At 36.1% G+C, this 135,310-nt stretch overlaps 10 protein-coding genes and 2 long non-coding RNA genes across 14 annotated transcripts in view; 8 read left to right on the forward strand and 4 right to left on the reverse strand.

The window, feature by feature from the left end:
• The window catches only part of LOC142548396 (eukaryotic translation initiation factor 3 subunit E-like), a 4,198-nt gene extending 970 nt beyond the window's left edge, over positions 1 to 3,228 (forward strand). Inside the window, 9 exon segments of the mRNA XM_075656687.1 lie at positions 200 to 354; positions 766 to 978; positions 980 to 994; positions 1,082 to 1,203; positions 1,681 to 1,900; positions 2,132 to 2,176; positions 2,178 to 2,275; positions 2,694 to 2,831; positions 2,970 to 3,228. Coding sequence (XP_075512802.1) covers positions 200 to 354; positions 766 to 978; positions 980 to 994; positions 1,082 to 1,203; positions 1,681 to 1,900; positions 2,132 to 2,176; positions 2,178 to 2,275; positions 2,694 to 2,831; positions 2,970 to 3,069 — 1,106 coding nt within the window. The 3' untranslated portion in view covers positions 3,070 to 3,228.
• A 125-nt stretch (positions 3,229 to 3,353) lies between these two features.
• Positions 3,354 to 7,133, reverse strand: LOC142548397 (cytokinin dehydrogenase 1). Its single transcript, XM_075656688.1, has 5 exons — positions 6,473 to 7,133; positions 6,183 to 6,310; positions 5,840 to 6,100; positions 4,210 to 4,472; positions 3,354 to 4,131 (listed from the first exon to the last, which is right to left on the reverse strand). The coding sequence occupies exons 1-5, from the start codon at positions 7,131 to 7,133 to the stop codon at positions 3,804 to 3,806; spliced, it is 1,641 nt and encodes a 546-aa protein (XP_075512803.1). The 3' UTR covers positions 3,354 to 3,803.
• On the forward strand, positions 3,802 to 6,899 carry LOC142548398 (uncharacterized). Its single transcript, XR_012820963.1, has 5 exons — positions 3,802 to 3,917; positions 4,032 to 4,778; positions 6,162 to 6,291; positions 6,489 to 6,670; positions 6,762 to 6,899. It is a non-coding gene; the product is annotated as an uncharacterized LOC142548398 (long non-coding RNA).
• A 4,493-nt stretch (positions 7,134 to 11,626) lies between the features above and the next one.
• LOC142547949 (uncharacterized) lies at positions 11,627 to 12,624 on the forward strand. The gene is made up of 3 exons (XR_012820822.1): positions 11,627 to 11,712; positions 11,811 to 11,940; positions 12,063 to 12,624. It is a non-coding gene; the product is annotated as an uncharacterized LOC142547949 (long non-coding RNA).
• A 19,157-nt stretch (positions 12,625 to 31,781) lies between these two features.
• Positions 31,782 to 36,968, forward strand: LOC142548399 (uncharacterized). Its single transcript, XM_075656689.1, has 11 exons — positions 31,782 to 32,205; positions 32,587 to 32,674; positions 34,957 to 35,048; positions 35,135 to 35,253; positions 35,424 to 35,539; positions 35,621 to 35,748; positions 35,837 to 35,923; positions 36,131 to 36,191; positions 36,283 to 36,323; positions 36,410 to 36,530; positions 36,674 to 36,968. The coding sequence occupies exons 1-11, from the start codon at positions 31,859 to 31,861 to the stop codon at positions 36,731 to 36,733; spliced, it is 1,260 nt and encodes a 419-aa protein (XP_075512804.1). The 5' UTR covers positions 31,782 to 31,858; the 3' UTR covers positions 36,734 to 36,968.
• Positions 36,969 to 37,207: 239 nt separating this feature from the next.
• On the reverse strand, positions 37,208 to 44,648 carry LOC142548329 (uncharacterized). The gene is given in 14 exon segments (XM_075656632.1): positions 37,208 to 37,578; positions 37,580 to 37,669; positions 37,756 to 37,943; positions 38,033 to 38,091; positions 38,191 to 38,300; positions 38,414 to 38,886; positions 42,419 to 42,635; positions 42,836 to 42,946; positions 43,720 to 43,812; positions 43,939 to 43,990; positions 44,065 to 44,162; positions 44,230 to 44,294; positions 44,390 to 44,467; positions 44,538 to 44,648. Coding segments are annotated over 14 exon segments (1,788 nt in total). The 5' UTR covers positions 44,593 to 44,648; the 3' UTR covers positions 37,208 to 37,479.
• A 7,220-nt stretch (positions 44,649 to 51,868) lies between these two features.
• Positions 51,869 to 52,690, forward strand: LOC142548400 (putative calcium-binding protein CML36). Its single transcript, XM_075656690.1, has one exon. The coding sequence runs from the start codon at positions 51,925 to 51,927 to the stop codon at positions 52,540 to 52,542; it is 618 nt and encodes a 205-aa protein (XP_075512805.1). The 5' UTR covers positions 51,869 to 51,924; the 3' UTR covers positions 52,543 to 52,690.
• Positions 52,691 to 54,066: 1,376 nt separating this feature from the next.
• Positions 54,067 to 56,228, forward strand: LOC142548402 (mitochondrial fission 1 protein A-like). 2 transcript variants are annotated; one of them, XM_075656693.1, is made up of 6 exons: positions 54,067 to 54,213; positions 54,422 to 54,523; positions 55,078 to 55,216; positions 55,505 to 55,626; positions 55,804 to 55,867; positions 55,950 to 56,228. In XM_075656693.1, exons 1-6 carry the CDS (start codon positions 54,187 to 54,189, stop codon positions 56,033 to 56,035), a joined length of 540 nt encoding a protein of 179 aa, XP_075512808.1. In that variant the 5' UTR covers positions 54,067 to 54,186; the 3' UTR covers positions 56,036 to 56,228. The 2 variants fall into 2 exon arrangements, with proteins under 2 accessions (XP_075512808.1, XP_075512809.1); XM_075656694.1 differs by lacking the exons at positions 54,067 to 54,213; positions 54,422 to 54,523 and adding an exon at positions 54,781 to 54,966.
• A 293-nt stretch (positions 56,229 to 56,521) lies between these two features.
• LOC142548403 (AUGMIN subunit 1) lies at positions 56,522 to 57,897 on the reverse strand. The gene is made up of 2 exons (XM_075656695.1): positions 56,914 to 57,897; positions 56,522 to 56,830 (listed from the first exon to the last, which is right to left on the reverse strand). Exons 1-2 carry the CDS (start codon positions 57,046 to 57,048, stop codon positions 56,729 to 56,731), a joined length of 237 nt encoding a protein of 78 aa, XP_075512810.1. The 5' UTR covers positions 57,049 to 57,897; the 3' UTR covers positions 56,522 to 56,728.
• A 4,749-nt stretch (positions 57,898 to 62,646) lies between these two features.
• On the forward strand, positions 62,647 to 70,988 carry LOC142548401 (condensin-1 complex subunit CAP-D2). 2 transcript variants are annotated; one of them, XM_075656692.1, is made up of 17 exons: positions 62,647 to 62,822; positions 62,898 to 63,253; positions 63,333 to 63,493; positions 63,581 to 64,760; positions 64,919 to 65,110; positions 65,949 to 66,587; positions 66,685 to 66,861; positions 67,259 to 67,326; positions 67,424 to 67,646; positions 67,731 to 67,830; positions 67,920 to 68,035; positions 68,117 to 68,174; positions 68,669 to 68,820; positions 68,927 to 69,128; positions 69,955 to 70,110; positions 70,189 to 70,282; positions 70,750 to 70,988. In XM_075656692.1, the coding sequence occupies exons 1-17, from the start codon at positions 62,681 to 62,683 to the stop codon at positions 70,751 to 70,753; spliced, it is 4,020 nt and encodes a 1,339-aa protein (XP_075512807.1). In that variant the 5' UTR covers positions 62,647 to 62,680; the 3' UTR covers positions 70,754 to 70,988. The 2 variants fall into 2 exon arrangements, with proteins under 2 accessions (XP_075512807.1, XP_075512806.1); XM_075656691.1 differs by lacking the exon at positions 70,750 to 70,988 and having other exon boundaries at positions 70,189 to 70,723.
• Positions 70,989 to 71,785: 797 nt separating this feature from the next.
• Positions 71,786 to 79,470, forward strand: LOC142548404 (uncharacterized). The gene is made up of 16 exons (XM_075656696.1): positions 71,786 to 72,000; positions 72,418 to 72,516; positions 72,606 to 72,697; positions 73,151 to 73,251; positions 73,933 to 74,023; positions 74,575 to 74,633; positions 74,737 to 74,857; positions 75,207 to 75,275; positions 75,985 to 76,037; positions 76,120 to 76,228; positions 77,412 to 77,582; positions 77,667 to 77,825; positions 78,035 to 78,127; positions 78,225 to 78,422; positions 78,629 to 78,846; positions 78,972 to 79,470. The coding sequence occupies exons 1-16, from the start codon at positions 71,868 to 71,870 to the stop codon at positions 79,336 to 79,338; spliced, it is 2,133 nt and encodes a 710-aa protein (XP_075512811.1). The 5' UTR covers positions 71,786 to 71,867; the 3' UTR covers positions 79,339 to 79,470.
• Positions 79,471 to 99,463: 19,993 nt separating this feature from the next.
• LOC142548405 (ferredoxin-dependent glutamate synthase, chloroplastic-like) lies at positions 99,464 to 134,111 on the reverse strand. The gene is made up of 33 exons (XM_075656697.1): positions 133,661 to 134,111; positions 131,232 to 131,544; positions 130,382 to 130,824; positions 130,172 to 130,303; positions 129,777 to 129,875; positions 129,515 to 129,585; positions 128,453 to 128,549; positions 128,201 to 128,293; positions 127,960 to 128,105; positions 126,422 to 126,581; positions 125,983 to 126,093; positions 125,610 to 125,825; positions 124,758 to 124,915; positions 113,094 to 113,223; positions 112,704 to 112,762; positions 112,485 to 112,590; positions 111,765 to 111,861; positions 111,502 to 111,617; positions 111,087 to 111,284; positions 110,573 to 110,683; positions 110,219 to 110,458; positions 110,031 to 110,129; positions 109,552 to 109,647; positions 109,221 to 109,418; positions 109,048 to 109,122; positions 108,628 to 108,756; positions 108,447 to 108,545; positions 101,273 to 101,415; positions 101,102 to 101,195; positions 100,465 to 100,703; positions 100,291 to 100,369; positions 100,078 to 100,161; positions 99,464 to 99,927 (listed from the first exon to the last, which is right to left on the reverse strand). The coding sequence occupies exons 1-33, from the start codon at positions 133,946 to 133,948 to the stop codon at positions 99,766 to 99,768; spliced, it is 4,881 nt and encodes a 1,626-aa protein (XP_075512812.1). The 5' UTR covers positions 133,949 to 134,111; the 3' UTR covers positions 99,464 to 99,765.
• Positions 134,112 to 135,310: the final 1,199 nt, after the last annotated feature.

Genomic DNA, 135,310 nt, shown 5'->3' on the forward strand with positions numbered 1-135,310 from the left:
TTTTTGTTTTGTTCTTTTCGGAACTGGAACTTATTGTATATTTAATGCATATCGTTTTGTCTGGGAATCAGGTATAAATTCTTTATACTTGTGCTGTTGTGAATTGTTATTATAGGATTTACATTTTATGATAAAATGTTCTGCAGTCTGTGCTTGACTGATCTGTCATTAACTGGATTTGCGTTTTTCCATGGTTTAGAAATGGTGGGTAGAAGAGCTGAGGTGGTGGGTGGGTTGAAGTCATTGGAAGAGGCTGCAGCTCCCATAGTTACCTTTCTGCAGAATCCTAATGCTGTTCAGGAACTGAGAGCTGACAAACAGCACAATCTTCGGATGCTCAACGATCGCTATCAGGTTGATTTTTAACTTTTGCGTAATTGTGGTTATCTTGCTTCAGTGGATGTAAGCATTTAATTATCATGCTGGTTGGATGTTCACCCCAATCTTAACATCCCCGATTTATGTCATTGATGTGAGATTTAAATTCTCAAATTTAGAGATGTTTTTGTTGTGCGGTGGACGACCTCTTTACCGTACTCATAAGTGAAAACTTGCTTTCAGAGTTTGTATGGGAATTGATTTATTTTCTACTTCATAATCTGAATTACACTTATATTTCTATTTATTGGATCGGTGAATCATGAATGGTTTATGTGATATTGTTATGTTATGGAATGTATAGTGAGATTAATGGAATTTACATTGTTCGGACCTTATCATGAACCTTTAAGGTATTTGATTAACCTTGTGTTTCTTGTTTCCCAGATTGGTCCAAAGCAGATAGGAGCACTGTATAAGTATGCCAAATTTCAGTTTGAGTGTGGCAACTACTCTGGTGCTGCTGATTATTTGTATCAGTACAGGGGCTTGAGTACGGACACGGACAAGAGTACAAGTGCATTATGGGGAAAACTAGCAGCAGAGATATTGATGCAGAACTGGGATGTTGCACTGGAGGAGCTCAACCGCCTGAAGGAAAGTAATTGACTCTAAGGTTGCTATAACTGCCATCTAAACTATTAGCTTGCGTGGCTACCCTTGTTTGATACAGGATATTGAATTTGTTCTTCATGTCTTGCAGAGTTTCTGTTCTCCATTAAATCAAGTACAAAGTAGAGTGTGGCTATTGCATTGGAGTCTGTTCATCTTCTTCAATCATGACAATGGAAGAACCCTGATTATTGATTTGTTCAACCAGGACAAGTATGACTCTGGAACTTATTTGCATCCCCATCTTTTGTTTTATTTGGTCTGGTGATGTTAGAAGATGAGTATGTTACTTCTCAGAAACTATTATTTCAGTTGTCTAATTTCACCTAGAGATATCGAAGGAGGAGGTGGTATCGTTCTTGTTATTATTACTGTGGTTCATCTTGTTATTATTACTGTGTTTGAACCAGAAAAAAAATCATAATGCTAGAATTATTGGCATGTGATAACCGTTAGATATGGACTCCCTCCCCTCCTACACCAAAAAACATTACCTGCCTATATTCTAATGTTTTGGTCAAGAACTCAAATTTTACCCGACAACTTGCATATATATTACCATCCTTCCTGCCAAGCATCACGCTTTTTTGGGATGCCATATTTTATGATGGTACCTGATGTGACATTGATTTGTTCCCTCTATCTAACCCAGAATTCTTCAAGCATTTCTAAATGACAAATCTCTTTCAGGTATTTGAATGCCATTCAAACAAATGCTCCTCATCTTCTACGTTACCTGGCAACTGCTTTCATCGTCAACAAAAGGAGGCGGACTCAACTTAAAGATTTCATCAAGGTTATTCAGCAAGAGCAGTATTCTTATGAAGATCCAATCACAGAGTTTTTGGCATGTTTATATGTCAACTATGACTTTGATGGGGCTCAAAGAAAGATGAAAGAGTGTGAAGAAGTAAGCTTCTTAACTGTAAATAGTTCCACTGCCAGATGAACTGTTTTTTAGATATTTCTGATCTCTGTGTTACTATCCTGCTAAGCGCAGTAATCCAGTGCTATTGAGTCGGCAGGTCTTTACTTTTTGGTTTGAGTTGACAGATCTTTGCCTTTTATTTTAACATGATCGTGAGTTGGTTGTCATTGAGTATCCATGTTTATATGGCTAAATATTATTATCATGTTGCAGGCAATCCTAAATGATCCATTCCTTGGTAAACGCGTCGAGGAAGGAAAATTTTACAACTGTTCCATTAAGAGATGAGTTCCTTGATAATGCTCGACTTTTCATTTTTGAGACCTTCTGTTGCATTCATCAGCGCATTGACATGGGGTATGTGCCTGACATTATTTCTAGGACAGCAAAATTTATGCCACAGAAATCTTGCCTCCCCAATTCGCCACATACTCACGCATATGAAGCCCCTCTGTGTGTTTATGATGTTTTTCTATATTGTGAATATAATTGGCCACCAAATCTTAATGGTTGATAACAAATAGCTTGATTGATACCTAATTGATGCCTAAGTGCGGCTTTGGTGCTTTCTGATCTTATGATTGTCGTGTTTCAAGATGCAAACATATTTTTCTCCTGGTTATTAAGAGTCTGAGTATCTTATTTGTGTTAAAAAGTCATTCTGTTTAATATGCATCCGTGCTGAAGTGCCAGCATATTGTTATGGCATTGACTCTTTTTTCGTAGTTGAATGAATTTGGACCAGTTTAAGTTACTACTTGGTGCTGTTTGACAGTGTGCTTGCTGAGAAACTGAATTTGAACTATGAGGAGGCATATAGATGGATAGTGAATCTCATAAAGACTTCAAAATTTGTTGCCAAGATCGATTCCAAGACCGGAACATTCACAATGGAACCGAATTTTCCCAATGTGTAAGTACACTAATGCAAATCATATTGTGACAATAACTGTTTAGACTTAATTTTGGCAGTCAAGATCTTGTCAATGCTATATTTCGTGTACAAAGATAAAATAACTCAAGCGAAACTAAGGCTATTTTTGACTTTCAGGTATGAACAACTTATTGACCAAACTAAAGCACTTTCAGGGCACACTTATAAATTAGTAACCCAGCTCCTGGAACATGCTCAGGCTCAAACTGCTCGGTAGATTGTGTCCCCAGCATCGGGTGTTGATTTTGATCCGTAGTAATTTAGTTTTTATTTCTCCCAGAGTTTGATCAAGTACCCTTTTTATTGATCTCGAATTTTTATTTTATCAAGAAATTCAACAGTTTTAAATATGAATTTTTCGTATTTTCACAAGCTAGCTGATGGACCGGGATCCTGACCGCAAGAATTGTGTTTATTTTTTGGATACTGGTGCATATTTAATAAATAGTTTAATTTAATAATATAAGACCAAACAAGCAAAAGAAACATGAATAACGCTGATACTATACAAATCTATCAATCATCGAAAGAAGGTTTAAATACAAAAATTTTAGTAATCAACAAGATCGGAGAGTGTAGTGGTATAAACATATACACAAGCTACAGAAGAGTGATCTCCATTTTCACTGGTTGAGCTCCATTGTCTCTCCATATCTTCGCGGATGTTCGTTCCATTTATTTTGATTTTTGAGTTTTATTGCTCAAATTCGCCTACTTGGCTTGGTATTTCGAGTTCGCATGATTGCAAAATGATTGATAATATAATATTAAAATAGGAAATCGTAGCATTTGCTTGAATATTCTCTCAGTTTGCTTTGGAGATGTGTTAAATTATGGGTGGTTCTGAGAAACATGATGCGATGCGCAGAGTGGTAATATTGTAAAAGCACATTTTTTGAGACAGAAAGTACAAAACATTTACACTTTTATGTCTCTATATTTACCTGTGAATCATTGCCGTGTCAAGGAATCAGCTCTTGAGAAGATTTTTTGTCCAGGTGCCAGGATTGCAAAGGGATCATACGTGAATTTTCTTTTGCTGAAATCTTCCCACTGAGTTCCAAAGTGAGCTTTCCACTCTGCTTTAGTGTTATAATGGGGCAAATATTGTTTTACTCCGAGTCGCTGTTTTTCACACAACTCTAAAATTTTGTTGCTTTGAGCCAAAATATATTCCAGACTATCGTTTCCCCTAGAAGATGGCATTGCTGAAGCTAGGAAGGCAACTAGGTAGAAAATGTCCTCCTCCGGTGTAATCATGGATGTTCGTGTTTTCCATCTGTGGCAAAGAATGAGTTTATATTATATTGATTGTGGTTTGGATGGGAAGGTTACTGCGTATTCTAGAGATCAGTACCTTGATTTGTTGACGGGATAGATAAGGACAGGACCATTGCTTGTATCCTTTACGATGTTTCCGAAAACTTGTTGGGCGAACTCATGAATCCTACTCCTAGGAATAAGAAGATTTAGCCAAGGGTGTGGAACCTCCCACAGTCCTTTTTCCCGAAGTTTTATTTCCGACGTGTGCACTCTGTCCAGGAAATCTGTGTAAGGGACTTCTGACCAGAAGAGAGTGGACTTGATGTAATTCAATTTTGATAAGAGGGTATCCACGTCCTGCATAGTGAGGTCTCGGAAATCAATTAATAATCAATCAAATTAGCTAAAATATTTTATGTATTTACATAAAAGATAACGAAGACCCAAGTACATTGAAGAAATAGGAGGAGAGAATTTTATTTCTCTTTAGACTTCGTAACTTGATACATATAGATAATATAAGAGAAACAGAAATAAACCTTTCCATCTAAAGGACCACCGAACGCTACAAACAAAGAAAAGTTTGAAAAAGATTTGGGATAGACATAAAATTGCTGCTTCTGGTTAAACCTTTGTCCGGTGTCATCCCACATAGCCTATCAGGTAAGGAAAGATGATTGTTGTTAATTAGGTTTGTGTTGTTTTCTATTTTAAGTTTTGGGGATTTTGGTTGGTTGATATTTGCATTGATTATTTTGATACATACTGGAACATGGAATGAGAATTTAAGGGGAAGGGGAATTTTGAAAGCTGTAACAATTACTTCTGTTTTGTTTTCTTGAATTTATGCAACTGTAATTAGTTGAAGTGAGGAAAAGACGAACAAACTTAAGCTGAAAATTGTTGAAACTTGTAAATTTCTTGTAACAAGCAAGTAGTTGTAACATCTAAATATCTAATGAAGGATTAAGATTTGGAATTTGAAAATAAATTGTGTTCTGTCCTTTCTTTCCTTTTTATTTGAATATTTCCTTCCAGTATATATTGTCAGCTAATTGTCAGTGGATGATGTATCTGTCTGGTTTTCAGTGTTGGTTGTTGGATGATGTATCCTACCTTTGATTTGTGGATATGATCAGTAATGACAAACAGATGACTTATCTGGTCTAGATCTATTGATGTTTAGACAGTTGGTTATGACAGATTGTTTGTGATTATTGATTTAAGAAAATGTGAAATATTATAAATGGTTTTATTTCATATGTTATTTGGTTTATAATGAGTTGAGATGAGATAGTTGGAGATTTTCAATAATATTGTTTATGTTTGATTAAATTTCTAATGATGATTGATGTACTGGTCGTTTTTGGGACAGGGAAACATGAGCTTGTAATAAAAAGCAGCAGGGTAGACCTTGTTTTACTTACTGAACGTTTAATTTTAAAAAAACGTAATTTTTTAAAAACATAACGTAGCGGTGCATGTAAATTATCATAGGTCGTTTTAGTTCAAGAATTATGATTCGATTTCTAGAATTTGTTGATATTTGAAGTCGTAATTCAGTCGAGATATAGCTACTCCGTGGTTTGAATTTTTTTTTGAAAATGTGACAATAAGTTTTAAGAGTGAGATTAAATCTCCAGGCCCCAACGTGCATGCTCAAATAGAGTTGAGCACGTTAGCATCTTCTGGCCGATAAATGAATAAGGATTAAAAACTCTCACCTGATCAATGTTCTCGGACCCTTCTGGATTGAAGTATTTTGCAACTTCCAGGCAAAATAGAATCTTTCCTTCTGAAGAGAACTGGCTTGCCTGAACATGGTCTTTTGGTTTGAAAGACGATCTCCAGTAATTTAGTAAACCAGTTCTGTTAATGATAACAAACCCTTCTATATAATCAAAAGTGTTTTCTGAAGATATTAGATGCTCTTGATCTTTGGTGAATGCAGAGAAGTCTGAATAAAGTGCTCTGATCCATTTAACCTGAGAAATGACAGTTTATTAGGTCACAGACTAATGTCTTAGGTATTAACTTTGATCGTAGTAATGCTTGACGTATAATGACCTTTCTGGGGGCTACCTCCAAGGCAATTCTAGCCTGGGTGATGATCCCAAATTGTCCTAGTCCTCCGAGTACAGCATGGAAGAGCTCAGCATTCTGATCTTCTGAACAGGTTACTACTTCTCCTCTGCCTGTGCAAATATTAAAGTTAGTGTCTTTTGTTTTTTAAATTTGCAGGACATGTAACTGCCCATATTCTAATTATTTATTTGAAATGCCTTTTATCTTTCTTAAATACACATGTCAAAACTAACTTTAACCATCTTAACACTGTGCATGTACGGATGAAAAACCTGTGACCACTTTCAGTTCGTAGACATTGTTGATCTGCGGTCCATGTCGGAACGCCTGTCCACTAACTCCAGCATTTGATAGTGTACCCCCAACTGTGAGATGAAGATAATCAGTCCATGATTTTGGTGCCATCCCGTGTTTAAGACTCTCGTGCAGAATATTAATCCATAGCTCTCCAGCTGAGACATCAACATATGGTAGTTTTCCATCGTGAAAACTCATTTTCGGCACCTGAAGCGATTCCATAATAATAACAACACCTCGATATGCTTGTGCTTGGCCTTGTAGGGAGTGACCACGGCCTCTGGCAGCAACTGTTAGCTCTGAAGTCAAACTCATATGGAAAATACACTTTATCATGGAAGAAATATCAGAAACCGATTGTGGGTATAACACTGCATATGGCATGATATGGTATCTATTGCCAAAGTCCCTTGCTGCATGTTCAATACCATCAAAGCTTAGGTTCCCATCAAGTGTCATCTTTTCTAGTGATGAATGTATGACTGATGGAACTGAGTGAAGAGATGCTGTGGGGGTGACAAAAGGCTGGTTGGAGCAAAGGTGCTCTCTATTGACTGTGAAGCCAAGTACAAAAACTAAAATAAGCCTTTGGGCTATATTTTTCAGCTGAAAGAAATTTTGAGGTTGTGCAGTCATCGTCTCCTTTTAGTTCCTTGAAGATAAGAAAGAACAGAAACTGTTCTTGTATAGTCTACTCTTTCTATGTGAGCAAACCAAGTAGATAAATGATGATATGCTGAGATTGGAAGAAAATTTATAGAGCCTTGTGAAGAAATCTCGTGGATTGAGTGCATACAGTGGTCTATTGCAAGCAAAAAGTGTTCTGAGAAATTTTCTAGCAACTCTTTAAACCCGAGCGGAGATTTATACACAGCAACAAGAAGACTTACTGATACCATTACTTTATCAATTTAACTGCCACCTTTTTATTTTCTTGTCACTGTTTTGTAGATTTTATTTGTTTTTATCAAATATATTTGTGCACTTGGACCAACCTACAAACTATTCACATTTTAGGAACTTTATTACCAGATGATTCTATGTAATTATAGTTCTATGTAATTATAGTTCATGTACTGTATGTCAGGCAAGGAATCCTGGATTAGATAATTACTAATATTTGGCCTAATTATCAGAATCAATGGCAATGTGATAACTACCCAAACACTGTGTTTTTTTTATTAGAGGAGGGCAGGGGTTTTTTCGCTACCACCCAGGCTTCTCCCAGCACCACAAGTGGTGTGGCACTTGTTTGAAGTGTTGAAATCTCTCTTCAAATTCTCATAACCGCGTGATATTTTAATGTACTTTATTTGTTTTCATTTGCATGTTTGTATTTTAAAGAGAAAATCATTTAATTAAATTATTGCTGGCGAGTTGAAGCTTTGGGCGGCCCCTACCAGATTTCAGTGCAGTAAGAGGCAGAAAGTCTGTTTCCTTTTCTATCTCTGAACCTTCTTTGCCGATGTAAGTGTTGCTTACCTTTTTGCGAAAAGTAACTTAAAAGGCGGACAAAATCCTTCTGCATTGATTCAACTGAAAAATAGGCCATCATTTATTACATTCCCGTTCATGACTACGTTAATTGGATGTTTAATTTTGTCTTTGTACCTTGATCAATATATTGTAGAGTCTCTTTGATATTCGATTGAACGGCATTATTTGTTCCAAGTTGGTATAAATGTTCACCTTTGATACGATTGGATCAGTCCTGTTTGCCTCCAGGGGAATAATTCACGGTGCTTTATTTCATCTTCATGTGATTTTCATATTTGAGAACATTTTTGTACATGGACTCAGAAAAAATCTGCTGTAAATATTACCTTCATTGTGATGGATGATTGGTGCCTGACCTGAGATTATGGTGGATGAAAATAATTTCAGTCGCCCACTTCCTTTTGACCATACATGAGAAATGATCATATAGTTAAATCTTTGAAGTGCGAGGTTAATCATCATCGTTTGACCGTTTACATTATCCTACTTATTTTTTCTTGTCAAAGCACTATCCATGTATCTAGGTTTTATTTCAGCAAGAAAATGTGTTCTTTTCTTGGATAGGATTTGAAGATACGAGTGGGAAGGAGATATTGCTTAAGTACCATGTTTTTTCTTTATAATGATTTCAATACATTGATGTTGACATATGATTGTACGGCTTATTAGATAAAATTGAAGTGCTAATTATACATGCTTGTTTGTATGGCTGTAATGTTTTGTGGGGGAAAGAAGTAAAGTAAAGCCCCCTATTCTGTCATTGTGGTTAGAAGCTGCAGCTTTGAGCTTCGGTTCATGTAGGGGCTTGGGCCTATTCTGTCATTGTGGTTAGAAGCTGCAGCTTTGAGCTTCGGTTCATGTAGGGGCTTGGGGACAACTTGAATCACGTGTAAGGGTTTGAATCAAAATAGGATGGGAAAGTGATATTGGGTAGATGACAGTTTGAATGGAGGAAACACTGAATAAAGTTACCTATCAATTCATTTGGTCTTTTGAATGTTGGATCCCAGCACTTGGGCATGCCATAATCATTCCACAATATAATAGTAGTAAATTATTTTATGTTGCTTTCTTTGCTAAACAATCTACTGTTATGAAAGTTACCACTCCTGGCTTGTTTTGGTTTTCTATCACTGGCTTCTGTTGCTTCAGCAACAATTTGGACAAGTATTTATTATTTTCCCCCGTCTTACACATACAAACAGTACTTATTCTGTGTACAGTATTTTCCTCCTATCAATTTACTCTATTCAAAAAGATGAAACTTTCCCTTGTTAAACTCTTAGGTTTAATCAATCTGGCATGCTCACAGTTTTTCCATGTATCAATTTCAAAGCGTAATATATGTTCAGGATGTTCAAAGAAAATGGAATCAGCATATGTCATACTGTCTCGGTTTATGCTTTATACACCACTAGTGCAATTACACTGCATCTGCTAGCTTTTTTCACTCACGGTGAGCTAAAAACTTTAGCATGTGTTACTGATTTTGTTGCAGCTACTTTTCAGACAGAAGCTGATGTTCAAAAGATAATGCACCGAAAGATAAGTCTGTACAAAGGCAGACACCAAAAGTAACACTCAAACCCACGTATTCATTACGTGGTTTTTTTTTTTTTTAATGTTTCATGTAGGTTAGTCTGTGCTAGATATACCCTTGTAGCATAAACAATTACATTTATCAATACATAATGTGCTGAATATGGGATCCATGTGATCGGTGATTTATATGTATGTTACATGAATATGTGTCTCATATGCTTTGGCCCTGACATGTACATGCTACCTACATGGGATGGACCCACGGAACTCACAGAAACAAACCCCCATGTATGCACGTGAATAATGTGCATGCCAATCCTTTCGACATTCATCCATGATCATCCCATAGCTATAATGTTTAATTAAGGTACGTACATTGCATTCATAACCCTTTCTAATATCAAGTATGCTAATTCTTGTGTGTAACATGCTTTATGTTGTGAACCTTAAAGGACCGCTTATGCTACCTCACTTGTTGTTGATGTACTGTTATGTAAGTGGATGTCCTTATATCTTGTGGTTGAAGTGTGATGTAGCTTCTGATGGTAAGGAGATTTCTGTACTCCAAGAAGATACTATTTGCTATTTAGGGAATGTTAAAACTTGTTTGAAAAATCTGTCTTGAACCCTTAGTTGATCAAATCTAGAGTACTCAACGTATCTCCTACAAATATCAAATACAATTTACTAACTTTGTACGACTCTGGTTTCTTACAATTTCGCCAGTACTTCTGTTTTAAGTCTATTTGACTGCTTTCTGTGATCAAATAATATTCATATTCAATACTCTCTTTTACGTGATCAATTATTACCTTTTGAATCCCAGTTGTGCCATCCGTTTCACTCTGATTTTTTCCCTTTTTGTGGTCAGTATTTCTTATCCCGGTCCATAATGGCACGTACACTTCGTCAAACTAATATGAAAGTAGCGTTTGTGTCTTAACGTTTATGCCAAGAGGCAAACTATATGTGGATGTTAATATTTGTCAATATTTATTCCTTATTTAGAAACCTTTTTACCACTCCGATAAAAATTGATATCATTATGAATATCTAAAACTCTTTACTTAATGTATTTCAAGTCGGATTTTTTTTATGCTACAACCCAAGTGTTTTTTTTTTCCATTTGAATCTATGATGTGAAATTTTAGTCCCTTATTCTTCAAAATATGATTTCAACTTCCATTATAACATGGAAGACCCCCATGTGTTGGGATATGAGGAAAATTATTTCCCGTGGAGCATAGACTAACTCTTTCAAGTGGCTTAATCTTATCAAATTCATGTTAAATATAACATAATATTGAATTAAATTAGATGTACGTACAACATAAAATGTAAATATTGATATATGGAAAAAATAAATGCATGAATGAATTATGACCTTTAGTAATTGGTATTGAATTTAAAACTGGAACTGACGATATCCCATGAACATTCAAAAACATAGATCTTCTAAACATTTATGCAATTGCATACACTACAAAAAAGTAGGTGTTAGCGACGGTTTTTTACGCAAAATTTTGCGGCGGTTTTTGTTTAAAATCGTCGCCATTTAAAAATTTGCGACGATTTTATTAGCGATGGTTTTTGAGAAAATCGTCGCAAATTGTCTATAAATTTTCATTTTTCTCTACACCGCTTCACATCTGTGATATATTTTTCTATCTTAGGCGATTTTAGTTTCGATTTGGAGTAAGTATTTTAGCTTCAATTTTTGGTAAATTTCTGAGTGTTGGTTAAGATCATGAATTTTGTTAGCTTGTAGTGTAAGTCGTTTTCCAGCGGATTTTTTTGTGCGTGAAGAGTGCTCCGACGTCTTCTATGGTCAGATTGTATGTTTGTTGTAGATTTATACATAGTTTAATTTGTTTTATTGCATATTATTTAGAAAATAAATAATATATATTACATGTTTGTTGTTAAAATATTATATAATTTAAATGTTCAAGTAATTGTCAACATTAAAATTATTAAATATGCCTACTTATATATGTTGTTACTAAGGGTTGAGTATATTTATGATTGAATTGTAATTTGGATAAAATATATTTTATTTTGTGCACATAATTACTGAATCGTTTGCATACATAATTCTGTACGTATATATGGTAGAGCAGCAATATGGATCACCTCCGGATGATGGTCGTACTCCGATATGGATCGCAGATGGCATGTAAGTTATAAAATTAATTTTTGTTTCTTTAGTCTCATTTTTTGGTTAAAAAAAAATTATATAATTGTCGTCGCTAATTTTAAAAATTTCGATAACAGATTTATGCCGGATCACAATAAGGTTATTCGATTCGTTACTGCTCAGTTTTCATTACAGACATGCGACGAAGGCTATTCATGTAAGCATGTTACTGAAGACCAGCGACAGTGATATTAAGAGGAGTTCATTGTAAGTTTTGGTATATAGATTTTTATTGTAATTGCTTAACATTCTGATTTATGGTTTTAAAATTAATTTTACGTCATAGTAACAATAAATCTTACTACTATTGTCTTGCATTTTATTGACAGAAAAAATATAAATGGCCAGATCATCTCGACGATACCATCAGACAGCTATGGTACAAGAACATAGCTACACAGTATCGTCGCACTATTCATACATGGAGGGATGCTGATCGTCGTCCGCAAACAGTCAGCGACAAACGCTGGGCTTCATGGATGTTGGCATGGAGTGACGAGAGGTGACTGGCTAGGGCAGCAAAAAACAAGGATTACAGGAATAGCGATCTAGCAAGACCTGGGACTGGGACTACAAAGCACATTGCTGGCTCCAAGACTTACAACGGACATTGCCAAAAATTGGTGAACAACATGTTCAGCATGGTCGTTGGTGGACCGAAAAGGGACTAATATATGGCTGTGGTTCCATGGCCTCCACGATCTATCCGGATGAGATGGCTCGACGTCCACGTGGAGGTTCGACCAGTTCAAGCTGAGGGTCGCAGGATACAGAGAGTATGCGAGCAGAGTGGGAGGCACAAAAAAGCATTAATGAGCATCTTCATATCGACCTGCAGGCGACGCAGACCATTTTGGAGGCGACCCAGCAGGAGAATCCGTCGTTGAAGGATAGGATTAGGGATGAAAACTTTCTCCACAGGTTTGGGACCCCACAGGGAAAACCCGAAACAGAGATGAGGATCCCCGATTTTTTCGGATTTGGGTTCGGGTTCGGGACGGGTATGAGATTACTATCCCCATCTCAGAACCCGCCCCAAAAATAATATAAATAATAATATAATAATATTATTAATATGAATAATATAATAATAATATTATTATTTTTTAAAATATTAATAACAATATTATTATTATTATTGATATTAATCTTAATATTAATATTATCACTAATAATAATAATAGATAATAAAAAATTTTGGTTTGAGAAAATCTCCGAATCTGTCATCGTCTTGCCATATTAATATTTTTGAAACGGGGATGGGAGCGGGGATGGGAAGTTGATCCCCAAATTTTGGGTTTGGGGATTCCCCGAACCCGAAAAAGCGGAGATCGGGACGGGTATGGGGGTGGGGATGGAATTCGGGGACGGAGATGGGGATGGCAAACCTGCCCTCGCCCCGTCCCATTGTCATCCCAAGATAGGATCATGATTCTGGAGGACATGGTCCGTAGACTCGTTGCTGGATTACTGCAGCCACAGCCACAACAACATACATCCCGACGATTTTTGTATGGTCGAGGCTCATCTACCAGAGGACGCGATTTACCAGGGTCATCACATTTTGATGACCCATACACAGCTGGATCATCACATCATTGACGTTCGGGCAAGGTCCCGAGGTACTCGCCGGAGTACATTCCACCATCACAAGACTTTGGTCACGACGACAGTGATGGTGATAGTGACGATGCATACGACGATGATGAATCTCAGTCTCTTTAGTTTTTTTTATTTTATCTATGACTTTATTTATTGAAACTGATGAACGATTTGTTTTTTCAGTTTTATAACATTATTTGATTTTGTTGTTCGCTTATTTTATCGCAATGTTTAATCGTTTCATACATTATTTACAAATTTGAAAATCATTAATTTAGATGAGTTGAGGAGATTATTTAAAAATTTCTACAAATATTTATAAAAATAAATTTTTTTTATGAAATTATAAAACCACATTAAAAAAAAAACAGGGACGGAGTATGACAAAAGCTGTCGCTAATTAGCGACATGTTTTGACTAAATCGTCGCGAATTAACGATGGGTTTTGACATAATTAGTGACGGTTTAGTCAAAAATTATCGCTAATTAGCGACAATTTTTGTTATATTATGTCGCTAAATAGCGACGGTTTATCTACTCAAAATCGTCGCTAATTAGCGACGAGTTTTGAAAAACCGTCGTAATATGAAGGTGACGGTGACTTTTCGGACGGTTTTAAGTTCCGTCGCTAATTATAATTTTTTTTTTGTAGTGATAGATAATGTATTTATGAATAACTGCATAGATTCAGGTCTTTGTGTGTCATTATTTATATATTTCTTTTAATCATCATAAAAAAACTCGAGATTTGGCAATTTTGATGATATTCATTCCGGATATGGAAAATCTAATATCAAAATATTTATCATCTTAATATAGATAATATTCTTGATTTAATTTCTTTTAAATACAAAACATATCTCATATTATCCTAATGAAATATATTGATAATAATTACATTATTTTATGGACTTCAATAAAATTATGTAAGATTTTTCCACTTGGTCTAAATATTTCAAATAACTGAATAATCAAGAAATCAATCATCTTCCATAGTTTAGAAATATATACAAAAAATCATGGTGATCGGTCATTTTATACTTAGTATTATCTTTCATATATCACATGTATCATATTTCTTAATATAATTTACTGAATAAAATCAATGCTATAATAACTAAATTAATATTTTCTCAAGATAATTGAATATGTATATAACTGAATGTGATAAATATCATAACTAGATAAATTTCATAATCAAAACCAAATGTATGTACCAAAATACTTTAGGGACCAAGTTCATCATTAATTATAATATGATCGTTAAACATCTTAATTTGCATGTTTTTAGGTCATATGATCATTAATTCAGTGACAACGTGTTCAGTGACCTTTTTTTTTTGCTCAACACATTTTCCATTGGCTATAATACTTAATTTCAATATACTCAATCCGACTGTCGCTTTAGTCACAAAGACCACAACTGAATTATTGTGATATAATCTTATTTTCTTAGACAAAATTCACAATTTTAGGTCCAAAATTAAACTCCATAAAATACACCATACAATCGTGCTTCAAAATAAGATATGAATTTAGACTTCATAGCGGAATTAATAAATTACTTTCAATTTAGTACCATAAAGGTACCCATAAACATTTTTTAGCTTTCTAGTGGTCATTACTTAGATAACTTTGAGAATTTCCTTTCAAATTATGCTCTCACTAGCCTTTTGGTATACATAATAGGCTACAATGTTCTTAACAAAACTTAAGGAAGAGATAACATTGTGAAACCTTAAATATCACTAATGTGAAATACCACTAATGTGAGACTCGTTTCAATCTATATAGCTTTCTTAATCTTGTAACATTAAACATTCACCTATCACTAAAGAATAATCATCAAGGTTGTTTCATATAACTTTCTTACTCTACATCACTCTTGAGGAATTTTGATTTCACATCCATTTAATGCAAATCTTAATCAAATGAGCTAATAATGTCATGACCACATGAAGAGAATTTTCTTAAATACATGATAAAATATTTATATGTAGTTAATTCTCTTCACTTGAGTGAATTTCTTAGTAACTTATGTTATTCAGTGTTGTCTAACGAGACTTTATTTGTCTTGAAGACTCGTATGTAATAAATGGCAACTGAACCAACTTTTAATCTCAATCATTCTATATTAAATTCATCTCATCATCCATAGCATTATACTACAAATTAAATTTGTTATGCTCATGGCTTATGAAAAAATATTTTAGGATCATTTTCGGCTCCAAATAACTAATCAGATTCAAGATACAGAATATAATCACTTAAAAATGTTGATCTCTTGATTCCACTCGATCTTCTTAATGTTTAGATCGTTTGTTAAACTGAATGCTCAATATCTTTATGGCTACTAAGATCAACGGGATCACTATCAATAATTTGTGGAATTTATATGATTGGTTCTACAACACACACTTTAACTTGAGAGATATAATTGTGTTGATGAATGAACATGATAATGATCAATATTCTGAAGTTGACTTCTCGCACTAATGAAGTCATTCTCAAAAAATTTCGCATATCTTGATTTCACAAACTTTATGATTTCTGGTGGACAAAATTTTATATCATTCGGATCTTTTGGCATATCAAATGAAATACCCATAAGTGGTCCTTCGGTCTAACTTGATTTCTTATGTATTATCAACTCTTACCTTAGACAGTCATACTTAATCATATATATGTTCCAAACTTGGTTTTCAATAGTTCAATAATTCAAATATTGTATTTTGGACAACCTCAATTGGAATCTAATTTTAACACATACGCAGTTGTTCTAAGAGCTATTTATTACCCACTTAATGAAAGACATTCTCCGGCCGGTTCAGAACATTCAAATGGTTTTGCACCGCTACAAGGCAACCATGTTCTGAACTAGTTCCGATATTGATCTGCATTTATGTCACTATCCCAGAAAAGAAAGATTACTTATATCCTACAAAGTTCTGATGGTAAAAACGGTTGCCATAAAAGAATACTCAGCAGTAACTTTTCAAGGAACGAGATTCAAAGCTGTGGTAGCAAAGATAACATTAAATGCTTGCTGAAGAACATTTAATGTATTTACAGGTGATAGTGACATATCATTCCAAGACTACATGTTAATGTTACTCATCTCTTTTCGACCATTATGATAGCAGTTTATATAAGAAGAGCTAGAAGTATGAAAAAAAACAACAACAACGCAATATATAATAATCAGGTTTTCAACAGTGTGATTATTTTCAAGACTGCGTACTTAAAGAATTTGAGCGCAATCAAAGATCACATATCTCATCGCTCATCAAGCACACACTCAACAAAAAGTTATCTGATCATTCAAGGATCATTTTCGTGCTACTAAAACAAATTGTTTTACTTACATCAATAATATTTTGGTTATTTGATTAATAGTGGTATATGGTGAACTGAGAGTTCTTAAAATCCAAAAGTGTAAAATGATCACTAAGAGTTCCAAAACAAGCCGTGTGATAAGTCCTGATTGGAGTAGGCTGTTGCAAAGAGTTTTGTAAAGCCAAAGTCTTTTAGTGAAATTCTTCCCACAAAGGAAGAAGATGTGACATAGGAGTATTTTCTCCGAACATCCATAAAATTCATGTATCCTTACTTTTCGCAAGCTTTTACATTTCAAATCATATCTTGTTGATTAGATTGACAACCAGTTGAAACTATCATTAGAAATATTGAACTGTTTTTCGCACTTTCAATTGTTTCATATTTCTAACTGTTTGAGAAAATCTTTCAATCGCCTAAAAACAATTGAAAATAAATTTTAAAAGCAAATATTTTTTAAAAAATTTATTCTGCTCCCTCTAAATTATTTCCTCATCCCAACACATGTGATTTAAATTTTTAATTCAATTATATTTAAGCAATTTAATGATATAATTATTGAATTATACTTCATTATTAATCCATATGGATGAATTAAGAAAATAATACAATATAATATTTTAATTAATTATATTTAACACAATAAAAAATTTTGTGGGATAAATTTTATTGTTTATACTTCATTATTAATCCATACGGATAAATTAAGAAAATAATAAAATATAATATTCTAATTAATTATATTTAACATAATGAAATTTTTTGTGGGATAAATTTTATTGTTCAAATATAATTAATTACAATTTATATTATTTTATGACCAAATATGATTTGTAATAATTTATGTATAATTTTAATTTTTTTATAATCAATCACTTATCAATAGAACAAAAGTTATACTCGTTAGCCACGATGTAATTTTATCTTTTTATACTTGTGGTAGCACAGAGCGCATCTACTTAGGTGATAATGGGTCAAACTGTTAGGCTCGTGAGTCGGAAAATGTACATGTCTATTTGTTGGTGACATCTCATATCTGTTAAATATCAGTGTTACACTTTTCTCTATAGTTGGCTATGTCCCTTAGCAGAGAACATTATTCGTTAAGATCTAGCGCCACTCCTTTACGGTCCACATAGCTAACCAGATCAAACGGCGCAATATCAGCAGTTTTACGCACGATAGCTTCCTAGGAAGTCAATCATCTCAGTGCTATTTTCATTCATGTACATTTAGCCCAAAAGATTCAATCGAAAATATTTTGGTTACTCATCAGTTAATTAAAATAATATGAATCATAACTATATTGAATTCTTTATGCATAATTTTTTTATTATTTATAATTATTCATTACCAAATATTTTATCAAAATTAATCAAATACGATAAAATAATAAATAATTTTATGTAATTTATGCCTGTTAGAGCTAGTTGTGATTCATAAATAAGGTATAGTTTTAATTCAATTAAAGTGTTGTGGCTATTCTTTAATAAATTAAAATTATACGAATCACTAGGACATTAATTCATGTTGTATAAATATTTATGTTTTTAATAATTTACCATAATGAATGTCACTCAAGTGATCTTCAACCCACTAAATGTATAATTTTGCATAATTAAGGGTGATGTGGTTAAACCTTAATTATTTAAAATTATACGAGTTCGTTGTACAAATTTTAGTTTCACTTAAAAAATTTGTACAATAATTATTTTTAACACGATCATATTTTTCTAAGAATGCTCCGAAGAAAGAAAGGTAAGGCTAAAGCTTTTTAAATACCTAATTTTTATATAGAGCAACGTTCCTCGAAGAGATCAGTGGCAAGTTATGTAATTTATGTTGTTACAGATAGATGTGATTCATAAACTAATGTATAATTATAATTCAATTAAAGATGATGTGATTATTCTTTAATAAATTAAAAATATAAGAATCACTAAGGCATTAAATTTACGTTTTTAATAATTTATAATAATAAAAATCCTTCAAGTGATCATCAACCCAATGAATGCATAATTTTGTATAATTAAAAGTGTTGTGGTTAAATTTTAATTATTTAAAATTATACGGGTTTACTGGACAAATTTTAGTTTTATTTTAACATTTATATAATAATTATTCTTAACACAACCAACATTTTCTAATAATGCTATGAGGAAAGATAGGTAGAGCTAAAGATTTGTAACTATTTAACTCTTAGACAGAGCAACGTTTCTGAGGAGGTCAGTTGTAAGTTAATGTAATTTAAACCGGTGTATGAAAAACTTCCTCATATTATCTTTTCATGTATATTTCATAATTATTATTAGTTAATTATCTATATGATGGATCTTTATAAATATTTTTTTAATCTATTTGTAACATTATTATTCACATTTTAACTTAATTTATTTATATGAAATTATGTGAAATAGAATTAAAAAAATTGAATATGGACAAGATGTGAATCTCAGTATAAAATTCTTAAATTTTATTTGCATGTATGATTATGACAATAAATATAATCATAAAATTGCATAATAGCCAAACAATAGCGACCCCTCGCCGATGTGCCGGTGGCCAGAAAAATCTCGTTCTCGCAGAAACGTCGTGCAATAGCAACGACCGGATTTTGGAAAATCCGGCCAGCATACGGCGAGCTATGGTCGGTTCTTAATACCATCGTGATGGGAACATCTTGGACTACATTTCTTTTCCACCGACGCTGCTTGAATGGTCGGAAATCGTACGCTTTATAGTCGAAAATAGTGGCCAACCTCGTGCAACAGAGTCGCGAATTTCGGGCCAATTTTCCGAGATTAAATTCTGACCAGCGGTGTCAATATGGTCTCCCCGGCGTGGGCTATAGGACAGTACCCTCATTGGCCATAGATGGGTTCCGTATGTCGACTCTCTTTGTGGTGCCATGGTTAGGTTTCTTTCTAATTTTCAATTTTTCATTTGATTCAGAGCTATTTTCTCAATGGAAGAAAAAATAATGAAAGTGATAACGCTAGATTTGGAGACCATGATTCATATTTATATAGATAATGTTTATTATTATCTTCTGATATTTCTGTTTTGGCCCATCATAAAAACAAAAATTACACTTATGTCTCTACACATTAAAGGCCTACAATATATTAGATACTTTAAAGCTCAATGACCTGAAACTTTATTTGATCATTTTATTTTGGGCTTAACTTAACAGATAACTCACACATATAATTATTCACATATAAACCCATAAAAATAAAATTGATCCAAACAGCGAAGAAATTGTGTTTTTGTTGAGTATCATATTTCACAGTCATCCGCACAATAATGCAATTCGATCGTGTTTCTTTTTGAGAGATAGTCGACGTCGTATATTTATTTGTTTACCCAAAAGTGTGTGGCTTTATTATTTAATTTAAATGGTGGACGTATATATTTTTTTTTTTGTATTTGTATTTGTATAGTTAAAGAGGGTTGATATCAAGATCTGCATTATGTCAGAGCTTTTTTGAATTGTAACTCTATCTATCTAAAATTGAATGCAATGAAAGCCTGCGAGAGAGCCCCACACCTAATTAAATTAAGTTTCTTATTGTATATGAACTGATCTATCTATCTATCTATCATTGACGTGACACACTGAAGTTTCTTATTGTATAGTCCATTTATGCCCACATCACATCGATGTATCTATTTGAAAAGAATTATTATTATTATTATTACAAATTATTTTTCAAACAACTTATAGGTTATATTTCAATAGGGCATTCAGTGAAACATATTACCAACAAGTTGGCCCAATATCATTATAGATTATGTCGTGATGATAATGGAGATTTCAAAATTCGCGATCAAGACGTCATTATGAGACACAAGGTTTTATTGCTTAACGAATGAAGTTTGCGATCAAGAAATGTCATCCCACGTGGGTTTAACTTACTTTATTTTTATTTTTATTTTTTGAGAAAAAGAAAAAGAAAAGGTCAAGGAAAGTAGATACTACTTTATAGGCGGATAACCAAACTAACAATTGATTAATAAAAATATGGAGATGGAGAAAGGTATACATGGACTTAACTAAAGGAATATATAGCGGGGGAGGGGGAATCATGTTCATTTATCATTAAATTCAATAATTCTTATCACACACACAGATTTGAGTGAACCAATATAATCATTATTACTATTAAGTAGAATTGTTATATCAGACATGGATGTTGTCTGATTGAAATTAATTCCGGAACGATCATATAATATTAACAACGATTTGGTGTGACATTATACCAACACTTTAGACAGATATCATCAAATTTCCAAGAACGCTAATAACCTTGGTGGCTACTTTTGCGTGTAGGGAATGAAAAATCAAAATAGAGACATCTTCTTCTTGTTCTTTTCCTGTCAGCCATATCAGACTGATTTAACGTTTCATTGAAATTCAAAGATGACAAGTGCCTTTGTAAATTTCGTTGGGGATGCATGCATCTCTGATGTAATGTAAGTGTTTATCATGAAATTTTGTGTTAAATATGTAAAATCAGAATTTAATACCAAACTTATGTGAGCCTCAAATTGATTGTTAGTTATATCTCTCTATGAACGTCAAGAACCGAAAACTAATTTTTTTTTAAAAAAAAAAATCAAAAATAATATTTATAAACAAAAATAAAACATATTATTCTAATATAAATCGATATTTTTATAACTAAAAAATTGGAAATAAATTCTTAGGGAATATGATAAAGTTAAGAAAAACTAAAATCATATAAACTGGAAATAAATGAACTAGAATTGACAATATTTACAGAGCATTTTGCTTGATTTGTTGATTGATGAGCTGTTTTGACATCTTTTCTGATGATCATGTCCGGTTTTTTTCATTCCTCCAAGCGGTTTCACCCATCTTCCACGACTAGTGATTGTGGATCGTGTGTCAACTTCCTCGATCATGTGCAGATCAATCTCTCAAACCGCACAATTCTTCTGACTTAGTGGACTTTATCATATTAGGCCTTGACCGACGATTTCGGTTGGGAATAAATCTAGTAAGCGGATTAGGTCAAGTTATAGTAAATAGATGATGAGTCCAAGTATCGATCTCACAAAGACTGATATTTAATTACTAGAATTTTTATCACTTAACTTAAGCTAGAAAAAATAAACAAAAAGATGATATATGAATTATTAATCTACATTATTAATTAATTGCAGCTAAAACCGATGGATTCAAAGATCAAGGAGATATTCAACTTCAAATAAAGCAATAAGACATGCAACGATACCAAATTCTACTATATTGACACGTGCTAAAATTCGAATTAATTATTTAATTTTCGACAACCACGGTGGAATCTCCAATTTATCTATTAAACGATTCAGCGAGTTAATAAACCTATTTAAATCTAACAGTCTAATTATTTCTAATTGAATTTAATTAGATATAAATGGATTAAATATTAGTGGAATTTCAGTTTTCACCTAAAACCGCACATTGAAATCGAATACTATTTTTAGTCAGTTTAAACATGTGTTGATGACATTTATGTTTAGGGGTGGGAAAAAATACCGAAATACCGAAATACCGAAAAATCGTACCGAAAAAATACCGAACTTACCGAAAAAATCGGTATACCGAAAATTTCGGTACGGAATATTTTTTTTTTCGATATTTCGGTATATACCGAAATACCGAAAATAATTTTTTATTATTATTTTTTTAAAATTTAAGTTCGGTATACCGACAAAATTTTTGGTGTCGGTACGGTACCGGTATGAACTTTTTTCATACCGAAAATTCGGTATACCGAATGTGCGGTATACCGAATTTCCAGTATCAGTATGGTATTTCCGATATTTTCGGTACGGTATACTGTATCGTAGTTCGGTACGGTATACCGTACCGTACCACCCCTATCTATGTTGCTATATTTAACCAATCATCTGCTAATTCGTGATTAATCAACAAACATGTAAATAGTTGGTCAGACTATTAACGAAAAATATTAAACCAACATCAATCAATAATTAAAATTAAGAAAAATAATATATTGAAAAGAAACCAAATATCAACAAAGTATTATTTTGGTCCTATTGTGATCTTAGTCTAAAGAAATTTATTCCATAAATTCGAAACAAAAGTGAACATTCATATTTAGATTCATAGAAGGAAAAAAATAAAGAATGAATAAGAAGAATTCTCAGTTATTTGTGACGTGTGTTGAGGTATTCCTCCGTGTTCTTCGCCTTCCTCTCTGTTGTTGTCTTCCGTGTGATCCGATTTCCTTCTTCTTTTCTCTTTTTTCTTCTCCATTATGCTCTCTTCTTTCCCTTCCTTCCTTCCGTTCAATATTAACAAAATAATAAAATATAAGAATATTTTACTTTCTTTTCTTTTAGTATTTTGTTTCCTTGAATTCTTGTAAATTTATTTTATCTCTCAATTTAGGAATTTTTCCTCTTTTATTCAAATATAAAATTATTATAAAATTAATTCAGATAAGTATATAAGAAATAAAAATTCTAAATAAGCACAAATATTATAAAATTAAATCTCTAAAATATTTATAAAATTTGGTTTTATCATGTCTTAACTTTATTTGGGCTAGCAGAATTTGAGCCTAACAAATACTTCTCTGACCAATTTGACCAATGAGCCAATTTGGCTATGTATATGCTCGTTTTTAGCCCATTTTCATATTCAAAGAATGCCCAAATTTAAATTTTCGGACCTAACAAATACTTCATGAAAATGCTTTAAAGTTTATGTGTTCTTCATGCTCATGTTCTCAAGGAGTTTGAGATTTGGTGTTTACGAGGCTTGTGTGTCCAGCTTTATATTAATATCAAGATTTGGCCTGTTGAAAAATGTATTTTGCTTCGTAAACCTTTCCCTCAAGTATTAGTTCTTCATCGTCATCCTTCCGCCAAATAGTCTTAATTTTGTACCTTCCTTCCTCAATTACCTTCTTCAAAAAATTTCTCCGTTGAATTTCAGTAGGTGGAAGTGGACATTTTTAGAAGTTTACCACCCACCACTGTTGTCTTTCAATGATTTAGGAGTTGAATTTCATGCTCCTTTGATCATTTGAGTTGGAGGATTGATAACCCCTTGAGTATTGACCTTAGGATGCGTTGTTGTTCCTGACCTTTGAAGGAAATTGGTTTTTTAATTTTTGAGGCCAAGAATCCCCTACTATAACTTATAATCCCCAGCCTTCCAAGCTTTGATCCCCGGCCCTACAAACAAGCGGTGAACTTCACCTGCTTGAGAATCTTTTTATCATTGGTCGTGTGCTTCAGACCCATAAGGTTTGTTTCCATCTTTTGACGGCATCTTCCATTCCCGAAGTCTGCAATAGGAGTGACAAAGACATTGGCAAATGCATAATTCATATCTTTGAGTTCACTGCATATACCACTCTCTTTTAACATCACAATATTTACTGGAACTTCCTGACAAACAGAAAATGCAATTCCTTCTTTCATTGCATAATCCTTTTAATTTGTGTATGCGTTTCTCAACTGAATTCCTCCAGCATTGGTCTCTTCTCCCTATAAACGACGGTTCTTAATCTTACCATGTGACTGAAGAATCCTTTCATGTTTCTGTTGGGAAATTACCCCGAAGCGATGCCGACACCGATGATAATATAGTACCCAAAATACTTGCGGATTAAAATAACCAACAACAACACAAAGATTTACGTTGTTCACCCAAGATAGGCTACGTCCACGTAGCACTGCAACTTTTATAACTGGAAGAAAATATTACAACAAGTGTATACACCAATACACTCAATATTCCTCACACTCCCAAACCCGAGTATACCGAGAAAATAATTTCTCTAACTCACACAAGAGAATTCTCGCACTCAAGAAAAAAATACACTCTTTTTTTCTATGCACTCTCTTTTTATCAAAGCTGAAAATCTTTTGATTTTGGGATACAATAACTTAAGGAATTGAGCTCTATTTATAACTAAATCTCTCATTCAGTTTCCAGATTCTTTCGATGTGGGATAACAAGTTCTGAATATTTTATTTTGACGTGGGTCCCACACCTTACATAACATTTCTCCCACTTGAAAACTTGATTTCAATCATGTCTTCACACCATCATTGCATCAGCTCATATATCTCCATTTATACTTGCAGTCCGACTGAAGTTGAACACAACTTCAGTTTGTCAATGGTTACTGTCTTTGTGAGCATATCGGCTGGGTTCTTACTTACAGGAATCTTCTCCAGCATCAAGATTCCATCTTCCAACACTGATCTGATGAAATGGTACCTAACATGTATATGCTTTGTCCTAGCATGATAAACAGGATTTTTTGCTAAATGAATAGCACTCTGACTGTCACAGTGTAACGTGCTATCTTCAATCTTCTGACCCAATTCTTCCAGAAAAGATCTCAACCATATCATCTCCTTGTTAGCTTCTGTAACTGCTACATACTCAGCCTCAGTAGTCGAAAACGCAACAATCTTTTGCAACTTAGACACCCAGCTTACAACTGTACCACCTAATGTGAACACATATTCAGTCGTACTTTTCCTGCCATCCAGGTCACCACCCATATCGACATCGACAAAACCCTGTAAGCCCAATTTTGACCTACTGAAGCATAAAGAACAACTAACAATACCTTTCAAATACCTGAGAATCCACTTAACTGCTTCCCAGTGTTGCTTTCCTGGATTACTCATAAACCTGCTCACAACTCCCACTGCATGTGCTATGTCTGGTCTTGTACACACCATTGCATACATGAGGCTTCCGACAGCAGAAGCATAAGGAACCTTATTCATATAAGCCTTCTCCTGCTCCGTCGATGGTGATTGTGCTTTGGTTAGTTTGAAATGACTAGCCAAAGGAGTACTCACAGATTTAGCTTCATTCATATTAAATCTGCTAACCACCTTTTTCACGTACTCTTCTTGATATAACTTCAAGAATCCATTCACCCGGTCTCTTAAGATCCTCATTCCAAGGATTTGCTTTGCAGAACCCAAATCCTTCATGGCAAATTCCTTAGATAAATCTTTTTTCAGTTTATCAATTTCTTCCAGACAAGCTCCAGCTATCGGCATATCATCTACATATAGCAGTAGTACGATATAAGAACCGTCAAACTTTTTCACATAACAGCAGTGATCAGCTTGACACCTTAGGAAACCATTATTACTCATGAATCCGTCAAACTTCTTGTACCACTGTCTTGGAGCTTGTTTGAGACCGTACAAGCTCTTCTGAAGTTTGCACATCATTCTCTCTTTTTCCCGTACTTCAAAGCCCTGTGGCTGCTTCATATAAATTTCTTCATCTAGTTCACCGTGAAGAAACGCAGTCTTTACATCCAACTGCTCCAAATGTAAGTCTTCCTTCGCCACTAGTCCAAATACTGTCCTGATAGTGGTTAATTTAACCACCGGAGAGAAAATCTCGGTGTAATCAATTCCTTCCCGTTGTTGGAAGCCTTTTACAACAAGTCTTGCCTTGTACCGCTTGCTACCATCATGCTCTTCTTTTAACCGGTACACCCACTTGTTATGTAACGCCTTTTTGTCTTGCGGAAGTTATGTCAACTCCCACGTCTGATTGGATGACAGTGAATTCATCTCATCTTCCATGGCCAACTCCCACTTGGTTGAATCATTATTTTGCATTGCCTCTTCATAGGTCTCCGGTTCACCTTTGTCTGTCAGCAAAATATAGTGAAGTGCAGGGGAGTATCTCTCAGGTGGTCTGATGGTTCTCAAAGATCTCCTGAGTTCAATCACCGGAGTTTGTGGGTCATCATCTTGTGCAGTTTCTTCTTCATTTTCCTGGTTACTGGTTTTCGATTCATTCACAGGAATATATGTCAATGGCACTTCATCAGTCTTCTTGACTTCAGGACATTCATCTCCAGCTCCAATGTCTGATTTGTTCTTGTACAAAAGTTGCTCATTAAAGATTACATCCCTGCTCCGAATGATCTTCCGATTTTGGTCATCCCAGTAACGATAACCAAACTCATTATCTCCATAACCAATAAAGAAGCACTTCTTTGATTTTGGATCAAGTTTTGTTCTGCTTGCTGAATTAATATGAACATAGGATAGACATCCAAACACTTTCAAGAAAGAAAGGTTTACTTCTTTGCCGCTCCAAACCTCTTCGGGTATTTTGCAGTCAAGCGGTATCGAAGGTCCTCTGTTGATCAAATATGTTGCAGTGTTAACAGCATCAGCCCAGAATGATTTTGGCAATCCAGAATGCAATCTCATGCTCCTTGCTCGTTCATTCAGGGTCATGTTCATCCTTTCAGCTACACCATTCTGTTGAGGTGTACCAGGAATGTTTTTCTCCATCTTGATCCCGTTCTGTGCACAATATTTTTTAAACTCATCATCTTCATATTCTCCACCATTGTCAGACCGTAAGCACTTCACCTTCAAGTTGGTCTTATTTTCCACCATGGCTTTCCACCTTTTAAAGGTCTCGTAAACATCAGATTTATTTTTCAGAAAATAAACTCAAACGTTTCTACTCGAATCGTCAATGAATGTGACATAGTATCTCGAGCCTCCAAGGGATGTCACAGGAGATGGTCCCCATACATCAGTATGAACCAGCTCCAACTTTGCTGCTTTCGGTTCTCTATCACCTTTTAAAAAGCTCACCTTCTTCTGCTTTCCAAAGATACAACTTTCACATAGTTGGTGTTCAACAGTCTTTAATTCTGGTAGCTTTCCTTTTGACACCAACATCTTCATTCCCTTCTCACTCATATGTCCAAGTCTATAATGCCATAGACTTGAATTGGCTCCAGCATCCACAGCTGCTAATGTGTCTCTGCAACTGGAAGTCATATACAGTGTTCTAGTTTTCTTTCCTCGAGCAACAATCATGGCTCCTTTGTTCACTTTCCAGGAACCATCACCGAAGGTCACATTGTGGCCTTCATCATCGAGCTGTCCCACTGAGATCAGATTGCGTGTCAATTTTGGTACATGCCTGACTTTGTTGATTTTCCAGACAGATCCATTTGACATCTTCATCCTTACATCACCCATACCAACAATTTCCAAGGGTTTTCCATCGGCCAGGAAAACTTTTCCGTAATCGTCAGCGATGTAATTATCAAATACATCGCGATCACCGGTGGTATGAAACGAAGCTCCCGAGTCCATAACCCAAGAATCAACAGGGCTTTCCATGGATAACAGCAGAGCATCATGTACTTCCTCGGTGACAGCATTGGCATTTTTCTTTGTTGATATGCAGTTCTTTTTCAGGTGACCAGTCTCACCACAGCTCCAGCACTTCATATTCTTTTCAAGGATGTTTTTGTGTTTTCCATTTCTTGATTTGGATCTACCGCGCCATCGGTTGGAACTCCTTTCACCACTCCTGCCTCTTCCTCTGTTATCAAGATTTAGAGCAGATCTCGATGATGTTGCTTCACCCGAGTCTTTCCTGCGAACTTCTTCAGCAAGGATTTGATTTCTAACATCATTGAGTTGTAGTTTCCCTTTTCCAACAGAGTTGCTAATCGCTGCCCGCATCGGTTCCCAATTGTCTGGTAAAGACGCTAGAAGAATAAGTGCCCGAATCTCATCATCAAATTTGATGTCCACCGATGTCAGTTGAGAGACAATCGTGTTGAGTTCATTTATGTGTTTTGCCACCGAAGCACCTTCTCTCATCTTCAAGTTGAATAACTTCTTCATGAGATGTACTTTATTGTTTGCTGATGGCTTCTCGTACATGTCTGACAGAATGGTCATCATCTCCTCCGTGGTTTTGGCCTCCGCCACGTTATGCGTCACGTTCTTCGTTAGGGTCAGTCGAATCACACCTAACACATGTCGGTCAAGGAGCTCCCAATCATCATCCTCCATCTTTTCCGGTTTCTTTCCTGATAGAGGTTGATGCAGCTTCTTACTGTACAGATAATCTCTTATCTGTAACCGCCAGAACGAAAAATCTGTTCCGTTGAACTTGTTGATTCCCGGTCCCGATCCATCATCTCCGGCCATCACTTCTCTAGCCTTAGCAAAAAATCTAAAAAATCTTTTCTGATGTGGAAGATCAGACAGAGCTGCAACCACAGAGCATACTCAGAATTTTTAAGAATTTTCACAACAAGGCTCTGATACCAGTTGTTGGGAAATTACCCCGAAGCGATGCCGACACCGATGATAATATAGTACCCAAAATACTTGCGGAATAAAATAACCAACAATAACACAAAGATTTACGTTGTTCACCCAAGATAGGTTACGTCCACGGAGCACTGCAACTTTTATAACTGGAAGAAAATATTACAACAAGTGTATACACCAATACACTCAATATTCCTCACACTCCCAAACCCGAGTATACCGAGAAAATAATTTCTCTAACTCACACAAGAGAATTCCCGCACTCAAGAAAAAAATACACTATTTTTTTCTATGCACTCTCTTTTTATCAAAGCTGAAAAGCTTTTGATTTTGGGATACAATAACTGAAGGAATTGAGCTCTATTTATAACTAAATCTCTCATTCAGTTTCCAGATTCTTTCGATATGGGATAACAAGTTCTGAATATTTTATTTTGACGTGGGCCCCACACCTTACATAACATTTTCTCATTACATTTTGGAAGTATCTTGGCCCCACTGGACGTGTCAAAACTCGTTGCACAGAAAATTTATGAGTGTGCCACTGAATCATGTCAAATATGTGAGATACGGCTTCTAAACCAAACAATATAAAGCTTGAATCGGTCGTTAATTCTAACTCTTTGGTAATTAAGCGTCAAAAATCAAAAACTAATTTAGAAGAACAAAGGAAATCGAAAGGAATATCTTAAAGAACAACAAAATAAATTATGCTTTTATGAATCAACATTTTGACAACATAAATTGGAAATAAAAGTTGAAAGAATATGATAAGGTAAGGAAAACTAAAATCATAGAAATTAGAAATAAGTAAGCTTGAATGAACTAGAATTAAGAAAATTTGCAAAGTATTTTGCTTGAGTTTTTGATTGATTTGTTCTGTCTGTTTTATGTCCATTCCTCCTAGCAGTTTCATCCAACTTCCACGATTAGTGATCGTCTCAATCAACAAAAACAATCTCTCAAATCGACCAATTCTTCCGACTTAATGGACTTTAGCCTATTGGACCCTAACATTATTTGGGTTAACATAATTTGGATCTACCAGTAAGTAATATATAAGACCATGTAAATAATTTTTCAATAATTTGGTATAATTACAATAAAAATTGAGTTTTTAATTAAAATAATTTATAGAGTTAAAATAATACACAAATACTAAAGAAAAGCCTCAAATCCAAACCCTAGCCCCAAAATCGAGAACTTGTCCACTTCAATTTAATTTGTTATCGTCGCTTTAGTCGCACAGTATTGATGTATTAATTAAGTATTTGTTGTAGGTTCAAGTATTGGACAAATGAAATGTATAATTCGACGAGCCTATAATTTATGTCGAATTGGTTAATGCCAATATTTTGAGATTTATCATTAATACGACGATTATTTGGATTATTATAATGAGCATAGAGTTAGAATTCATCAAATATCAAGCATGGTTTGAAATGTTGAAGAATTAATCGATAGTTGCTATTTTGGAAATTTTTGTTGGATAATCGGAATTTTTGTCCAACCTTTTGATCATTTAAAGTTTAGGACGAAGTTTCGGTGAAATAAGAAAAAGAGACGGATCTCTTATTTGAGTTATCCATGAAAACGTATTACTTTTATGCTAAGAGTATTATTTTTTATTGTAAATATCGATAGGATTGACTCGTCTCACAGATAAAGATTCGTGAGACCGTCTCACAAGAGACCTACTCGTAAAATAATTTCATGTCAGAAATTTTGGGAATTTAGTTGGATTATTTGATTTATTGTGGCTTGATTTATGGATTATTCGGCTTATTTTATCTTTTTTGGCCGATGAGATTAAATTTGATCGGTTTACGTTGTTCAAATTGGTATATGTATGTTACGGTATATGTTATTAAATGTCTCGTTGAATTATATGTTCATTTATTTGACAAATGTTACGAAATTAAGTAATATATTATGATATACATATTGAGCCCTATCGTTTTTCGTTATCTGTTACTGTGTTATTTGGCACTTGTTTTATATCTCAGGATCATGTTGTGTCTAATTTACCTATATTGATACACTTGAAACCTTAGATGCGATTGAACAACCTCATTTGTTAGTGCAACCCTCAGGGTGAGCACTAAGATTATGATATCTAGTTCTGTTTTGTTTTTTCATTCCTACTGTATTGTTTACAGCTGTATGGAGATCGAGTCGTGTGTTTGTTTCAACACAACACGACATAGCTCGCATACTTGGCATGGAATTTTAGCAGCATAATGATGTAGCTCTCATGTGTTGTTGCTCGAGCATTATTCTTGTTGTTATCGTATCGTTTATTGACTCCAGTTGTCCCGTTATTGATTTGGTCATACATTGCATATCACATTTTAACTATGTTTATGCATTATTTGTGATTGTTTTTTTTTTTTGTTTAATTGTTTATAATCCTAACATCAGTTGTTTACTGCATGTTGTTGTGTCTATTTTTTTGGGCACTATGGTAAGTCTCTCGAGTAGTTTTGCACGATCAGACGAAGGCTTGTGAGAGAGGTCGGATTGATGTGGTACTGTCAGTTTGGAGTCTCCTATTTTGAGTCTTTGTCAAATCTTATTTCCCGGAGAGATGTCCTGTGTATCTGTATGTTTATTTGGATTGTTATTTTTTGTTTGATAATTAATTGTGACTATAATAATCCCGGCTCACAGTAACAACGAATTATATATCAAATTAACAAGTAAATGAAATTTGTAAAATAAAAGTAAAGCATCCATAAATTTATTACATTTGGATCAATGGATTTCCAATACATAAAATTCCAAATGTATTTTTAGAAAAACATGACCATAAATTTCAACTTAACATTTTATTTATGTATAGTTTAATATTAATTTAAAAAAAAATCCAAATTTATCCAATAATTGAAATATAAATTTAAAATTTGATGTGATTTTTTTATTAACCGCATAACTATAATCGAAATTCATAAATTTGTTTAAAACGAAGAAACAAAATACCCTGTAGAAAGGTAGTGAGTGTATAATGTCTCAAGCCACAGCCGTAGATCCAACAGCCGGTATTTGACTATATAGAATGGCAGCTAGGAAGAGAGTTCCACCAGCCACAGATGCCGCCAAACCCGACGACGGGAGATCCAATTCCGAAACCCCACAACCAGACCCTCCACTTCGTCCTGCTAAATTGTCTACGATACTCAAATTTTTTGCAGTGTTTTCGATCCCATACTTCTGTTTGATTTTCTGTCGCTACAACATTGACTACGAACTCAAAAAATCGATTTTGATCAATGCATTCGTCAGCTTGTTAGGGTTTTTTATTACGATTTCTATGATTCCCGTGGCTTCGAAATACGTTCTGAGAAGGAATTTATTTGGGTATGATATCAACAAGAAAGGTACCCCCGAGGGATCCATCAAAGTGTAAGTTAAATTCACTTTTGATTCTTTGTTCCATTTCGGGGTATCTTAAGGGTTTTGTGTGTATACGTATTGTTTTGGGCGAATTTTGAAATGAGTTTGAATATTTTCTTTTAACTTCTTTTTCTCTTGATTTTGGTTTATATTCTAGATTGGCTGTGGCTTTTTATTGTGCTTGGTATTATGCATGTGTCGATTATTTTTCCTTTGGTGGGAAGCAGGCGAGGTGTAAAATTAAGATAGAGAATTTTGAGCAGGGGCACAAAATTCTTTTCTTTCTTTTTTTTCCTAATTAAAATATTTATGTTTAAGTCAGAATTTGGTTTATATTCTAGATACCTTGGACTGTTCTTACTTTAGTTGTTAGTATTTGATATGATGCAGACCTGAATCTTTGGGCATTGTTGTGGGGATAGTCTTTCTAGTGGTGGCGATCTTGTTTCAATATTTCAACTTCACCGCAGATTCAAATGTAAGTATAAAATCTGGTATTATATGCATTTTTGCACTCTGTGATATGCCTATGCTGGCATGGTTCGCCGGAACGGCCGTTAAACGGTCGGAACGGCCGTTGCGGAACGGGAACGGTGACCGCCGTTCCAAAGTTCCAGGGCAAAGCGGTGATTGTTTTGTAGCGTTGTTCTTCGACGTTTTAGCGGCGATTAAACGGCGATGCGGAACGGAACGGCGGAGCGGAACGGGAAATGTGGCAATAGTTGTGGTTTTTAGTATAATGTCTTGTATATTGATCCAATTATTGTGAGGCCACTTCCATTAGAAAGATAAGATATAAGGCTATAACTTTCATGTTTTGAGTTTTGTTCAAATCATTAGGGAAGACGAGCCAAAAGTGGCCCGAAGTTTATCAAAATTATTATGCAACACAAGATACTGATCATGGTTACCATCCTGGAATTGAGGAACAACGTCGTTTCTTGGAAAGTTTATCAGAATTCTCTAGTGCTAGTGATAAAGAACATTCAGCTAATTCTACTCAACCATACATGGGTGTCGAAGAACATATAAGATGTCTTGGATTGGGGGGAAATCGACAAATTCAAATGACAGATAATTATGGATCGATGAGTTACAATTGGGACTCTCAGCATGTTGGGTATGATCCGACTGCATATCAATCAGGTGGATATGGATATCAGGATAATTATAATTCTAGACACGATTCTTTTGATAGATCATTTGATTTTTCAACATCTGGTACACATGGAATTAGACATCGTGGATTTGATTATGGGTCGTCTCAATATATTGGTGATAGATACAATGAATCTTCATCATCTATATGTGGTGTTGGATGTCATGGTCCCGAGTATAGATCTTCAAGTACAGCTGATAGTTCTACTGTGTATCGTGGATTCAGATACTATAATTGTCGTGACGAAACACTATTACAAAATCAGTCATCCCATTCTAATGATCTTTCGTCATCTCAATCTAATAAATATCCCTATGGACAATCACGTCAATATCCAAATGTTCGAAATCAATTTAATCTACGAGATACTGATGAAGAATATAACAATGATTTCGCTCCTCCGTGTCACTTTTCATGATATTAGCTTTGGTATGTTATAATTTTTAGTGTGTATTTCTTATTGTGTTATTATTGTAAAATAGTTTTGTATTGATATATTAATTTGTAATAACTTCATATATTTTATTTTTTTAGTATGATGTAATTTATATTTAAAATTTTTTACCAATTTTTTGAATTTATTAATTTTTTTATACAAGCGTTCCGCAACCGTTCCGCAACATAACATTGGAACTGGAACGGTAGTTGCCGTTCCAAGCACCGCAACCGTTCCGGCGAACCATGTGCTGGAGCATGGCACTCTTTATTATTTTGATTTTAGTGTATTTGGCAACACTAGAAAGCTTCCTTACTGTTTCAATTGTTTGTTCGTAGCAGATTGTTCGTAATTGTTAGTAAAAACACATGACCTGATGAATGAGAAAGGGCGAGTATTATCGCAATTATTAGTGAGTGAATGACTACCAAAAAGTCGATTGGTTTATTATTTACCGTGCCAAGTTACAATATTGAGGGTATTTTCATTTTTCAAAATTTTCTAAATCTTTATAAGGGGCTTCTGAAGATATAAGAAAAGACGCAAGTTTGACTGGTTGAATTCTTCCATGAAAAGATTTGAAATTCATATTGGATAAAACAACAATAAAATGAGGGGACGTGGCAGCATATTGTGGATCAGTTATGAAACTTTCTGAAGATGGAACTTGAAGAAATTTGGCTAATGGCATCAGCATATTAAAGTTATGGAGTTACGTATATTAGTGTCAGTATGCTGATTCACCATGATTATAAAGTAAAAAAATATACAATTTTTTTATAATTACAAGGCGGGATTATCAATTATGCATATACATTCCTAAAAGATTTTCCTTTTCTATTTAGACATACTAATGTTCAGCAGCATAAATGGAAAATAGAGATATGATGGTCTTGGTGTTTAGGTGTCTCATAGAAACTCATCAAAGACATGAAAAGATTGTGACTTGAAGAGCTAGGGAATATCATGTACTTAAATCTGAGACATTATAAAACTAAAGTAGATCTTATGTCTGTGTCAAGGCTTATTTTCTTTAACTTACATATCCTCTGTTTCCTTTTACATTTAACAGTCAATTTTTTTATTTGTTTTTCCATTTGATTAGTTTAGTTTTAGTACGTTCATATATTCGGAGCAGTAACATGTTGCCTTCTATTATGATAAGTGGCTTGTTGAATATAATGCGGCACTTGCGTCGATTTGCTTCATGATGCTTCTTGGATTTGTTGATGACGTCCTTGATGTACCTTGGAGAGTGTGAGCGTCTCAAATCTCATCTGTATTAATTTCAAATTTACTTCTTCGGTGGATACTTATTAAGCTTTATTAAATCCTGAAGACAGGAAACTAGTTTTGCCATCTATTGCAGCTCTTCCGTTATTGATGGCGTATGCTGGACATACAACTATTGTTATACCAAAGCCTCTTGTTCCATACATCGGATTGGAGATTATAGATTTAGGTAAGATGTTTTCAACAATATTTCTTTTGATACCAATTGCTACGAATAAAAAAACGGGAGCCATTTTTTGGTGGATTTGGTTTTTTTTATGCATATAACGATATATTTGAAATTTTCCATAGTTTGTACTCGTGTAACTTCCCTTTGTTCATTTTCTTTTCTGTTGTCAGGATGGATATATAAGCTTTACATGGGGCTCTTGGCTGTATTTTGCACAAATTCAATTAACATTCATGCCGGCATTAATGGCCTTGAAGTCGGACAAACAGTTGTTATTGCTTGTGCTGTATGAAAGAAGTATTTTTTCATTATAATTATAATAATCAGTTCAAATTTTTGTACCAAATATGACATATTTTGATTTCAGATCTTGATACATAATGTCATGCAAATTGGGATGGCTACTGATCCCGAGCACAAACAAGCACATGCATTCTCTATCTATCTTGGTCAACCTTTACTTGCCACCTCTTTAGCCTTACTTTCTTACAACTGGTAATGATTCTAGCACTCTTTCTTTAGGTGCCCATTAAGATTAATATCTGTGTTGTAACTTCTGTGTATGTGCTTGCCTTTATGACAGGTATCCATCTTCAGTTTTTGTTGGTGATACCTACACGTACTTTGCTGGAATGACCATGGCGGTTATTGGCATTCTAGGCCATTTTAGGTCCGCTACTTCATTTTTGACTCCTGCATTATAAGACAAATTGATCTAGGGAGGCATGCTCGATGTTAAGATATGACGCAATCCGCTGAAAAATTATTGAATGTCAAATGATTCTAAGTTCAAACAGATGAAAGGACAGGCACTTTCTGTTTACTCAATTTACCAGTTTCGAAATTTTAATTTGTTCCCCTATTAAATTGTTTGCAGTGAAACACTTTTGATATTCTTCACTCCACAAGTTCTCAACTTCCTCCTTTCGCTCCCTCAGGTTCTCTCTCTCAAACAACACACACAAAAATTAGGCAATGGTATGACAAGAAATGCCAAACAATGTGTTAATTCCTACTTACTTTTTTCAGCTAGCTGGTATTATACCATGTCCTCGGCATCGATTACCAAGGTTGGGTGTTACTTAGTTTCCCAATTATATTAATTTTTTCTCGCCTTCACTTGTTATATTAGATAAACTTCACTTGTTATACTCAGGTTCGACCCGAAGACCGGTCTCTTAACGGGGACAACTGACGGAACTCTAGTTAACTTATTTTTGAGACTGTTCGGTCGCAAGTCAGAGAAATCTCTATGTGTTCTACTTTTGGCATTTCAGGTAATATTCTAACAAGTTTCTTGTATCAAGTCAATAAGCGCCTATTCTCTCTTATACTTTTATGAGACTGCGCCAATGACAAAATTTACTGCTAATTTTTGTTTCTTCTTCAAAATTTACTGCATGGTTTGCGTGATTTGCAGGCCATTTGTTGCGGCTTCTGTTTCTTGTTGCGGTGGTTGCTCACAGGCTGGTATAAATAAACTCAAATCAGTGTGAGAATTTTACGTCAATGCCCACTCTCTCTTGTATGTCGAACCGATCCGAACCAAATTTAAATATACAGGAAAATGAGTGCTTTCCTTGTGGTTTTTAGACCAAATACATGGAGTAGCTTTGCTGGCCATATAACTTTAGTAGCATAGATAAACTTCTGAGCTGTGTGCTCTGTTTCTTGTCATAGCATACTGTTTAAATAAAAAGGTAACATTATCCCTTGTTGCGTCAAATAAAAATTTAAAACTGTTAAAACATATATAACTAAATTCTGGTACATATAGGAGAAAGTTGTTCTCAACAAACAAGTTTTTTCAAAAAAAAACATATATTCAAAGTCTACTGGGCCATAACATATAGCTTGGAATTCATTATCATACGAAAGAACCAACAATATCCTTTCATATATGATTACTGTTAATCACTGTTTGAAAGAATCGTTGAACCGCATCATAGTGGTTACACGTCTTCATAATTTTTTTATTACCAAGACATATTATTAGATAAAAAACAAGATTATAATTAAATCATACCGGACTCCTATAAAAGTTTCCTCCCATTGTTTAAGTTCGAAATACCGTATATTCCTAAGCTATTACTTGTAATTTTAATATGGGAAATAAACCAAGCGCTAAACTTGCTTTTACACGTACGTATTTTCCACCACTAATTTCTAAACATTTTCTGGACCACAAAACCATGGGCATTTCCGCAGAGCAATCATCAATATAAGTTACAGGGATTCTGCGAACTTTGTCGCTTCAAGATCAAGTTCTTGCTTCATGATGCAATTCATAAACCAATCCATGCTAAATGTCAAGATCCCCATCTTGACTGGCTGCAAGGACTTCTTCCATGTCTTCTTCGCATGACAAAAATATTGTTTTCGATATATCCTCTACTTCATCTGATTCTCTGATCACCTAAATTTTTCCAAGAGAATGAAGCAAGTATTATAGTTGCAGTTCATGTCATTCAATGCCAAAAGAAACGGTTAGTGGTGGCTTACATTTCCTCTGGCCGACTTAACAATGGCTGAGAGGGTACTAGCTGGAGGTTGTACATGAGTTGCTGGCCATATATCAAGACCTTTAAGTAATGCTTTGGGATTCGCTTTAGCTCTAAACATTGCAAATTTTAGCTCGCATCTGTACTTAGTTACATAGTCATCATCTTTCAGAATAAATGGCATTTCATCTGCATAATCAGATGAAACCGAATTGTGTGCCAGCACTAGATAAATGGGCGTTAAAATGATTCTGGAAAAAGTTGGACTTGTAACATACCTACGAATCTACCCTTTCTGAAGCTTTCTTTCAGCCATGCAGCGGAGATAACCCAGCATCTGCATTTAGTTCAACAAGTTTGTATATCACAGACGAACACAAGATATAATTATATAACTGTAGCGCTACATTATATCTCTTTTAGAGAGAAGCCAAACCCTGAACAGAGAGCAATGCAAAAGTTAAATGTCTTTCTGGCTTCCCCTGAAACAACATGAGTGCTTTCACTTCCATTGGAGGTAACTACTCCGCCCATGTCTTCAATTATCTATATGAAACAAGACATATTGGTTCAAAATAAATATCACGCTATCTTTTTCCTGGCCAGAGACGTGAATCATTAGAATAACTATAGTAGTGTATTAGCAGATTAGGTGGTACCTTGGTAAGACTTAACCTCTTATCATCATCAGCAATGTTCATGAGCATAATTTTGATACATTTTTCCGCTTGTGGGACTAACAGGCAGCTATGATCATTGATGGACATATTTCCTGCTCTACATTCTTTGTATTTTCCGCAAGTGCTTTTACTCGCGGAATTTGCTACTGAAGAAGCTTCAGGCATAAGTTTGTGTTCGCTGAATGATTTCAGGTTTCTATCGTGGAAATTCACTATACTTGCATCACTTGTCCAAACAGGACATTGAGAAGCCACTTGACAATCATTTGAATGAGTTCCCTTAACTTTTTTAGACTTCAGCGACGAGCTGGAAGTTTCCCATATCCGTTTCTTAGCTCCTTGTACTGAACCAGAACAATTCTCCATGTCAGTTGCACCTCCAGCTTCTCTTACTCCATTGGTATTAGCCACATAACGCTTTGCAATGGGATGTGAATCAACGTTTGGACAATCTATGACAAAAATAAGGTAGATTAAGAACATAGCTGAATTTGAAAGGTAAATGGTAAAACATTGGGCCATAGAATGCAGCGCACAGCATAAACTCAGCTATCTTAGAGCACTGTTTTCGTGTAAAACATAATTGCACTTGACTAGAGATAAAAGTACAAACCTTTCAGGGTGCATTTGGATAGAGGTATTTGGGTTTGTGAGGAGACTTCAAATCATATCATTGAAATGACTAGAGGAGCCGATTTTTTGAAATTAAGCAAAAAAAATATTATGGGACCAACAAAAGGGATTTCAAGTCCTTGATCTTAATACTGAGCCAAATGGATATAATAAATTTGAGATATGAATTTAAAATCAAATACTTTCAAACCCACTTATCCAAATGTCTCCTTAAGGAACTCACATATCTTAAAAATGATGAAAGAAGTACAAATGAAATTACTACCGTAGCTCAGTACTGTGCATGAGATACCCCATTTACTAAGCCGGAATTTTTAGTTTTTTCATGAGCTACCACCTCCCGTACATGGTTATCAGCACTTCAGGCCAGTTCCATTTGCTTAGACTACTAAGCTCGTGAACTCAAGGACAAAGGACGCCCTATTTAGTATAACGTAATAATGTATATGTAATGCCCGAGGATTTTGTTATTATAATCTGCAATGATTTGTTGATAATTGATGTGATTTTAGACGGAACGGATCGGACCGAAAAAGCCGGAAAGAAGATTGGAAATATGTGCGAGGATGAGCCCTCGCGCATATGCGCGACCCAGCCGGGCGCATATGCGCGAGGTAGGCAGAGAACCTTGCGCATATGCGCGACAGGACCCGCGCATATGCGCGAGTATGGCAGAGAACCTCGCGCATATGCGTCGGGCGAGGGCGCGCATATGCGCGGGCTGCCGTGAAGATACGTGCCGAGAAATAGTGTCTCGCGCATATGCGCCGGCGGAAGTCGCGCATATGCGCGAAACGTGCAGCTTATAGATCGAGCCACCTAGCCTTTACATGCATGATATATATATCAAAAACGAATTTTGGCCTTCAGAATTCAGAAACAAGAACGAGGGCTCCAAAGAATCTTCAAGGTTTCATAGCTCAATAATTATGATTTTGTAAAATCCGTCCGTCTGAATTTCAATCCGACTTCAGTACTGTGTTCCTATCGACGAGAGCTTCAACTGAACGTAAGTTTTATTGATTTCTATTATGATTTGAAAATATGATATTGAAGGAATCAGATATGATTCATATATGGTGTTCTTGCGATATTAGACATCGTATAATCGAAACCGGATTGAAGAACAAATACCGTATGAAATTGTTATGATTTTCAGAGTTGATTTGATTGTGATTATACCGATTTGATATCAGAATTGTGTTGTTATCGATTATGAGATGTTGGGATTGATATCTGATTGATACTGTATTGCTGGGTATACTGAGATTGTGCAGTTATGCCGTTGAAAACAGAATTTGATTGAGTTCTAATTATATCCAGTATTAATTTGAGTTGTATATTGATATTATACTCCTCGATATTTTCATTGCCAGATTTAGTATTGACAGGCTTCGAATTCAAGACTTCGACAGAGCCAGAAACTGACGAAAAAAAGGTATAAATCAATGTTGATCTGGGATTGCACAACTCGAGTTTGATTTAACTTGAGTTTCCCAAAATCACATACTTAATTGTCATTGCCTCGATATGTTGCAATGTCTGATATTGATATGCTTATTCTATTGAGTTATAGTTAAGCATATGTTATGTGAAGAGTCATGGGCGGATGGATGTGCCTAGTCTTTGGGCTGATGTGCCTAGTTTTTGGGCGGACATGCCTAATCTTTGGCGGAGATGCCAAGTCTTTGGCAGAGATGCCAAGACACCGGACGTTTGGTCATATCGATATTGCTTAGGAGTTGAGTGACTTCTATCGCGGAGATTCGATATAGAGAGGACCAAAGTCCGTAAATAAGAACGTACCGCCACCCCGATCGGGAAATTAGGTGGGAATACATGTCAAAACGGGCTGACGGGGCGGGGCGGGGCGGGCCAGCCCGCCATTTTGGCGGGCCTCTAAATGGCCAACCCAGCCCAACCCACCTTGGGCCGCGGGCTAGGCGGGCCAACCCGCTTATTATTTTTTTAAAAAAATAATAATAAACAGTATTAAAATAAACATAGAAGAAAAATATATTTCAGTCAAATATTTTCATAAAAACTTAAAACATTGAAATAAGACATTGAAAGCATACAACAATCAACATAATACATAAAAAAAATAAAGTGTTTATTCTAATTCACACAAGATTTCATCGTACACATGTACTAAAAATTAACTCATGTAATATTATGTTTTCAATAATACAGATAATTACTTTATTTACTATATTATTTTGATAATTCTGGATTAGTTCGAGTTAAACATTAAAAAAAGGGAGGGGACTGAAGAGTATAACATCTTCAAAAAAAAATAGAAGCATATAGATTTTACCAGAGTGATTGAAGTTAGGCACATGAGAAAAAATAAGGAAGAAATAAGAATTTTTATATAAAACTTAAAAATATAAAATTCTACCCTAATTTGGCGGGCCAGCCCGCAACCCAAACGGGCTCAACCCATTTGGCCCGCAACCCAAACGGGCTCAACCCGTTTGGCCCACCTCCAAACGGACTGCTATTTTATCAACCCAACCCGCTCAATTTTATGGCGGGGCGGGCCGACCCGACGGGCCTGACCCAATTTGACAAGCCCAGGGAGATTGTTACGTTCTTATTCAGATCGAGATCCCTAGATTAGGAAAGAGTCGAGTCTGAGATGACGAGTCCAGAGTTTATTTACAGCTTTATATCGATTCATATCTTTCAGATTTTGATTCATGTTATTGAAATTTGTTTCATGCTTTTATACATGTTCATATGATTGCATGTATACGTTGTTTATACTGAGAATGTATTTCTCACCGGAGTTATCCGGTTGTTGTTGTGTTTGTATGTGTGCATGACAACAGGTGAGACGGGATCAGGGTCAAGAAAAAGGATGAGAGATTACAGTTAGTGTGGAGATTCGGACCCAGAAGTAGAATAGGCTTCAACACTTGACATATAGTAGTTGAACCCTAGTTTGATTTTAATGTAATTGTACAAGATTTGTACTTTTATGTTGATGTTTATATTAGACTGATTTTATTATGTTCCGCACTTGTATTTGAAAAAAAAAATTTAGACCCAGTTTATTAAATTGATCCAATTATTCCCAAGAACGATTAAGAAATGAATTAGCGTCCGGGTCCTCACATTATAACAAATTTGGTATTTGATATACTAAATATAAGCAACCTTTCCTGGGTAAATATGATTATAAACTTTAATATACATTGTGAAGATGGAGAAAAAAATCAGAGGTAGAAACATACCCTGGCATTGAAAATTGGCAAAAGACATGTACCGTAATTGGAAAAAATTTCAAGTCCCAGTTGTTCAGTTTCAGAGTATCCACTCCCAGTCCATTGAAGATGTTCTACTTGCAGGGTTCTTGGACGTGTGTCATGTTTGTTAACTCCGGATGCTTCATTTGTCGGGGTGGCAACGAGAGATCCATAGCTTTGGATGAGCTATCCATGAAAATATGAGATGCCATCAAAGTTGAACCAGTAGGAAAGCATAATGCCCGCCAAACACCAGCTTTAATAGGAAGTTTGCAAGCTCTTTCCTTTTTATTCACCTTGCCAATCACCATGAACCCCTGCATATGACTTCAATAAAAAAAGTATGCAATTGCACATACACATACTGATTTTTTAAACAGAGGCAATAAAAGAGAAGCACGATGTTGTGAAAAAGCCATCCTTCTCAGACCATGCTTTGCTTCTACTTGAGTGCAATCACCTTAGAAATTTTTTCCACAGTCATGACCCAAATTCAAACTCGATATCCAACACGAACCTGTTTGATCCAAAATCCTTCAGATTCTCTGTCTCCCCAACAGAGTAAGGTGCAAACACCTACACTCCGCAGCCTTTCTTTCAATTCCAAGAATATTAAACTGCCAATTCCCTGATGTTGTGAGGGTCTTCGAAGCCAAGGGGAGACTCGAGGGACAAAAGTATGTAAGCTGATGAAACCTTTGTACGGCCTCAAACAAGCCTCAAGACAATGGAATATTAAGTTCGCTTCAATCATGAGAGCTGCTGGCTTCCTTCAGTCGAAGCATGATCATTCCATGTTTGTTAAGAAAGAGCGACAGGCTGTTACTATCCTATTGGTGTATGTAGATGATATAGTGATCACAGGTAATCACCAAGGTTCAATTGATGCATTGAAAAAGCATTTACACAGCCATATCAGAATCAAAGATTTGGGAACTTTGAGATATTTTATTGGCATAGAGGTTGCTCGATCCAAGAATGGCATATGTTTGAATCAACGAAAGTATGCTCTAGAACTCTTCCAGATTAATAAAGAGAGCTTCAGAAAACTGGTGATGATTTTCACCACCAATTCTCGTGTTATGGATTTGATCTTCGTATTCATTTTCAACACCTGAAATTCCATCGTTTATCAGTAATTTCAATCCAAAAGCCAAAATGTGAAAAATACATAACAATGAGCATAGAAAACCTAATTCGGCAAGAGCATACAACATTTGGAAGGAAAAACAAAAGCATAGGAAGAGCTGGATCGAGAAAGTATGTGTTATACAATTCGGATGCCATGTTACTATATATATTTATTTCTACATGTCAGTTAACAACACATGTATCTCATAGACCATAGTCGAGCCCAGTTACTGCTAAAAGTTAAACAGGGGAGGAGATAACGCCTAGAACCTTGTTTTGGAAGATTGAGCTAACAGCCGCTAGAGGTATTTCAGCATATAGTGTATCAGCTGGAATTATTTGATAAGTAATCGCTGCAATGACCTGTTTAAAAATACGATTGAACTGTAAGCAGAGTGCATCCAATTTTTGCAGTAACATCTTCATAGGCAACAGAAAAAGCAAAACTGGAAAGTTTATGGATTGCAAGTTGCAACCAATGCAACGTACCTCTCCAGGCTGGTTTACATCCTTGGACTTCATTATTAAAGTACAATACTTCCTAGATAAAATAAGGCAACATTCGATAGTTAAAAGAAAAAATAAAGGAGCACAAGAATTTGCAGGTCTCCTTACCCATTTGTAACCCATCTTTGAAGAAACATGGATTCCTTTCAAGTATTAGCAGCATAATTCAATGCAGTTAACTCCTTAGTGTAAAGAGAAAATGCTTCCTGAAACATCAATTCAAATAATCATCATTGGTGTGAATCATATGCTTAGAATGCCGTACTTTTTTACCTGAACAAGGGACCTGCTATGGCTTTCAACATCGGTTGGTTTAGCTAGCACGAAATAATAGCCCCCTGGAAAGATAGAAAGGGATTTTAACACAGCATGAATATGATTACCGCAACAAAAAGATAAAACAAAACAATTAAACTAGGTCGAAATCAGTTACCAAATGTTTGAATTCCGCCAGCCTGGGGATCGGAATCAGATGTAAAATTCTTCGCTTCCATTACGACCTGACAATTTCCTGGGGGGGAAAGAAAGATTCAAAAACTGCAAAGTGGGCGTAAACAGAAAGATTGGTAGGTTATTGGTACCGATTGAGAGAGTTGAGGAACGAAGTGAAGAGCTTCTTCTTCTGCTACGCGCCATTGGAATTCATCCAGTTGTTATAAATTTTAATACTGGCGGGAAATATGATATTTTTTTCAAGACTTTTACGTGATATAATAAATAAAATGTTGTAAAGTTCCAAATTCTCTAGAAAAAATACACGTCTAATATAATAGGTTTGGGCCTTCAGCTGTCGTCCATATTATAATCACGCTACGGCCCAACTTCTCTTATATTTGGGCCTGTAAACTTCAAATGGTTTTCAATCAATTTTACAGGTTCGACGAATTTTGGATTTTCTTTGGAAAATTTATTTTTAAAATATAATAATATATGTAGCAGTCATTACTCACTATATTTTCCGACTTCAACGGCTACAAACCTTATAAAATACGACGCCATATTAGAAAAAACAGTAGCTACCATCCAATCATACATGATAACGTTTTTTTTATATTGGAATATGAAGATGTCAAGAAACCTTCACATGATATGACAATAGCAGTTACCTAGACCAGACATCGCCACATGTTGATGTTTGATTAGCATACATCTTGATGATAACCTTGAAACATCTATTATGATTAGTTAAAAACATAATTAAATCTTGTTTGTGGTGTTCTTCAAATCTTGATAACTGACATAATGTTGCAATAACAAATTGAGTTGAGGTAAATATTTGACATTCTTTTCTTAAAAATGATTTTGTCATTGTCTTTGTATTTTGATTTATGACAATTCTTCAAACAATAACTACTTCTTACAATAAAAGTACTATAAATTGAAAGAACAATAATCAAAAAATAAATTATACTATCTTTCAAAGAAGGAAGTATAGGATAAGGCACAAATGAAAGCAATGTATACAAAAAGTCTGATGATCCAAAAATAATCAATAGTTTCTAGTTGTCTTGGATCATATATTTATATATCACAATTATCAGGGACATGTTGTTTTCTCGAATAGGTGTCACTTTATCTAAAAATAAGATGAAAAGCGTCAAGAGACATCATTTAGATGCAAGATATTATTAAAACTCGTAATTTTTAGTCAATCAGCGCCCCCAAGCGCCTAGGCACTATTTTACAGGCGCCTGGGCACATCTTTCACGACATGAAAATTCCAGGGCACTGGGCGCCTCCACTGCACGACAGGAGACGCCTCTCATGTGGTCTAGACTCGGCGCCTCCCCTGGCTCCCGGTACATTCTTTTAAGTTTTTTTTTTTTTTGTTTAATTTTAATTCATTGAGTCTTAAAACATTTCAACAGTCCCCCCACATTAATAAAATTAATGCATGAATGCATATGGTGTTAAAAGGAGTGTACAAATAAAATTATTGTATTATGATATGTGGTTTCTGATATTGAACCTTCCTTAGAATAATGATATCGAATTTTATGGGCCACAATGTAAACTTGATGTCTTGAACTTCTTGGCGATTTATGTAACACCAGACAACAATATATACACAATAACGTTCTTACAATTTCCATTTGGTTCTTGATTGGTTGTGTCCGTTTTGGTCATATGACACTTCTTGGTTTCATATGTGTTTCATTGAGACGGTCAGTCCTTACACTTACATACATGGTTTCTTTTTAAGAGTATGCTATCATACTCTTCCTTTTACATGCTAAGGAATCATTAAAAGTCCAATATTTAACCTCACTATATTCGTAGACTTCAACACTCATTGTCCTATGAATGATAAAGGGAAGAACTCCTTGGTGTTAACTCAAGTTTTCATAATTTAATTATCACATTGAATCAATATATTGGGATTTCCAATCAAAAAGATTGGGTTTTCACTGTGAAAATATTATTTCATAGTTTTTAAAATTATTTCTCTAGACAAGTTGTATATCTTATCTCTATTTGATTCTTTTGTAAGCACGCCAATTTATCTTTTGATTTAAAACAATCAATAGAGATAATTATATTTGAGATCAATTGTGGCACTATGTCATGTCTTCGATGAATATGTCAAGACCTACCATTTTAGATGCTTTTTTTGCCCTTGCAATTTCCAACTGATTGTCTCAAATGTCTCATTATTGCCGACAATATTATCTTCCAACATGGAATATAATCTAGAAAGTTGTAAAGCCACTCGGTTTCTTTCACTGCTTTATCAAGTGCTATGATTTCAGATTTCATTGTCGATCTAGCGATGCAAGTTTGTTTAGATGACCTTCAAGAGACCGTGCCACCTCCGATGCTAAATACATAGCCACTAGTGGGTTTCGAATATTTGGTATGTGAAATCCAATTAGCATCACTTTGTCCTTATTCAGTGCATAATGAAAATGATCAGTGTACTTCCAATCTTTTTGGATCACTTGAACGTATTTTGACAATACCCCTCTGAACATTATTGTGCAAACATGAAATTATATTGTATCATGTTTACTGGTTGGTCACACATGGAAATGAAACTCATGAGGGTGGGGGTATTTTCTTAGCTACACATATCATGTCATTATTATTGCTCAAAGATACATCACATTGTTGTCGATTTCATTTGCAACTCTCGATGTACCAATGATTGCATATTTGATCAAGATATGTGAGTTGAAGGGATCGTACCGTATGCAAACCATAACTTACTAGTTCTTGCAAACAATATCAGTGGCACCTAGGGGATAATGGGGAAATGTTTTAGACGCTTTGACCATGATCCGATGATTGCAATCAGACTTAAGTTCCAATGTTCTTGATCAAATGGTTGATGAAAAATGTGGCTAATTAGGGTAAGCCCGAATAAAAACAAATGTTATTCTGAATCACGTGAATTTGTGAATCAACTACTATTTATATCTCTGAACCATTGAGGGTCACACAAATATCGGATTCTATGTTATCGTTGAAATAGTTTAATTCACATGGTTGAATTTGACCATTATATTTGATAAAGATCAAAAGTATTGATTATAAAGACTTTATAAGTAGATTTCATTATTGAAAGTTAGATTTACTCCTAATTAAGTAAGTAGAGTGCAACTGCCAAATTTAGTAAAGGAATTCACAAAACTTGCAACTACCAAAAATGGAACAATGAAAAATTTGACTTTCGAAATTTTCACTTATTTAAATAAACAAGATTTGTACCATCGATATATTGTTTATCGTATGATCGTCGAACGAGGATTATAATGAATTAACAATTATTTAATTAGTAAATTTAAAATTTCTTAATTAAATAATAATTGAATAGTAGTTACTACTTACTATATACGATTCTCATATAATATTTTAGAAGATGTATATATTTAATTGATTAAGTAATTAAATAATTACATCATGCATTATATCTGGTATTTCAAGAATAAAAAAAATAACATGAGATTTTTAAATAATAGAAAAATAGAATATCGATTCAATGAGAATTCTGGTTAGATGCACATGCTTACTCTGGCAAGATATTTTTTACACTATTAACTCATCATATCACATAGAATATCCATAATCATGGGTGAGCGGTGATTCTCCGACAATAATACATTGACTTCTATGTATTTCAAAATTGCACCCAATATCGTCACCCGATGATCCTCAACGGAATTAGTAAACGGATCAAAGTACGTGTTATTGCACAAATCCTCCATTTTATCCTAGGATCTAGGACTAATAGTGTACAACCATAACCACATACTATTCCACTCTATAAATGATAATCACTTGAAAAATCTAAGATAGAGTTTTCACTATCTCATCAAATGTGCACTCATCTATATGGATGGGCATCTCCATGTCCTTACTAATAGAACACGGTGTTTATATCACAGATAATAGTCTCAAGTTTGAATGATCTTTATCATTGTTTTAGGCGGCTAAATCGACTAGAAACGAATTTAAAATATACGTTATATTTCTTAATAAATTTCATGATCCACTAAACTCGTGGAACTCGTGGTACTTGGATATTCAAACTTTATTTATACAAATTGTATTAGTATACATATAAATCAAATATCATAATTAGATGAAACCATAAAATATTATTAAAATAAATATTATTTTTACATAAGAATTAATAACACTCGAGTCACAAATTGATTTACTATAGAATTATTCCAACCCACCTCGTACGAGGAAATGAAGAGATGAGTTCAGACACTTGATGGCTATATTATAAGAATCTCAAAATTGATGTTATGACAACCAAGATCTTGGACCGAGGTTTCGAGCGGGGAGAAGTGGTGACTAAGTAAATTAATGGACATGAAGACACTTGATTTAGACTAAAAGGGAGGGAACTAAGCCCAAATATGGGCCCTTTGTCTCGAGGATATAGACTTTATCAGGATAATCGGGAAAATATTGGATGGCGTTATAAGGATCAATCTAGCTCGTAATCATGAGTATGTCAGTCAGCACGCAGACATGTTATAACTAATCTGACAAAACTAGTGATATGACATATACTTTGTGCCGTATTATGAAATATAATCTAACAAATCATTTACAAGTTTGTTGTTTTAAGAGTGTGTAAGAAATACATCGAGGAACCTAATTTAAAGAGCTCAGATATTAGAACTCCATTGTTGTCACAATCTCTTGAAACTCGAGATTCCCGACATCATTCGCGAAAAAATATTAAATCGGGAATCAGCACATATCCATTTTTCCTGGACAACACCAATAATAATAATTTTATTATTTAAATAGATACTACACACGCTCATGTCACGCATACATAAACACATCAATGCCTTTAACATATGAAGGGTTGTCCACCCCCGGCCAGATTTCCAAAGTTAAATCTAGATCCACTTTCTTAATTTCCAAACAACAACAACATGCAAACACAAGTGTGATCATAACTATTAAAATTTAATTCATCCATCGATTTTGAGATTCTTATAATATAGCCATCAAGTGTCTGAACTCATCTCTTGCATTTTGCACTTTAACTTTCACTCAATAAAATATAGATTAAATTTTCGAAATAAAATATTCCAGTTAATAAGGCTAAGTAGGTCAATTTATTTGCGTCGCCCGAATGAGAAAATGCATTAAAAAGTAATTATTAATATTCTTAATTAATAATTATCATATAGATTCCACTTATTGGGCTGGTGACTTTAGAATTCCGCCATGAAACTCGGTAACATCAACCCCATAAAACTTTTCAAGCAACACAAGAAGTTACGCTCTGTCTCCAGATCCGAGACCGACCCCTCTTCTATTGGGCTGGTGACACACTAGCAGCTGTGGATGCTGGAGCCAATTCAAGTCTATGGCATTATAGACTTGGACATATGAGTGAAAAGGGAATGAAGATGTTGGTGTCAAAAGGAAAGCTACCAGGAATTAAAGACTGTTGAACACCAACTATGTGAAAGTTGTATCTTTGGAAAGTAGAAGAAGGTGAGCTTTTTAAAAGGTGGTAGAGAACCGAAAGCAGCAAAGTTGGAGCTGGTTCATACTGATGTATGGGGACCATCTCCTGTGACATCCCTTGGAGGCTCGAGATACTATGTCACATTCATTGACGATTCGAGTAGAAAAGTTTGAGTTTATTTTCTGAAAAATAAATCTGATGTTTACGAGACCTTTAAAAGGTGGAAAGCCATGGTGGAAAATGAGACTAACTTGAAGGTGAAGTGCTTACGATCTGATAATGGTGGAGAATATGAAGATGATGAGTTCAAGAAATATTGTGCACAGAACGGGATCAAGATGGAGAAAATCATTCATGGTACACCTCAACAGAATGGTGTAGCTGAAAGGATGAACAGGACCTTGAATGAACGCGCAAGGAGCATGAGATTGCATTCTGGATTGCCAAAATCATTCTGGGTTGATGCTGTTAACACTGCAGCATATCTGATCAACAGAGGACCTTCGATACCACTTGATTTAGACTAAAAGGGAGGGAACTAAGCCCAAATATGGGCCCTTTGTCTCGAGGATATAGACTTTATCAGGATAATCGGGAAAATATTGGATGACGTTATAAGGATCAATCTAGCTCGTAATCATGAGTATGTCAGTCAGCACGCAGACATGTTATAACTAATCTGACAAAACTAGTGATATGACATATACTTTGTGCCGTATTATGAAATATAATCTAACAAATCATTTACAAGTTTGTTGTTTTAAGAGTGTGTAAGAAATACATCGAGGAACCTAATTTAAAGAGTTCAGATATTAGAACTCCATTGTTGTCACAATCTCTTGAAACTCGAGATTCCCGACATCATTCGCGAAAAAATATCAAATCGGGAATCAGCACATATCCATTTTTCCTGGACATCACCAATAATAATAATTTTATTATTTAAATGGATACTACACACGCTCATGTCACGCATACATAAACACATCAATGCCTTTAACATATGAAGGGTTGTCCACCCCCGGCCAGATTTCCAAAGTTAAATCTAGCTCCACTTTCTTAATTTCCAAACAACAACAACATGCAAACACAAGTGTGATCATATCTATTAAAATTTAATTCATCCATCGATTTTGAGATTCTTATAATATAGCCATCAAGTGTCTGAACTCATCTCTTGCATTTTGCACTTTAACTTTCACTCAATAAAATATAGATTAAATTTTCAAAATAAAATATTCCAGTTAATAAGGCTAAGTAGGTCAATTTATTTGCGTCGCCCGAATGAGAAAATGCATTAAAAAGTAATTATTAATATTCTTAATTAATAATTATCATATAGATTCCACTTGATGTACGATTAAAATAATTATCGTACACAAATATTTAAGTGGTTTATCATAAGTTTTAATTAATTGGTATCTAATCCATAAATCGAATCTTTATTTAGTAAAAACTAAACGATACTTGGATGGATTCATCTTTAAACATGACTTGTAAAATTTATTGCGCACATCTTATTCGAGTACAACGTGTACACGATTTTTCCATAACTTTTAAAATATTCAAAGGAATTTTAAATCCAATTCTTCCAATTTTAGGTTACCAAATGTTTAGGACTCGACCTCCCACTCCAAGTTTTTTTTTTAAATTAAAAAAAGCCCTAAAAATGTTTGATAGATTCGGTTAACGAGCAAGTTATAAAACAAGAAAAGAAATTTTAAAAATAATCTAATTCAACTGTCCTATTTTTTAAAAAGTGATCTTCTTAAATATATTTCAAATTTATAGATTTAGATTACCCTATCTTACCCAAAAAAATTAATTTAAAACCTAAATTCAATAAATATACTCTCTCTACGAAACTTCGAGGAAGCTCACAAATGGTAGTGGCTCCTCCATTTAACCCCCCGGCTTCCTGTATCTCACCACATTCACAGTTCACCGCCCCCCCCCCCCCCCCCCCCCCCGCCCCGATTCTTCCTCTTCCTCTTCTATTGGGCTGGTGACTTTAGAATTCCGCCATGAAACTCGGTAACATCAACCCCATAAAACTTTTCAAGCAACACAAGAAGTTACGCTCTGTCTCCAGATCCGAGACCGACCCCTCATCCTTCAGCTCCCATACATCTTCGTGCTCCGACGACGGGTACAAGAAACCCAACACCCCGAAAAGCGTTCTGCCTTCATCCTCAGAGGACTGGTCAGACGAAGTTTGCTTCGAGCTTAAACAAGCTTTCGAGATGATCGACAGGGACGGGGACGGGATAATCAAGAAGGAGGAGCTCGAGGACTTGCTCAGGCGTCTTGGGGCGGAGCCTCCCATACGGGAGGAACTGAAGTTAATGTTAAGCGAGGTGGATACGGACGGGGATGGATGCATCAGTTTGGAGGAGTTCTACGCCATCGGGTCGGCATTCGCGCCGCCGTCCTGCGACCTGGAGATGAGGAGGACGTTTGATTTCTTCGACTCTGATCACGACGGGAAGATCACGGCGGAGGAGCTCTTCCAAGTGTTTAAAACCATCGGAGACGCCGGGTGCACGCTAGAGGAGTGCCGTCGGATGATAAGAAACGTGGACATGAAAGGGGACGGGTTCGTCTGCTTCGAGGACTTTCGCCGTATGATGGTCCAGCAATGATGATCCATATTTGTTCCTGCATGTTTATTCAAATGTAAAAAAAAAAAAAAAAGGAAAAAAGGGTCTGGACGGAATTTGCTTTTTTCCCCATCAATGGTTTTGGGGGATGAAAAAGTAAATTTTTTATGATCGAAAACGTTTATGCTAACTGGGTATTAATGGTTTCAATTCTAGTAATAATTTGAATGAATTGGAACAAATTGCAGCAACTCTAAGAAGAAGGAATTAGACAAAATGAAATCAATATTGCAGGATAACCAGTTTCCATACAATTCAATAAAGATTTTATGTTATATGCCACAAAACAATCCTGCTCTTCTACAAATTTGTTCCGATTCTGCCTCCAAATCGTTTTACCGTCACTTTTCAAATTAGAGTTGGGTAAATCTCCCACCACTTATCCCACGTCTTCTTCAACTCTCGTTCGGTTTTATGTAATCGACTTCTCTCGTTTGTTTTCCTTTTATTTTTTAGATTTTCAATGAATAAAATCATTTAAATTTTATATTTCTCGATTAGGGAATTTTTAGTCGCCATAGGACATTGTAAAATCATCAATTATAAATAAAAGTATTCCTATGTATTATATATATTGTTAATTATATTGGATCCAAATGTCACACACTAAAGTCATTTAAATAGTAAGCTCAAACATAAGAAATTACTACGTAAATTCTTGGAAAATCATAAAAATTAATGTTAAAATTTGAGTTGGACCAACATTATCAAATGTTTTAATTATAATAATAGTATTAGCATACCTTGGCCCATATGAGATAAATGTAAATTACCTTGTTGGAATAATCCAGATGTATAGATTCATGTCCGCCACTACGATTCCACCAGCACATTTCCATTTTATATTTTCAAATATTATTATTTATTTTTAACCTATCTATTTACATTTACACGCACAATATTTAACACCACAATCATCGTCTATTATTTTGAACACGTCTCATTTTTTTATTTTTTTTTATTTTTTGGTTTAAATTTCTTCATGGCATGGAATATCATTTCATTGCATCTTTCGATAAAGAAGGGCATTTCTAGATTTTAAAGCAAAATCTTAATGAATATACTTATCTTAAAAAAAAAATAATAATGATGCAACAAATTAAATATATGTAGTGTATTTCAATAATCATCTATACACATTGACGAGATGTTAATTAATAGTCACACCTATACTATAATATATAGATAAGACTTGTGATTCTAAAGGTTTTGAAAATCCATCTCTATACCATAGGTGGAAACGATCCATTAATGAATGTATCCGCACCAATCCAATCTCTAAGACTGTGATAAGGTGGCTTGAATTAAGAATTTCGAGGTAAAAGAAAATTCTCTCGCTTGAGAGGTAAAAAAAAAAAAAAAGAAAAAAAGAAAAAGAAAAAGAAAAGCCAGAGTCGAGAGTTGTAGTAGGTAGTGGGTGATGGAACATACAAATAATGAAAGTGAAATTTCATGGAAGTTTCAATCCTTCGACAATTATTAAAAAAACGATGGCGTGTGGATGGACAAGCTTTGGATGTGTGTATGAATTGATTATCACTCTTTTTTGAAAAGAACCGGAACGGTGCAACGTGTGTCTGATGACTTTGGTGTCGCCCATAACTACAATCCAGTGTCAATGGCATTATGTGTTCGTTGTATTGTCACTGGAAGGTTCGTTCCTTTCCAATCTATCAATAATTAATATATTTAAATTTCAATTGATTTTTCTGCTAATTAAAATATATATGAATTGTTACCAATTTATTTTAATTTGATGGAGGTCACTTATTTTATTTGATCATATAAATCTTTATTTGTGAGACGTGTTAATTGTTCAAATCCAGTTTTTTTTTAGTCTAGTTTTGTTTCGTTCTTTCAGGTAAAGTCGATGGATGCTAAAATTACTCATTTCTTCGAATCCGTCACCAATTTCTTCACCGGCGGTGACAACATCCCATGGTCCTCTCCAGACGTTATTGACGTAAACAATCTTGATGATAGTGATCGTAAAACATTTCCTTTTCTTTGCCTCCTTAATTCTCATTATACGGGCGTAGAATCATGGATTATTATTATTATTATTTTTTTTTAATTTAATGTTTTATGGGTAGAAGATATCTATTTGATTGGATAAATTTATTTGCATTTTTGTGATATTTTTGTTTGCTTTGTCTCCTTATTTCTCTTACGTGTTTCCAGTTTCACGATTGTGGTTCTTAATGACATTGATGGTAATTTTTAATATATTGTTTTTCTTGAGTAAGATCTTGGCTACATCTCTTGTGTTATTCTAGCGACAAATTTAAGGCTCGCAGCTTTTTTGGTGGATCCTATTTAAAAACTATAAAACACGAGTCTCTACCACATCGATCTTCATCTTAGTTTTGAAGAAATTAGAACATGGGTTGCGTAATCAATCATCCGGTACCTTGCTGCAATCTCTAACATCTCCTTTCTGTTCTACCAGTCTTATTCGGTGAACGTTAACACGATTACTACTTTTTCTTACTCCGTGTTCTAATTTCTTTAAAACAGGGCTGTGAGAGAGAAGTTGTAGATGCCACAAAAGAAGAGTCCGATGAACGAAAGAGTGAAAGCATCATGCGTTTATCATGGGCTCTAGTTCATGCCAGACAGCCGGAAGATGTGCAACGAGGGATAGCCATGCTTGAAGGTGATAAAAAATTTCTGATACATGTAATTGTTCTGCAACTGTTGGCATTCATGAAGCCGGTGCTTGTTGTCATATTGGAACCTTTTTCTATCAACTGGCACTAGTAAAAAAGTAGTTGCAAATTTCGACTATAGATTGTTCCTCGTAAATGTGTTTCATTGTTTGTTTGTTGCGTATAATTCAGCTGACCAGTGTTTTCCTTTAAATGGCAAAGGTAAGGCTCGATCTTTCTTTGTGCTCTGCTCTGTATTCCGTATTTACATAATCGAGTGGAACAAACTATGGCAGGATCACTTACCAACACCAATAGTCCACTTCAAAAGAGAGAGAAGCTATATCTACTAGCTGTTGGATATTACAGAAGTGGTGACTATTCAAGGAGCAGGCAGCTTCTAGATCGATGCTTGGAGGTTTGTTATCAGTTTCAATTCCATATGATACTGTAACTTATTCTTGTCGAGTCAACCTCAAAGTCTACCCTATCTCCATAGCACTACATGAACTCGACCCTCAAGTTCGAGCTTGTAAGTGCATAACAAAAAGAATAAAAATTGGATATCTCAACTTTCCGGTTTCATCATTCGCAGATCGCACCTGATTGGAGGCAAGCGCTATCTCTAAAGAAGACCGTTGAAGATCGAATTACCAAAGGTTGTGTCTCTACTCGATCTTTGGATACGTTTTCTGAATTCAGGTTAGAATATGAGCTCATTCTCTCGAACATGAGTTGCAGATGGTGTTATTGGATTAGGCATCACCGCAACTGCAGTTGGACTTTTAGCAGGAGGGTTAGCCGCTGCACTTGCTCGAAAGAACTGACCTTCTCGACTGGGGGTGCTCGTTTTTACGCTATAATCGTCGCGTACAAGGCTTCCGAGAATAAAGGTTTTTTCTTTGCAGCGTTGAAACATAGATTTTCCAGTGCCGAGAACATTTTCCGTACCCTTGCTTTGGTTTGTTGTATTATAGGGTTGTTAAAGATTCAATCAAAATAGTGACGTTTACTCGTTAATATTTCCGTATATTACTACCAAAATCATGTGCTTTCTGCAGAGTTTCCCATAAAATTCTCATCAAGTACTATCTAAATATGGATTCAAGTTTCCTCTTATTTTCTTTTTACATGCAAATGTGAAATGGTATAAACAATGAAAATGAATAGAAGAATGCAATAGCGTAATTACTTCAGAGCATACGCGCATTATACTATAGATAGTTCCAGCTTGGGTTCTTTTCAGCCACGATATTTCGTCTGAAAATTGAATGAAACCTGCACATCAATACCAAAGAATACACTACGGGACATGTTTTCCAATTCTTTTGGTTTATTGATGAAATGTTTTTCTGTTTCTCAGTCGACTAAATATGTACATATGAGAGGATGTCATCTGTAGGAATAAATCCGAAGGAGCAAAACAAACAAATCAAGAACTCGGACTTGATTGCATATAAAACAAAGAGTACAACATAAGCTAAAACTAATAGTTAGAAAATGCAAAGTGGGCATCACTACTACGAAGCAAGAGCTGAATGCAAGACATCTTCAAGATACTTCACCGCAGCAGCACACCGCCCCTTCTTGTCCTCAATAGCCAATGCCGCCAACGCCTTATCCTGCATACAATTTCGAGCCTTGATATCAGTCTTCCGAAGGAACAGCTGGAAAATGCAAATAATGAGTGAGAAGAGGTAAATACGGAAGGCAAATCTTGGTAGCTTCTCAGAGTGTCGAGCATCGGTTTTGTTTTCTTCTCTAGGTGTTTCCGGTGCTCGGCCATTTCAACCAATATTCCTAGACTTATCTCAGCGATGTAGCTCACACGATTGAGCATCGCGAATATGATTTCTTATTCTTTATGTGAAATTTAATTTATGCAAAAAAGATCAACACAGGATCCATGTTTACCAAAAATATAGATCACAAAAGTTTATACATGATGGAAGACAAAGATGAAGCATAGCTATGATTCTCAACATTATAGTTAGAATACTGTTGCAAATATTGCCTTTCTTTGGAGTCCATAACAGCCACATTTGTGTTCCACTGTTCTATCTGAGCTTCACAGGGAGCTATCTCGTCTTCCAATTGTGAAAACGTTCTGTCAAGAAATAAATCAATCAAAAGAAAAATTAGATGTTAGGCAGCTTCGTCATTGAAGTTAGTGATAACCAATTTCAAAAGAAAGTCAGCAGAATGAGAAACATCAAATACTCATGGAATCACCGTTTCAAATAAGTTAGTCTTGCTATAGCCTTTCGCACGTAGTCGAGAAGTTTTTTGGATTCCAACTGCACTTTAGCCCTCTTTTCTTCTACTGCTGTTTTTCTCAAAGACAAGTCCGCCATCGCTACAAGAAAACTGAAGACATTTTTTTCCTGCTAAGCCTGCAGAATGTACTTTTAAAATTTAGCATAAAACACGAAGAGAAAAGAACACACCTACTTAGTTCGGTGTCTCTAATATTCAACAGATTTGCCAAATTGGCAAGAACTTGAGAGGATGAGATGTGATGGCAAACTCTCTTGCACCAGCCCCACGTGCTCCAATATCTCTCTTATCCTCACAGCTGTGGTCATAGGAAATAGTGCAAGCCTCATAAAAAAATTTAACACGTATGACCATAACTACAAAACAATATATCCCAGTTCATTGAAAACCCACAGATCTCTACTCTGGAAAGTTAACACAAAGAAAATCAATCAACGAAAAATAATGCCAATGCTGTCACTGAGGAAGTACATGATGCTCTGCTATTATCCATGGAAAGCCATGTTGATTCTTGGGTTATGGACTCGGGAGCTTCGTTTCATACCACTGGTGATCGCGATGTATTTGATAATTACATCGCTGGCGATTACGGAAAAGTTTTCCTGGCTGATGGAAAACCTTTGGAAATTGTTGGTATGGGTGATGTACGAATGAAGATGTCAAATGGATCTGTCTGGAAAATCAACAAAGTCAGACATGTACCAAAATTGACACGCAATCTGATCTCGGTGGGACAGCTCGATGATGAAGGCCATAATGTGACCTTCGGTGATGGTTCCTTGAAAGTGAACAAAGGAGCCATGATCGTTGCTCGAGGAAAGAAAACTGGAACACTGTATATGACTTCCAGTTGCAGAGACACACTAGCAGCTGTGGATGCTGGAGCCAATTCAAGTCTATGGCATTATAGACTTGGACATATGAGTGAAAAGGGAATGAAGATGTTGGTGTCAAAAGGAAAGCTACCAGAATTAAAGACTGTTGAACACCAACTATGTGAAAGTTGTATCTTTGGAAAGTAGAAGAAGGTGAGCTTTTTAAAATGTGGTAGAGAACCGAAAGCAGCAAAGTTGGAGCTGGTTCATACTGATGTATGGGGACCATCTCCTGTGACATCCCTTGGAGGCTCGAGATACTATGTCACATTCATTGACGATTCGAGTAGAAAAGTTTGGGTTTATTTTCTGAAAAATAAATCTGATGTTTACGAGACCTTTAAAAGGTGGAAAGCCATGGTGGAAAATGAGACTAACTTGAAGGTGAAGTGCTTACGATCTGATAATGGTGGAGAATATGAAGATGATGAGTTCAAGAAATATTGTGCACAGAACGGGATCAAGATGGAGAAAACCATTCATGGTACACCTCAACAGAATGGTGTAGCTGAAAGGATGAACAGGACCTTGAATGAACGCGCAAGGAGCATGAGATTGCATTCTGGATTGCCAAAATCATTCTGGGCTGATGCTGTTAACACTGCAGCATATCTGATCAACAGAGGACCTTCGATACCGCTTGACTGCAGAATACCCGAAGAGGTATGGAGCGGCAAAGAAATAAACATTTCTTTCTTGAAAGTGTTTGGATGTCTATCCTATGTTCATATTGATTCAGCAAGCAGAACAAAACTTGATCCGAAATCAAAGAAGTGCTTCTTTATTGGTTATGGAGATAACGAGTTTGGTTATCGTTTCTGGGATGACCAAAATCGGAAGATCATTCGGAGCAGGGATGTAATATTTAATGAGAAACTTCTGTACAAGGACAAGTCAGACATTGTAGCCGGAGATGAATGTCCTGAAGTCAAGAAGACTGATGAAGTGCCATTGACATATATTCCTGTGAATGAATCGAAAACCAGTAACCAGGAAAATGAAGAAGAAACTGCACAAGATGATGACCCACAAACTCCGGTGATTGAACTCATGAGATCTTTGAGAACCATTAGACCACCTGAGAGGTACTCCCCTGCACTTCACTATATTTTGCTGACAGACAAAGGTGAACCGGAGACCTATGAAGAGGCAATGCAAAATGATGATTCAACCAAGTGGGAGTTGGCCATGGAGGATGAGATGGATTCACTGTCATCCAATCAGACGTGGGAGTTGACAGAACTTCCACAAGGCAAAAAGGCGTTACATAACAAGTGGGTGTACCTGTTAAAAGAAGAGCATGATGGTAGCAAGCGGTACAAGGCAAGACTTGTTGTAAAAGGCTTCCAACAACGGGAAGGAATTGATTACACCGAAATTTTCTCTCCGGTGGTTAAATTAACCACTATCAGGACAGTACTTGGACTAGTGGCGAAGGAAGACTTACATTTGGAGCAGTTGGATGTAAAGACTGCGTTTCTTCACGGTGACCTAGATGAAGAAATTTATATGAAGCAGCCACAGGGCTTTGAAGTACGGGGAAAAGAGAGAATGGTGTGCAAACTTCAGAAGAACTTGTACGGTCTCAAACAAGCTCCAAGACAGTGGTACAAGAAGTTTGATGGATTCATGAGTGAAAATGGTTTCCTAAGGTGTCAAGCTGATCACTGCTGTTATGTGAAAAGGTTTGACGGTTCTTATATCATACTACTGCTATATGTAGATGATATGCTGATAGCTGGAGCTTGTCTGGAAGAAATTGATAAACTCAAGAAAGATTTATCAAAGAAATTTGCCATGAAGGATTTGGGTGCTGCAAAGCAAATCCTTGGAATGAGGATCTTTAGAGACCGGGTGAATGGATTCTTGAAGTTATCTCAAGAAGAGTACGTGAAAAAGGTGGTTAGCAGATTTAATATGGATGAAGCTAAATCTGTGAGTACTCCTTTGGCTAGCCATTTCAAACTAACCAAAGCACAATCACCATCGACGGAGCAGGAGAAGGCTTATATGAATAAGGTTCCTTATGCTTCTGCTGTCGGAAGCCTCATGTATGCAATGGTGTGTACAAGACCAGACATAGCACATGCAGTGGGAGTTGTGAGCAGGTTTATGAGTAATCCAGGAAAGCAACACTGGGAAGCAGTTAAGTGGATTTTCAGGTATTTGAAAGGTACTGCTAGTTGTTCTTTATGCTTCGGGAGGTCAAAATTGGGCTTACAGGGTTTTGTCGATGCCGATATGGGTGGTGACCTGGATGGCAGGAAAAGTACTACTGGATATGTGTTCACATTAGGTGGTACAGTTGTAAGCTGGGTGTCTAAGCTGCAAAAGATTGTTGCGCTTTCGACTACAGAGGCTGAGTATGTTGCAGTTACAGAAGCTAGCAAGGAGATGATATGGTTGAGATCCTTTCTGGAAGAATTGGGTCAGAAGCTTGAAGATAGCACGTTACACTGTGACAGTCAGAGTGCTATTCATTTAGCAAAAAATCCTGTTTATCATGATAGGACAAAACATATACAAGTTAGGTACCATTTCATCAGATCGGTGCTGGAAGATGGAATCTTGATGCTGGAGAAGATTCCTGGAAGTAAGAATCCAGCCGATATGCTCACAAAGACAGTAACCATTGACAAACTGAAGTTGTGTTCAACTTCAGTCGGACTGCAAGTATAAATGGAGATATATAAGCTGCTACAATGATGGTGTGAAGACATGATTGAAATCAAGTCTTCAAGTGGGAGAATTGTTAGGTGAGTTTTTAATGGAGGTGGGGCCCACGCGGAATTTAAAAATGTTTTCTCACATATCCCACATCTGGAAATCCTCAAAGTTGGTTCAAGAAATTTGTTATAAATTGAGCCTTCCTTGTTTGCTTTTAGTATCCCAAAATCAAAAGCTTTTCAGCTTTGATAAAAAGAGAGTGCATAGAAAAAAAGAGTGTATTTTTTCTTGAGTGCGGGAATTCTCTTGTGTGAGTTAGAGAAATTATTTTCTCGGTATACTCGGGTTTGGGAGTGTGAGGAATATTGAGTGTATTGGTGTATACACTTGTTGTAATATTTCTTCCAGTTATAAAAGTTGCATTGCTCCGTGGATGTAGCCTATTTTGGGTGAACCACGTAAATCTTTGTGTTCTTGTTGATTATTTTATTCCGCATTTTTTTCGGCACTATATTATTATCGTGATCGGCATCACTTCGGGGTAATTTCCCAACAGTATACACTTGTAATATTTCTTCTGTTACAAAAGATCAGCCGTAGCTCCGTGGACGTAGCCTATTTTGGGTGAACCACGTAAATCTTTGTGTTCTTGTTGATTATTCCGTAATTTTCGGTACTATATTATTATCGTGAACGCCATCGCTTCGGCGTAATCACCCCGACAGGAACTTGGAAGTGATACTCAGCTTCTTTTTGCCATAAGTCATTGGCAACAATGGTAGCGGCTTGAGTTCTGAAAATCCGGCACATATTTCCCAGCTGCATCAAACTGAGAAACAAGTCATGCTTTCACTTCAGCAATTCGGCTAGCATCAAAACCAGTGCCCCTCACTCTTTCACTCATTGTTTTATTCTTTCCTTGCCCTCAATAAGGCAGAGAACCTAAACAACATAATATTCGAAATGTAAATAAATGCAGAAATCAATAAATCCAAATTCCAAACGGCACGAATCTTCAGGACTTCACTACAATTTTTGTTAACTAGTTCTCATCCTTTCTGATCATCTCTACTTTATTTCCTCTAAATGGGGAGTTTTCTAAACTAAAGCAATCGACTAGAGGCCATTATCTTCTCAATAATAATTAATTGTATGCATAAGAAATTTTGATAATTACAAAAATGGAACTTCTGCAAATGGGTTTTTCAATTAAATAAACACAACCAGATCCCACGAAAACACAACAGAATGTATGAAAATTTTGAACTTAATCTTCGTTATTTTCAACGGATCTTTTGGTTTCAGAAATAATTTGCTGCAAGTGTTTTTTTAAGTCGAATTTTAAAAAAACGCTTTTTTAAATAAAAGTTGTGATATGTTTGTGCTTAGATAAATATTTAAAAATATGTTTTTTAATTTATAAAATTTAATGAAATAATTTTTTTTTTAAATACAAGCTCTCTTTTTTAATCCAAACACACATAAAAATTATAAAAATATATTTTGTAAAAAACAATTTTTTTAGTCTAGCTTTTTAGCCGGCTATAGAAATTGGGCCCATTTAATATTTATTTCCCGCTGTCGTAATTTCAATTCAAACTCCGAAAACACACACTCTCTCTCTCTCTCTCTCTCTCTCTCTCTCTCTCTAACATGGTTCCATCTTTCGTGTTCCCCAAATCCCTCTCCTCTCTGGAAGAGGATGACGCTTCCGATTACGCCCCCCGACTCACTGTTCAAAATTCCTTTTCTGTATCTTCCCTCCGTCCCTCGGAGCTCGAAGAATTTGTAAAAGGTATCTTCTGTTACACGCGCAGATTTTTGCAATTATCCATGATTTTTGAGCGTCTTTCACACTTTTTCAATACAGGGACTTGCTTTGATTTGTCGGACAAGGACCTCTTTTGTGTGGAAGAGCAGGATATTTTCGACCGATTGTACGCTTTGGTGAAGGGATTTGCTGCCCTGAAGCCGGGTTGCAAGTTCAACTTAGTGGAGTCGTTGAGGTCTAATTTAAGTGTTTTGTTGCCAAACGTTGACTCTCTCTCTCGCTCACGCCGGTCCCTCTCACGGTATGATGGTGAGGGCGATGACTGTGCTGCTGATCAACTTGTGGTTGATAGGGTCGCATCTCATCGAAATGCGTTTAAGATTTACACATTTTTCCTTGTCCACATCCTGCTCATCGAGGAATCCGCTTCTACTTCTGTTACCAATGCTGCTAAAGTAACATGTTTTTTCCCATCACCTCTCAATATTCAATCATATTTATATGAACGAACATTGATGATCTTGGTTTCTTTAGGTGGCAGCTAGCAGTAGGAAGAGACAACCTGTGAACTCATGGAATTGGGAGATCCAAAGGGGAAGAATAATGAACTTGATTGCTAACTCACTGGATATCAACCTCTCGTTGCTCTTTGGCTCACCTGACCCAGAGGAAAATTTCTTATCCTTCATTGTGAAGTAAGTTGAGTGCGATTTCTTTTTGGTTTTCAGATTTATTAATTATTAATGCTTTGACATCTGATATGACAAAATTGTTATTCGTAGAAATTCATTCGCGATGTTTGAGAATCCTGTTCTGTTAAAAGATTCGGACACTAAAGATGCTTTATGTCGTATAATTGGAACATGTGCTACAAAATACCACTATGTAGCTCAGTCATGTGCTTCTATATTGCACCTAATTCATAAATATGATTTTTCCGTTCCGCACTTGGCTGATGCTGTTGCTTGGGCTGAAAAGAAATATGCTGATGGAAGCATGGCTACATCTCTCATAAGTGATATTGGAAAGACAAATCCGAAAGACTATGTCAAAGACACTGTTGGGGCTGAAAATATTGGGCGGTTTTTGGTAGAACTTGCTGATCGATTGCCAAAGCTGATTTCAACTAACATTGGTTTGTTGGTCCCACACTTTGGAGGAGAATCTTACAAGATAAGGAATGCTCTTGCTGGAGTGTTGGGTAAACTTGTATCTAAGGCCTTTAACGATATAGAAGGTGAGGTGAGTTCAAAATCTATACGTCTTCGAACAAAGCAGGCCATGTTAGATATCTTATTGGAACGCTGCCGTGATGTCTCTGCTTACACTAGAAGTCGGGTTCTTCAGGTGTGGTCTGAATTATGTGAGGATCATTCGATTTCAATTGGTTTGTGGAATGAGGTCTCAGCAGTTGCTGCAGGTAGGTTGGAAGATAAGAGTGCCATAGTCAGGAAGTCTGCTCTTAATTTACTTATAATGATGCTGCAGCACAACCCTTTTGGACCTCAACTTCGAATTTCTTCTTTTGAGGCAACCTTAGAACAGTATAAGAAGAAGCTAAATGAGCTAGTACCTCAATCTTCGCCCATAACATCTGATGATTTTCCTTCAGATAATGACGTTTCTTGTGGAGACAGTGGAGTTGAAGATGGAGACATTGAGGTGGATTCAAAGGAGCACTATAGCTTGACAAATAGTTCTGTACCTTGTGAAATTGATTGCACAGTTCAAACAAGTTTTGTACCAGATGTTGGGAATGTGGAGCAAACAAGGACGTTGATTGCTTCATTGGAGGCAGGCTTGAAATTTTCAATGTGTATATCTGCCACCATGCCTACCCTCATTCAGTTAATGGCTTCATCTTCATCAAGTGATGTGGAGAATACTATTCTACTGCTCATGAGATGTAGGCAATTTCAAATTGATGGTTCGGAATCCTGCCTCCGCAAAATGTTGCCTTTGGTAATGCCTCACATCATCATACTGTTATTTTAGGCAGATAGAGTTTTTCTTGCCAATTGTTATTCTTCCCCTTGAGCTCATGTTTTTACCAACTTTTGACTATTGTCAAACATTTTATTTTGATTTTCTAACCTCTTTATTATGTATGTGGCGAACAGGTATTTTCTCAAGACAAATCGATATATGAAGCCGTAGAGAATGCATTCACTACAATATATTTGAGAAAGAATCCTATGGAAACTGCAAAGAATCTTTTGAATCTTGCTATTGACTCAAATATTGGAGATCTTGCGGCTTTGGAATTCATCCTGGGAGCCCTGGTATCCAAAGGTGATATAACTGCGTGCACGGTGAGCTACTTCTGGTGAACTTAGCAATATATTTGACACGAGTTTTCTCATCATAAGACTAAATCACGTGTGTTACTTGGCGGAGAAGGATTTTGGAATACTGATTTATACCTTTTTAACATATGTACACACATGATGAGGCTTAAACCAAGAAACTAGTTCTTAGAAATCTAAGTGCTATACGACTGTTCTCATTGGTTGACCAGAATATTGATTTATACCCGATCTTATTCATTTTACAAGGGGCATCACTTTGGAAGAATGCCGATGGTCACGTGGAATTGACATTCGCAGATATTTTGTCTTTCTTCCCTTGATTAATTGCACAATGTCTGATTTACTGTCTGGGAAATATTTGGCTTTTCATTTGGTGTTAATCTTCAGTGTTAAGAAACAATATCAAATATTTTAAAGTGGAAGATTATTTGGTTTCACGCCTGGATGCTATAATCATTGTATATGCTGCTAATGGATATCATTTCACTTGATTCATTCGCAATAAAGTTTGAGGACCAAAATTTTTAGTATGTTAGGAACCTTAGTAGTAAAGCAAGTAATATTAATTGGGTGATTTTCAAGAAGTTTACATGAATTCATCCTCATACTCTCGAAACCTGAAAGCGTTCATTTTTTTTAAATGACCCTAAAACGATGGAAATTCAGCTGCTTTGTCAGAGATTTTTAAATTGTAGAACAACTGTTTTGTTAATATTCTGAGAAGATGACTTTTATCTGCTGATTCTGTAGCCTTTCACGTAAGTGATGTTCAGTCAAAATTTCCATATTTTCATGTCCTGAAGTTGAAGGATTTTTTTAATCCGATTGATTTCTATTCCAGTTATCAGCACTATGGGATTTCTTTTGTTTCAATTTCGGTGGAACAACAGCTGAGCAAAGTCGCGGTGCTTTATGTGTCCTGTGCATGGCAGCAAAATCTTCTGCTGCTGTTCTTAGCTCTCACATACAGGACATTGTTGATATCGGATTTGGTCGTTGGGCAAAGGTCGAACCCTTGCTTGCTAGGACTGCATGCCTAGCATTACAGAGGTTGTCTGACGAAGATAAGAAAAAGTTGCTGTCTGCTAATGGCAGTCGTGTATTTGGTATTTTAGAAGGTTTAATCACCGGGTTTTCACTTCCAGAAAATATATGGTATGCAGCTGCTGATAAAGCTATAGCTACTATATACACCATTCATCCAACTCCTGAAACAATGGCTGCTGATTTAGTGAAAAAATCTGTCAAGTCTGTATTTGATTTTTGTGAAGGTGAGTTGGACGATAGCAACTCCAATGTCCTTACAGCAGTTCCTGTTTCACAACTCAGTAGATCTCTATTCATTGTTAGTCATGTTGCCATGCACCAACTGGTCCGTATTGAATCTTGTGTGAGGAAGATTCAGAAAGAAAAATCCAAGAAAGAGAAGATAAATGCTGAGAATAGAGCTAATGCAAACACAACAGATGATGCTCCACAGGTGATGATGTTGCTATTAGTGTTTTCTGATTTTGGATCTGTTGTTTAGCACGTAAATCAGGCATTTATAGCTATTCGTTTGAAATTATCTCTTGCAGGACTTGGGCATCAACGCTGAGTTAGGTCTTGCAGCCTCTGACGATGCATTGCTTGATAGCCTTGCAGAAAAATCTGAAAAAGAAATAATATCCTGTGGAAGTACCAAAAAGAACTTGATTGGCCACTCTGCACCATTTGTGTCAGAATTGTGTAGAAACTTTAGTTTGATGCAAAAGGTGATTGTTATAGTATATTGGTCTTCAATGCAGCATATCAAACATTTAGGATATCTTCAAGGTTTAGAGTGTTGTGCGCTTAGTTTTATCTCGCACATCATGAAAGGCTTCTTGGAGTTTTCTTCCTCAAACTTAAGCTGATGATTGTTTGACTGTGCTGTCATTGTAGCCCATCTTGCCATGATCGATATAATCTGCATGGTTGTGTTGTTTATAGCTAAAGGTTGATAGAACATTACGCAGTACAAATTTTCTTTGTGTCTGCGAAACAAATTTGGGAAACACAATTAGCTGGGGTAGCCCCTGCTAGGATTACCTCATGATAGTTTGATTTATTACCACCTGTTTTTTCTGTCGAATTTGTTTTGGTGAACTGGCTTAATTTCTCTTGTTGTAGCATCCTGGAATGCAGACATCCGCAATGCTTGCTTTATGCCGATTAATGATAATTGATGCTGAATTCTGGTAAGGAAATATCCTCTGCATGTCCATATGTGTACAAACCATATCTGCATGTTCAAATGTCTGATTATCTTTCATCTTATTTTGTCCTGCTTCCCAGTGAGTCAAATCTCCAACTGCTTTTCACTGTTGTGGAGAATTCACCTTCAGAAACTGTACGTTCAAATTGCACCATAGCTCTTGGAGATCTGGCTGTTCGTTTTCCCAATCTGTTGGAGCCATGGACAGAAAACATGTATGCTCGTCTCAGAGATCCATCAGTATCTGTTCGAAAGCACAGTGTATTGGTGCTTTCGCACCTTATATTAAATGATATGATGAAGGTTTAAGGAGTCCTTCTGAACTCTACTTGTTATTTTTTTGTGTTCACTTGATGTTAGTATTGCGCTTGACTATCACATGTCCAGGTTAAAGGTTATATAAATGAAATGGCTGTGAGATTAGAAGATGAAGACGAAAGGATCTGTAATCTAGCCAAACTTTTCTTCAATGAACTTTCGAAGAAAGGTAAAATCACTACCCAAAATTTTAAAATTTAAAATAAGTGTCCGTAGTTTATATATCTTGTATTCTCAGTAAGTATTGTTCTGTTGTAGGAAGCAATCCTGTATATAATTTACTTCCAGATATCCTTGGAAAACTATGCTACCAGAACCTGAAAGAAAAGTCTTTCTGCAACATAATGCAGTTTTTAATTGGTTCGATCAAGAAGGTATTACACATTTTGGTTGCTCATTCGGGATAAAAAATTTCTCTGTGGTGTAAGTTTACTGAGCCAGTTGAAGTTCTCCAGGACAAACAAATGGAAGCTCTAGTTGAAAAGTTATGTAATAGGTTCGTTGGAGTGGCAGGTAAAGTCAGCAATTTTGGTATAATTTTTTCCTTTCATAAATCTAATCAATATGCCGTGACAAACAAGAAAAGCATTTTTGATTGCTCCTTGCAGTAAACTTTGAACTCAGTGGTAAACCTTTACCTGTGATCCTATATCCTTTGTTTTGACCAAAATATTCAAGACTTCTTGAATAAATTCAAATCAGTCTTGTCCACTGCAATATTGATGAGACTGCGTTTTTGAGAAATCTATAATATGATATGTCCAAGAAATGTTGATTAAAGACCTTTTTCACAAATCTGTTAGTGAGGGCCTGTGTATTGGACTCTGATTGCATATATTAGTTCTCACGTAGCTGAAAGTCCAAGATTCATTTTGTATTAAGACAGAAAATCAGTTCTGGAAGAGCTTAGTGTATTTTCAAAATATGTCAAATTAATAGTAGAATATATTGGCTTATACATTTCACTATATTACACTTAATATTGTTCTTTTAATCTTAAATTACAGATGTCAGACATTGGGAATATATTTCGTATTGCCTCTCTCAGCTTGCCTTTACAGAGAAGAGCATAAGGAAGCTGATGGAGTCATTTAAGGCCTATGAACATGCATTATCTGAGGACACCGTAATGGAAAATTTTAAGAACATAATTAGTAAGGTATTAATTGAAGATTGTTTAGTTAATGGGTTAGGTTGCTCTGTCACATCCTATTTGACATATTTAAAACGTTAACACTTTCTGCTTAATTTCCATACGCCCTCAGGGGAAGAAGTTTGCTAAGCCAGAACTAAAATCAAGCATTGAAGAATTTGAAGAAAAGATCAATAAGTTCCACACTGAAAAGAAAGAGCAAGAACTTACTGCAAAGAACGCACAAGAGCATCAGCTAAAGACAAATAGCTCAATATATTTTGATGCGATTAAGAAAGATGCAGAAGAAAGCGACAGATCTGAAATAACTGAAGGTAGGTTCCACTAATTCAATGAATTTGATTCTCTTTTTTCTTGAAGGGCTACTGGTTGGTGTCATGGCTATTCTGATTTTCATACGTGCTTATGAGTTTTTCTATCAAAATGGCTCTTACATTTCATGCTTGATGTGTTTGAAATTCCATTACACGTGTTTCAATCATTTAACAAGCAAAAAAAGGAAATTTATGAAGCTGTTAAATGTATAAGCTATCTAGGCCAAATTTGCGACATTTGGTAGGCTTTAATTTAATTATGCACGGTAAATTAGACTTCGTAATACAGGTTCAAGCCATGTCCCTAACTTATGAGTAACAAAGTGAGAAGAAATATCAGAAGAAAATGAGTTGTCCTTGAACTATTTTGATATTGGCCGATGTTGGTTGGATGTTCATGTCTGATTTACTAACCAATGCTTAAACTTGTGGTGTTGGCTCTGTTTCCCAAAATGTTTATCATTAAAATTCTCACCTCTAGCTTTCATGCTAGTTTAGCCAAGAAACTGTCAAAGCTCAACTGCTAGCAGAACAATAGCCATCAATGTAACTCTGGGTAGGTCAATTAGATTTGATTGATGACTTCATAAAATTCATACAGTTTCTGCTAAACCATGTTGGTGCATTCACTTTCTGACATGTTATGGGAATGAACATCGTCCTATTTTTTTGGCATTTTTATTTTGTTTTCCATAATGTTCGTCTGCTTTGTGATTTAACTTGTATTGAAGCTGTCTGGGTCGAGATGAACATAAAGTGTTATTGGAAGAAATTCTTGGTTGATTCAATATAATCTTTTCTTAACCATCTCTTTGAAATGACACAGACGGTGAAGCAAGTGACCGTGCTATTCGAGAGACAAGAAGTATGCTCTTAAAATCAAAAACCACCAAGCCAAGAACACATTCACATGCATGTAGTGAGGTGGCAAACTTACAAATTGATGATGATGAAGTTCAGTCGCCTCTTATTCATAGAAGAGGTAATGCATACTTCAAACTCGGAAACAATGAATGCTTCTTGGGTTCAGGTGGTGCTCATTTATTGTCGATGGTTGCAGGTGAGTCCAAATCCAGGGCGAAGAAATGCAACTCCAAGTCTCAAAATGTTGATTCTTACAGCTCAACTAGAAGAAATAAGAAGTCAACAAGGAAGTCAGTCTCTCTTTCATTCTCCCCGCCTTAGTGTTCAATTATGCCACACTGACACATTCATTTAATAGTAGTTTTGGCATCTCAGCTTCATATTAACTTAATTTTGTGTGCTCACATTTACGAGCTTCATTGTTTTTTTATTTCATGACTGCTAATTTGGCATCTCTCCACGATTCCATCTTTCTCAAATTTTGAGTCTTTTTTTGGGTAAGATATCGGAAGTTTTTGGTGTCAAAGATTGTTAATGCCAACTAACCGCGAAAATATTTTTTTTTTAAGATCTCAAAGAAATGTAACACAGCTCAATCACAATATCGAGGTCCTTAACCTTGCGCTGGAAGCAGACCTTGTTTCATATTCAATAGTTGTTTTCAGTTAGTCTTTGTTAAAAAATTTGTATTTTTTGCTATACTTAATTTCATGGCCCGTCTTAAATGTCAAAATCCCTTCTTGCAAAAAAATTGCAGGTGAGGATAGGACCAGCAAGGGATCAGATTTATATATCTATATGTATCTCGATATTTTTTGTGGTTTAGTGACATTCATCCCCAATATTTCGTTCACGAACGTGTGTATCTGTTGTTTCTAAGTTCGAACCTTCCCATTTTGTGATTTTTTTGTAAATTACTCGAAAATATGTATAAACTGATACGTACACCATCTCGATTTAGGACTAATGTTTTATAAAGCAAGATTAAGCGTCCAATGTGGTATAAAATACAACGATCTACCCCTTAGTTTGCATTAATTGTGCTTAATGATTGATAAGATGCAAGAAATTTCATTTCAACTTAATATTATAATATATTGATATTTTATTTAATAAAATAATATATTAAAACTTTCCGCTGATTTTTAAACAATTTAAAAAACTTTTCATAAGAATTTGTTTTTTGGCTTGGTTCATTTCTTTTTTCAAAATTCTCGACGAAAATGAATTTGTTTTGGATGAATTTGAAGATGACTATGATGAAAACGATTAGATTAAAACAAAGTTTTAAAAAGAGTTGAATAAGTATTTGATATAAAATAAATTATCATTATATTATTTTTTATCGAGTATTTGGTATAATCAAAATTATATTAAAAACTAAATATAAGTTTTTATGGTTAAGCTTTTAAACCTAAAAAATTGAGCATTTCCTACTTATTTTATGTAAGCTGTTTGGTATATTTTAGATGTTACTTAGTAACGACTAATAAGAGCTGCCAAATATATTATAACTATCAGAGTGTCGTTTTATATGCGTTGAAAAAGAATACCTTGTAAGGGTCAAGTCGCAATTATTACAAAGTATGCTGGGCTTTTTAGTCTTTAGACCCAATCCAAGCCCAAATAAGCCCAAGATATCAACAATGGATCTGCTTTAAACTACTGTTTCCCACCATAGCCCTACTAAAACCCCGTGGAGGCGCAAGAGCTAATGCCACCGGTCACCAACGGCGGCCGCCTTACGCCACCACATACCGCCAGATTGCAGAAAGCATTGTCCTAGAAAATATTTTCTTCCTATAAATATATATATATATATGTACATATAATTTTTTTTGTATATCTGGAGAAGACTTAACGAGCTCAAAAAACATGGCGTATCAAGGGAGTAACTTGAAATCAACCTCCATAAATGGAGTGAAAATGTACTCAGTCGCCGCCAACAACCGCTCAGTAGCCACGTGGCTTCCTCCCAAGAAGCTTAGAGCACTTCGTAAGAACCCAGGTGAAGATTTAACAATTCGAGTTTTCATTGTCGAAGCTTTATCGCTGTTATAGCGCTCGGGTATTCCTTATCTTTTTGCCAGTTTTTTAGTCTATTACTGAACAAAATCGAATCTTTCAATCGAGTTACTTAATTTTAAGAGAAATTGTTAATTGGGTGCTGTTCAGTGAGGTAAGAAATAGTTTGTTTTAATTGTTTAAATTCCCTTGGAAAAGCTTGAGGATTCGAAATTTATTTTATTCTTGAGGAAATATGAGTATCAAGCTACTTTAAACTTGTTTCTTCATTGTTCCGGGGAGTGAACTTGGTCTTCTAGAAGCGAAAATTACAGAATATTTTTAAATTGCATCATTCTTTATCATTGTATGTTTTGTATAGTGATTGTTAGCAATAACTAGTTTCTACTTGAGTCTCAAGATTATCTGCAGAGGGTAGATTTGATTCAGGACTTGAAGTTTGAAACTGCAACCTCTAGAATTAAGGTGACCCCTGATGGCGAGTATTTGATAGCCTCAGGTGAATTGTTGATTTGATTGACCCGTCATCTTGATCTTCCGATGTATTGTATGATAGAAGGATACTGACTATTTTTTAGTAATTTTCAGGCATTTACCCACCACAAGTCAAAGTATATGAGTTGAGGGAGTTGTCACTGAAGTTTGAAAGGCATTTGGTTTCCGAAATCATTGATTTTGAGGTAATACTTTTGGCAAGAGTATTTAAATGAAGATTGTTTTGCTGATATTTTTTTCAAAAGGTTATATATTATTAATCTGCGGCTGAAGTAGAGGACTAAAAGTAGGAGATAGATATGCTCGACTATATACTTTCAGCAAGATATCTGCATGCATTTGCTTGCTTAAATGAAAAATAGAAATGAGGATGCACATGGACCATGCTTTTTTTCCATGTATATACTATTGGCAGCAATTCTGTATCAGTTTGGGTGGGTTCAGGATGTGTAACTATGAATATATCTCAAACTTCTTGTTTAATTGTCAACAGCTAGCTTTCATCATCATGAACTCTACCGGTTCCCATGAAAGCATGACCAATTTGACTCCCAATCCTTTGAACTGTGCTATGTTCTAATTGTAACCCAACTGTCACGTGAAACTGATTGAATTTGTAATTTCTTGATCTCTTCCAGGTGTTGGATGATGACTATTCAAAGCTTGCATTTCTTTGCGCTGATCGTTCTGTTTGTCTCCATGCAAAATATGGAAGTCACTACAATCTGCGAATCCCAAGGTCTCTCCTTCTCACTTTGTTTTCAATTAATGCATGCTTTGTGTATGTGACCATGGGACTGAGACTATGTAGCACACATACTTCTAATTTTTTTTGAAGTGTCGCGCACGGATATGACACGAACATGACTACGGAATTCCGATACGCGTGTCAGATACGACAAAATCCGTGTCGCTGACTTTTTGTAAGTTTGACCAATCGGATACGTCTTGGACATGGCTACCCATACCCGTATCCATATCGTATTCAATATGGTACCCATACCTGTATCCATGCAACATAGGACTTAGGCCTTGTCTAAAGATGTGGGAAATATAACCTATAATTACTGTTGAATTTGAATTACTATTCTAATCATGGATTCGTGGTGGCACACTGAACATTTAATTTGTCAGAAATTTATAATATTTACAATGAGATAATTATATTAGGACATAGAGACACTTACATTATTATTCTTAAATTTGCCATCCATCTGATTTCTAGTCATATCATAGCTTTTCTTCCGATTTACATTGAACATGGTTAGACTGCACTAATTGTTAACTAGGCAGTCGGCAGTCCTTGTTTTGGATAATAAACATTTTTTAGCTAGATTCTCAGAGTTCTTTTTCTTCCTCAATTTTTTTTTTTAAAATTGTTTCTCAGTTTCACCTTGGCTTATGCATTTATTCTTAACAGGATGGGCAGAGATATGACATATGATTGCTGGTCTTGTGATCTTATCTGTGCTGCATCTTCTCCAGATCTTTACAGGATAAACTTGGAACAGGTTTGTCTTGCGGCAATTTATGTTCCCATTTTCTTGAAAATGCTGTAACATCTGTTTTCATCACCTTCTTCCCATTGTCTTTGAAAGCTAGATTGATGAATAAGGTGTATCTAATTTTTCCCTCAAGTATTATTTTTATGTGTTTCAGGGTTTAGATATTGGATTTATTTAAAATTATCGGTCTTTCCTTTTAGGTATCATTGGCTTAGTGTTAATTTGGTTTTTCCCCCATAATTTTTTTTATTTGTTACATTTTATTGTTCTTAGGAGGCATTTCTCTACCCCAGTTCTTCATTTCATATGTGGTTTCCTTCTTGTTGAATACTTGTTAATAATATTCGACTCAGAAATCAAGAAAGAAGGTATCTCTTTCCCATTAAGAAAAATTTGTTAGTTTAAAATGTTAATTTGGGGCTCTCTATTGATATCAGTAATTTGATTCCTTGTCATATTTTGTTATTCCCTTTTTTTGATTCAACAACATGAAAGTTAGCTGTTTATTTGTTCTTTGCTTCTGTTTAACTCTTCCAAGTTAGTGATTCTTTTCACAGGGGCGTTTTCTTTCCTCGCTCAACACCCAATCTCCAGCTTTGAACGTAGTTTCTCGAAGGTTTGTGAAACTTGATTTTCCTTCTAGCAGTGTAATGCACCTTTTTCAGTTGTATTGTAGCTGGATAGTCTGTATAACATAAATTGTTCAATTGTTAACTCAGCAAGGTGCATGGATTAGTTGCTGGTGGGGGTGAAGATGGAGCTGTGGAATGTTTTGATATGAGAACGAGGTCTTCAGTAGGCAGGATAGACGTTGTTGCCTCCTCTGGCGACATAGATGGGGTAACTAATTCTTTTCTTTTCATTTCAATTTAAGCCGATGCTTTCTATATATCTTTAACTTATTTAAATCTCTTTCCCCTGAAAATTATCTTGTACATGCCAATATCTTGTATTTTGGTGTGAATGTTTTCGAGTGAAATTGAAATAACCTCAATTTTTCCACTTATTAGCCAATTGTTTGGATCTATTTAATTGGTTACTCATGTCTGTTTCCTTCTAGATTGTCTCAATAATTTCAAGATAATAATACTCCGTTCCAAATGAAAAATGTTGTAAAGCTGCCTAAACTATCAGAACTACTTCTGTTCCCTTTATTAATATGATGATGTTGATTGTCTGATACATGTAGGAGGTTACTTCGATTGAATTTGACGGAGATGGAGGCCATCTCATGGCTGTAGGAAGCAGCAACGGGAAGGTTGTGAAAGTGCCTTGTTAACCTTGATTGCAATTATCTTGTGTTGGTCTCTTTCATTTTCCTTTGCTTTATGGTGTCTTCTGCATTGAGTTTGGTACATATATGTCTCCAAAAATTTGTAGTTCTGAATATAGAGTATTAATGGAAAAAGACCACAGAGATCACATAAGAACTCCAATATAATATTTCTACTTATTAACTACGTATTGATGAGTTTTGTGTGGGACATTTTACTATATTTATCATGTGACTCACTAGCTTGTTCTCAGTCAATGTTTAGCTATAAGTCAAATACCAGGCATACCTTGACTTTCAGCTTCTATTATTTATGGTCCAAATCATCTCACATGACAGCTTGAACTATACCTGCCACTGGTGGGACTTGTAGTATGTTTGAAAATTTTAGATAAAGTCTTCCCCTGTCAGCTTGAACTATACCTGCCAATGGATTTTCCATGAGTAGAATAAAAGAGCCTTTTTCCAACGAATTGATACCATTTTAGTTATTGTGATACAAAGGTAATGTGGATATGACAGCTACATATTGCAAAAAAATCTGCTGCTCAAAGCTAACATTCAGAACAAAGTAATTGTTGTTTCCTTCTTTTTGAATGTTTTGTGTGCTGAATTTCTTTCTGTTGCTTCTTTTAGTGCTAATCTCATTACCTCGAATATATAAATTACATATTAAGCCCGCTATAAATCGCAGATTCTTGTTTATGATTTGCGCTCATCTAATCCCGTTCGAATCAAGGACCATATGTGAGTTCCCGTTATTTGCTTTCAAATGAATTTAATTACTTGAATTTCTTTTTTCAATCAGTATATTCAATTTGCTTTGCAGGTACGGAAGCCCAATACTCAACATCAGATGGCACAAAACTCTAAACTCTGAGCAAGCAAAATTAATAACTACTGACAAACACATAGTCAGGATTTGGGACCCTGAGACTGTAAGACCCTCTACCACATTTTGTGATTCATAATTGACAGATGACTATATCTTGCTCTTTATATTAGGATGACTCATAGTTGTCAAGGGTGCAAGGCACACCGAGGTCTTTTTCCATCGAATCATCATAGTCCTCAGAACTTTTTGACTTGTATTTATTCTTCCCGGTTTTCATAAAATTCTTGATCAACATCAAATTCATTTTCTTCTTCTTTGTCCAATAGATGTGAAATAGATATTGTTCTTGTTGTTTTAGATGTAGATGCTTTCAACTCATTCTTCTGTTCGGCGCTCTTTTTTCCTGATTCCAACGTTGGTGCGTTGGGTTGCTAGGATTTGGGTTTGGGTTTGGGTTTGGTTTTTGTTTTAAACAAGTAATTAAAAAGAAATTCAATAAGGGAGCGCAGCTGAGTGAACTTCCAAGGCAGTCCAGAGCTCGCCTTAGCGAATCGCTACACCTAGGATGACCCAAGGCGTAGGGTCATCGCCTTAAGATGAGAGGCGCTCGCCTTTGAAAACTATGGGATGACTACATGCAAATAAGATTAACCACTAAACATTATAGAGTTAGGGGATTTAGAGTTTTGTGTTTTTAATGTATGGGAGCTTGAATTGTCATGTTACAAAACCTTATCAACTCTAGCTATTAAGAGACTTATTGTTAGATTAGACAGTAAATATATTTCCTGACACTACATTTACATCAAGAAGGATAGCAACCAATTGTAAACAGTAAAGATTTATCAGAAAATGGTCTTTCATGTCGCAGATTCTCATTAAAAACCACAAACAGTTGGATTTGTTGTTTTTACGCAACAAATATTTTCAGAAAAAGGACTGCTATAAGGATGAAAATTTGGATCTAAGAATCTCTGTTGCCCAATAAGTTACCATTGTTTTTTACCCTGCCTGTCCCAGAAAACGAATTAAGGCCTAGCCACTCTCGGAATGACAAGAAATGAACAACCATGACTTCAACAAAATGTTGAAAATGTGAAGCTCTTGGATGCAACCAAACAACTTATTTGTGCTCCTGTCTCGGGGATTTTCAAATATGCCCTTAGTCCCTCTTTTATAAATTTTATTGTTGCATTATCCCCTACTCATAATCGTATCTAAATAATTACTTAGTTCATTGTGTCAACTTGTTCGGTTTGTTAGATATTGAGTTTTGTGTTTTTCAGGGAGAAGGTATGACCAGCATTGAACCAACTGCTGGAAAAATAAATGATACTTGTGTCTTCAGCCAAAGTGGATTGATTTTGTTGGCTCTGGATAGCAGCCAAATACCATCTTACTTCATACCAGCCCTTGGACCTGCACCAAAGTGGTGTTCTTATCTAGAGAACTTAACTGTATGTTCATTAAGCTGCTTTGACGATTATCTTGTACTTATGAGAGCCCTATTTGGTGCCAATAAACCTAATCATGCCTTATAGGAAGAGCTCGAGGAGGATGGACAAACAACTATTTATGATGATTACAAATTTTTGACGAAAGAAGACCTGGCAAAGTTGAATTTGACTAATTTGATCGGAACCAATCTTCTAAGAGCCTACATGCATGGTTTCTTTATCAATTACAAGCTGTATAAAAAGGTAATATTTGCATCTTCAAATGGGCCAGTTTTTTTTCTTGAGTCTTGATTATATTCATAAAATGAACTGTGTAATTTTCATGGATTGGTGTGTTAATTATGCTGTTATATTTCTGGACAAATATTTTGTAAGGTCTTTATGATTTGAAGGATTATTATTGAAGATTCTTGTTTAGATATAATACATGGCCACAATGACTGTGAATGCAGGCAGAAAGTTTGGCAGATCCTTTTGCTTATGATACATATCTGGAGAGGAAAAAACAGGAGAAATTGGAAGCTGAACGTGCCACTCGAATCACGGTAAGCTGTTTGAGATTCAGTTTGTGATTTTTGCAGAAACCATTCTGCATTTTACATTATGTTTTAAACCTATTGTTTTGCTTATATTTTCTTGCAGATCAAGAGGAAGCTTCCGAAAGTTAATCGAACTTTGGCTTCCCGTCTACTTGAAGAAGATGAAAATCATGATGATCAGAAGGGCACTGATGGTACTGATACTCTGAATGTACCGGATAAGAAGACATCAAAGAAAAAGAAGGGTCTCACCAGGGAGGTTCTCAAAGATGAGAGATTTGCTCCAATGTTTCAAAATAAGGTAATTTAAGCGGGACACCATTAATAGGAGCTAACAATTAAGTTTTTGGTTTGCAACTAGTGTTATAATGACCCATGATGTCAAGTTTTTGTTTTATTGATATTTGTGTAAAATGTCCAAGCATCAAGAATTGCTGGAAAATATTCATCTCAAATTTTGTTTCTTCAGTGTCTGATTTCACTATTTTATTCTTAAATGTTTTGCAGGACTTTGAGGTTGATGAGGTCTCACAAGAATATTTGGCTCTCCACCCTATGGCAGCAACTACAAAGAAACCATCATTATTTGACGAGCACTTTGAAACTGTTGCAGAAGAAGATGACCAGAGTATCAGTGGTTCTGATGTGCCATCAGGTAGCGAATCAGAAGAAGATGGGAAAACAAATAACAATACCAAATCTACAAAGAAATCTCGAGTTCCAAGGTTCCCCATCCTCTTTTTTTTTTTCTCTTTTCTTGGACGGTTTTTATCATATTTTAAGAAAATTAGTAAGAATATTAATCTAGCCAGCAGATTGATCATGCCTTCTATTTTGTCTACCCTTCCAGATTTTATGAAGTGAAGGATAACCGGCACGCAGAAGCATTCAGGAATCGTGAGTCTCTCGGACAGGAGGAGTTTCTTCCCTTGGAAGAAAGGTTAGCTCTTAGGAAACAACGGGAAGATGTTTCGAAGAGTGTAAAACATGGACAAGGAGGGTCCCGGGAAATCTCTTTCAATCCCAGAAGCTCGAAAAAGTACATGGAGAGCGATGAAGATGATGAGGGGCGACCTGGAAAGAGGAGGGGTGTACAATCGCTGAAACTACCTGGTCTTGGCGGTCGTGGCGGCGGCAGAAGAGGTGGTTTTCAAGGTCGTGGTGGTGGCAGAAGAGGTGGTTTTCGAGGAAGGAACAGAGGAGGAGGTCGGAGGTAAAAGTCTACCGTTGTTTCTCAGGCGATGCAATACTTTTTGCTGGATTTGTACCGTATCAACTTTCAACAATTAGTGGCATAAATGCTACCTTGTTTTTAGTGTGATTTTAAATTTATGAGTTTCGTTTTTCAATTTTCGAAGTCTTTTCACTAGACCTTTAATGTGATTCATTTTATAATATTTTGTCATTGCATATGCGAAAATAATTCAATTGAAGTAAAATAAGTATAGGGTATTTTTCATAAAAATAGAAAAAACACTTATTTAAAAATAAAAAGAAGAAGAAACCATGTAAATTCACTTGGTGTAATTTTCATGGTTATCTATAAATAAATTGGATTAAACTAATTATTCTTCAAATTTGTGAACATTTTTTTATATAATATTTCCTTTTGTTTTGCAAGGGTGATGCTATATTACTGGACCCTGTTGGTCTTTGGTATTTGGACTTACTTTTCACAATTGCCGATTTAGATTGAATTCACGCATTTAAGTTGCAAGGAAAAAAAGTTGGTGGAGATGCCTTTTATAATTGCTAAATTGGGGGTGATAATGACTGGATTTGGGCAGAGACATATTCTATTGTTTTCTCCAACATTGAATTTTGAATCACAAAAACAAACAATGCATGATCAAAACGCAAACCAACAACCACCCCCCGGCCGCCGACAAATATAATGAACTTTTTCAGATATAATGAAAATTTTAAATTTCTCAAACCAAAGGATATATCAAATTATGTTTCATTTCTACAAGGAAAAAACATCAAAATTTGATTTTTAATGAGCGCCACAATTAATTAGTTTAAACCCTGATTCAAGTTAAATGGTAAAAGAAAACAAGTGACCGGTTCTTTCATAAACCGACATTAGACAATTTTTAATGTCGTAACAGAAGAAGAAATTAATTCTTATTATGTTTCAATTGAAAATTAATATTAGGAACACACCAAATTTATTTTCTTAATTAATATTGTGACGTGAAAACTATATTAAAGCTAATGACTTCAAAATTAGACGTTTTTTAAAATATTTTAAGGTCGGAACTTAGTAGATTGTTATTCAAATCGGAAGAATTTGAAATTCATATTGTAATAAACACAACATAAAGAAAAGGAACCATTCAATAATTTTTCTTGATAAATAAACTTATTCAATCGATAAAAATCCGCAATTTAATTGGTAAAGTATTTGTTGCCCCATAGGTAATAATAATGTAAAAAGCAATAAAACATATTTTTTTCCCAAAATTTTTTATAAAAGAGAATTTTGAAACCGCGATTTTCAAAAGTATTAAGTGTATTAGGTTCATCATATAATAAATGCATTGTTGCAGAATACATTTAATCTTCTTTATCAAAGCTGCTGTGTCAGCTGAGCTAGCCTACATAATCAATAAATTAATGTAATTATTTCACGTACAAATCAATTCTCTGACACACACACACACACATATATATATATATATGTATGTATATATATATGTCGTAGATAGATAGATGCATGAATATACATTATTTCTTAATTTCGAAATATATATATATATATATATATATATGAAAATATGTTTTCGAAGTTTGTTAATGTTAGGATAAACTCGGAATAAAATCAATCTTAATTTTCGAAATTAAGAAATAATGTATATTCATGCATCTATATATATATATTTCTAAAAACTCATGAGGTCAAAGTTTTATTTATTTATTTATTTAACTTATTAGAGAGACATGGAAGTCGCAGACGTAAATTATATATTCATCGATCCAAAAAATTCAAGATATGCTTTTGGTGTGCGATTGATTAGAGTTTTGGAAAAAAGATTGATTATAGTATAATTACGTACTATTGATGTTTAGAATTATATTGTATTTTTTGAAGATTATTTTGTTTCGTAACATGTTTTATATATAAAAGCAATGATTTAGTTTTATTTCTTTTTAATTTATATTATTTAAAGTAGGGTTTTGGAAAATACTTAATTTGCTAGGGTACGTTCCACGAATTGAAGACGAAGAGTTTGGCATGTGAGAGATCTATTATGCCCTTTTCAACATAACATTCTCTCTCGTAAAAATCCTTTTTGTCTCTTACATTGTTTGTTTATATAATAAACCTTAATACTCGTCTCGTTGTATTATATTATATGCATGTAAAATGAATAATATTGAATGCAAGCGAAAGACACAATTGCCCTCCGGGCGGGCAGGCGTAAACGTACGTACGTAGGTAGATAGATAGATGCGGTCTCCTCAGATTTCTCCCCACTTGCAAATATATGTACACAAACACTGCTTTGTATGTATATATATATATACCAGGGAAGGCTTTCCTTTGCGGTACCAAAGAATATCAGTGAAATTGATTTAGACATTCAAAGGTGGCCGCCATTGATGTGCAGGTACTTCAGCTTCAGGAGCATAGTTTTGATGGTACTTTTAACGGGGTCTCTCTAGTTCCTGCCGCTAGTCCTGCCGCCTCTTCCGCCGCCGCCCCCTCTGATTCTCCTCGTCCCCGTAGCCATCATGCTCATGCTGATTTTCTTGGCCTTCACGCCGCCGCAACAGCCCGACCTTGGTTTTAATCCTCAAGCCGTGTGACCCAATATAATTATGAAAACAAACATTTGTAAGTGTGTGTGTGTGTGTGTGTGTGTGTGTGTGTGTGTGTGTGTGTGTATAAGTTGATTTTGTTATTGAAAAACGGAACTGAGGTGATCGATTGATCATGTTTTGATGATATTTTTATTTTAAATAATAATGGTTCTTGGTGATCGATGATCAGTGACGTAGAATCTTGGCCAGATCTTCTAACGTATTTCACATGAACTTTAGTTAATTAGCAGATTGTTTTTAATAGTAAATTGCAATTCCAATTAATCCGACAAATACATAATATATTATTTCTGTAATTTGTGTGTAATCGATTTTTTTATGTTTTAATCGATTAATATTTTAAGGGTATGTCTGTTGTGAGACGGTCTCACGAATCTTTATTTGGAACCTTATCCATGGTTCATAATAAAAAGTAATACTCTTAGCATAAAAAATAATACTTTTTCGTAGATGACCTAAATAAAAGATCTGTCTCACAAAATATGACATGTGAGACTGTCTCACACGTGTTTTTACCATATTTCAAAGTGTATAGAGCTGTTGTTCCTCTTGACAAGAAAGTAAAATAAATTGATGAATTTCACTGGTAAAAAATATACTTTGTATTTTTTGTGTTTAATATCAAATTTCTTTGAGATGTTAGCTTGAAAAAAATTCCCTGTACCGCTCCTCAAAACTACTTGGATTTTATATATAATTTTTATATGGCATTTGAAATAATATATATATATATATATATATATATATATATATATATATATCAAATTTCTTTCAACATCTGTAAGACACGATAATTTTTTTTTTTTAAAAAAAACCCCTTGCCTACAAAAAAATATATGACATTATATGAAGTTTTCATTTTAAAAGTTGATTGTTTCTCATTTTTTATAGGTAAAAACTATTTTCATTCATATTTAAGGTTGATTCAGTGTCTTTTTAATTGGTCGTAAATTTGAATAATTATGGATCCAATTAATGGTCAGAGGTCCACACATTCATCTTCAATTTCGGGGAAAGAAACAAATTTTAATATTTAAAGTATTTTCTGAATTTATTTTCAAGATGATTGTTTCCTAGAAAGAAACATCTCCCGAATAAATTATAAAAACTTTATTAATTGTTTTATATAAAACAAAAAGGAGCTTAGCTTCTTGAAGGAAATCAATGATAAATATATAAAAAAATGTGATAAGAGGAATTTTGCATATTATAGGAAATTATCGGGCAAAACGCTTTATATATATTTCAAAGCATCATCCTATTGGTAATTACATTATATATCAAATGAAAAATTGAATCGAACACCAAAAATATATCAAAATCGAGAATTATTAAGTCAAGGAAAATTTTAATTAAGTATTAAATAAAGGAGGTGCCATTTAATATGATACAGATTCATCTGTATCCGTAATTCCCAGGAGTGGTCCGCCAAGCTTTTAGATTTGGCAATTTAACTTTACATTAAAAAAATATATATATATATATATTTTATTCTTTCTTTATTCAACCCTGCAAGTAATTTTTTAATTATTTCACGGAGTAAATAGCCGAAATATTAACGGAACTAAAAAGTACAGAATATTTAAGCTGGATGCAACAAAATCAGAAATCCAAAAATTGACTCGTGAAATCTTCTCACATGATTTTATATATATATATATGATAATGATATTTACGCTTTAATTTTATTTGACAAGATTATCACCATCAATTACTTTCCTTTTTTTTCTTGATCCATACATTGCATTACTTTCTTTTACGATAAAATATTGATTCACCAAAAAAATAAATGTAATATATTTATATGATAACAAAAAAAAATCCAAATTTAAAAAGTTATTTATGACTTTAAAAACTAGGAGTATAACAAAATTTGGTTGATTTTTTTTATTCACAATATTTTAATAATTTTGGGCTGTCAAAACGTTTAACTCAACAAGATGTAAAGTAAATAAAAATAAAAGTCTTCAATTATTTTATATTATTTCTACAAAATATAAAATATATCTTCTAGTGATTAAATTCATATTTTAGTGTACTACGATTATTAATCTTCATATTTCTTTTTATTGGATATTAGGATTAATTAAAATAAATTAAATTTTTTATTTTATAAAAAAACTAAGAAGATATTTGATAAATTATAAAAAAAATAATGAAACATCTTTTGATTTGAAACAAATTTAAAGTAATGCGTCTATTAAAATAAAATAATAGTAACAACCATTTAGTTTATATTAGTTTAAATTTTTATTCGTGTTTTATATTATATTTATGGATATTAAGAAATTTAATTATAATTTTTAGTAGTTTTTGACAATCTAATTTACGAATTGAGAATCGTTAACAAAATTACTTAGAAACAGCAAAAGGTTAATAATGTCGACTTATACAACAAAAAGCAAAGAAAAAAATATGTAATTTCACAGTTTATACGAAATCATTCAAAATGCTTTATTTCAAATTTAATTAATGGAAAAATAAAAGTATTACAACATCAAATTTTTCTATATAGAGTTTTGTCTTTCTAAAATAATGTTATTTATGATAAAATTTATATTAGATAGAGATATGATTTTTTTTTTTAATTTGAAAGAGTTTATTACTAAATGACACTATAGTTTCCATGTTTTGTAGCCATCTATTCAATGAATAATCTATAAGTTAAAGATGTTATATATATTGAAGAATAGAGGTTGTAGAAAGAAACTTTAGACGATGAGAGAAAGAGAGAGCAAAGAAGAACCAATAACATGTGTAGCTCGTCGCTGTTTTTGTTGTGTTGCCACGGATATTGAAGAAGCTTGACTACAACACGAATTGTTGGTTGAGATTTGAGAGTTGAACAAGATTTCATGTTCATAGTGTACACATACATAGTTGTTTGATTATTTGGGTGATAGATATTTCGGATGCATTTTGATCCCTTGCTGTGTTAAGGGAGTTAGTTTTCGTTATTCACTGGTATTGTTTTTGTGTAAGCTGAAAGCAATTTCTAGTTAATCTTTTGCTCTGAGGCACCTCACAAGTATGTTCATTTGTGTATAATTATTTATGTCTTGATTTATTTACGTAAAGTTCTGTGTTTTGAATTATTCCGTTGCATGTTGTGTTAGGTGCTCCAACACCATACACAAAACTTACTCTGAAACACACAATCCATCTATTACACAATACTTTTATGTTAAACAACCACCTTTAACGTGATATCAAAGCGGACACTTGATGTTACTATGTGATATTCTAGTTATTTTTGTTTAGCAGAAAGAAAAAGTACCATGGAAGTCCCACTTGTCAACACGGCATTCCGAGCACCAGTTCTGAATGGATCCAACAACGTCCTTTGTAAAGTCAAAATGAGGGTATACATAAATCTATTGAAGAAAATGTATGACAACGTGTTATCGATGTTTGGACTCCATCTAAGACTGTTGATGAAGATAATGACAATTTGATTAAACCAGAAAATGCATGGATGACTGATGAATTTCAAATCTTGAATTTTAATTCAAATGCACTTAATGTCCTTTTCTCTTCTTTTGACAATATGTTTAGTTTAATCACCAACTATGTCTTTGGTAAGGATGCACGAGAAATCTTTCAAAAACACTGTGAAAGTTATGAAAGCGTGCGAAGAACCAAGCTAAGGATGCCAACCACCAAGTTTGAAAATCTGAGAATGGAAGAAACCAAGACAATTACTATCTATAATCGTCGTCCTCTTGAAATTTTCACCTGAAGTTTTTAATCTTGGTCATCCGATTTCAAATGAGAGATTGGTCGGAAAAAGTTCTAAAATTACTCCCAGAACGCTTCAATATCAAGATATGCGTTATAGATGAAGCACGAGACACAAGTAAGCTTGGACAAGATGAATTGATAAGCTCCCTTCGAACCTTTGAGATGAACACCTCGCCAAACTCATTAAGCTCGATTTATCTTAATGTGATAACCTCCATGATTCAAGCAATCTGAAAACCCAAGAAGTTGATGAAGAAAATGTTATTCTCGAAGGTGTACAGAAACTGTACAAGGGAAATGATAGCAAAGCTAGTATGAGATTCAATACAATGTGTTTGAAATTGGAGATTCGTCCAACTCTAGGTCATAACTAACTGTTTTTGTGAAAGAAAGTGTTGATGCCTCTATTTCACTAAAGGCCATACCTACGGTCAAAGGCCTTCCGACATAGAGACAAGATAATGTAGAAAAGCCTAAACAAAGGAGACGTCGTTTTGTATATCACTACTGTTTTAAACCTGATCATATCAAGCCCTACTATTTCAAGCTTAGATAAGACTACATGAACTGGGAAGATAACCAAATGCACAAAGTGTCATACAACACCAACTGCAGTACCACCACCAAAAGAAATTCTGTGAAGAAGATTTGTGTACCTAAGACTGAAATTCGTTTCACTGTTATTTATACCTCGTAAAGAAATAACATTGCATGTATTTGATATTTTGATAGTGAGTGCTCACATCACATGATAGGTTTGAAGGAGCACCTTACTTATTATGGTGAACTAAAGAGTGACCGAGTGACATATGGAGGTGGTGCAAAAGGAATGATTGCTGGAAAAAGAACACTGAATGTATATGGGCTCCCTAAGTTTCACAATGTGCTTCATGTCGAGGGAATTAATTCCAACTTAATAAGCATATTCAATCATGTGATGTTGACTTACATGTTAAGTTTGATAAAATATACTTGTGAAGTTTTTGATAAAGTTAATGTGTTCATTATGACTGGAAAAAGATATGCCGACAACTGCTATCAACTAGGAGAGGAACACACTTGCAGACATACAAATGTAAATGAACTCAATTTGTGGCATGAAAAGTTGGGACATGCCAACTTCAAGGCATTGAAGAATTTGGTAAAATAATTGTCGTGCGAGCTAATCTGACCTCTAGAATATTGTATGTTTGCGGGGAATGTTAAAAATGCAAGAAAACACGAGTGCCACATCAGGTGTTGCAACACTTGGGCACAACACACTGCCTTGAACAGTTACAAATGGATCTTGTTGGTCCGATGGAAGTGGCAAACTTGAGAGGTAAAAAAAATTAATTTGTATGTGTAGATGGACATGGATAAGTTTTCTTATAAAAAAATCGGATACTTTTGATGCATTTAAGAAATTATTTTCAAGGATTACCAATATCCACAATTTGAGGGTTGAAAAAATAAGAACCGACCATGATCTGGCAGGAAAGACAATTGAGAAGGACGTAGATGAGCTACTGGAAGTATTTGTGCCACTGGTAAACACAGATGTTGTCAGACCCGAACAACACCTCTACTGAGATTAACCAAATATTAGTATGATCATCAAATTAATGAAACGCCGGATGATGATTATGGCGCGAACAATAATGGGAAGGACATTCCTAGCAAAATCCTGAAAAATCATCCATCGTCCCAAATCATAGGGATGCGCACCGAGATTTGAAAACTCGACGGAAGGAGAAATTTGACTACTGGAAGATTATTGGGCTAGTATGAATGACTTCGTATACTGTCAGGTAAGATATTAATGTTTTATTTCCAACATTAAGATGTTAATGTTTTATTTCCAACATTGATCCAAAAAATGTTAATGAAGCCTTAAAGGATGGAATTATGGGTTAATGCTATGTATGATGAACTATAACAATTTTCCCGAAATGATGTGTGTGATTTAGTCCAAAGACCCAAACATGACACTGTTATCGGAACTAAATGTATTTTATGAACAAAACTCATGAGTCAGGAAATGTTGTTAGAAATAAAGTTTGATTGATTGCTCAAGGATATACACATATTTAGGGGGTTGATTTTGATGGAATCTTTGCTCTTATAGCTCGCATTGAGTCATTTCATCTGTTGCTTGCCGTTTCATATCACCCAGGAAATAATATTTATCAAATTGACGTGAAAAGCGCATTTTTAAATTTCATTTTAAATGAGAAAACATATGTGAACCAACCAAAGGGATTTGATGATCCACATCATTTGGACCATGTTTACAAGTTAAAGAAAGCATTTTACGGACTGAAGTAGTCTTCACATGCATGATATAGTAGGCTGATTGAATATCAGCTTAACATAGGACTTCAAACGAGGTAAGGTCAATAAAACTCTTTTTATTCAAACATTGAAGGATGATATACTCATATGTCAAATTTACATGGACTATATAATCTTTGGTGCTTTTTCTCATAAACATATTGATCATTTTGTTGAATGTATGTCTTCCACATTTGGAATGAGCATGATAGGATAATTAAGCTTCTTTCTTAGACAACAAATCAAACAATTATATGATGGAATTTTTCTATGTTAAAGCAAGTATGCAAAAAATATGGTGAAAAAATAATGTAATGAACACACTAAGCGCATGAAAAATCCCATGGGGTCTAATGAAAAATTGTGTGAGGACGATGTTGCTAAAGGTGTTGACAACACTTTTTACTGCATCATCATTGGCAGTCAGTCGCCCTGACATAATATTTAGTGTATGTTTATGTGATGAGTACAAAGAAATTTCTAAAATCACTCATTTGAAAGCTGTGAAACGTATTTGAGATACATATCAGGAACTTTAGATCTAGGATTGGTGCACAAAGGAAAAAAACACCAATTTAGTTGGGTTTAGTGATGCTAATTGGGCTGAAGATATAGATTATAGAAAGAAAACCACTAAAGAATGTTTCTACCTAAGAAATAACTTGGTGTCACGGTATAGTAGAAAGAAAAATTGTGTCACTTTCAAATACTGAATCTAAATACGAGGCAGCTGGTAACTGCTGTTCACAACTCTTATGGATGAACCAAATGGTAGAGGACTGCGATTTTCATAATGAGACTCTCATTGTATACTGTGGTCATACGAGTTTAATTGAAATTTCAAAAATAATAATAATCCAGTACAACACTCTCGTACAAAACACATTGACATTATACATCACTTTATTCGAGATTTGTTTGAAAAAAGAATAATCTATATGGAATTTATTGGAATTGACGACCAATTGACAGACATTTTCACGAAACCATTAGGTTTCGAGAGATTTTTCAATCTTACGAATTCTATGAGGTTGTGTACATAATAATCACTCACCAGTGTTGTTACTTGTTATGGATATTGGAATATCTATGAAAACATGCATATGCAATTGTAGAACATTAGACATATTGCATTTAATCATTAATCTTGTGTTGTGTATTGTTTGTGTGTGATGGCCATTTTCTGATGTGCTTATAGTCTTTCTTAAAAAATTTCAATCAATGCTCTTGGGCATGATATGTACACTAACTAAATCACAAATTAGTTGAGAGATATTCGTGCATTCCATGATCATGTCCCATGTGAAAAAAGAATTGGAAAAATTAGAGTCAAATAATAATAAAAAAGGTCTAGCCAACATAAATATGAAAAAATTACCTAGAGGAGTCCAATGAAAACTATTCTTCTAATATGAGAGCTACTACTTCTGAGTCCAAATATATGAAAAAATGGAAAAAACTACTTATGGGAGTCCAACTAAGACTTTTTTTTTAGTTCGAGAGCTACCACTTTTGAATCAAAATGTAATTTAAATAGCCTAAGAGTGTGCAGGAGAAAATAACTTAAAATCATTTTCAAGATTAAGAGTGTTTCTAGGAGATGTTTTCAATACCAAGTACAAATACCTCACAATTTTATCATATAACATGCTTTATTTCTTATTTACATCATATTTTAGGAATAATTAAGATATGCATATTAATGTTTATGTGATTTTCTCTTGTTCAGTGGGCTATCATTATTCAATTTGAGACATATGGAGAAAACTATCTTCCCAATTTTGTATATTCGTGATTGTTAGAGTAGGTGCTCGTCGAGCCAAGTGTTGGCCGATGGTTCATGATGAAACTCTATGTACAAACAATCTGTATTTTAATAATATTTGAAATTATTGTTTTCGCACATTTTTATCTGTATACTCATACTAGTTGCATAGATAAAGTCTTTGAATATACAAATAGTAGAAATAATATGAGATGCTCATATGATGAGTATCATGAAACTCATATTTGGAATATTGTATATTCTAAACAGTTCCTAGTCGATTCAGCCGCTGCTAAGAAGGATAAAGGCCGCTCGAGTTTGAGACCTACTATCTGCGATGTGAGTACCATGTTTCATTGGTAGGGGACATTGTGATGTCCAAGCATGTAGATAGGTGCTCCTTGTAGAGTGCACTGAACAACCCTCTATAAAGAACTTTCCAAGTGGTTCTCACTTATCGAGTGGAAACATCCTAGTTTATGGTTGTACACCATTAGTCCTTATGACCCGGGACAACATTGTGACTCTATATACTAGAATTGCACTTTGACTTGTTTATCGACTCATATGGGGTCATCATGTGGCAAGGTTGGGTATTCTGTTGAAACGTATAGGAGTCTATGCATTGTAGTTGGGGATTCACCACTTACCTTCGGGTATGGATATCCTATGTGATCTCATGTGTATGTAGTTTGAAATCTCTTATCAGAGTGTTGGTGGTAATTAAGAAATGAGTTTCTTTGATTACATCATCAATGCAACTACGAAATGACACATAATATCAATTCTTTGACAGCTCTCAATATACCAATAGTTGTCGAATCGATCGAGATATATGAGATGAAGAGACCGTACTTGTATGCTAACTATAATAGAATGGTTCTTGCAGGCACTATCATTTGATACCTAGGGAATCATGTAAGCGATGCTGTTAGGCGTTTAACATGATTGGTTGGGTACTATCAGACTTGAGTTCTGATGTTCTTATTATCAAGGAGTTGATAAATAAGAATGAGGCAACTGGGGTATGCTCATATAAAGACATGTTTAGTCCCGAATGACATTGAGATGTGAACTCACGGCTAGTTGTATCATTGAACTATTGAGAGTCACACAAGTGCTAACCTTTTAGATCCCGTTGAGAAGTAAAAATAGTTCAATGTGTTGAACGTCTTATAAAGGAGTTTATAAGCACAAAGAAAAATAGAAGTATGACTTCTATAAGAGGATTATGGGGAATGTAACTTTTAATTTGCGGTAGTGTTCCTAAATTAAAAGTTGGCTCAAATAAATAATGTATTTGAAAATTGTGATTTCATAAACATTATTATGGACTAAATTAAATTAATTCAAATGTTGAATTAATTAAACACTAGTGGACCTAGTAGAGTTCAAATAATTAAATTAATTCAAGTGTTGAATTAATTAAATAACATTGGACCTTGTAGAGCCCAATATGAATTATTCAACTAGTGGGCTTGAGTAAATTCAAGTAAGGTTTAATTGATCTCAAATTTTTTTGAGACATCCAAATTAAAGTTCATGAGCTTTGTAATTGTTACAAGCTCAAATAATATTGCATGCTTGGGAGGTGAAGGGTTGAAGGCAACTTTTTGAGTTAATGGCATGCATGCCTTTGGGATACACTTTAACTTTTTACACAACCAATAAAAGTCATCTTTCTCTCATTCCACCTCGCCATGGCCGAAAATTTCCCCTTCATTATTCTTCATTTTTGCTTCTTCAAATGTTGAAGAAAATATACACTTCTAAAAAAAAAATGCTCTAATTATTTCTACTGCAAAATTAGAGTAGATCTATCTTGTTAGTGGTGGAACCTAATTTTGAAGGAAGGAGTCTATTTGAGCAAGGAGTGGTGTTGGAAGCTTGTAGATTGTCTACCTTTAAGAGTTAAGTTGTTTACAACTTAGTTGGAGCCAAAACATCAATCCTTGTGATTGATAGGTATATTTCTAAAACACTCTATGTATGACATTTTTGTGTTTTATGATATTTGCTATACACTAAGTGAGGGCTGCTTGGGTTTTGCTCTTGTAAATTATTTTTTAAATTTCCGTTGCGCATTTCGGGCACCCGTAACCGATCCCCTTTCAGTGATTTCTAGTGTATTAGTGGTTTTGAGCCTAAAAAGAATTTAAATATGGTTAATTTGAAATTTACTTGCATCAAGCCCCATTACTGTTGAGATGCAAGATGAGATTCTATTAAGAAATACGAATGGATTATGCGGGAATTGATTTTGTTATCGTTATTGCTATGAATGAGCTGTTATTTTTATCCCCCTTAATTTATTCCTCGTTCACATGCTCACTGCTATTATCTACTCTCAATTTTTTATCCTTATTTTGCTTTTGCTTGCCTTATTTGATCTTCACGCATCTCTTCTTCAGAAAAATGTCAAGCACCAGTCACGATCATCAAGATATTAGAAGCAAAATGGCTGGGGCATCTGGTGTTTCACATTGTGTGACAACACCGACCAACAAGAAAAATCCACTTCAATTGGTTGTGAGTGATCGTGAACCAGTACTCCTCGAGACAATTGCCCCTTGTGAATCGAGCAATGTTACTGCAGTAAACAAATTTGCCTGCCTTTGAGGTTCTGAATCATGTATTTCCAGTTTCACAACAACCATGGATGATGAATATCTCGAGTTGGTGGCTCGACCAAAGTCCGCTGCAACATATAAAAGTTCTAACTCTGATGATGAAATTGTAGTGTCTAAACGACAAAGCAATCTTACTGAGGACGAAGAATCCCTTGCTACATTCCTTCTCCGACTGAAAAATGATAAAGCCTTCAAGAAAGCATCTTCTGAGGTTGAAGAACCTGATGATGAGATGATCCAAGAATTTGATGAAAATCGCCCATAAAAGTTTGATGTCTCTGACTCAGAAAAGTATGCAACTGAAGCTGATGATCATGAAGGTGATGGTACTGATGACAGTGATGATAAGGAAAGCGATTCTGATGAGGCTTCTCACGGTGTTGAGGATGATGTTGACAACAATGTGGACAACTTCGATACTGAAGATTATGACTTGAGTGAGTCATTCTCTACAAAATTTCACTCTGAATTCGCTATGTCTCTATGGCCCATGTACATCAATCGTGGATTAATCGAACAGAAGAATGTCAATGTAGATGCATACGGGAGGCAAAATCTAACCTTGTTTCTCAAGAAACGAGGTCTTCTGTCAATGGTGACAGCAGTGGCACCTTTTTGCCACAAGCCAATTCTGGAAATCTTCATAAATCTCTCATCCTGTATGGGTGATGAGAGATCATCAAAATATGGACAAGTGTTCGTCAGTGACAGAGTGTATAAATTTAATCCAACTGTGATCAATGATTTCTACAATATTTCTGCTGAAGATGAAGAAGGATTGTCTCCGGATATCAATGACATAACTGTTGTCCTCATAGGAGGACTAACTCAGCTCTTTCCGGAACATTAAAATAGGATGTCAGCAGCAAACTTAACTTCTTTTTATTCAGTGTTGCACAAACGGTCATCCGTATTTGGACTCATTCAACAAATATAACAATGGTGACAAGTGATATCGGTGGATTTTACATGTTTTTCATGTTATGTGATGTCTCGTTACGTTGTACATATTGTTTAGATTGAATGCATTTTGTGGTATTTTGTCATATGTTATGTTTTTTAGTTGCTCATATATCTCATGCTTGAAAATGCAGGCAATTCGTGAATAAAAAGAAGAGAATTGATCAAAGTGAGAGAAATAGGTTCCTGGGCCAACACTTTCAACCACCCGAGCACCTGCAAGATATGGATTGGAGAAGAAGACCGAAAGATATCCGCCCGGGCGGAAACTTATTTGCGCCCGCGCGCATCGATGAGAAAAATAAAAGCAGATTTACGAGAAACAACCGCCCGGGCGCATTTGATTTTTGGAAAGATTATAGGGTCGATTTTTTTCCTTATTTTGGAGCCCATGACTGCTATGAAAGGTTTTTTAGGGAGGAATTTGAGGGGACCGGATTTTGCAGCCACCAAGGAGCTTTGGAGAAGAGAGGAGCTTGAAGTTGAAGATTATCGAGATTCCAAGCATCGTTCTTCGCGTTTTTCTTCAAATCTTGTATTTTTAATTTAGAATTCATCGTTTAAATATTCTTTTGCTTATTTGTACTATGAATTCTAGTAGCTAAACTTTTATATTTTTTGGGATTAAGGGGATCCTACCCCGAATATTTGGTTTAATGCATTAATATTCGACGTTTATTTTATGTTTGAGTATGTTATTATGTTCATTGCGTTATTAAAGCGTAGCTAACTTTAATAATAATCCCATATCGCGAGTGATTCGAGAGAATAACTTGTGCTAGGAACGGGTAGCATAGTTCCTGGATCTACAATTTAAATAGAAATATGAAATTGGGTACATGTTGATAGTTATAGTACTAAGGGTCGAAATCTAGGGGATTTCATAGACCGAAATGCAATTCACCTTTGATAAATAATTAAAGAGATTTAATTACTTTACTGAGTGGAATTAGTTTTGCACAGCTCGAGAAAGCGTGTTGAATTGTGTAGGAAATCCTGTCAAAAGCGTAAATAATTGTCGAGGTTAATTGATTAAATTAGGGAGGGGTAGGTGAACCAGAATTTCCAACAAATTCATTTGTCATGGAATTTTAATTAATCATTTTAATAAACCATTTAATTTTTGAATATTGTAGTTAGTTATTAGTTGCGTCATTTCAGTAGTTAACTATCAATCTAATTATCGTTGCTAGAAGTTGAATAGTTGAAAATAATAATTGTATAAAACTGTCTCTGTGAGAATGATACTCGTACTCTCGTACACTATATTATTATTTGACATCGTGCACTTACGATTATTTCGAGCTTAAATATTATAAATTTTTACTAAGGATTTTACAGTGTAAGTTTTGCTCGATCAACAAGAATAGCACCCTTGTTATGTTCTCCATATGTACTGGGAGTACCTGCTTCAAGTTTGGAAAGCCCGTGTTCAAGAGTGTGCTGATGTTTGCAGACTGAGCCATTTTCCTCGCTTATCAATGGAATTTCGGAGTCACATGGCTTTACTAGCTGTGAGGGCCCGTATTTCGTATTCAAAATTTTTGCGAAATTATTAAAAATTTTCTCTTTAAATAAATAAACTTGCAACGTATAAAAATTTTCGTAAAATAAACATAAACATAGCAGCGGAAACTAAATAATGTTTTAAACAATAACTTAAAATGAATAAAAGTTATAACAAGAGTTTGAACATAAAACTGAATACTAAACGTGGCATCGTCAGTACCTACATCAATCAAGTCTTGTGAGTCTAAAGACCCAGCATGCATATATCGTGAATAACAAATAAATACGTAATAAGATCGCATGCAACGTAAAAATATCGTAAACTGAATCATAACGTGATAACATAAACATGAGTAAATATAGATACGTGCATATCATAAAAATCGTACGTAAAAGTTTTGCTCACTACGAGCCATATCATATCATATCGTAATTTTCTGTAGAAATAATGTGTCAAAGAAAGTGGCCCATAATATAATCGCCTGATCAGACTAAATCCACAGTATACTGGGCGGTAGAGATCATCACAGCCCTTGGACTGGATGTCTGTACCCGTACATAATCCTAAACTGGTCGTAAGTCACCGGGTGGAGAGGTCCCCGGTCACGCATCCCGGCTTCCAAACCCATACTACTTGGAGAGGTCCCCGACTGTGTGCGTCGGCTTCTAAACCCATAACATAAATGGCCACAAGACAGATCGCATATCTCAAAAATAAAGCATTTTCATATTTTGCACGTAAATATACTTACAACCCTTATGCTTGGCTTAGTTGGATCGTTTCCCAGGCTTGCTGCGTAAATTATCGTGGGACTCATGGAACCCTAATTTGATCTAAAATGCACCCGAATGAAGTACAGTGACTTAGGGACTTCCGAACGACTTGATACTCGAACCATATTTGACCAACTTAATAAGTTATCGAATGTAATGCACAACAATAAAATATCATTTCCGAACCACAATCAATGAAATTGATGAGATACGGCCATGCATGCATCAAAACCGAGCCAAACTAGACCATGAACTCTAATTTCAACCATGGCTCCGAACCAACCCGAACCAACATCGAACCAACATCTAGCCATGATCAAAATATGCTTAAACTTACTGTAATTACACAAAATGTTACTGGAAATATGAATTAAGGTGCAAAGGAACCAAAATCGTGAGACGCTCTTACGAGTGTCACTTTGGCACTTCACACCGTAATTTCTCGTACGACTTCTAAACTTAACCAAATCACGAACTGATAAAAACACAACCTCCGTAACACATTTGGGCATGTCTTAGTCCAGGGCTAATGGCCATAGGCCAACCAAGAACAAGACTCAAGAGCCGAAGCTCACTGCTGCCGAGAACACACACTGGAGCAGCTTGTCACTTGCTGTCAAAATGGCTATTAAAACCTGACCATGGCTCGAACCAGTGGTCACAACACCTTCTTGACATGTTGAGGCATTGGTTAGTCCATGACTAAGGGCCCTAGGCCAACCAAGAACCAACCAACCACCTTAGAACAAAACAAGAACCACCCGAGAGCTTACTGTCATGGGACCATGACCTTCCTAGTTTGATTGCTGTCAAATAATGGATCCAATGGCTATGAGGCTAACCATGGTCCATGCTAGACATGTTAAGGTGTTGTATGAGTCATGGCTAAAGGCCCTTGACCAACCATGAGCCATACAAACCCATAGAACAACAACAAACCACCCACGCAACTGCTACTATCAAACGCGACCAACCTGAGTTGTTTCTGTCCAAACGATTTGGGACATGGCTCAAGCCACTTAGGGCCAACTTGACCACGTCCTAGTCTTGCTAGGGAAGGGTCCTAGCCATGGCTACCGGCCATAGGCCAGCCATGGCTCGAACACTATCCTACACAACCCATTGACAGCAAATGAACCCCAAATGTGACACTTGTTTCTTACCTACTGTTTTTAGCACTTAACTTACGGTTCTGGGGCTTGAACCCTTGATCAAACTTGACCATAACACACCCTAGGACATGACCATAAGCAGCCTTGGGAGCCTAGGAACCGAGCCAACATGTAAATCAACAAAACAGGCAAGGAACGTGACCTGCACATGATGGCCGAGAATGGCCTATGGTTCTCAATTTCTTGTGGTTTCTTGCTATAAAATCGAAACCATGCACATATATCATACTAAAAATATGTAATACACTTGATTGATGAGAAAAAAGGGAGAAAATACACATGCCTTAAGTTGTTTTTACAATAAACAACACGATACGTCGGACCGGGAGACACGACAACGGAAATGAAGAAACCTTGTTATTGTTGCTGTCTTGGCCGAGAATGGGAGCTGCTAAACCTCTGATATTTTCGTGCTAGGTGGAGTGGAGAAGGTGGTGAAGGCTGGTGGTTAATAAGGTGGTGCATGGGTGAGTAAATGATGTCAAGTTGGGGAGGGGGGGACATGCATGTTGAATGGGGTCATTTGTGTTGTTGGGGGAGTTAAATGGTTTGGGATTGTGTGGAGTAGAAATGGCCGAGAGTTGGCTGCCCAATTAGTGTAGGATTTTGTTTAAGTTTTGCTAAGTAGAATCTTAGTTTAGATAAGCTTGATTAAAAGGTTAATTAAGCATAATCTTGATAAATTAAGAAACCTATAATGAAATTGGTGATTAATTAATTAAAGTAGACTTAATTCCACTTGATTTCATTAAATTAAATTATTTCTTAGCTCGGAATAAATTTAGGAATATTTTTGGATCATAAAATTCATCTCCGATTTCCTATCTCCGGTCCGGTCTCGCGTATATATCTAAAAAGCTAAATTTTGAAATACGCGATTTAAAATCCTTAAAAATAACGTAAATGATTTAAATGCAATTAAATCAACAAATTCTTAAAATAATAATCATTTAAAATTAAATAATAGAAATTATGCACATATCTACGCATATTGGTTTTTCGGGTACTACACTAGCAATTTGGACGAAGAGCTCTCTAATGTTAATAATCGACTAAAGATTGCACCAGCATACTTCAAAGGGAATAGAAAGTTCGATCTTTCGTGGTTTGAAGCTAGTGTTGCCCCTGTGGTTGGCAACACGGCCTCGACATCTACTATGCACACTTCCGGATATATCATTTTGTCTCCCTCGTTTCTACACGCCCATATTGACTTTTGCCTGAAGCAAATTGCCAATGCTAAAGCACTTCTAACATACTATGAAGCTCAGATAGCTGAATATCGCTTACTTCTGAATGTGAAAGTGCATTATGAACAAAAGAGTGGAAAATAAGCTGCAGGAGTAAAAGAAGAAGGTGCAACATCAACAAAAATGAGAGAAAATGAAGATAGTGCAGAAGCAGGACGAATAAGATCAGTGATGGCAATGCAACTCCTTAGTTTATCTTGTTTATCTCTCCAGTTCCTTATTTGCTGTTGTTTATCTATCTGGTTGTTAGCTTCTATGTTAGTGTTCTGTTCGGGTGTTAGTGTTTTGATGTTATTAAATATATGAATAAGTGTTCAAGTCTAGTGTTCTCCTCTAACTTGGCTGAATTCATGAGAAGATATGTCTTTAACTCAGGAGGAGTTCTGTTGATAAACATTTTTCCATCTTTTGTCCAGAAAGGCAATAAGTGAGAGATTGAAAGGAAAAATGTCTTGGTAATTGGCATGCAATACACAATTAATTCCTTGATTATATTTTATTTTTTAATAATATTGTGCATAAAATATAGAGTAGGTTAAAGATGTTATATATATCGAAGAATAGAGGCTTCAGAAAGAGACTTTTGACGATGAGAGAAAGAGATAGCAACGAATGGAGAACCTATGTGCAGCTCGTTGTTGTTTTTGCTGTGTTGTCGTGGATGTTGAAGAAGCTTAACCACAAGACTTCGTTGAATTGTTGGTTGAGAGTTTTCGTTGAACAAGATTTTGACTTTTTAGAGTTTGCATCCGTAGTTGTTTGATTATTTTGGTGCTAGATATTTTGGATGTACTTTGATCTCTTGTTGTGTTAAGGGAGTTATTTTTTCATTATTTACTAGCATTATATTGTGTAAACTAAAAGTATTTTCTAGTAAATCTCTTGTCCTAGAACACTGCACAAATAAGTCTTGTCCTAAAACAGTGCACAAATAAGTGCACTTGTGCATAATTTTTGTATTTGATTTAATTACGTAAAGTTTTGTATGTTGACTTATTCTACTATATGTTGTGTTAAGTGTTACAACACCACATGCAACATTTACTCTGAAATACACAATCTTTCTATCGCACGGAATCTTTATGTTATACAACCAGCTTTCACATAAAAATGTTTGCAAGTGAGATTCGACCTAGAGTTTTGTTCAATTTTGACTTTAATTGTGTACATTGTATGTGTGTCTACATTAATTGATGTCGAACTGCTTAATATTTTAAAGTATCACACGATCGCATATGGAATTGTAATTCTAATGAAAAATATCACAAGATGGAGTTCGCGTGAAAGAAGTTAGCAGTAGCACAATATAAAATAGACTTCTCACGAGAGAAACAGGAATAGAAGTTTTTTCAGATGCATTCAAATATTATAACGAATATTGTAAACAAATTGCCCAACAATAAAAGCCATGGAAAAACTGAGAAATGCACCCTTTTATTATAAAACATGCTAGCCAACATACTTGTTTTTTCTGCGGCAACACTGTACAGCCGATCAAACGCGACCGAGAACTACAATTTATATGCATCCACCTCTCCAACAACCATTAAGAAACATCCCTTAACACAAATCCATCCCGACTGATGCACCATTCCAAAAAGATAGGATGAAATTTTCAAGAGAATCCAACTTTTCCACTGATGCAGGTCCGCAAGTACTAATGAATTTGAATGATTTTCAGAGTGCTTGAAACATTTTTTTCTCAAACAGATTGTAAAGTGACCTTTCCAGCAGATGTCTGCTCAAAATCAGCACAAGCTTCTGGCGTGTCTTCTTCACTAGGGGGCACCAACTGCCAAAACAGTGGCAAATATTTGTCCCACTCTTTTAGAATGTCCGCACCTTTGCTGCTACCGGTTTTTTCCTACATATGAGGGAGAACTAAATCAAAAAAATGGCAGCAACACTGATGTGGCACCACTAGGTGCGCACAATGAAACTTAATGGGTTGGCATTGTTGACATGATGCCAAGGCAAAGAACGAGCCGTGGAAAAAATGAAATTGTTTACTTACAACATGGGCTTCAACGAGGCTTTTAAGCTGCATTTGGCCAGCTGGAGCAACCACTCTTTGGATCTTGACTATTTCCATGTTCACCTGCAACCAATTTTCATGGTATCGTCAAAAGAGTAAACAACGGCTTTATGCAATTCACCCAAATTTGTATGATAAATTTTTAGGTGACATACATTACCAAGTTGAAAAAAAAAAGTAAACATCATGAACCTTGGGGATGAGGGTATCGTCCTCATCAAGGATGTAGGCCAAACCTCCAGTCATACCAGCTGCAACGTTTCTACCCACCCTGAAAAAGCAACACGGAGTATAACTCGGGATCTTGAAATGTTTCATGGACAAAATTTAAAATCATGTGAAGCTATATAGAGAGTGAACACTCACTTTCCGAGGACAACAACACAACCTCCTGTCATGTACTCACAACAGTGATCACCAGTGCCTTCCACCACAGCTTCAGCAAGTGAGTTCCTCACAGCAAAACGTTCCCCGGCTTTCCCTCGAGCAAAGATCTGACCACCTGTTGCTCCATACAAGCACGTATTTCCTATGATGGTTGCGTCCTCAGGAGTGAACCCAGTATTTTCAACTGGAGTCACAACCAATTCACCTCCGGCCATACCCTTAAAGCGTAGTGTATTTTTAGATACTAAACCAAGTATAGTATCAAGATTTCAATGCATTTCCGTTGAAGAAAAAAAAGGAAAAGTTTCAGTTTTCACATCAATGTGAACAAAAAATGTAGGAGAATGAAGAGAGTTGCCACAAAAAGGGTATCATCGAGTTCATTTCTTGAGACAACGGAGTTGAACGAGTAGAAATTCTATACTTTAAGGCAATTATTAGAAACTGATTCCTGATCAAAATAAGTTCAAATCTCAAAACTGAAAGGATTCCTAAGTTTCCAGAAATAACCATATCTTTTTACGGCAAAACGTGTAATATTCATGGTGTCATTGCTATACCAACGCCAACGTGTAACAAAGGTGCTATTAGCTATCCGGATAATGGATTAGCTTACCTTCCCTACATAGTCATTAGCTTCTCCATTTAGTCTGATATTCATTCCAGGAGTCAAAAAACAGGCAAATGATTGCCCAGCGCTTCCATTGAATCTGCAGATAAATATAAGAATTACATCATAAGTTTCAGATTGATTGAATATAAGAACTGTTCAGCGCAATTGTTTTACATAATATTTAGCTGCCCAGCAAAACCAGTGTCTCCATATCTCTTTGCAATCACACCAGCAATACGCCCACAAACTGCCCTATCCACATTGTATATTTCTACAGATTTATGCACAACCGTTTCATTGTCAATAGCCGCTGCTATCTGTGGAGAGAAATGAAAATTGCTAATGAAATATTCCATGAAGTTTGGTATATTTTCTGGATAAAGAAAGGAAATCATTCTCTCTTATTCATTGATAATAAAATACATAATACATACTAAAGTTTATATAAGCAAAAACAGAAAATCCCTACAAATCTAAAATACCCAATCTTAGTTTAAACTTTACTCAATATCTTATCCAAGAACTTCAACAATCTTCAACATTCCCCCTCAAACTTGACGTACATGTTTGTCATGCCAAGCTTGGACTTTAATTCTTTGAAGTGTGGTCGATGGAGAGCTTGTCAAGACCCAGTCAGCTGCAAGTGTGAGGGAACATAGTGTAGATCAACTATTATTTTATCAACCTTTTCACTTATAAAATGTTTGTCTATTTCCAAATGCTTGTTCGGTCGTTGTGCACAAGATTCTTAGCAATCTTTAAGGCTGCTTGGTTCTCACACATCATCTCAATTGGATGACCATCCCCCATCTTCAATTCATTGAGTAGCATTTTAAGCCACATGCCTTCATAGATTCCATTGGACAAAGCATGGAATTCAGCTTCAGTAGTGCTCCTGGCTACAACTAGTTGTTTCTTGCTCCTCCGCGTCACTTGGTTACCTCATACAAATGAACAAAACTCACTTGCTTCTCCACGTCACTTGGTTACCCCATACTTGAAATGACATCTTTTATATGGGACATTTCAGTTTCATGGTTTCCCGCTGAGAACGATGTCATCAACATTTTTTTTATAAAAAACGATATTTTATTAATAATAGTATAAGAAATAGTACATGAGTGGACCAATAGTCCACCGTCATAATGAGAAACACAATATCGATGCTATCTTAATGATACACATAATCCCAATCTCCCAATAAATCTAATACGGAGACATTCTTAAAGTCTTCATAAGTGGCGATCCACGTTGCAATCTTGATCTTAATTTTTTCCCAGCATGTATCTTTATTTTCTTCATTGTCATAAAAAATTCTTCGATTTCCTTCCAACCATACCGTCCAGCATATGCAATGTAGCACAACTTGCCAAAAAATTCTTCCCCTTGTACCAGTTAGCCGTCCTAAATCCATAGAGAATAGTTCCTTTGTTGACTTCGGCATAATCCAAATCAACCGAAGCTCTTGCAAAGCTCTAGCCCATAATGAGAGCGTGAATGGACAGTGGATGAGAATATGATCCTGAGTCTCTGTTTCATTTCTACACAGCACACACCAGTTTGGACACAAAGCAATTGCGGGCCATCTTTTTTTAATTATCTCCGAGGTCGGTAGCTTACCCTTAGTTGCTATCCAAGAAAATAGCTGAATCTTTTTCGGAATGGGAACTTTCCAAATAACTTTGAAAAGAGGAAAAACGGGAAAACGATTAAGGGGGAAAAACGACTCGAAGAAAGATCTGACTGAGAAAATTCCCGAAGAATCCCCCCTCCACTCAAGAACATCATCTACCCCTTCAACTAACCTAATCAAATCTAACACATATTGTGAACTCTAGATAATTGAAATAAAGCGGGAAAAAGGTCTTTAAAAGTAATTTTCCCCCCACCATCTATCCTCCCAAAATCTAGCCTTGTTTGCTCCTCTCAGCTTAATAGAAACTTTCTGCTTAAAAGTCGGGTATAATCGGGAAATAAACTTCCATGGGCACCTGAACGTGACGTTTCTTGCCAACCCCACATCCCACCCATTTTCTTGTAACCCATATTTGCTTACAATGATTTTCTTCCACAATGTCCCATCTTCCACAGAGAATCTCCACCATCACTTTACTAACATGGCCTTGTTTCTCAATATAATATTCCCAACACCCAATCCTCCTTTTTCCTTCGGTTTGCACACATGATCCCACGCGAGCAAGTCACTATGTACATCTCCATCCGCTCCGTCCCATAAAAAGCTTTTTGAAATCTTCTTCATCTTTTCCGCTATTCCCTTTAGGCACTCTAAACAGAGACATATAATATATCAGAATCGAATTTAAAAACGATGATATCAATGTTAATCTTCCACCTCTTGACAGGAAAACTTTCTCCCAACTTGCAAATTTTTTCGACATCTTAGCCACAACGGGATCCCAGAATGAAACTTGTAACGGATTTCCACCCAAAGGCATTCCCAAGTACTTAATAGGCCATATCTCCTTAGCACATCCCAACTGTTATGCTAATAATTCTACTTCTCCTTGTTCACGGTGGATACCCAACAAAGCACTCTTTCCCCAGTTTATTTTTAATCCAGACATATCACTAAACGATCTCACTCTTGCACCAAGAACCTGATATGATCGTCATTCCTCACAAAGAAAAGTGTGTCATCCGCAAACTGAATGTGATATTTCTCTATCTTGTCTCTACCCACCTCTATCCCTCTTATGAAATTCCCTTTCATTGGCTTTGTCAATCAATCTCCCCAGCACATCCACTACCAAATTGAACAAAAAATGAGACAATGGGGTCTCCTTGTCGAAGCCCTTTAGACGCCCTAAATTTTTTTCTCGGCCTCCCATTAATCATTACGGAAAATGAGACATTCGACACACATCCTTTGATCCAATTTCTCCATCTTCTTCCGAACTCCTTTTTCATCAATACAAAATCCAGAAAAAATCCCAATTGACATGGTCACAAGCCTTTTCGAAATCCACTTTCAAAACCCATCCTCTCTTTTTCTTTCTCCTTTCCTCTTCGATCAATTCGTTCGCTATAAGACCACAATCTAGGATTTGTCTTTTCCCTTAACAAAAACATTCTGAGATTCGGATATAGTATCTTCTATCACATTCTTAATCCTTGCTGTTAAGACTTTTGCTATTATCTTATACAAACTTGTTGTGAGGCTTATTGGTCTGAAATCCTTCATTTTGTTTGATTCACTATTTTTCGTATCAAACAAATATATGTTTCATTAGTTTTTCCATTTATGATTCCATTGTGAAAAAACTCATCAAAAACTTCATTAGATCTCGTTTGACTATATCCCAACATTCTTGCAAAAAAGCCAAAGTAAATCCATCAGCCCCCGGACTCTTACAACCGTCGCACTGAAATACTGCGTGTTTGACCTCATCTTCCGAAAATTGTTTTTCTAACTCTCGACTTAATTATCCTTCAATGGGGCACCAATCCACTCCTTCAATACCCCAACACTTTGTGTCTGGCAATCCGTACAATTCCTTAAAGAACTGAAGAATAATGGAAACAATTTCATCCTCCTCTGTCGTAATCAACCCATCATTTCTTTCCAACCTATCAATGGTAGCTTTACTCTTCCGTTGGTTTAAAAGTGAGTGGAAAAATTTTGTGTCTTGATCCCCCTCTGTGATCCATTTGACCTTGCTTTTTTGATAGTTGATTTGATTCTTTCGACAGATCAATTCTTCTAACAACAATTTCGTTCGCTTTCTTTCATTCGATACATCTTCCGATCCCCGACCCTCACTCTCTAATTCGTCCAACCTGCTGATTTTATTTGTTAACTCTGCTGATTTCATTTCCACTCTCCCATAAACCTTTTCATTCCATCTTTTAATCTCACCTTCATTGCCTTGAGTTTCATCATAAATATATATCCCTCCCAACCTTGAAACTCCTCGATGTTCCACCATGATTGTGCCAAATTTTTAAAGCTTGTATGCCTCAACCACACATTCTCGAATCTAAAAGGCGTCGGAACCCACTTACTTTTTTCCAAATCAAAGACCACTGGAAAGTGATCAGAGGTGATTCTTGGCAAGAGTGTTCGTCTATAAAATGGATAAATTTCAGCTCATCCCACCATGAACAAGAATCTGTCTAATCTGCAACATCTGGGTGAAGCTCTTAAATTTGACCACGTGAACTTTCCATTCAGTAAGTGTGGATCGCACAACTCCAATTCCTGTAACAATGTATCAAAACATGACATGCTCGAAGTCTGTGATCGACTATTAAATTTCTCTCGTAATAATCTGACCACATTAAAATCTCCCCCCAAACACCATCTATCTCCACATAAAATCCTCAACCCGGCCAATTCATCCCAAAATTATTTCTTAATCTTGGTTTGCATGGACCGTAGACCGCAGTAAATCACCAACCATTGTGAGCATCTTTTTGAATATGAATTGAAACCGAGAAATCCCCAATCAAGTTATCCTTAACTGCGATGACCCTTGGATCCCACATAATCATAATTCCCCTTGACCGACCAACTGCAGGTAAAATGAACCACTCCACAAACCTCGATTTCTATATACTTGCAATGAATTTCCTATCCACCACCTCTCTTTTAATTTCTAGCAATAACGTGTGGTCTACCTGGCATTGTAAGTATCCTTCTTTTGTCAACACACTTGTGAACCGATGAAACCAGGCCCAAGATGACTGTTTGAGACCATACAAAGCCTTTTTTAACTTGCACACTTTGTGTTTCACTGCTTCTGTCGCAAATCCTGAGAGAATATCCTTGTATACCTCATTCTCTAGTTTCCCATCGAGTAACACATTCTAGCATCAAGTTGGAATAATGGTCAGTCAAGATTGGCTACGATTGATAGGAGTACCCTGGCGGTGTTTAATCTAGCTACAAGAGCAAAGATCTCTTGATAATCAATTCCATACGACTGAGTGTACCTTTTTGCAACAAGCCGTGCTTTGTACCGTTCAATGCTTCCATCAGCCTTATATTATATTTCACTATGAAAATCCATTTGCAGTCAACAGTTCGTTTCTCGGAGGGAGTTCCGTAATTTCCCATTTTTTTCTTTTCTAGTGCTTTGATCTCATCAAAGGCAGCTTCCTTCGAAATTGCATCCTAGAGTGCATCCTCGATAGACCCTAGAACTTGTACTTGATCTAAACTGGATGCAAAAGAACGATATGCAGGTGATAACGAGTCAAATGACACAAATGTCGTGTACATGTTCTAGTTCCATTTCTTAAAGCAATGGGTCTATCATCAATGTCACAATTGTCTAGTATGGGAGAATTACTGTCAAGTTAACTATTACCTTGTTCTTTTTCATCGGGAATTGGCCAAGTAGGATAGATTTGGAGTGGTTGCTTGTTTTTGTTGTCTTCTCACTTGGGTGACATTTCTTCTTCAGTAAACTTTGAGTGCTGTATTTTGGGAAGTTGACAGGTGGTTAGGTTCTAGATTGATAAACGGATCTTATTTTGGAGATTTGTTTGTGTCATTCTCCCCCTGAATTGAGAAATTGGGATGTAAAGGTTTGTTTTCAAAGAAGGTGACATCTAGGGGGTGATAAAACCTTTTTGTGATTGGGGAGCAACATTTATAGCCCTTCTAGTTAGGGGAGTACCCTAGAAAGATGCATTTTATGGCTCACGGGTCTAGATCCCACGATCTTGAGAATGGAATGCAGAAGAAAAATCCTGATTCGAGGAGAGAATGCAATGAGAAATTCACCTTGGTGTGCTGCATTACCCATACTTAGTAGTGTCGTAGATGGGGCAGAATGAAAATCCTGATTCGAGGAGAATGCAATGAGAAATTCACCTTGGTGTGCTGCATTACCCATACTTAGTAGTGTCATAAATGGGGCAGAATGTCGAGCAGAAATCGGTCCAGACAATCGTTGACGGGCATCGAGCTGGTCATGGGTGAATGGTTGCTGCGAGATACGAGAGTTAGTATCAACAACAGCTGAATTTGCACGTTGTTCCCTGATTGGTTTCCAGTTTGCCGGTTTGCCATGGATGCGCTAGCAAGTTTCCACAGTATGGTTTGGTTTCCTGCATTTGTCACACCACACTCGCCCATTCCGCATATGCTGGTTATGTGTGGTGGCAGAATGTGGGGAAGGGCGTGTATCACCGTCGGTGGCCGAGATGAAGCAAGGGAAGAAGCGTAAGCGGTGGTGGAACGAGAGGAGCCCATCATTAACTTCCAGCAACTCGCTTCATGTCGAACTTCAGAGAAGGCTGCATGGAGTCCTGGCAGTGGTTTTGTGGCCAAGATGCGGCCACGAACTTCATCGAGAGATGGATCATGTCCGATGAGGAATTTGAATACACGTTTGGTCTCCACAAATCCCTGAAGTGTGTTTCATCTTCCAGTCATTGGACTCGAATAGACGAGCTGCTGCTAGAGTTTGGTGAGTGCATCGAAATATGTCGTGACAGTGTCCTCATTCTGGAATACATAGTGAAGCAGGCCTTCCACTCTGAATAACTCAAATGTTTTGTCACGGGCATAATACGTATCCCGGACTGCATCTCATATTTCTTCGGCAGAAGAATAGAGTAGGAAGTTCTCTCCAATATCACAGAGCATGGAATTAATAAGCCAAGACATCAGCATGTTGTTCTCGTTGTTCCAAGTCCTGAATTTTCCATTAATAGTGGCCGGTCGTTTGGAAGAGCCAGAAATAAAATTTTCTTTGCCCTTGTCGCAAATAACCATCATGATGGACTGAGACCATTGCAGATAATTCTGGCCATTAAGTTTGTGGCGGGTGATGAAGTGGAGAGAGATCAGTTGTGGTTGTAGGTGTCGGAGCTGCCGCTTGTTTATCGGAATTAGAGGATGACGCCGTATTTCCATACTTGGTCATGGCAGCAGCTACGTTTGATACCCATACCTCTGGTGGCAGCGGCGGCTAGGGTTTACACCTAACACTCTGATACCATGTAGTTCGGTATATTTTATGGATAAAGAAAATAATTCATTCTCTCTTATTCATTGATAATAAAATATATAATGCTGAAGTATATATAAGCAAAATCAGAAAATCCCTACAAATCTAAAATATGCAATCTTAATTTAAACTTCTTAAACATCTTATCTAAGATCTTCAACAATCTTCAACATTCCGGCTAATGAAATATTCGATATTCGAATTTTTTGTTCAGAATCAAATTCTTGGGGATGATCCATTAACAAAATCACAAGCCAAAGCAAGATAAAATAATTGTGTAAAAGCTTTAACAGAAAATAAACAAATAGAATACTTGATGGAGCTTTAGTTCTCTAAGATCCATTTGAAACTAATGGAGTAACAGCTACCTCTGGGTCCAAAAGCAATGTATCATCCAGAACAGGACCATTACTATGAACTTCCTGATTCCTAATCATAGTGCTGCTCCATTTTGGTAATCCGACACTCTGAAACACAGAGCTTTATTAGTATACAAAGACAGTTAACAGCCCTATGATAATGGATTGGACGTATTTATTTAATACTCACAGAAAGAAAATAACTAAGATCAAGATGTTGCGTCTTCATCAATGAAATATCACGAGGTTTAAGTAACTCCGTGTGGCCAATTATGTCATCCAGTTTCTCGTAGCCGAGTTGTGCCAGCATACCTCTTACCTGGCAAAATATTGTTCACAAAGCATCAACCAAAGCATAAAAGCAGTCAAAAAATAATCTATTCTTGATCACAGAATGATGCAAGGATGCAATTTAGCAAGCATGTGCAATAGCATCATAGCAAAATCTAGAAGTGGAAAATATTCATTCAAACAATATGCAAGGAGCCGAGCATGTAAACATTCAAAAGTAAAGGCACATCATCCAATAAACCTGGTGAAAACAAAAAATTAAGTACTTTGAACAATATTTCGATTATCATTTACTATGACGGCACAAAATGTAGAATACCTCTTCTGCAACATATAAGAAGTAGTTGACAAGGTCTCCAGGAACACCAGGAAAACGAGCTCTTAGCTCTTCTCTCTGCCATGAAAAAAAATTATTTGAAGCAATTCTCAACTGGTGACAAAAACGGGCAGGATTAATTTAAAAAAACAACATTATCTAGAAATCCTAGTCACCTGACTGGCAACACCAACAGGACAATTATTAGTGTGGCAAATACGAGCCATTATGCAGCCAGTGGCAATCATAGCTACAGAACCAAATCCATATTCATCAGCACCCATTGTTGCAGCCATAAGGACATCAAATCCGCTTTTGAAGCCACCATCAACCCTGAGTATGACCCTTTCTCTGAGCCCGTTTGCAATGAGCATCTGGAAAAGATTTATGATGACAGATGACACAACACCCATCAAAGCAAAAGGTCTACTACCAAATTAAATCCATTTATTAGGCACATAGATTGAATTAAAAAGGAGAAGCAGTGTCTCAAAGAGTTAAAAGGACCTGGTGTGATTCGGTAAGCCCAAGTTCCCAAGGACCACCAGCGTGCTTGATTGAACTTACAGGGCTGGCTCCAGTTCCACCATCATGTCCTGATATCTGAAGACAAGATCAAACATGTTTTTGAATAATCTTGATTCCATCTTATTACAAAAATCACTGAAATAAAAGTGTAAGTATTTGTATATAACAATAATTCTCATAAAAGATTGTTTACTTCACGAGAAAAAATTGATATGTTACCGGTCAACTCAAAGCAATTAACTAAGTTCACATAACAAATGAAAAAGAAGTATTAAAAGAAAATAATAGTAATACTCAACATACCTAAAATTCACTAAAATAAGTGAATAATAAAATTCAAAAAATTCAAAAAATTGTTTCCTTCCAGCCAATTACCAGATGGTGGCCGAAAAAAGGCCGACTTCCTACTTCAACTTCAGAATAGTAGAAATATTTTTCATCTAGTTTTCAATACGTACCTGTATAACATCAGCATTACCCTTTGCAACACCAGAAGCCACTGTACCAATTCCAGCTTCTCCCACGAGTTTTACAGATACTTTAGCCTTGGGGTTGACCTGTACAATTGAATACCTTTATAAACCGAACATTCCAAGATAACATTAGTCCATACAAGTAAAAACAGAGCATATTCCAAGCACATCACCTGATGAAGATCATAAATCAATTGAGCAAGATCCTCGATAGAATAAATATCATGGTGTGGAGGAGGAGATATGAGTGGAACACCAGGTTTTGAATTCCTTAATCTCGCAATATATGCACTAACTTTTTTCCCTGGAAGTTGGCCTCCTTCACCTGGTTTTGCACCTTGAGCAATTTTGATTTCTAGTTGATCAGCATTGGCCAAGAATGTTGGAGTGACACCAAAGCGACCTGAAGCTACCTGAAACCTCAAATAACAATTATTTAACTCATCACAAAAAAATGTCATTCTTTAGGCTGTATATATGTACAAATAAAAGTATGAATGCAAAGGGTGTCACAGATGCAATAAGACCTGCTTGATAGCACTTGTAGCAGTGTCACCATTTTGAAGACCTTTAAGGTGTGGCAATGTTGGTGAGTACCCATCCACAACATCGGTAAGTGGACGCCAGCGAATTGGATCCTAGACGAAGATGAAACTTTAATACGACTGGGCAACTGGACATATTTACAATTGGGGAAATAAAAAATATCAAATTTATCTGAGATTAATATTTAACTTCTATCAGATCCAAATATTTCAGAAATCAATGTTCAGTACCACGACCTGCGCTCAGCCAAATCTGATGGAATGGCCAAGATTAAGCGAAAACTATTAGAATTAAAACATGTGGTATGCTATATGCAATTAACATATAAAAAAATTTGGTCCTTATATTTTTTTCCTTGGCTCGGATAAATTGATACTTCCGAATTCCATTTGATTTATATTGCAATCAAATCAGTGTAAAGAGTCACGTTTAGCTGGATACAACCTATATGTTAAAACATCAAATACAGCCGTACATAACTATAAAGTTGATTACCTCACCCCCTTCTCCCGAGTTAGATTTTCCACCCAATCTATTCATTGCAATAGCAATTGCTTCATGAGTTTCCCTGGAAATGGCTCCAAGCGACATGCCACCGGTGCAAAATCGCTCAACAATAGACGAAGCAGGCTCAACTCTTCCAACAGGGATTGGGGAACGATCACTTCTAAATTCAAGTAGATCTCTAAGCACCTGGAATCAGTAAATAGATTTGTCATGATTGATTATTGATCGTGTGGACAAATAACAGCCCATTAGAGGGACAAAGGTGAGCAAGTCAACACTTTCCACGTCTTCCAATAAACTGAATCAAAATGAAGATCAATTCTTATGTTCCACCACTTCAAGTGGGATGCTCTTGAAATCAAGAATCTGTACGAAATACATACATTCAATAGAAGCAACTCACATTCACAGGTCGGTTAGCCAGATGTTGCTGGTAAATGGAATATGCAGTTTCATTCTTTTGTCTCACGGCTTTGTGAAGCAGCTTTGACATCTCTGGATTGTTACCATGATATTCACCTTTGATTTTGAAACAAGATAAAAATGTTTAGCACCTTTTGAGGTAAAAGATGATTTTGAACCAAGAGAACACAAATTTCTGTGTGTGTGAAAATAGAAAACATAAATGTGTTATATAAACAACTGGACTCATTTGCAAAAAAGTACCTCCAGGCCTAAATTGTATGAATCCAAAATTTTCAAGTCTTTTTGCTGTATCTTCAGAGAAAGCCTTAACCCAAAACGACAAAGTTTCCCTTGCTAACTGCAAAAGAAAAATGATTAAAAGGTCTGGTTATCATTTGCACCATTCTAGATACATAAATGAGAAAAGTTCTAGCTGTATGCATTCATGTATATGAAAGTCTGTATAGAATTGAACCCAACCTCAGTCATACGGAAAAATAATTTAAAATTTCTTCCAATCTCCACAGCATTTATAGCCTATTATCCAATTTTTAGAAACATTATGCAACATGCATTAAGCAGTTCTCAATTTTTCGCATACTTAGAACAAAAACAATATGATATCCAGATCTGAGTCAACAAATAAGTGCACTTTTGAGTCACCAGCCAAAATCTTATCATGCCCAAGTGCGCAAGTATAATGTTCAAATGTGAAAGCCGAAAGGACCTATCAGCAAGTATATAAGTAAGTGGATTTACATATTTTGTGTTCAACGGGAGAATCAAATATTCAAAAACACAGCACCATGGAACGATTTACCGAAACATGTGGCATAAAATAGTGATAAATAAAGCAAAAAATTTAGTGGTCTCCAACCTGTCCTATACATAAGAAACAAGCCAATTTAACATCATTGTTTCAACCATAAACTTAAGCAACAAAACCTCAGTCACGTGCCTCGTTCCTATCAGGTTTATTACCTCGTCCAACGTCAATCCACCAATGCTTGATGGGCTCCCACAAAAAGCAATGTTCACTATATCTTCCCCCAATCCATAGATTTCAAATATTTGAGCACCACAATAACTAAATAAAGGCACATTAATTAGAATAGGTGTTCAGAAAATAGAAATATAGGGATGCAACAACTAGGAAGGTTAGTAATTACAATGCCAAAATGCCCGAAAATGTGAGCATACCTGGAGAGCAGTGAGATTCCCATTTTCGATAGAATTTTCAAAAGGCCAGATTTCACTGCCTGAAATAAAACTTACGACAATTTCTCAATCAATAAAGTATGAAAAAAATGCAAACGAAAAATAGAACTTCAAGCACTTCAATTGAAAATGAACATTATCACGAGCCTTCAGAAAAGCTTCAAAAATACAAAAGAACATCAATTTCTAGTTTTGGACGATAGTTTAATTGCTGCCAACTCAAATTGAGAGTACATGACTTCTTCTTTTTTTAAACAGAGTACAACACTTCTGAGGAACAAGATATAAATCATCATGAATTGAAGGCAATCAAAAGCTGAGAGTGAAATTTGTCTAAAAAAGGTATAACCAAAACTGCTGTGCTGTACAAACCTTGCAAAAATTCTTTTGAGCCTGTTCAATAGTCACAGAGGGCATTTTTCCATTCCGCATCAGGTTCACCGTTTTATTGCTCAACCGCCATTGACGACATGTCTCCAATGCCACGTAGGGGCATACAGCACTGTATACACATGAATAAGGACAATAAACTGCCTGATTCATACACTGACCAGTTGAAGAACAATTAGAAAAGGCTGCAAGTATTATAATAATAGAAAGTTTTGCAATAGAAGCGGATGAGCAATCCGCAAGACCCGTTACACGGGAGATCGATAAAAAACTACCACACAGTCATCATGGTCATCAAATTTCCAATCCATAACTAAGTCTGAGGTACATAAATGGTTATACTCTGGCAACTTAGTCGTCCAATTTGCGACCTTGAATTTGATTTTCTCCCAGACTTCGTCCACAGACTACGACACATCTTCGAATATTCTATTGTTCCTTTCCAACCATATCGACCAAAATATGCAATGAGTTATCATATACCAGAAACTCGTAAATCTTCTCGCTGTGGGCAATCCTGGCTCCATAATAAATAGGTCTTGTGACTTACTCGGGAATGTCCATTGAAAACCCAACTTTTTAACACTTTTATCCAAACTACCACTGGCATTAAGAACAATGCACCAATAGATGGTCCTGATTCTCCTCTTGCTTTCGGCAGAAGCAACACCATTGCGAGCATAAGACATAGGCATGCCACCTTCTTTGCACCAAATCACATGAGGATAGTTTCCCAGAGCCACAATCCACGAGAAAACTTGAAAACATTATGCGGGACGGGTACTTTCCAGATATTATGATAATAGGAGAATAAAGGGAAGTTTGAAATCTGGAAAAAAGAGTCGTAGAAAGATCGAACAGAGAACAACCCGGAAAAATCCCCCAACGAAACTCTAAATTCCTCGTTACCCAACTCCAACTTTACTGCCTCTAAGACCCTTAAAAGATTAGTGAACTCACCTACTTCGACCTCATTAAAATATCTTCTAAACCGCACATCCTATTGGAAAATAGAATTGAACCCCGCTATCGACAACATCTACGAAGTTATAGATCGGTTTGTTGGTTAAATTGCAAATCTGAAACAAAGATGGAAATCTGTCTTTTAACGAAGACACCCCCCAAACATCTTCCCAAATACGAATGATATTACTCTCTTTGAGGACCGCCTAATCATCTGATGAAAAGCCAGGTATGAGCGAGAGATAAATTTCCAAGGCTTCTGAATATCGAGTTCCCCGCCAACCCCACGTCTCACCCATTATCTTGAAGACCATAAATACTCTTAATTATTTTTTTCCACGTCCCCCTTTCCAATGAACATCTCCACCAACATTTTCCAAGAAGTCCAACTGGCTAGTTTTTTGGACATTTTGGATACCACAGGTTACCAGAATTCCGTAGTCGTATGATTACCTCCCAAAAGCACCCTGAGATACTTAGTCGGTCACTTTTCATTTTTGCACCTAATTGTTAATGTCAGTCCATCGACTTCCTCTTCCGAAATATTCAATCCCAAAACAATTTTTTCCAGATTAATTTTCGAACTCGGTTTAATACCCAAAAATTTAAGTATTCCCACTATTGCCAACACATGTCTCTGTGAGTGTGCAAAGAACAAAGTATCATCCGCAAAATGAATATGCGAAATTTCAATTTTTTCTCTCCCTACTTCGAGTCCTCTCACTTTGTTCACTACCTTGGCCCTGTCTACCATCCGCCTCAAACCATCGACGACTAGGTTAAAAAGGAAAGGTGATAATGGATCCCCTTGTCTGAGTCCTCTCTCCCATTTAGATTTTGCCCGAGGCCTCCCGTTAATAAATATCGAGAAAGAAACATTAGAAACGCACCTCATAATCCACCTCCTCCTCCACAATCTCATTCGCAATAAGGTAACAGTCAAGAATCTGTCTTCCTTGAATAAAAGCACACTTGTTCTCCGCGATTTTATTACTCAAGACTTTCTTCAGTCTACTTGTCAAGCTCGACCTTGGCCAATATCTTATACATGCTCGTTGTCAAACTAATTGGTCTAAAGGCATTGATCTTAATCGCTTCTCGTTTCTTTGGAATGAGGCATATGTAGGTTTCGTTTGTGATGCCATTAACAATGCCACCTTCAAAATATTCAGGAAACACCTTCATTAAATCCGCTTTGACCATACCCCAATTCTTTTGAAAGAAAGCCAATGTGAAACCGTCCGGCCCTAGAGCTTTGGATCCGTCACTATCAAACACCGTTTTTAAATCTCATTTTCCGAAAATGGTGTCTCCAACTCCTCCGCTTCAAGCCTATCTAAAGGACTTCATTCCAAACCATTAAAGCCCCCTCCCTCCCCATCAAAGTTCCCCTCTACCCCGTCCGATTTCCTATACAGATTCCTATAGAAGCTAATAATTTTCTCTTCAATCTGCCTGTCCTCAGTAACCTCCAACTCCACTTTATCTATCAATGCTATGTTCCTTCTATTATTGAGTAACGAATGGAAGATTTTGAGTTCTGATCCCCTTCCTTCAGCCATCTAACTTTTGCTTTTTGACTTCCAATTTGGAATCTTCTAAACGGCACCTTTTCCAATTCGCACCTTACGTCCCTTCTTACATCGTTTAGAATTTCAGACCAAACACCACCAGCCTCTAGCTCATCCAACTGATTAATCTTACTGGTCAACTCCTTGTATCTGACGCCCACATCTCCAAATACATCTTTGTTCCATTTGGATACCTATTTTCCCTTTCAGTTTTTTCATAAACTTATATCCTTCCCACCCCTAAGTACCCCCATTGTTCCACCATGACTGAACTAAACCTTTAAACTTATGGTGTGACAACCAAGCATTCTCAAATCTAAACGGACCAGGACCCCACCTCAGCTTAGCGATAACAAACATCATAGGACAGTGGTCCGATGTAATTCTGGGTAGCACCGTTTGTCTGAATGGAAGATGTCCCTCCAACCCCCGGAAATGAGATATCTGTCTAAAGCGACAACAAATCACTTCAGCCCTAAAATTTGACGACGTGTACTTTGCATTCAATAGTGAGGGGATCATGAAGTTCCAATTCGCCTATCAAACAGTCAAAACAAGACATGCTCGTGGTATTGGATTGGTTGTTCATTTTTTCTCCCGTGTTTCTGACCACATTAAAGTCACCTCTCAGGCACACCATTTATCACCACAGATAGAATTCAATCCAGCTAATTCATCCCAAAATAACACTCTTTATCTCTGCTTAACTGGTCCGTAAATGACTGAGAACCACCATTTGATCTCTTCATTCCAACGAATTTCAATCGACATCGAAAATTCCCCAATCAAATTATTGCTGACTACCACCACTCTAGGATCCCATATGACTAGAATTCCCCTAGATCTTCCGACCGACGGTAGGCATACCCAATCAACAAATCTTGACTTCCATACACTTGCAATGAACCGTTTGTCCACCTTTTTTTTTTTTTGGTTTCCAAAAGCACTACTATATCCGAATTTTCATTACGCATGACAGTCCTAACTAACTCCCTCCTCCTTGCTGCCCCTCCTTCTCTGATATTCCAAGAGGAAATTTTCATAACAATGCATTGGAACCCTTCAAGGTCGAACCTCTCTCGTAATTGATTCCACGTTTTAATCTGTAAAGTTCTCTACTTAAGAGACCAGTCGACTTCTTAACCCCTTCGCAACATTTACAGTCTGAACACGCTCCTGCCATCTCCCGTTCAGCACGCATATTTCCCACCACCTCAGCCTCTTTAGAAATTTCTCTCACGGAACCCGACTTTTCACCTACCCTCGCTTCCCCTCCTCCTAATAGACCACTAGACAATCCCAAAACTGAAACGACACCGGTAAAATAGAATGAAGCGTAAAAAAGTGGTTTAGAATGGAAGATTGAATACCAATTAGTACTCGTCCCACGTTAGGTTTCGCATTTTCAGGTCGAAGTGGCCCGGTGATATTCAGTGACCCCTTCGGTGGTGAGAAGATTCCCCTCCATTGCTGATATGTCTTCTGCAATTGTAACATACTATTCTGATCGGAGAGATACCTGGCTATCAGACTCCGATAAATCGAAGTCCACCTCCAACAAATCATCTTGTGAATCATCAAACTCGATCTCAACTCTGTCATCCGACTCAAAAATCCCCAGCATCCTATTATTCCCCTTGTTACCTTTGCCGCTTCCAGCATTGCCCTCAACGACATCTCTCTTGAGTCTTTTGCAATAGGGTTGCCCATAAGTAGGCAGTAATTTATTATTGCTTGCAACACCCACCCTACTATCTTGCTCCTCGGCTTCTCTACTATTCATCGAATTAATTGACGAGCTTCTAAATTTTGTGACTTCTTTTGGTACAACTTTCCTCAAAATCTTGAACACCTTTTCCCCCACTGTTGGTGCCGATGTCTCACTCTTACCTTCTGATATTTTTTGTTGTTTCTTCGAGGCATAGACCCATGCGCATCTTCCGTCTTCTCCCCATTGTTACCCGATCCAAAGCCTATCTTCAATTCTTCCGTGCTTGTTGCTTGATCTGGTATGACTCCCAAATATTTCTTTCCTTTAATAGACCCGTTGTTGCATTCCTCATTTCTTAATTGTTTCCTGTGGATGTTGGTGTTGCCCTACCCCGCCAAGGTCATCTTGCCATTCACCATGACTTGAGCGTAAGTTTGCCGTTCGTACTGCTCAAAAGCTGTAGGATCGAAAGAATCTACCCGAATTCTAATCTCTCTATTTCCCCAATCTAATGGAATCTGCATCATGTTTTGAATGAACCCTCATTCGGTGCCCTTCACCTTGATCTTAGCTGCTCCAAGATCTCGGAAAAGTAATGTATCAGCTCTAATGTCCATCAAACCCCCGCAACGATCCTCGATAATTTTGAAGGTAGCCGGCAACCATAAGCTCCATGGTAAGCCACAAATCTTAATCCTGCTGTTACAACAATTTTCTACCATATCCAACGTATTATTATCTGGTATCCACCCCTCAAATTCCAAATACACACCAATGTCGAAGAATCCTCTTTTCAGATTTAAATAATATGAGAATTCAATAGCATTCGAGGGCCACCATACTGCTTTGTTAGCTTGAAACGGGAAAACTTCAAACTTCCTATTTGTCGAGTTCCCAAGAGCACCTTGAATTAGCTCCCAAGAGATGTTCACCCTACCTTTGGTAACAATGAGTGCTTCATGCCACTTCTAATCTAAACATTGCCTGCCGCTGTCTTCCATTTTTTTCAACATCCCTCGATTATGGTTCCTCTATAATTTCGTCTCATCCTGATGTACGCTGTTGGACCTCGTCTGAATTTAGCCATGATTAAGGATAGGTTGTAGGTTACTTGTCTGATTGTTCCCTGACAGCAGCTTTCCCAAGGTAATCGAAATGTTTTTCCACCCCTCTGAGTTGAATCCGCTAGGCACAATGGTGGTTAGCTTTATGCCCTGCTTACTGTATTTCAACATCTCAATGAATCTTCCACGCTTGTTAGTGTCGAAGTGTGATGTAAATTAGGGTAAAACCAATTCCCTTAATTAAGGGATTCGGTTAGTCAATATGCAGATTTTTAGGAATTAGTTAGTTAGTTTCCTTTTTTTTGTTATTCTAGAGTATTCTGTAAATCCCTATTTATGCAACCTTTTACTGACTTATTGTATGATTGAACAAGGAAGAAGTTATTCCTAAATTATTTTTTCCACAAATTGGTTTTACCCTAATTTACATCACACTTCGACACTCCCCCTCAAGCTGAGGAATAGATGTCTTCCATTCCCAGCTTGGATATGAGCCCATGAAAACTTGAATTGCTTAGTCCCTTAGTCAGAACATCAGCCAACTGGCACCCGGTTGGAACATAAGACATACACACTAGTTTTCTCTCCAATTTCTCTTTGATGAAGTGTCTGTCAATCTCAATATGCTTTGTCCTATCGTGTTGTATAGGATTATGTGCAATGTTGATTGCGGACTTGTTGTCACCGTAGAGTTTCATGGGACCTTCGACCTTGACTCGTAGATCATCCAAAATAATCTTTAGCCATAGTATTTCGCATAGTCCTTGAGCAATCGCCCTGAATTCTGCTTCGGCTGAGGACCTGGCCACTACATTCTGCTTCTTACTCCTCCATGTTACTAGGTTGCCACCTAGAAACGTACAATACCCCGAAGTAGACCTTCTATCTACTAGGGATCCTGCATAGTCAGCGTCGGTGTAGGCTTCTACTGTAAGCCTCTCGTTCCTTTTGAACATAATCCATTTCCCTGGGTTCCCTTTCAAATAATGAAGTACCCTATTTGCAGCTTGAAGATGTGACTCTCTTGGATCATGCATGAATTGGCTGATCACACTGACTGAGTAGGCTATATCTGGCCGAGTATGAGCAAGGTATATGAGTCTACCAACTAACCTCTGGTACATCCTTTTATCAACTGCTGGTTCCTCTTTATCTTCTCCCAATTTGTGATTCGGATCCATTGGAGTAGAGGCCGGTTTACACCCAGCCTTTCCTGTCTCGGTAAGTAGGTCTGTAATGTATTTTTGTTGAGAGATGAGAATCCCGTGTGTAGAATAAGCCACCTCAATACCGAGAAAGTACTTCAACCTGCCCAGTTCTTTTATCTCAAACTCCTTTCCCAATCTTCTCTTTAATTCGAGCTTTTCTTCTTCATCATTCCCGGTTACTATGATGTCATCGACATAGACTAGAAGAGCCGTTACTCCCCCTGCAGAGGAGTGTTTAATGAAGAGGGTGTGATCACCTTGGCTCTGTTTGTATCCAGATTCCTTCATAAAGTTTGCAAACTTCCCGAACCATGCCCTTGGAGATTGTTTTAACCCATAAAGGGCCTTCTTTAATTTGCACACCTTATTGCTTGATTCTCCATCAAAACCCTGTGGGATGTGCATGTAGATTTCTTCATCTAAGTCACCATGGAGGAAAGCATTCTTAACATCATACTGCAGAAGTTGCCAGCTATAGTGAGCAGCTAATGACAAAAGAATTCTCACAGTGTTCATTTTGGCAACCGGGGCAAAAGTTTCCAGATAATCAACTCCATACGTCTGAGTATACCCTTTGGCTACCAACCTTGCCTTGTATCTTTCAAGGGATCCATCAGCCTTGTATTTCAGTGAAAAAATCCATTTACAGTCAACAATGTTCTTTCCCTCTGGTTTATTCACAACCTCCCAGGTTTTATTCTTTTCCAATGCTTTCATTTCTTCTCCCATGGCAACTCTCCATTCCCTTGTTGACAATGCCTCAGAGACAGTAGTAGGGATTGCAATGGTGTTTAAACTGACAATGAATTTTTTGTGGGCTGGCGATAGGTTTTTAAGGGAAACATAGTGAGATAATGGATATAGTGGTCGTTTAGAGCATTCCCGGGTATCTTTTCTGATGGCAATAGGAAGGTCTAGGTCATTTGTTGGGCCAATGGTTGGTGTTTCACTCTGTTGAATATGAGAAGGGTGTTCGGGACTTGCCGTGGTCTCATTTCCGGAGTCTGGATTGGAAGCTTGGACTTGAGTCTGTTCCGGGGCAGTCTTCCTCCTTGAGTACACCAGAGAGAACCTAGGAAACTTGTGGGAAGATGACACATTTGTGGGGTTAGAAGGCTCGGTTGGTATAGGAGGGAGATCAAGAGTGTGGATCGGCTCAAAGGATTCCCAAGGACTATCTTCTAGTGGACTCTCCCCCTGAAGAGAGGACTTGGAGAAGAACGGTTTATTTTCACTGCAGGTAACATCGATAGAGATGTACGATTTTCTGGAAGAAGGATTATAGCACTTATACCCCTTTTTAGTGGTTGAGTAACCGAGGAACATACATTTGATGGCTCGGGGATCCAACTTATCTCTTTGGGTGTTATGGACATGAACAAAGGCAGTGCACCCAAATACCCTAGGGGTGAGTCCGTTTGAGGTTCTAAAGTGAGGATAGAAGCTGTTAAGGCACTCTACTGGACTCTTGTTGTCAAGCACCCGTGAAGGAAGTCTATTAATCATGTGTGTGGCTGTAAGGACAGCTTCCCCCCAATAGGTCTTAGGAACGTTTCCATGAAGAAGTAGGGCTCGGGTAGTGTTTAGCAAGTGTCCATTTTTCCTTTCAACCACCCCATTTTGTTGAGGTGTTTGAACACACGATGAGTCATGGATAATGCCATGTGACAGGAAATAGGGTGATAGGATTTGGTTGAAGTAATCTGTGGCATTGTCTGTCCTAAACCCTTTTATTTTTACTCCAAATTGATTTTGAATCATCGCATGGAAATTTGGTATAATAGTGCTAACTTCAGATTTATGTTTAAGGAGAAATATCCATGTGAAACGAGTACAATCATCAATCAAAGAGACAAACCAGCGGGCCCCAGAAATGTTAGGTATCCGAGAGGGACCCCATACATCACTATGAATTAAATGGAAAGGAGAAGAACTTCTTTTATTACTGATAGGAAAAGATACTCGAGTATGTTTTGCCAATTCACATGTGTCACAATGAAATTCCGAAATATCTAATCCTTGAAATAAATAAAGAAACATAACTTTTAGAGTCCTAAAGGAAGGATGACCAAGGCGCAAATGGTGTAGCCAAATGGTATCTTTATTGGATGAACTAAACAAGGACAAATTGCTCCTGGCTTGTGGTGCAGACTCAAGGTAGTAAAGGCCCCCCCTTTCCTTAGCAAGTCCAATCTTCCTCCCCGAAGCTAGGTCCTGAAAAACACCATAGGAAGGAAAAAACGTAACATGGCATTTAAGATCATGAGTGAGTTTATGGATGGAGACAAGGCTGCTGGACAGTTTTGGCACATGAAGTACATTTTTTAGGCTAAGCATAGGGGAGATATGTATGTCTCCGAAGCCTGCCACTGTAGCCACAGAGCCATTTGCCACTACAATTTTCCTGTTACTTGGGCACGGTGTATAAGAGTGAAAAATCTGAGATATGGGTGTCAAATGGTCACTAGCACCAGAGTCTATTATCCAAGAGTTGGCATTTAGGGTTCCTGGGGCATCTACAGAAAAGGAGAATGAACCATTACCTGAGAGGGCTAGAGAACATGTACCAGAAGGCTTCTCTAGGGACCCCAGCAAATTTTTTAGCTTCTCAATCTCCTCTCGGTTAAGCCCCTCTACTGCTGAGTTTTCATCCCTGGTTTGATCCTCAGCTATGTGCGCTTGAGGTCTCGGCTTCCCTACTCGGGCACCCCATTCTTTGCTTGGTGGTTTGCCATGTAGCTTCCAACAATTTTCCCTTGTGTGTCTTGGTTTCTTGCAATGAGTACACCATAGGGTGTCTTTGTTCCCCTTCCACTGATTTTCTCTACTTGGATATGGTCTTTGCATATCAGCCGCCTTATTCGTCTCTAGATCCTCTCCTTTTGTTGCAAGTGCTGATCCATCCATGTGCTGTGGCTCAAGCATGATACCCCTGCGACTTTCTTCTGAGCGAATCAGTGAGAACGTCTCTTCTAGGGACGGTGTGTCCTCTCGGCCAAGGACCTGAATTCTTACTTGATCAAATTCAGGGTTTAATCCGGCCAAAAAATCATATATTCGGTCTCTCTCAATAAAGTTCTTCAATAGTACAGCATCCTCCGGGCATTTCATCTCAAAGACTCGGTAATAATCAAGTTCCTGCCATAGGTTTTGCAGCAGAGAAGCATACTCAATGACAGATTTGGTACCTTGTTTGAGGGCCGCAGTTTTAGTCTTTATCTCATACACCTGAGCAGCATCCTTGGCCTTTGAGTAGGTGCGGCGGATATAGTCCCAAGTTTCCTTTGCTGTGGAGAAGAACATACATGTGTCACTGATCACGGGATCCATGGAGTCCCATAACCAGGACATGATCATAGAGTCCTCTTCATCCCAAGCGTCAAACTTTGGATCCTCCCTCGGTGGTCCCGTTCCAATAAGATGGCTGATTCTTCCTTTGCCTTTGAGATACGTGCGAATGAATTGGGACCACTTGAGATAATTTTTCCCGTTGAGTCGATTGGAGGCCCGAATATTCTGCAGGTCACCGGTCTTCTGGACAGCATAGGTATCATCAGGGAGAGACGAACTGCTGGAGATGGCAGTATCAGAGATTGACACTGGTGAATGATAGGGAAATAGAAAAGAAACGACAGCAATGAAGGCTTGAAGAAAACTGGACAGCAATGAAGGCTGGAATGTGCGGAATGAACCCAGACTAATGTCCTAGGGCTCTGATACCATGTGGAAAAAATAATTCAGGAATAACTTCTTCCTTGTTCAATCATACAATAAGTCAGTAAAAGGTTACATAAATAGGGATTTACAGAATACTCTAGAATAACAAAAAAAAGGAAACTAACTAACTAATTCCTAAAAATCTGCATATTGACTAACCGAATCCCTTAATTAAGGGAATTGGTTTTACCCTAATTTACATCACACTTCGACAGTTAGCAAATCTCTGTATTGTGAAGTCCATCATATAACTCGAATTCCTGGTTCTTTCGGACCACATATCAAACAACCTCCAATTCTCAATTTCAGCGTGAACACTTCGTATTCAATCTTTGTGTTCAATCTTGATCATTTCATCCTGAGCTACTGGCCTAGTTACAGGTGACAATCTCCAATTGATCATACTATTCCTAGCGTACATATATGAGGAAAATAGATTTGGTGGGCAACAATAATCCAGTACCAGTCGTGAGTAGCGAATGCCGCAAACAGAGGGAGGTTTCACCGGAAATAGACGAAAAAGAATGTAGACAATGAGCATGAAGCAAACAGCAGATGATGAAGACCCGGGCTTGAATAAGACGAAACCTCGGAGAGTGGATAGCGATTTCCGGCAACGAAGACAAAGGACGGGTTTCGCCGGAAGAAGACGAAGGCGAAGCTAGACATTGAGCAGAAATAATGCACAAGCAGAAGACCCCGACTTGAAGAAGATGAAACCTTTGAGAGTGAAAAGCGATAGCCGGCAGCCAGCTGTCGGTGCCGGGGCCAATGGAGAAGGTGCGGTCGTCGTCGTTGAAGATCCGGAGAATAGAAGTGAACAATGGGACGATTCTCAGATGAGGGGGAGAGCATTTTTGAAAAATTCTCTCTCTAGGGTTTTGTGAAGCTACACCATGAAAAAGGCTGCAAGTATTTAAGTTGGAAAGAAAGGGTAGGGGGGGATAATTGTGCCATATGCTACCCTTGCATTAATTGGTTTCAAGGAATGAACAACTTATTTTGGATAAGAATGTCTTAAACTGAATTTAAACATCTTGTCGAATGTTTTAGAAATGGAGTTCGAAATTTAGCAACTCGTACACAAGAAATACTTCGGCTTTTTTAGCATCTCAACAACAAAAGTTGTAAATACAAATAATTCTCAATGACATCGTCAAGAAAACCCTTATGATACTCTAATCTATATAAATCATCATAAATGATATTGGATATGTGAGTTAAACAAAATGAAAATATTTATCCAATATTATGCAAGTCTGCATTTTTGTCCCACAAGTCAGAAACACTGTCAAAAAACACAAGTTATAAAAAAACCAATAGAAGAACTGCCAACAATGAAGTATGACCTGTAACTACATTATTCATGGTAATGTCGCAAATGGAAGCAGCTAAGAGAAAATTAGGATTACCTTGCACCATATCCAATCAAGCATGCAAACTGATGAGTGCTGAAGCACTGTGCTGTATCAGCGACAATGGAAGCTTGCATTCTCAGTCCATTCTGAATCAGATACTGGTGAACGGCACCCACAGCAAGAAGTATTGGAATTGCAGGCCGAGTTGCGTCCTGAAGAAAGCGAAGCATTATAATGCTAAGCCAACCATTAGAATACATGTAAAAGAAGAACTAGAAAGCCTCCCAAAAAATAGAGAACAAACGCATAGGTACACAAGCTAACGACTGCAAAAGGCTAGAAATTGAATATAACAGCATGTGACCTAGAGTGAACAAAACAGTGGTAGAAGAAATCAAAGAAACTATAAAGAAAGAAAAGCCCCAAGACAATCACCTAGCTGACTGCCCATGTGATGGAACCTATTCTTATGATGAATGAGTGGGATAATCCCATGGAAAAATCGTTTGAAAAGGAGAGATCAAACTTGAGGATCCATAAAACGAAACCTATACTTCCCCATCCCATTTCACACTTTTTATTCCTATATTATATGGCTAATAATAACCTCAATATTTGCTGCAATTTTTTTCAATAAGTTCCTCAGCATTTACATATTAAGTACTTCATGAAGAAAAACTGTAACAAAGCTGGAACATGCCAGCAGGAATCCATACTACTTAAAAACAAAGAATTTCAAACATGATTCTTTTTAATTGAATGCACAGGAAAAAAAATTAAGAAAGTACAATCATTCAAATGCCAAAGTTTTTAGTCAGACATGAAAGTGTGATAAAGAGCAGGCAATTCACTCCTACTGTAAATCATAAAAAGGTGATGAACACATCATAATAGAAGGGTACGCACCAGCTCATCAGACCTGTCAGAAAGAACAAGAAGCTGGGAGCCATTTCTGACAGCTTCATCAGCAGCTTCACAAAGCTTGTACAGTGCTTTCTCAAGTGAACCTTCAATACCTTTCCTTATGCCAAAAAATGTAGGTAAAACTCGGGGGTTCAAGAGTGGATCTTTCAACAAAGACTCAAGTTCTCCTTCATTTAACACAGGACTCGACAAAATCACCTGTCAAATGAAAATCTTTTACAACATTCTCATTGTCCAATAGCAGGTGAAAGAAGTGTGGAGGAAAATCAAAATTGTTGACGAGAATAAGACCAATATATTTGACGAATAAAAAATTGTGTAGAATCATCATGAAAATAAAGGACTGCCGAAGTACCTGGGAGGCATTTTCTGGACCAATTTCCAATATGTTCCCTCGCTTTCCAAGATTGACTTCAAGAGACATAACCAATCCTTCCCTCAGAGGGTCTATAGCGGGATTTGTAACCTAGTTTGTACACACATGTAAAGAGAACCCGAAATCAGCCCAAGAACATCAAACATTCCGACTCCTATAAGACTACTGTAAAAAGCAAATATAACAAAAGTTCGGATAAGAACAATTAAAAACTCCAAATATTATGGTACAATAATTGGCATGGAAAAACAGGCACCATATAAGGGGATGCAAAAGTTGATAGTGTAATACACGTCATGAAAAGAGAAATTATTAGATAGCTCATCAAATTTTCATATTCCCATAGAAGTCTAAAACTACATCTAAATCAGACAGAGTGTACACAGAAGGACCAGGAGTTCAAGAAAATATCGCAAACCTGAGCAAATCGTTGTTTAAAATAATCAAAAAGCATGTGTGGCTTTCTAGACAATACTGCCAATGGAATATCATCCCCCATGCAAAATGTAGGCTCCTTCCCTTGAGCAGCCATTGTTTCTATGACCATTTGAACATCTTCACTAGAATATCCATTAGCCCTATTTTTAAAAAAAAATAAAGGAGAGTGATAATGATTAGTAAGGCAATCAACACATAACACAAAATCACAATGAACCTACATAAAAGGCAAAAAAATTCCTTATAAGTTAGAAATATTCCTTTCTGAGATTTTTCAGTATTGTATCTCAAACAGACTTAAGTTTCAGCAGGGGGGATACGAGCCAGAAAATGGATTATGTACTCGATTATCTCTATAATATGCATTTCTTCTCATTAGTTCTATGAGCACTTGAGTCTCAACAAATGCCATGAGCACTAATAAACACAAAATGAATAATCATTGGAGAATGCATATGCATTTCCACAAATTCTGTATGAGAAGGTCGAAAAAAATGACATGCCCCAGTAAGTTCCTTTTGTGATAAAGAGGTTGTCGGTGCTCATAAGCATGTAGTGCACCCTAAATCAACAAGTAACCCAGATTTTACTCCATTTTTTCATGTCGTGAAAGAAACCAAGAGGAAAGAAAAATGGTACTCGATCACAATCAGACTAATCTGCCAAAATGCCAAATATTGTTGAGGGTGGTGCTTTAGTCACTGAAGTATTTAAATAATCCAGAGTCTTCATTCGCACACACTTCCAAACACCCTACTCCAGTTCACCGAAAATGACAAGCTCCAGAAAAATCATTCAACATCAACAGTGTCACCAGATAACTCCTAGACATGATAGATGAAAAATATGATTGACCAGTAACAATAGGGAGTGAAGTGACCAGGTCTCCTAGAAAAAAGTGTATCAATCTTGTAGAGTTCAAAAATCAAAAGATTAGAGTACCAATACATACAGCTAGTGTTAGCTAAAGTATTCTCCACTCAATATAAAGTCAATCTTCTGTGTCACTTGATATAGAGAATGAAAAGGGAGAAAATCTAGATAGATCATGTATTCTAAAAGTTAGAAACTAAGGATCGAGTCAAATAAAATTACAAAAAATTCTATTAGAGTTGTTGCCAGTTCAAGTTCCTCTATAACTGTTCATCATCAGCACCTCAAACTATGCATGCTACAGTACCAAATTGAAATGGAGATCCAAACCGGATTAAATCAGTTCTAGGGTGTAAACAATGGAACTTGATCAGTCCAACGATAGCATAACAGGTTGGCGCGGTTTCATATTTATTGGATTGGGTATATAACACAATCCAAAACCGGGCTAGAACGAAACGAATTGAACATGATTTGACTGGACTGTTGACCACATTGGAAGGGATTAGAACTGGGTTGAGACCAGATTGGAAAAATGATTCAAGTCCTGGTCACCAATATGGTTTTCAAGAGAATGAGGAGGCATCAATAACATCTGGATCTCAAAACACTTAATGCACAAAAATAAAAATTTTGGAGACTCACTGCTGACGTCTTAATATTGTTTCATTGTCCATGAGTGTCTCCGCAAGAAAGTTCGCAGGCTTAAGAGATCGAAGATTTTCATTCACCCATTTTCCATAAGGATTCGAGAGCGCAACTCGCTTTTTGACCTCAGTATTCTCAAACACCTACACAAAATAATAAAAAAATCAATAGCAAAGGGAAATATAACTGTGTATTTATTGCAACACCATTCACACCGGATTCATTTTATAGTACGGACCTGACCATTTTGTAGATCAACTGTAATCATCATTCCAGGGCCTAAACGCCCTTTCATTAAAACTTTTGAATCATCTGTTGGTAGAACCCCTACCTAGACAATAGTTTCGAAAACAGGATTAGATTGTGATGTTTATGTGATCATTAATGGCTATTTATAGATTACAAATATAAACAAAACAAAGATGATAGGGAAAGCGGTTTAAGAAAGATCAAATGACACTTTGTAAGCAGCTCGAGAAAGCCAACAGACCTCAGAGGCCACATAGACAACATTGTCTTTTGTCCGCCAATATCTAGCAGGACGCAGTCCATTGCGATCAAGACAAGCTCCGACTGTTTTTCCATCGCTGAAAATAAATGGCACAAAGCAAAAAAAAAGAATATGAAAAAGAGGAATTCTGAGTAGACTAAAGATGTCACTTGTAAATGCTAGCGTGCACATAGATCACTGCAAAACTAAATAATCACCCTTTGCTTTATACAAACGTTGGCACCATCCACTCTTGGCTGTCCACGTTACGACAGATTAGAGAGATTTTGTTTAAGGGAATTAGATGGTACCTGATTAACGAGATCATCTCATAGTACAGTACTTAATAATCAAACCCCAAAAGATGTTGCAAGTAAAACAATAAGAGGGTTTACTCACTCAGACAATTTAAATGTTTTTTGTTATTTTTCTAATAATCTTTTATGTATTCGGTTCGGCCTCAAGTAAATTAAATGAAATTCAAACTCAAAAGTGAAGGATCATAAATCTAGATGGATTCAGTAAAAAATTTCATTATTCATAAAACATCGAGCATACAAAAGGTGAAGAAGTTAATAGATCAAGGAAATTGCAGGTTTTCGGTGGTTGAAAATACAAACGGTGTGCTGAGCCAGAGGGTATAAAATTTTATGAAATATTTTAAATTCTAATAGTGAGAAGCATATGAAATTAGAGAAGCGTGGCAAATAAGTTCTACTAATACTAATGGTGTTACTGCCAGACACTCGTCCTTTGAAACTAGCCACAACAGTGAATTCAAATTTCTTTCAGATTTCTGTTTGAGGATTTTATCTACTTATAAGATCGATCTCATTGCATGCAAAAAGAGCAGTTTCCTTTGTATTCTAGATCATAGTTGTTGAAATTCTAAATCTCCTTAAACAACTAGCAGAATCTTTCAGGAAGCTTTCATTTCACATAAAAAGAACGCTAATGGACAAAATCAATAATTTCACAAGCATGACAACAATCCTCTGGTAACTTTAAATTTGTTAACACATCCGTCATTATAATTAAGAAACCAACATTTAGGAATCTCACCTGAATAAGAGCAAAGCAGGTCCATCCCATGCTTCCATTTGACCCTTGTAGTAGTCATAAAATTCAACAATCTGAAGCCAAAAGAATCACAAGTCACTCCTACCAACATTAGTGGATCAAATTGAATAATTTCCAAACTAGGGGTGTGAAACTAGAAAATTATCTAACACAATCACCATGGTAACATTTTGAAGAAAAAAGATCTGGTAGCCAAAAACCATGAAAGCTGAACTTACTTACAAATGTCTAAAAAATAGAATACCTCCGGATATTTGATCATCAATGTAGGATGATTTTTGTATGCCTCTGGGACAAGAAGCATCAGAGCTTCCTCAGGAGCGCGGCCGCTTCTTATTAGTAACTATATACAACAGAAAGTGAAAACCATGAGGTTGGAAAAAACGAATAAAATACCAATGAAATAAAACACAGCGTAGTAAGTAAGATACTTCTGTGGATCGAATTGAAATTCGCACATCAATACACAATCAAGTGAACAATATGGGTAATTGAACAAAATATTCTTCTAATTATCAGCAAAATTTTCTTCAAATAAATAACAGATCTTCTGATAAAATCACCCCCAAATTGCACCACGCACTTTCTATTTTTAGACAAATCTACGACGAATGTAAAGTTTAAAGTAAAAGGCCATACTTCAGCAGCACTGTCAAGATTTGCAGAGTCAGATGCCTTTGGGTTTCCAAAAGGACGGAGTTCGTTTTCACGACCACGCCAAACAGGTGACTTCAATGAAGTCTCCCTAGATTGCATCCAGTTTAAGTTCCCCTGCATGACAATTTCAACCTCAGCACACTGAACAAATATGTATTTCATGACAAAGAATCCCAGCTAAAAAATTATCACCTGTATCGTATTGATCTCTCCATTATGACCAAGGAACCTCATTGGTTGAGCTAGCGGCCATCTAGGACTAGTATTTGTACTGTATCTACGGTGATAGATAGCAAAAGGGGATTTATAAAGATCATTTTGTAGATCAAAATAAAACCGGCCAAGAACCTCCGAACGAAGCATTCCCTTGTAAACTATAGTTTGATTGGATATCGAGCAGAAGTATAGTTCACTTCCCCAAGTTTCTAAGGCTGCCGCTCTTTCAATCAACTTCCGACAGATAAACAGTTCTCTTTCAATGTCATCAACATTTTCTTCTTTTGAAATTTGGACAAAAAGCTGCATTATATTTGGCATGGTTTTTGTAGCATAGTAGCCAACAACAGAAGTATCTACAGGCACTGACCTCCAGCCTAGCACTTGAAGACCTTCTTGTTTAAATATATTCATAATAACTGCATAAGGAGATACAAGACATCATGTGACTGATGGCCTGCGCAAAGGAAAAAAGTATCCAAAAAAAGACATACTACATGAACTTTACGAGCCTGTCCCTCAAGAAACATGCAACAAGCCCAATAAGAATTTCAACAAAACAAATGTAACATTGCTAGTTGCTGTATGATCATACTGAACTATATAATTAAAGAAAAATATTAAATTTTCAGATTTGGACAATGGTCCATTCTCATGTCATCATTTCCTATGTCATGGAAATGTTGAAAATAATGAGAACATAGAAATTCCAAAAACCCACCTGTTATTATAAGAACTTTCAATAGATCAATCAATATAGTACCCATTTATTGTAATGAGATATTACATATTAATTGGCTAGCTTTAGGCACCACTTTTGACAGACCTGTTTGTGCTTGTTGCAACAGGACATCATCCTTCGGAAGAAAGACCATTCCAACACCAGTGTGCATTTGGTCAAAGGCAGTCATCCCTTGTTCATTGGCCCAGCTGTTAAAAAGTTCCCAGGGAATTGAAGTCATCACTCCAGAACCATCACCAGAGTCATTATCTGCCCCACAACCCCCACGATGTTCCATGCAACTGAGTGCCGTAAGAGCATCCTTGACAATTTCATGTGATGCTCTATTGTCCAAATTGGCTATAAATCCAACTCCACAAGCCCCTCTTTCAGATATAATATCCTCCAAGTTTGCAGCCTAAAAAGTAGAAACATGGTATTGAAGATTAATATCACCATATAACACGCCATAACAAGCATCGAGACGTGAGCCCCAATAAATAGGCTGCGTAGTTCTATCAGGTTGCGCTTGAATGGAAGAATTTGATTGGACAGAGAGATTTGATTTAGGGAGAGTTTTAAAATGACCATTGCATTTACACAAGTTGGTGGGGCGGATTTAAAATTCATCTGAGCAATCAAATGGATTTTAAATTCATAGCTTCCTCCATCCAAGCACAACCTCATTATCTACCTTTCCCCCATTCCATTCGTCGAAATTTCACAGATTCATATGATAAAGGAACTGCAAATAATAGACGAGTAATAAAATTGAAATACAATAAAACTTTGCAATTGCATGTAAACAATTCACTGATAGCTCATCAAATGCTTTGCAGTGTGAAAGTGGCTTTAAAATATAGAGGATGGTGAAACCTGCCATGGAAGTTGATGTAAGTTAACAGAAAATTTAATAAGAAAGTATAAAGATATACTCATCTACAACTGAAACCAGTATGAACCAAGTCATTTACCAACGCCTGGTGGCAGGCCCTTCACAGTTCAGCTTAGACAAAAAAAGTACACTGAATGGGAAATTCCCTTGGCGCTTCAGTCATCAAATATGTGAACAAGGCCCCAGCTGCCTGCCTGATACGCACAGAAAGAAAGAAATTGAGACCAGACCTACTTGATTCTTTGACACCAGATCTTGACTCCTCCGGTCTGGCTCTTAGTCTTGTCTCCTCCCCAAAAGGCTTGATCTTCTTAGTTTCAGTAGGCTCCTAGATAGGATATGTGGTGCTTCCTTCTTGTCTGAAGTATGCACTGGGGCTCGCACCACATTCCAGGAGTATGGGCGATCACATGAAAAATTCCCTAGGATACCTAAAAGCTCCCACACCATTCAAACAAATTTCGTCATCTCGAAGAATCGTCCATTTTCTTTGTTTTCTTCTAACATCTCAACTAGTGACATGGCAGGCCTGATGTTTAGTTGATTCCAAAAACTTAAAATTGGTGCAGTTTTAACGTGTATCAGCCTTAGCATAACAACTCAAATCCTATTTGACTGCATTTTTAAACCACCGAATTCTAAGCCACAATGAAATAGACTGGGGGGAAAATCCCAGTTGATTTTTACTCTTCACCATTAGTTCTAACAAATCACTGCACTTTAGTTTTGTTGTTTATGTCCTTTCCTCTTCTTCTACACACCATCCCATGGAGCACGCTAAGATTTTGATCAAGTCATACTCTCGATTGCATTACCCAAGTATATGCCTAGTTGAAGCTTCGAAATAGCCATCCTCTAAACCAGCTATAAATCTAAAGACATACATATTTCACTGAAAACAGAAGAAAAGTTCTAAAACCACACACATGGAGAGTTGAGAGCAGTCAACAGCATCATGCAAATCTATTCACAATAGACAATCACCTATTTGCATCCTTCTGCCTGTGAGACAGAAGGTAAACCAGAAAAAAAACTGCCAAACTCCAAAACTATCCATAAATATGCTAAACCATCTGACATTCTCCCAGATGATACAATAAAGTAAGCCAAAAAATGTTGGGACTCTACAACTTAGCGTGAGAGTCAACTCACTGATACATACAAACCGAATTTCTACAAAATGAACTCTGTCAGAAAAAGGGACAAGTTCATGCTATCAGCATCGCGATCACCATAGAATATCATGAAATGATGATTAAAATAATTTTTAAAAAAAAAAGTAAGATGAGTATAACACTAAGTTTCAAATTTGATCATATTGCACTCGTACAACACATGCAAAATCCAGAAATCAAAGTCAACGCATCAAACACCTTCCAACTCCACTCCCCTCCGCCATCCTCCAAAAAATTTAGAACAATAGGGTAAAAGAAAGGGAAAAAGAAAAAACTTAACTAATTACGATCGCAACCCATTGCGGTAATCCCACAAGAATTTCACTCGAGACTCTGAAAGTCCAAAAAAATATTGCACGTAAAACCGTGCATATGATATGCGCTCCGAAAGAGTCAACCGAATTCCAAGAAATCAATTTATATGAAAAACAACTAAAACGCATAAAGAAAGAGTCAACACCAACCTTCGGTTTCAGATCAGAAGACTGTCGTCGTGATGCATTGTTAACACGTTCAACATCAAGAACTGATTTAACGGAGGAAGCCCAGTTCTTCCTCAAACAAAGAAGATTCCTCTGAGTATCCCCACTATTCACACCACCCCCGACTTTCCTTCGACGACTCCCACTTTTCTTGGTCTTGTTGGCACCACACAAGCCCAAAAAAACAAAATCTTTCCTACAGCTGCCGACGTTGTTTCCCGCAAAGAGTTTCACAGACTGCACAACTTGACCGGCGGCGTGCACAGACATCTTTCGTCAATCTCCACTCACACGCACGCACAGCAACTATATACGTTCAATGCCAGAAAAGTTGCAGTTTTTAAGGTGAGGAATGTGGGTTTATGAGATAGAAAAAGAACGTTTGGGAGCCACCCGCGTCTAATTCATAGTATTTCTTGGCCCACGCTTCCTCATATGTGTGTGTTATTCTGCGACGTCTGCTATTTGACTACGCCAAGGGACGGACTGTTTTTTATTACATTAAGATCAGATGACAGAGGTGTGACTGCAAAATAATATAGTTTTTTTTTTATACATAATAAAAAGAAAATAGTTATTTGACATAAGATTTTGGCCACACTTCAATTATTAACTAACAAAAATTATGTAAATAAAATAAAGATAGGATATATAACAATAAACAATAAATGTTTTATATTCTTACAAGAAAAAATGTAAAGATGTTATGAATAAAATTAACTCTTCAATAAAGAAAAATTAAGTGAAAAATTATGTTTTCTATTCATACGTTTGTTTTAGGATTTTGAAACGGTTTATCATATCCAAGCCACCAATTACCTAGATATATGATTGAAACTTTTGATTTTGGAGTTGTTGCTGATCGGTGTACTAAAGCAGACTAGACCGATCAGAATACCAAAATATTTTTAAAAATTTGTGCTGAGGAAATTAAATTAGGAAATAACCCTAAGAAATATTTAAACAAAAAGAGTTATGCAAATTTAGTTTCAAAATTTCATAAGTGAACGGGATTTTTTTTGAATCACAAACAATTTAAAAATAAATGGGATGATATGAGAAAATATTTTGCATTGTGGACACAACTTATCGGAAATAATGAGACTAGTCTTTGTTGTTCAAAGAAGATGATCATGCAAGCTAATAATAGTTGGTAGGAGAAAAAGATCGAGATACAAAATTTTTATGATACAACTTAAATTATTTATCAAATTAATTTATTGATTTTTACTTCACATTACAATAAAATCTCGAGTATGCAAAATTTAGATTGAGGAGACCTAAGAATTTAGAGTTATTGGAATGCATATTTAAAGGTTATGTAGCTGCTAAATATGCTGCAATAGCACCAACAGATTATCAATCATATCATAATAATTTGAATGAAGATACAATTGATTGGGATGTTGAGTTAGTGGGAGAGTTTCAAATGTATTTGTGCTAATGCTAGAAACCAATAAATTATGTAAAACAGAACAATAAATGTTGACAACTCTAAGCAACAAAGAAAGAGAAAAATAAACGAGAGTGACGAAAAAATGGGTCATGTTGCCACTAAGTTAGCTAATCAACGTGATCTTGTGCTCCACAAATTTGAGACTCAAAATTATATACATGAAACTCCAAAGGTTG

The sequence above is a fragment of the Primulina tabacum genome, chromosome 6 (assembly GCF_025594145.1).
Source record: "Primulina tabacum isolate GXHZ01 chromosome 6, ASM2559414v2, whole genome shotgun sequence".
Taxonomy (NCBI): domain Eukaryota; kingdom Viridiplantae; phylum Streptophyta; class Magnoliopsida; order Lamiales; family Gesneriaceae; genus Primulina; species Primulina tabacum.

Coding starts and splice junctions, on each gene's coding strand:
- LOC142548401 (XM_075656691.1), top strand. CDS start 62,681: ATGGTTCCATCTTTCGTGTTCCCCAAATCCCTCTCCTCTCTGGAAGAG. Junction 63,254..63,332: donor CTGTTACCAATGCTGCTAAA/GTAACATGTTTT, acceptor TGGTTTCTTTAG/GTGGCAGCTAGCAGTAGGAA. Junction 68,821..68,926: donor TTAAGAACATAATTAGTAAG/GTATTAATTGAA, acceptor ATACGCCCTCAG/GGGAAGAAGTTTGCTAAGCC.
- LOC142548397 (XM_075656688.1), bottom strand. CDS start 7,133: ATGACTGCACAACCTCAAAATTTCTTTCAGCTGAAAAATATAGCCCAA. Junction 6,311..6,472: donor CGAACTGAAAGTGGTCACAG/GTTTTTCATCCG, acceptor ATATTTGCACAG/GCAGAGGAGAAGTAGTAACC. Junction 4,473..5,839: donor GGTCCGAGAACATTGATCAG/GTGAGAGTTTTT, acceptor CTCACTATGCAG/GACGTGGATACCCTCTTATC.
- LOC142548400 (XM_075656690.1), top strand. CDS start 51,925: ATGAAACTCGGTAACATCAACCCCATAAAACTTTTCAAGCAACACAAG.
- LOC142548405 (XM_075656697.1), bottom strand. CDS start 133,948: ATGTCTGTGCACGCCGCCGGTCAAGTTGTGCAGTCTGTGAAACTCTTT. Junction 110,459..110,572: donor CTACAAGTGCTATCAAGCAG/GTCTTATTGCAT, acceptor TTGAGGTTTCAG/GTAGCTTCAGGTCGCTTTGG. Junction 108,546..108,627: donor ATCTTAGTTATTTTCTTTCT/GTGAGTATTAAA, acceptor TCTGTGTTTCAG/AGTGTCGGATTACCAAAATG.
- LOC142548402 (XM_075656693.1), top strand. CDS start 54,187: ATGTGTTCGTTGTATTGTCACTGGAAG. Junction 54,214..54,421: donor CGTTGTATTGTCACTGGAAG/GTTCGTTCCTTT, acceptor TCGTTCTTTCAG/GTAAAGTCGATGGATGCTAA. Junction 55,217..55,504: donor AGGGATAGCCATGCTTGAAG/GTGATAAAAAAT, acceptor AAACTATGGCAG/GATCACTTACCAACACCAAT.
- LOC142548403 (XM_075656695.1), bottom strand. CDS start 57,048: ATGCTCAATCGTGTGAGCTACATCGCTGAGATAAGTCTAGGAATATTG. Junction 56,831..56,913: donor GCTACCAAGATTTGCCTTCC/GTATTTACCTCT, acceptor AATTGTATGCAG/GATAAGGCGTTGGCGGCATT.
- LOC142548404 (XM_075656696.1), top strand. CDS start 71,868: ATGGCGTATCAAGGGAGTAACTTGAAATCAACCTCCATAAATGGAGTG. Junction 77,826..78,034: donor ATTACAAGCTGTATAAAAAG/GTAATATTTGCA, acceptor CTGTGAATGCAG/GCAGAAAGTTTGGCAGATCC. Junction 78,423..78,628: donor CTCCAATGTTTCAAAATAAG/GTAATTTAAGCG, acceptor AATGTTTTGCAG/GACTTTGAGGTTGATGAGGT.
- LOC142548399 (XM_075656689.1), top strand. CDS start 31,859: ATGGCAGCTAGGAAGAGAGTTCCACCAGCCACAGATGCCGCCAAACCC. Junction 32,206..32,586: donor CCCGAGGGATCCATCAAAGT/GTAAGTTAAATT, acceptor GATATGATGCAG/ACCTGAATCTTTGGGCATTG. Junction 35,540..35,620: donor CAGTTGTTATTGCTTGTGCT/GTATGAAAGAAG, acceptor TTTTGATTTCAG/ATCTTGATACATAATGTCAT.